Source organism: Ambystoma mexicanum, chromosome 5p (genome assembly GCF_040938575.1).
Source record: "Ambystoma mexicanum isolate Mex_15411 chromosome 5p, UKY_AmexF1_1, whole genome shotgun sequence".
In the NCBI taxonomy this organism is placed as follows: Eukaryota; Metazoa; Chordata; class Amphibia; order Caudata; family Ambystomatidae; genus Ambystoma; species Ambystoma mexicanum.
This window is the reverse complement of record NC_090930.1, coordinates 1,280,064,000-1,280,208,178: the sequence shown is the minus strand read 5'-3', so window position 1 is coordinate 1,280,208,178 and position 144,179 is coordinate 1,280,064,000. Positions and strand designations below refer to the sequence as shown.

At 43.5% G+C, this 144,179-nt stretch overlaps 1 pseudogene; it reads left to right on the top strand.

The window, feature by feature from the left end:
* Positions 1-52,551: 52,551 nt before the first annotated feature.
* On the top strand, positions 52,552-140,954 carry LOC138480645 (dual specificity protein phosphatase 4-like; annotated as a pseudogene).
* Positions 140,955-144,179: the final 3,225 nt, after the last annotated feature.

The following is a 144,179-nucleotide window of genomic DNA, read 5'->3' as shown; positions in this document are numbered from 1 at the left end:
TTGGAACTCCACATTACACATACTGGTGAGGCTATTGGAGCAGTGCAGTGCCATCTCATACCATTTCAGCACACACAGTGGAGAACTAGACGGGGTGTTCTTAACACCACGCCTGTTGAAGCAGCCGCCTAATCTCTGTTCTGTGTTGTAACCTGTTGAGGAAGGTACCAAGAGGGTTAGCCGTCACAGTGCATCACTTAGTGAGGTCTCCCCTCTGGTATACCTGCTTGAACTAAACCTCTCCATAATGCCAAAGTCCCTTGACTTGTTAAGTGACGATGAACCAGCACAACTGGTTGGCAACCACCTTACAACCCTGTAACTGATCCATGGGTACACTTAATGAAGCGTGACATTGAGGATGTGCTAGCTTCTTTTGGGCACATGTTTCTAGGTGAAAGTAGTTTCAGGGGAGGAGGGTTTGCAACACATATCATAGGGTGGAGGCTCTTTGAATAAAGTCAAGGATGCATTGCTACAGCATTTGCAACATCAATTGGTGGAAGAAATCAGACAGCAAGAAGAACTGCAATCATCCTGAGGTTTTCCAACAAAAACAAACACATGTCCAAACTGACAGCATCAATGGGCAACATTACTGACACCAGCTGAAAGCTTCATTCATTCCATTGCGGGCATCGCCCCTGCAGAGGAAATACTGTGGGATACTCTTCTTACAGGGTCCAGAATCTTCAATGCTGATAACACATCAACAAGACTAGACAGTGGCCAATAATCTGTACAGATGCTTGATGCAATCTACTGGACACTTCATCTGTGGGAAGGGATAACAACCCATTACAATTTTGGAACAGCACGTGGTCCATATAACCAGTGGCACTTGTGGGAGTTGCACATAGATCACTAAGTGGCACCCCATACGTGTGCTGCTGGAGAGAGTTTTCAGTACATCCAGGGCTATTGTCTCCCAATGCAGGATGAGCCTATCAGCACCACATTTAGAACAATTAACTTTAAAAAAGAGTAATGATCACTTCATTGTGGCAGAATATGGGAAGTCATAGATCCACTGCAACTCAAATTTTGAAGATGACTTATAACCATCTGCCACCACCACATGCCTGATACCAAAAAGTGCTTTGTGTGTTTTTTTCTGATGCATGTGTTCTGAGCCATTTAGCTCTAATGGTGACCAAGACGTCATAACCACATGCTGATTTCTGCATGACGCGGATGTGCCATCTTGGATCAGTGAAGTGTTATTATCCTATTATTTTCACAACTGCATTGAAGTCCTTATGCCTTCCAACTCAACTTAGCCACTCCTGTCTGTGTGAGAGACTCTCTGAGAAGACAGTCACTCCACCATAACAATCCCATCCCCCTGCACACAGGAGGGAAGGATGGTGCCGTGGCATATGTCTCTCAATGGTAGCCCCAATTGCTTATATTTCTTCTCACGCCTAGTAGGCTTTAGCCAGTACATACAGAATGTGCCTCCATTCCTTAAGAGCAAGCTACTTACATTCTGCCCAAATAGTGGTGTAGCCACTGCCAGTGGCAAGTTGTCTCCAACTTGGGGTGCCTTTTACAACAACACATGCTTGCTGGTGCCCAAAGTTGTGGGTGCCCACCGATGCTGGTGCCACTGGCAATAATTCGGCAAGGTTGCAAGGTATTCATTAATTCATTCATCTGTTTTAACGAGCTCAGTACCAGAGACCAGTTTCTAAGCATGAGACCGGGATTCAAACATGTTTCCTTCTGCGTTGTCCTGCTTCCAAGACAATCACGTTGCCCCTGAGCTATCCCCCCAGACCTGGTATGGTGTATGGTGGTGACCTCTTTCCTCTCAGATCGACCCTCCCAGGTCCAACTTGGGTCCTTCCTTTAATCTTCCTCTCTACCTGTGGTGTTCCCCAGGGGTCTACCCTCTAGCCCTGGGCTTTTCAAGCAATACCTGGCAACGCTCGCCCACTGCATTGCAACTTTCTGCTCAAATTTCCAGTGCTACGCTGATAACACTCAACTCATTTTCAGGCTGCCCTCTGCCACCTCCTCTCCCTCTCTCATCTCTGATTGCCTACCTGCCATTCAAGATTGGTGTGCCGCCAATGATCTTTGTCTGAATGCCAGCAAGACGGAGATCCTCCTCCTTGGCACACCTTCAACATCCTTTCCCCTCACTCTCTGGCCGGCCTCCCTTGGCCCTCTTCCTACCCCACCTGTGAGGCTAAGAACCTCGGGGTCATCTTTGACTCCACCCTTTCCTTCTCCGCCCACATCTCTGAGGTCTCTAAAAAGTCAAATGTCCTACTGCACCTCCTCAGAGGTACTCTGCCTTTCCTCACCTTCCCGCAGAAGCTCATGGTATCCCAAGCTCAGGTTCTCTCTTTGCTCGACTATTGTAACAGCCTCTTTCTAAATCTACATGCCTCTACTCTCCGCCCTCTGCAACTAATCCAGAGCAGGACTGCGAGACTTGTCCTTGGCCTATCTCTCCAGCTCTGAAATCTCTCCATTGGCTCCCAGTGGATGCAAGGATTACATTCAAAACCCTCTGCATTGTCCACAAGGATTTCTGGGGCCTGGGTCCAAAATACCTTCAGTTATCCCTCCGCAAATACCCCCCCTCTCGATCTCTTCGCTCCTCTACCTCTAACTCCCTCAGGGTCAGTCGTTTTTCAAAGAAACAAGATGGGGGTAGATCTCTGTCTTTGGCTGGGCCTCCCTCTAGAACAGCCTCCCTGCCTCTCTAAAACTTGAGCAGAACCATTTCCGGTTTCGGAAGCACCTCAAGACCTTCCTCTTTTCTTCTGCCTTCGCTCCCCCTCTGCCCCACTAATCTGTTCAAGAAAAAGTAATCTTTCCTCTCCCCCTACTCCTCCATCATGGGGTACTCCTCCTCTCTCTGCAAGGATGAACACACACCCTCTTCCTCTGGTATACAGTCTGAAACTTTTCATTGTACTGATGATGAGTAACATGCCGTTCTCTTCCTTATCCCAATCCGAGGTAGCTACAAATTGCAATAGAACTTTAGAACCGAGGAAATAGAGAAGATACACATACAAACTACGAAAGTATTATGAAGAAGAAATGCATATGAATTGTGCACTCTGTGCCCTGCAATCGGTGTACATTCCCTCTTTTAAATGCATTTAGCACCTTATATCTTTAGATCTGTACTACTTGACTATTGCATTATGCCTCTTATAGCGTATGTACGGTTACTAGTGATTTTATTATTTAGTTGTTAATTCCCCAGCAGTGTGCTTGTCCTACTCACGCACTATGCACTTTAGGTTTTTTGCACTGTCTTTGGGCACTGCCCCTGTTTATATTTCGTCTGTGGTAGTATTTATCAATTGTTATGACATTTTTTGTCAGAACCGCAGTACTTTAGTACCTTAGTAGGTATTTGGGCTTGCCTGTGCACTATGCACTTTACATAGTCCGTACTGCAGTTGGGGCCTAGTCCCTATGAATGCACTAAGCACTATAGATTAGGTGCTTTCCAGCTGAGCGGTGTTTAAAAAAAATTATTAATAGGCACTGCCGTATGGATAATATAACACAGCTTAACAAATGCTTCATATGTTGTATGCGACTCCAAGCATGCACTGTGTTTATTTAGCACTGTTATCTAGTTGCAGGCCACCTTTAGTGGCATGATTTGGTACCTTGGATTCCCAGGACAACTTACCTTGCTAACCTAATTGTAATATCTTTGTATTGTTCAATATGTCCAATAGGATTCCTTTGGCCCGTCATTCGCTCTTCAGACCACATTTCACGGTTTGGACACTAAGAAAGGATTAGGTTCTACCATGGCATCAACAGCGATTTCTTTAAGAGCCAGTCCTTTCACAATAGTTATTTGTATGTGAGCAAACAAGTTAGTTGAGAACACGTTATATATTGCTTTCTGTCCTTGTGTTTCTGGGATGAGTATTGACGAATAAAGTGTTTTGCCCTTTCGGATCATGGACTTTGGAGCAATTATAATTTTTTGCCTTCATTGGGTTCTGGAGTGCTGTTGAAAGGTACCAAGTTACCCATGTGGTTGTTTGGAATATATATTACACGGACTCTGGTAGTGGGCATGTAGTTATGTTTAAGTTGCTAAACCCATAGGAAGAACACTTTTTGGGTGGCTTATAACTTCGCTCCCCCGGGACGAATCCTCACCAAACTTTGCAAAAAAAGTATATGGCCCGCACTGAATATTTGTTGGTGAGGTGAAGTTAATGGGGGCTCCCAATTTATTAACAACACTCCAATACCATGTTGTTTACATGAGTACATTCTTTAATGGATTAAGTAGTTAATGATAGGTCTCCCGATCACCCCTGACATCTTGTTACCAACATTATAAACACAACCCCTTGTAGGGACTTTTCATCAAAATTAATTTCACATGTGATGTCTTCAGTGATGCCATCAATGACATTTGTGATGTCATCTTTAATGTCCTGGGTGTTAATCTTAGCAGTGCACGGTGGTGGTGCGAGATTTGGTTGCTTAGCTTACCATAACTGGCACATTTCTGAGGTTTTTCGGTTTTACTTGTAACCATAATGTCCCTTTAACAAAGTTTTTTCATTGAATTTCATAGGTTTTTATTAGTATAACTTAACCATAACGTCCCTTTAACAAAGTTTTTTCACTGAATATATATTGTATTTCATTTGTGAAAGGCAGGTGCACAGACAGTGTTTCAAATTTTAAATGTGCCTAATGTAACATAAAAAAGAAGAATGCAGGAACACAAAACGTCTTCCAATTGTGAGCCAACTCTGTTACTTCTCTCAGACTTTAAAAATGTCCATATTGGACTAATAAGTGGTCTGGGACTTTTAAAGGGCATCAAACTTCTTGTAGGCCTGCAAGAGTTTGATTAAATTGATAAATTGAGTGATTGATTGCAGCCTACTAATTTAATCCAGCCACATAGGAGGTAGAACCAATTAGAAACATATTCGGACCAGTAGAATCAATAGAGGATGAATGGGTTCATCGTTGCCTCCAATGACTTTAAAAGAATATGACATTAATACTGAAACCTGGAAAATTAAGTCATAGGGTCTGTACTTACTGCCTGGATGACTTGCTTTGCAGAGACAGCACATGGAATCTTCTAGACCTAGAGATTTGGCTTATTGTCGAGCCCATCTTTATTTTACAGCACACCCCCATTTTAAAAAGTACAAGTGTATTTTATTTGTGTAGTTGAATAAGTTTCATTTCAGAAATTAGTTTTATTTTAGTTTAATTTGGTTTGGTAAGTCTGAAAAAACTAAATGAGTGCACAGCTAACCCCAGCCCTCTCCTTACAGCACATTACTGCTCTCTCATTTAGCTCTAAGCACCGCTAGCCACCACACAGATGACCACAGACAAAAAACCATTGACCTTCTACTCTGGTGACAGCTCACAGTACTGCCATACCCAGGAGCATGTGGGCAGTGAGGTCTTTGCACTGTACTTCACTTTACCCCTGCTGTACCAGCACGCTCATTGTGATGTTCCACCACTTTTCATCCTCATCATCTACTTCAGCTAGTTGCAGTGCTTTCCGTGGAACTAAAACAGTCTGGTGTTAATCCTGAAATTTCTCCCCAATCTAAAGCTCCTCTAGGACACCCCCCTCATTTGAACTCTCCAACATCAGGGTTGAAACCACATATTCCACAAGTTAAGGAGCACCACCATTTCATCAAGAATAGCTGGGAAGGCTTGCATTACTGCCATGGAAGTTAGGCCGTCATTGGATCATGGTGTTGAGGGTGTTCAATCGAGGCTGTCTTCAGACAGCTGTATATACCTCCGATGATGGTGAAAATACCCTGAATCAGTCTCGTGATGTAGCAGAGGCACTCATGGATGATTTTGGTGATTCACTTTGTGCATTGATCCCAGACATTCTCAGTAGGCTCTCAGCATTGTGGTGAGGTTCCTTCATCGTGACATAGCACTGAGGATGACGTTTTCATCACCCAAGATGGGTAGAAGATTTTGAAGAAGGAGATGCGACTAAAGCAAGATAGCGGACTTTGTGGTCTCACCAGTGAAAGGAAGCAAGGCACTTTTCAAATGACTGCCCTGTTGAGCAACAGTTTAAGGTTCACAACACAGTGCAGCTAGCTGAGACGATGCTTGTTCCTGCAGCAGTCCTCTGGCATCACTCGGTTGTCTTCATTTTAGTTTCATTTTGGAAACTTTCAAACTTGGAGGTGACTGCCCACTCAATAGTGAATACCCTGAGTTTCAGAGTATGGCCAACAATATCCCTGAAGGAATGCTGTTTGAGAGCAGAGAGTACCCCTCCTGCATTCAATGGCCTAAGCTTTCTAGTAGTAAGCCTGCTAAAGTGCATAAAGAAAGGGCACCCAGAAAGAAGGCCAACAAATGCCATGGTGTATTTAGCAGGACATAAAACATGCAGAGACACCATTTTGAGTATATGGTCCTACTAAATGCCCTGTCACAACTCAAAAGAGAACACATGTTGCATCTTACAAAATTGTAAAAAGTAAGAACCGCCACTGGCCTCTCCAAGAAGAGCACGGAAAGTGACAAAGTAAAGCAGACAAAAGGGTCCCATAGCACTCAAGTTATGCTATGTAGTGTTGTGTTATTTAAATTAATACCAAACATTGCAACTATTTTCATATTCTGCATGCACTCTTGGGGATCTGAAAAGGAAGGAGGGTTGGGGAAGTTTAGTTAGGGGATCCAGGGGGATAGTGTGAGAGCATTTTGCTGTGAGGTTGCTAGCTTCAGTTCAGAAACAAATGCTCACTGTGCGTTTGGTTTGCTTCTAGATGGTATTGGTTAGGTGTTTTTTAAATGTGTAGAACTCTGTGGGATTGTTTTGTGTGTCTGTGACATAGAGATGGAGATTTAGCGTATTAGGTTGAGTGAGATTATAGAGGGGGTGGCCCGTCTCTCTGTTATTTCCAGTTTGTGTTGTGGTAGGGGAATGTGTGTTGTATTTGGTGGTTGAGCAATGAGTTGGCAGGAAAGTTGAAGGTTTTTAGTAGGGTTAGTGATGAGTGCTTGTCTTGTAAGTTAAATTGTTTCAATCATGCTGAATTCCTTATGTGAAGTTTGGTAATATTCTAGTTTTCTTTCATTGGGCCAGTCCTGTTCATTTTAGTTTTACAATGTTTTGTAGTGGCCTTTCCTATTTTACTGGTGATTTGTTTGTCCTCAGTAGTGCTTCCTGTTTAGGTGCGTGAGTTAAAGAGCCAGGCTTTAAGTAGATTTCGGAATTTTAGCTGTTCCTCTGTCCTTTGTATTTCCTTGGGGCGTGAGTTCCAAAGTTTTGCTGAGATAATATCTCAATACCTTGCACTGTTTTCTTCAGAAACTCAACCTGCTTCTGTTGCATCCTGCCATTACCTTCACAAATTCCTCCACCTGATTGTACCTTCCTTCTTCTCCCCATCACCTATCTCTATCTGTGAAAGCACCCTTTTCTTGCTCTAGCCTCCACCACTCTCCATTGACTATCTTCTTCCTTCTTATGAAAGCGTTCTCCTACTCCAATCTACACTAAGCTCTGCATCCAACCTGCAGCTCTCGTTCATTCTCTCCTCTCAGTACTCCTCTCTCTCGCCAATTCTCACCAAACTCTAACCTCTGCCTCTTACCCAAACACCCATATTGCCAGCCTGACCTCCTTCTTTTATAGAGCAGCATCTTGATCTGGGTGTCGTCTGCATTGTTGTAGCAGGTTATGTTATGTTAGCGAATAAGGGCGGAGAGGGGGCTCATGTAGAGATTGAAGCGTGGGGGATATAGGGAGGTGCCCTGTGGAATTCTGTTGGTGACAGGGCGGGGGGGCAATGTAAAGGGAGAGAGTAGGATGATTTGTGATCTGTTAGAGAGAAATTGACCTTACTGCTGTATCCCTTATCCCGAGTGAGTGGAGTCCTTCATTTAGGATGCTGTGGTTAATGGCGTCAAAGGCCGCTGAATGGTCGAGGAGGATAGGTGTGGCACAGCCTCCTGAGTCCATGTGCTTTTCAGATCATCCCAAATGGAGAGTATGGACGATTCAGTTCCACTGAGGGAATTGAAGCCATACGGGGTGGGGTGGAGGTTGGATTCGGTGAAGAGGCAAATTTGGGAGTAGGTCGTTCGGTCAGTAATTTGGCTAAGAAGCAGTTGGTAGAAATAGGTCTGTAGTTGGCTGGAATTAGGGGGTAAAAGGAATAGAGGATAACTCTCAAAGCATGTACACATGTGTATGTTACATACAATACTACATAAAATGTCATGGTTTAAGATGACAACCATATAAATGGTAGGTTGACTTGGTATTGAAGTCCTCTTTGTTTGTTGTAATTCTATGTGGATAAAATGTGAAAGAAAACGGTAACTGTGATTAAACTGAATGCATATTTTACACACAGTTATAATTCCATCAGCACTGTGTGAAATAAGAATACCTGTATTCTGAAATACTAAGATATCTTAGTCCTCTTTTTATGATGTAATTTGAGGTAGATGTAAAATGAAAGAATGGTGACCGCCATTGACTTGAATGCCTTTTTTAAACATCGCTATCATGCCACAAGTATGGCATGAAATTAAAATTCCCTGCATCTGGGACGACTAAAACAAATGTTTGAATAAAGCCCAAATGCTTATCGCGTATAAAAAATATCATGTTTGGAAAACCACCACTGACTTGAACGCCAGTTATAAATGCTGTTACTATGCCACTACTACTACATGAAATAAGAATTCCCTGCACACAGAAATACAAACATATTTGTATGAACAAAGCACACAAGATTATAATGTGTATTAAAAGTATTTTTGGGTAAACCTTGTTAGGATAAACACATACGAAATAGACTTAGGGCTCGATTTGCAAAAACATTTTCAAAGGGACTTTTCCATGTTAAAATATTTTCATAAATCAGGCCCTTAATATCAATTTGAAGATATTTGTCTGGAAAGTTATTAAAGGAACACTTTAATTAGGTATATATTTAAAATGTGCATGATGAAATAATACTGATACATTCAATCAATTATAGGTCACAGCCATCAACTTAACATTGAGGAAACCCAGGAGGCATTAACCTTAACACAACAATGTTATTTACAATTACAGGCAGGCTTTAAGTATACAAAATGACAATGACATGTTCATTATATTAAAACAAATTTCAGATTTTGTGTACATATATTACTTACAATCTGTTTGATGTATAATATAACATGAATATTGAAAGTAAACCTTTTCTATTTTTGTTTTCTGTTTTTTTTGTTTTGTCTTTATTCTATTTTTGTCAGGATATATGTATTGTAAACTGATTCTTTGGAGGATCTGTCAGCTCTGAAGAAGCTCACCATAGGCACACAAATAAACATTGGGCCTCATTATGAGATGTGCGGAATGGGTTTAACGGTGCCGGTAATGGTGCCAGCGCTGTCAAACCCACTCCGAGCTATTACGAGGTTCCCTTGCGGGACCTGCTGTGGACGTCTGGTTTATCCAGACGTCCATAGCGGTTTCCTTGAGGGAAACAGGGAGCTAACTATGGACACATTATGAGTGGGCCCATTGTTAGCTCCCTCCCCATTCCCATTGAGCCCTATAGGGGCTCAAATGTGAGGGGGGAAGGACCGGGCCCGGGTTCCCTGAAGGAGGAATTACCGGGCCCTCCAAACTCGGAATGGCCCGGTAATTCCCCATTCAGGGTCGCCCGGACACGATTTTGGAGGCAAGTACCCTATATATAGATTATTATGATAGAAGACATTGGCGGGTATTGGGAAATTGTGATGTGATAATGCTGTGTTCATTTATGAATTACAGAAATCTATATTACTACATTCATAATTTTATGTAGCACAAAATGAGGACTCTTAGGTTACCTGCACATACAGATATTTAAACAGAAGCACATGTGAACTTATGTTGTCATAAGAACAGTCTGAAATGCTTGAAATGCCTCTTTGAAATGTAGGGCTATGCTGTTCGCTCACTGTAATAATCGTTTCTATTTTTTGTAGAACTAATAGTTTCCCTGAAGCATATATTCACTTTCCCGAGTCTCCTGGACAATTGCAGCTGGAACAACATCAATAAATTGAAGGACCTTTTTCTCTTCATCTGCTTGTTGATGGTGCTCATCATTCTATATTCTTTTGCTTCTAGATTTTCAAACAATCCACTTGTGTTGTTTTGTAGTTTTTGGACTTTGAAGATGTTACAAATGAGTCAGTGCTAATTTCTCCCACACATTTGATTGCAATCACAGAATTGACAGATCACATGTTGGCTTGTGCTTTAGGAACTCTAGATTTAGTGTTAAAAATGTCCATATTGAGAATCCAAAAGAGGACTCAGGTGCCTGATGTTGACTTGTCAAAGATTCACCTCCTACAAAATGAAATGTACCTCTGCATGTATCTGCAGAATGTGCTCTGCCTTTTTCTTTCTCTAGAGAAATGCAAAACAAGAAGCTGTCTCTACAATGAAAAAAGAGCATCCAGTCAGTACAAAGCCTGTATAGCAATAAGGTAAAATCTATTAGAGACCTTGTTCCCTTTGTTAATCTTAAAAGAAAATGAAGGTAGCAGTATGCATTGAAATTGTGTCTAAGCTGTGTATACCAATTCAAAGGGAACTCTTTTGTTGGTTCCAGTTACGTTATTCTGATGGTGTGGAATTAATAAAAGCAGTAATATCATATCCATTTCACTTCAATAATATTAATTACTAAAGCAATGCTGTGATTGAGCTATATCTGCAGAAGGAGGACTTTTTATTAAGTGTTTTTCAGTGCAGGAACATTATTAAACCGTTTACAAAATTTGGAAAAACCGGAAAAACGTATGTTAATTAAAAGTTGGAAAAGACTCCAGATTGTCTCTGTTGCAGTGTGTTTGCGGGCTCAGTTATTAAATACACAAATAGGGTGGGGTACTAATTACTTACTACCCTTTGATGATAAGAATGTCTTACAATTGGATTAAATAATCACATACATTTTATATCAATTCATAATACATACTCTCTATAACCTATACAAAAATACTAAAATTAAATTACAAAACACCTTATTCAGATAACACCATAATATCTTAATAAAGTGCAGTTGAGACTCTTCTCAACTCTGTAGGTACATTAGCTGTCTCTGAAATCTACAGATCGCCTAATTTAGACTGAGTTTTGCGAAATGCAACACAATCTTTTAGATCCCTTTTATCGCTCAACATGTTTCTGTTCTTGTGCCCTTTCAATGGTGAACATTCTTCAGGTGCTCATCTGTAGGTCACTATTAGTTTGTCCAGTTTTTTACTTTTAATGAATCTTTTCCTTCAAAACTATTCCCTGTCACTGCAAAAAAGACAAACAATGAATTAGCTCTTAATTCTTTTTGTACAGATTGTGTTGTTCCTATACCCCCTTTGATGGAACTCAATTACCTATCAGAAAACATGTTTGGCAGTCCCTTCTCGAGATCTGTGTTTCAATCACAGTAATCTCAGACCTGGGATCTTGTCCACCTATGGACACATACAATAATGTGTGTATTAGACGCTGTTATAGAATGTACCAATTTGCACCCTTTACAGTTCTCCTTGCCTCTAAACTCACCACTCCTGGAGTTTGAATAGGCAGTATTTTCAATTCTTAAATCAGACCCTCGTTGCTGCAGTCTAGACTTGGGTCTATTTTTATAACAAACTCCTTGTTGTCTTAAATATCTGTGAATTAAGAACAAAACACAGCCATAGGCATTCTTTACTCTGGCCCTAATAGCAGCCTGTATCCATAACTGTTCTACGGAGTGGGACATCAAAACTCACCTTTCCTGCACTCTGTTATATCCTCTGAGGAATATCTGCCTTAGCTACTCATCGCTCACTCTATTCCTGTTGCACTTTAGGTGCAAGAACAGCCTCTCCAAAGTGTAGGAGAGGGTGAGTATGGAGGCGAGGAGAACTGTAAAGGGTGCAAAGTGGAACCTTCAATAAGAGGGTCTAATAAACACATGTGTGTATGTCTCCATAGGTGGATGATATCCCAGGTGGGAGTTTACTGTAATTCAAACACAGATCTTGAGACAGGACTGCCAAATGTGTTTCCCGATAGGTAATTGAGTTCCATTGAGGGGGGTATAGGAACAACCCTGATCTGTATAAATACCTTTTAGAGCTAATTGATTGTTTGTCTTTTTTGCAGTGATGGGGGCTAGTTTTGGAGGAAAACATTTTTTAGAAGTAAAAAACTGGACATACTAATAGTGACTTAGAGATGAACTCCTGAAGAATGTTCACTATTAAAAGGGCACAAGAACAGAAACATGTTGAGCAATAAAAGGGACCTAAAAGATCGTGTTCGGTGCCGCATAACTCAGTCTAAGTTAGCTGATCTGTAATCTTTAGAGACAGCTAAAATACTGAGAGAATTGAGAAGAGTCACTATGATATGACATGATAAGTTATTTATAAAGCGCCTGTACAAAAGTGTTTCTAGGCGCGGTAGGCCCAGAGGAGACTGATCATGGAGGAGCCTGGTACCCAGTGAGTGTAGCCAAGCAAGCAGTCTGCACCACGGACAGTTGGTGAGCAGGGGATGGAAAGTGAGAAAGCAGAGGTGAAATGGAAAGTCTTGTGCTGCTTCCATAAACTCCACTCCAGAAGGAGGTGCCTGTAGAGGAGAGAGGTCTACCCCCATTCTCTGCCTGGAGAACCTTCGGACCCTCAGAGAGTTTGAGCTAGCTGAACAAAGGGATCAAGAAGGAAAGTATTTTGGAAGAGAGAGTTGGATGTAGTGCAGGCCCAGGCCCCAGAAAAACTTGTGGATGATGCAGAGGATCTTGAACTTGATCCTTGCAGTCACCGGGAGCAAGTGGAGAGATTTCAGGGTTGGAGAGATACAGTCCCTGTGCTTGAGGTCAACTATGATTACTGCACTTTATCAAGATTTTCTGATGTTATTTGAATAAGGTGTTTTGTAATTGAATTTTTCTATTGGTTATAGAGAGTATGTATTATGAATTGATATCTAATGTATGTGATTATTTAATATACGTTTTAAAAAAAGTGTATCATAAAAGGGTAGTAAGTAAGTAGTACCTCCACCCTGAAATGTGTGCATTTAATAACTGCTCCCGCACACACTGCGACAATCTGGAGTCGTACGCTCTTTATTTATTGGTAACATTATTAAACACAGTCAGTTATAAAAACATTTGAAAGTCAGTTAACAATCTGAAGTGATGTTATTGTTAAGCATACATTTTAAATACATACAAATTCAGTGACTAACTTCCATTTAAGCAATGTTATGGTTTCAGAACAAAATCTCAAAACAATAGAAATTCCCTAGTTAAGGTAAACTATGCAAGTTAACTAGTGCCCCCACCATGCAATGCTCATATCAAAACACATGATCTCACAAATTACATCATCAATGACATCACTAATAAGATCACGTATGGAATCACTAATCTCTAGACATCCTGATAGAAAGTGCATACTAAAGGCTGTGTTAAAGGTATGGTAGCCATATAATGCATGCTCTTTGTTCATGTCATACAATTCTGAAGGGGATCAAATCTGATTTTGTATCATGAAGCTAGGTAGGTGCACTCAACCTTTCAAACTCCAGATGTCCGGTCCGCATCTCTTATCATCTCCTATCCGCATCAACTAGCATTGCCACCAGCAAGGGAGTACTGCCATTGTAGACCAAAACATTTACATGGGGACAGGAAGGACTGTCAAGAAAAATAACCTATCACTCAAGGTCTTAAAGTACATCAAACATTATGCATGTGTGTGGTGATATAGAGGGAATCAGTGCAGTTTGCCCATTGGTTTAGAAGAGCCTATGAGGGCTGGAGTTTTCCATCTTACCGCTGGGGAAGTATGTAGGGCCCTTGACACTCAGAAGAACGGCAAGGCACCATGTCCGGACAGGCTCCTGATAGACTTTTTAAGGATGTACTGTGTGTATGGTGCCATGGTTTAGGCAAGCTTTTTAATGCAGTAATTAAGCTAAACATAGTACCTTCTACTTGCCATTCCGCTTCAATAGTTCCAATATATAAGAAAGGGGGGAGGGATTCACAGGTAAATTACAGGCCTATTTCACTCTAAGATAGTGCTGGAAAAATGTTTGCCAAATCTATTCTATTCCGTCTACAATCCTGGATGGAGGAAAATAACGTTATTAGTGACCTCCAGGCTGGTTTACAGAAAACATAAAAGCACCGTAGATCAAAGATTTCAATTATTCTTATTGGCTCAAAAGTACACTGTCCTTATTGGAATGAAATTGTATGCAATTTGTGTGGACCTCAAAACTGCTTTTGACAGTGTTTCCCAGGAAGTTCCTTGGGAAGTCTTTAAGAAAAGAAATGTACCCTGCCATTTGATTTCTCTAATCCAGGTGCTGTACCGTAATGATGAAGCAGTGGTGCATTTTGGCATTGCTGGGGAAGTTAATGACACCTTTGAAGTACTTAAGGGCATAAGACAAGTTTGCGTCCTTGCCCCCCTGCTATTTTGCATATACATAGAAGATATCATTGTTGCTTTGATGCACAGGTGCTTGGAATGCCCCAACATGGGCATGGACACATTTATAGCGCTACTGTACGCAGATGACAAAGTATTGTTAGCCACTACTCCACAGGGTTTGAAACATAACCTGGACATATTCTTAAGTATAGGCGAAGATCTTAGTCTTAAATTAAGCATTGACAAAACAAAGGTTTTGTTTTTTATGCCTCGGCACACTAGGCATTGTAAAATCGATATAGTGGTGGATGGAAACAACCTTTTCTTTGACTATTTTGGAATCAGATTCCATAAAAATGGCGTTTTGGGCCATCCAATTAGATAAGGCATGTACAAATCTGGGGAAACACACAGGAACACATAGAATCTTTCATGCAAGACATGGTACAGATGCTATTTCCCCAGCCCTAGAATTGTATCATAAGCAAGCAATCCCAGCTAGTTTATATGGTGCTGAACTGTGGGGTTTTGAAGATGCAAAACATTTAGAAGGGGTGTAAAACAAGCACTTGAAGCAACTCCTCCAGGTCCCACCAGGCGCTCCAAATGTATTGATGCCCTTGGAGATTGATGTATACCCGATTGGAGAACAGGCTTCTCTAAACCCAGTATTTTAGTGGATAAGGTTGTGGTGCACTGAGGAACTTGGGAAATATTGTGATGCTTTGAAACACGTCTTGGATTTAATGAGGGCTAAATGTATTCCATGTGTAGTACATGTGAAAAAATGATGGTATAACCTGAATGAACCTGGGCTCTAGGAGTAGCCACATACCATTGTTAGTGGTGCCATATCTAGGCTAAAGAAAAAAAACACTAATTCTGGATAGGACAAAACTTGTTTAAGCTGCAAAAATGCTCAAATTAGATCCAGATCATTTAGTATGCAAGGCAAATTTTGGACAAGAAAATCACTTTGATTTCTTGACCCCACCCTATGCAAGAGCCTTATATCCATTAGCTTTAGGCTAGGGACATTTCAAACTGCAGCATTCACTAGGTTTTGGACCCATGGTGGGAATGGCATATGCGCCTTATGTAGCTTAGTAGAAGAAACTACTGTGCAATTGCTTTTCACTTGTGAATTGTTGAAACCCTTGTGAGCAAGGAGGGCATGTGATCAATTGTGGATGTTTTAGAATTGTGTAAAAGCACTACCATTCCTAATTCTGTGATGTGTGTTGCATGCTATGTCCATCGGGCATGGCTACGCAGATGGAAATTGTGCTTTAGTACCTAAGGCAATACCTCAATGGTCTGTACAGTTGCCTGTATATCTGAATAATTATTTATCTGATCATAGGGCTGAGATTATGTTCTCCCTATGTTGTATGGTTTTGATATTAAAAGTTTTGAATTGTGTGTAACATGTTGGAAATTAAGTGATGATTGTTTTTGTCTTTTTAATCACTGAATAAAGGTGAATAGAATTGAATTGATAACAGAGAGACTTTTATATAATGTAGACTTATGCATCATGTAAGGAAGGCATGGTATTAAAGTAAGACGGACACAACTGACCACAGTTCAAGTATTTTTATTGAACTTTCAAAGAGGGGTGATAAACGCCTATCTAAACCTAACTCTAAGATGGGAGAACGCTATGACCATCAAATAATAAAGAATGCAGTCCAAGTGGAGCTTTGTCGAATAAAAAGGCCTATAAAAAAAAAAAATATTGCCAATCCTTACTACTAGCTACAAAATATTTGGGGTGTAGTTCATGAAAAGAAAGAAGTGTTCAAAAATGATAATCAGGATACTTAGGCCGTTGGCCTCTCTGCCCCTCGTTTTCAGCACGGGGCAAGGCGGTACACTTTGAGCAATGCGCACACTCTGGAGTCTGCGACGCGAGGAGATAATGGCAGTTCAAGAATCAGGGCCTTCCGTGCTCAAGTCTCTTGTTTCAGCAAAGTCTCTTGTTTCAGAGGGCCTGATGTACAAAACAGAAATGTTGAAGGTTCCTTTCTTTTTGTAACTAAAAGATATTGGACGTTTCGTCCTGGATCCCGCTCATTCAGGCTCAGTTCCCTTTTCCTTGTATTATTTCCAAAACTGTTACTTCTCAGGTGTTGCACGGTTCACCTTGGATCCCCTTCAGCCGGGCTCAGATCCCTCTTCACATTCAACTAGTCTCCCTCAGCTGGGTTCAGACCAATTCTAATTCACTTTTATACCCATTGACGACTTTTGATTGAGCACAGGTTTTAGTTTGAGCCACGGCAGGACCAGCAATTCAGTTTTAAAGTTCTTTTCTGACAATGCAGTTTCCCTTCAGTGAGATACTCAACAGAGACCTTCAAATGAGCAACCCCTTGGGGATGGACCAGTCTGAATAAGATAGCTACTTTAGCTTTCTGCACTTCATTCACTCCTTTAGTTTCCACTTGTTTGCGCCCTTTAACACATTTGCTTCAAACACAGTTCTTTGCAGAATTCTTCATACAATGTCACCGCTTGTAACCTTGGTTCAAACATAAGGTGATTTTGCATCGGTTTCTCTGACTCACCATCTGTTCCTCTTTTACTGGCGCAGCTTTCTTGCAGCAGCCAAGGACAGGACCACGGAGGCCATAGCTTCTCCCGGCCTGGATTATCGACACTGGAGCGCCCCAGATACCTTTTATACACCATAGTTCTGCTCAGCTTTCGTTCCTTGTCTTAGGCTTATCACTTTCCAAGGCTTGTGAACATAGCGGTTTCTATAGGTCAAGGGTTCTTCCCTCCTTCCAATACTCTCCGGTCTAGCTGCCTTTCTCCTTGTGTTATATCGCCACCTTGGAACTGCTGCTTCTTCATGTGCTCGTCCTCGCTCACAGTGTGTTTTCGTGCTCCCTCTTTTATCCATGTGGGGTAGTGTGATGGGAGTCAGGTGTGTGTAATGATTATTAATTGCCAGATCTTGCCTGACTAAGGTATTGGGACAATGCAAGAGTACTGCTCTGGAGTTGGTCCATTGTTGCCCACAATTAACTGTCTGTGAGAAAGTGTTTGGGTAGGAAAAGGGTGTGCGGGGGGTTCAGTTTCCAAGTATCCTACCTGGTAGGATGGAGAAAAGGTGTTACAGGAAAGGGGATACCGTTTCTCAACCATTGGTGTCCCACTTCCACTCCACGATGACCCCCCATCCAGGTGATGCTCCCGTACTGGTCCACCCCCAGGAACTGGTTCCAATAGTGATGCCCGTGTCCTGGCCACCTGGATGACAGATCCCCGGGGACTACCAGGTGAGACACCTTCAGGTTTCTCACATACCCTTCCTCCATGCGATGTAGCCGCATCTGCTTCACAGGGGAACCGGGAAATGAAATCTACCTTTCCTTGCTCCTTACCTTTTCTGTGTTCCACCGTGAAGCAATAGGACTGCAGGTCTAAGAACCATTGCATGACACAAGGGTTGGAGTCTTTTTGTTGGCTAATCCAAACTAGTGGAGAATGGTCCATGATGAGTGTAAACTTTCTTCCTAGGAGGTAGTATATAAGGTGGATATTGGCCCACTTGATGGCTAGGGCCCTTAATCCCAGCACAGAGTAATTTAGTTCATGTGGGAACAGCTTGCGACTTGCAAACAGAATGGGATGTTCTAATCCATTGCAGACTTGGAACAGGACTGCTCCTAACCCTGTGAGGGAGACGTCTGTTTGCAATACAAATTCTTTTGAGAAATGTACTACCTTTAGGATTGGGTTCTGGCACAGGGTTTGCTTTAAGTTGTTATAACAAATATCATCCTCGTTAGTCCAATGAGGTTTTTGAGGTTGGGCTTTCTTAAGCTTATCCGTCAGCCTGGCTGTTTTATCTGAAAAGTTTGTGATAAACCTATGGTAATACCCAATTAATCCTCAAAAAGCTCTGAGATCTCTTTTAGTTTTAGGTATAGGGGTTCCTAAAATGTGGTTGTACCTTACCATTCCACACAAAGAAGGCAAGGTATTTCACGGCTGACTGGGCCTATATGTATTTTCATGGATTGGCAGTTAAACTGGTCTCTCAGAGGACCCTTACGATAGTAAAAATATCGAAAAGATGGTCCTCCCAGGTTTTACTATAAATTATGATATTGTCAATATAAGCGACACAGATGGTGTCAAAGTGGGATTACTAGTTGTGTTTTTTCTAAGCCTTCTGTATATGTTTCCTTTCTACATAGTAGCCCTTATTTTAAGAAAAAAAAGTGTTCCCTTCTTTAAACCTTCCCCTTCTAGAATAGCTTGCAAGAAAGCTTCAGCGAGAGATGAATCGCTTCACTGGGGAAGGCTAGGTCGGGATATATGGTAGGCTCTTCTCTCTTGCTTTCTTCAGTAGTAGAAGGTCTATCAGTTTATCCAAAGCATAATGTACCTCTTATGTTTTGTCTGGCTCAGTGTTTTTAAAGTGAGGAAATAGAACCTTTTCCAGAATTCCTTGAGCAATTTGGTCCCCTCAATGTACTTCAAATGGAATTTCACCATGATTTTGCAAGAGAACCTTCACATCTCCTTGGATGTAGGGATCAATAACTCCTGCTGACATTGATACCGAACTTCCAAGCTGGGTGACATTTGGGGACCAACCTTATGTAACAGCCATGAGGGGGTATTAAAACCAAATCTGTAGGAATCATTCCTCTTTTCCCACGGGGAATAATAGCTTCTCTACTGCTACAGATATCAAAGCCTATCGATTCTTTCCTGGCAACAGAGGGGCTCGATGCTCTATGACTAAGCTTCTGAAATTGTGGGGTTCCCCAATGTGTTTCAATTAGGTCACATCCCACTCTGACACCATATGTAATGAAGGCATGGTTTCAAAGTAAGAAAGACCCAAGTGACCACAGTTTAAGGTTGTTTATTGGACTCTCACAGAGGGGTGATAAATGCCTATCTAAACCTAAATCTAAGATGGGAGCATGCTACAACCATCAAATGATAAAGAATGCAGTCCTAGTGCTGTCTTGTCAAATAAAAAGGCCTATACTTAAACAACTATTGCCAATCCTTACTACTAGTTACAAATAGTGTGGGGTGTAGTTCATGAAAAGAAAGAAGTGTTCAAAAATGATAATCAGGATACTTAGGCCCTTGGCCTCCCTTCCTCATATTTTCAGCACAGAGCATGTTGCTATACTTTGAGCAAAGAGCACACTCTGACTTCTGTGATACAAGGAGATAATGGCAGTTCAAGAATCAGGGCCTTCCATGCTCAAGTCTCTTGTTTCAACAAAGTCTCTTGTTTCGGACGGCCTGATATACAAAACAAAAATGTATCAAGTTCCTATCTTCTTGTAACTAAACAATCTTTTATGTTTCTCCCTGGATCCCCCTCAGCCGGGCACAGATCCCTTTTCCTTGTATTATTTCCAAAACTGTTCTTCTTGGGTGATTCATGAATCACCCAAGATCACCCTCAGCCGGGCTCAGATCCCTCTTCACATTCAACTAGTCTCCCTCGGCCGAGTTCTGACCAATTGTAATTCACTTTTATTCATATCGTAGACTTTCGATAGTGCACAGGTTTTAGTTTGACCGGCTGCAGGATCACTTCAATTTTAAAGTTCTTTTCTGACAACACAGTTTCCCTTCAGTGAGATACTCAACAGAGACCTTCGAATGAGCACCCCCTTGGTGCCAGACCACTCTGCATACAGTCTCTGCTTTAGCTTTCAACAGTTCATTCACTCCTTCATACAATGTCGCTGCTTGTAACCTTGGTTCAAACATAGGGTGAGTTTTTATCGGTTTCACCTGCTGTGCTGCTTTAACTGGTGCAGCTTTCTTGCAGAAGCCAAGAACAGAACCACAGCGTTCATACCTCCTCCCGGCCTGGCTTATTGACAAGGGAAGCACCCCGAATACCTTTGATGCACAGTGTAGTTCTGCTCATCTTTCGTTCCTTGTTGTAAGCTTTTCACTTTCCAAGGCTCATGAAAATAGCGGTTTCTGGAGATAAACTATAAACTTCTAAAAAGTACCTCCCTCATGTCCCTTCTCCGAAACAGGATTGCATTGTTTCTCCTGACCCACACTCATCTCATAATAAATAATAAGTGATAGTACATTACATTAGTTCTCCATCTTTCTAAAATAAAAGTTGGTGATAGGCTTTATGCCAATTTTTATATTGTTGTTGTAGTTTTAGCAAATATTTGCGTCTTCTACTCCGGCCCTAACTATGGAACCTTTCTTAATCATTTTAAACTAATTCTTAAAGATAGTTTCTTAGAATGTACCAAAGAATCATATTGATGAATATTTTGTCAAGGAGCTTTCACAAATTTTCTGTTTCGAGTATCATTGTAAGTAATACAATTCATAAAATATTCAGAAGTTAGCATTTCTATTTTACTTCCAAGAATTTTTGATTAAATAGATATTTCACCTGTCTATTGAATGAGCCTGGGTCACCGATCCTATTAGCAATCCTTTTTCTTTTCAGGTGAGTCACCACATTTGCTAATACATTCCTAGCTTTGTTCATAATTGCTAATGAAAAAAATGGCAGTTTGTTTAGTCCACGTTCAAACTTGTTGGTGTTGTATTTCTGTGTTTTTATGAGCTCTGAATTTCTATCATCCGGAGCAGCTTTCTAGACAAAATTAAAATATCATATTGCTATAATATTTCAGTCTTCCGTGCCCCCCATATAGGTATCCAGAGTTTCTGCAAACACAGCCATAAAATTGTCTAACATAGATTTTGATATGGGGTTAGGAATATCAACACCTTGGACAGTAATCTTCACTGTCAGTATTCTATAGTGGGAATTAGACACAATTCCTTGTTTCATTACGTTATTGCTTTTAATGGCTGTGATCAGACCCCTGAATGGTCCCCCACCGTTGAGTTATTACTGAACCATCAAAAACTGTTTGGTTTCCAAGCCACACTTCTTGCAGTATTAAGAGAATATAGTTATTGAGTTGCTGAAGTAACAATGTATTGCTTAGAAGATTATTGAAACTCCTTAAGATTCCACAAAAGTAATGACAAATTATCAACCTTTTGTTAAAGTCCCGTGCCTCTATCTCCCATTATTCTAAATTCCGTCGCAAGATTTTGGGCAAGCACACCTGAAATATGTTGGTTCTGTTTAGGGGCACAGAATGTGTTAACTAGTTCCACAGAATGTGATGCTGAAGACCCCACCTGATATAAACTTTCAGAGATTACCCCTTGCATCTTTTATTTTCCGTTTTTTGGGTCAATTTGGATGCTTGATCATCATATACCCGGCCCTGGTGAAAGGTTGTATCCCATTTGTCTGATTGACTCAGATTCCTCTAAAAGCATTTTGATGACCATTTTGAATTAAATGTTTAATAAGACATCTGTTTATATTTTATTAATAAAATATATCAAGTCTATGGCCCTCATTACAAGTTTGCTGGTCTGGAAACAATGGTGCTGGTAAGCTTACCTGCACCGTTGTTTCCAGACCGGCAAACTATGAGTCTGCGGGTGGGTGCCGTTCTGCCCGCCAGGGTCAGACATGGCGGGCAGAACGGCACCCGCCCGCAGACTTTCACAGAAGAACCGGCATCTTTAATAATGACGCCGGTGCTTCCATGGTCCCCACTCCCATAGAGTACTATTGAACTCTATGGGAATGGGGATCAAAATTTTACCGGCGCCTGTCTTACTGGACCAGTATTCCCCAGGATTTACGCCAAGTCAGGCGCCAGTAAATCATTACGAGTCCGGTGGCTACCTGCTGGTTCTAGCGCCACGGTTATCGCCAGACCCATAATGAGGCCCTATGGGCCTCATTACAAGCATAGCGGTCCAGGAACTACAGTACTGGTAAGTATGCCGGTACCGTAGTTTCTGGACCACCATACTAGGAGCTCTGCTTGCGGGTGCCGTCTCACCCGCCAGGTTTTTCCTGGCGGGTGTAACGGCACCCACGAGCAGAGCATGTTGGATGACCCGCAACAACTCTGAATGTGCCCGTGCATTTGACGTCCCCATCCCCATTCAGCCCTATGGGGCGGAATGGGGATAGGGAGGCCCTTGATTCCGGCACCCGCAAATGGGCAATTACCGGGTGTGCCAAGCTCAGCATGACCCGGTTCTTGCCCATTTGCGGATGCTGGAAAAAATGCAACTCCATCGGCAGCTGTGCCGTTTTTAACGGCACGGCTACTGCCAGAGTTGTAATGAGGCCCTATGTAATTAGATGTTAAGAGTTAGACGGACGGGACTTCATGAAATGAATCTAAAACATTTGAGTGATTCAAAATATAATTGTCTGATTGCAGAACAAACTTCAATCTCCCAGTTATTATTCTCGCAGGTTCCACGACTACAAGAATTTTGTACATTCGTATTAATGGCTGAATTAGTAAAATTATGGGGATAACAAAGTTGATAATTGGGTTCCACTTGCTCAGTCTGAGATTCCACCTTTTAAAGAACATTGGTTTGTTTCATTGGTTGAAAAAGTATTCCGTTGTATTGGGGTGACGGTTAGGGTAGGTCAGATTGTTTTATGTTCACCAATTACTGATCTGTCAGTCATATGTCTGCCATTTTAGGAACATTTTGTTTCCCTGATTTTTTAGAACTTTTCTTGCTGGGCAAGATAGATTCTGTTTGAGTTTCACCCAGTTGTCATAATTTCAACGTCATCAAGGTACACCTTGCTGGCCGCCTCTTCAGTAAGATGTAGATTGCGCAAAATTCTTCTTGAGTTTTGTTTATTAGATGTTGGCCATTTTATGTAACATTAGTTAGGGATTAGAACTGGAGATTTTATTGGTAAGAATTTCATCAGGCTTACTGCTGTCAGCTGTCAGCAGTTTTGGTAATGGTGGCTACCTCGCCCTATTCTGAGGTACGTGGTATGTGTGATTCTTTAAGTATTGACTTCTAGGGCCTTGATCACAATTAAATCCCCTAAAATTAGTATCAAGTAATTCCAATTTTAGTTTTATTGGATTCATGGTGTGTGATTTCATTTCAGCCCTAATGTTACCATATAAAGAGACAAAGGCCCTCATTACAGCTGTGCCTGCATCTTGCCAGTAAATCCGGCAGGATACCAGCAAAACTGCCTTACTATTTCCGGCTCCTAATATCCCATTATTAACATATTACCGGTGCCAATGATTCTGGCATTTATTTACCGGTAGGTGCATGAACTCCCGGCAGGTGAGGCTTGCCGGTAGATCACTGCACTCACTGGCAAAGTTGTATTTCCCTAGTCTGAAAAAATTGCTGATGCCGGAATTACCTGCATTTTTAAGGCTGTTTTATCTAGACCGGGGAACTCCTAAGGAGCCCAAAAGAAGCTTAACATCATATTAAGCGCTAATATGGGCGGCACTGTCAACTCTACGTTATTTTGTAAGTCTCTTAGGGTGTTATGCAGGCCAGGAGGGAAATTGAGCTCACTGATGAGATTGTGTCCTTCAGACAAAGAATGATATGCTGTCAAGAAGGATAGCATGTTGTCAGAAATAGCAGACATAAGCCGCCTTGAGTCACCCTTCTTATTTGATTCACCATCAGTTTGTGGATGGTTTTCCTGGTGTTGATTGGATAAGTCCAAGTCGAGCAGACTGACATCTTTAATGATGGTTTGTTCATCCTGCTGAGGCACACTAGACTTTACTGGGTTTGCACACATCTGTGCTTGTTCCAGCGGCTGGATACACATCTGTGATCTTCACATGAAATAGAGCTTTTGCTGCCATTTTCCTAGAGCTAGGGCAAGGATGTATATTTTGGGAGTTGGAGACAGTGGGCCTCATAAGGGCATGGCTAGCCCCAAACTCGGGTCCGGGTCCCGCAAAAGGGGACTTACCGGGCCATTCCGACCTTGGAGAGCCAAGTAATTCCCATTCGCGGGACCCGGACCCGGTACGTCCCCATTCCCTTTTGAGCCCTGATAGGGTTCAATGGGAATGTGGAGGATGGTAGCAGCGGTACTGTTAATAATGGAACCGCTGCTCCCATCCTGGTCTGCTCGTGGGTGCCGCTCTGCACGCCTGGTCTGACCAGGCGTTCAGAGCGGCACCCGCGAGCAAACTCGGAATGTTGTGGCGAGGTAACAACGGGGCTGGTAGCACTACCGGTGCCGTTGTTGCCTTACCACAACACTCCTAATGAGGCCCAGTATCAGTAAAAAGTGAATTTGTTACACCATTAGAAGGAGAGGATGGTACAGGAGCAGGATCATGCAGTGTTAAATAGGGATACGCAGATAAGCTTTGAATCACATCATTAGGAGTGTTGGCTTCATATTGTGTGTTAAGATGACCATGAACCTTCACTAATGGTTGCAAATTGTTCTCAAAATCTGTGTCGTCCACTGTCAGTAAGGTGTTCTGGAGGAATTCTTTGTGCAGTCAGCTGTGAGTGATTTACTCCTCAAATAGTATGTTGCAGGAAAACTTAGAAGCTTATTATTTCATCTGCACCCTTCAGTTTACGAGTAAAATGCAGATATAACAATTTAGAACATGTTAGCGCCACTCACTGCCTCCAACTGCAGGCACTCTGCTGAAATCCGCACATCACAAGTGATTTTGAGCATATATGCAATGTTCTAACCATGGAAAAAGGTTTAGGCTGCGGAAAATTGTATTAGCAAAGAGAGTTGGTTATTTAGTGTCAATATTTTGCCATTTGATTTGGCAGTTTTGCACACGTGTTTTTTGTAGTTAGTATTGATACACTTTCAGAGAACATCACAAACCTTTCATGATAAAAGAAGGAGCAAAAAAATGTAATGATGTTGCTTACATATTCACTAGTTAGAGCTAGTGCATGTTTAATAGTTTGTAGCTAGTATAAGTAATTGAAGGGGTGTTTTGGTCATAGTCTGGAAAGTTTAGAATGTGTTGGTTTTTAGCAGTAAAGTAGAGTATGATTGTTTGTTGTAGGAATATGAGGGCTGGTGCCCTGTGAGCAAGAGCTATGCCATTTTGGGTTAGGCCTTGTTTGGAAAAGCAGTATTTTGGTAGTTAAAGAATTAAGCCAGCCGTTGGAGCCTTTGTTTTGCTCATTTCATTAGAGTGTATGCACCCTGCCCCCCAGAAAACGCTCAGACAGCCAAGGTTGAGGAAAGAGGTGAGATGCATAGAGCATATAGCAAGTTAATTGTGTCAGGTTGAGCAGCACATAGGAGCTGGAATAGAATTTTGGTTTTAAACAATTAGATTAGTGCTGCAGCTGTGAAGGAGGAATATTATTAGAACAGGGCCTGCAATTGGGCACTGCCTGAGTGTAGAACTATGCTTTGGAGTACTACTGCCCCCCATTGAGAAGTGTCCGGTCCATTTGATCTACAGGTGTTTGAGCAAATAGAGCAAATACACATGAGAAATACATTCCCAAGAACAGTGCCTCGACTGTTTTTTATAAAGCACACGGTGCCCAAGAGAGATAGAGTAGGAGGAGTTTGAAGAAGGGAGTTGCAAGAGTTGATGCCAACTCTACAAAACCATTATATTAAAAAAAGACAGTCACAAGGGGGCACGGATGGGGTGGTGTTCAAACAGTTAGGATGCATGCTGAGCAGTCGAAAAGCAGAGCTTCAGGGTATATGGGTATGGACCACTTGGATTCTTCATTTGGTAATGGTTTAATGCGCTCAGTGTTTCTAAAGCATCATTTTTTGTATCCCATTCCAACAATTCCAACAGAATGCAGCTGCAGGGTCAAAGAAGCTATTTAGGAGTGCCAAATTGTCTGGGCTTATGAGGAAGCCATTGTATTACTAGGCATGGTTGACCTCATTATTCACACTAGCTCCATGATTTGTTCCTCTCAGGGGTATGCACTTCACAAGTTGACCTTGATAAATAAGGAGAGCCCATTGTTGGAACAAAGTGGCTGAATGTAGTGGACCAATCATATTACATTGTTTTCTATTTACGGCACAATAAGCTCATTTTGTAAGGGGTTGCATTTAGATATGCCCAACCAATGAGGCGATGAACTATAGGGAATGTTTAGATTTTTGTATTGGTATTTGCTATGAGGAACATGGGATGATGATCTATCTGATATGTTTTGCTTATGTTAATGTGTGGTTTTCTGCTATAAAAGATATAACTTGAAATGGGCCTGTTGAGTGTGGTTTCAGTTTTCAGTTGAATGGGACTGACTGACACTCCCGGCCATATTTGCATGTAATAAAATGTTGTTCTTTCTTGAAAACTGTGCATTTATTTTGAGCCCTTGTGCAGTGAATTTTTATCAATTGGGTTTTGGGTTTACCCTACACATGCCTGGGTTGATGTCAATGAGGTATTCCCATGAACATGATCCTGCTCAACAAAGGCCTGCAAAGGATACCACTCCTCGACTGCCTCCAACTGCAGGCATTCAGCTGCACTCTGTTGGGTGGTATCCTGGTGGTATTACAGCCGGGTTAGTGCCTGGGCTAATAGCGTCACCCCCAACCGGTCCAGCGATATTAGCCGGATCAAGGGTTGGGCGGTAACTGTAATTCCCCATTTGCCATTGGGTCAATTGGACCCAATAGAGAATTTTCGGCAGAATTAGCGTGCGCTTGTAGCTAATTGCGCCCGAAAAAAAATTTTTCAGCACGTTTACCCCTAGCTCTGAGCTGTGGTTAGGTACGCCAGATCCATGTTTGGGCAGACCATTAAATGCAGCGGTAATAGCATTACAGCCGCATTTAAGGGCTACCACCCAACTCGTGATGAGGTCCAATGTGTTTATTGTTTAAGCTTAACTGTAACGGCTCTTTAATTAAAAAGATTTTTCATTTGTGTGTGTGTCCAAATATGTTTTTGTTTTTAAACAACTGAGCCGTAATATTGTATGTAGAGGAAATACCACGTTATTCATACGCTTGAAACCAAATGAAAAAGGATATCTGTCAACCAACCATTCATTGCAAGCTTCCACGTGTTGTGTAGCTAACCTGGTTATTTGAAGTACAGTACTTAGACATGCTGATCCATTTTTTCTGATAGGGACCTAACTGTGACTGCCCCAACCAGCAATAATGTAACTAAATAAAAACACCCTAGGGTGCTGTGAACATTCCCAATCACAAGTCCTTCAAATAGCACCAGTCACCTTGTAATGGCTATTCTTTCCACAGTAATATCCCTTTTCTCGAAAAAATGGCATAAATACAATTACGAGGCAATTGCCTCCCTTAATCTGATGAATGCGAAGCAGCAATATTGTGTTAGCAGGCCTTTTTGGAAGATATATTGGACTTTAATAAAATTTGATCAATGCATTTAAGTCAAATTGAATTATGTGTAAGTGGATAGGGTTGACATATGTTTCAATATCTGCGAGTGATACATTATTCTCTAGTGAGCATAAAAGGTAATGAAATATAAATACCCATTAATCCTCCATGCTTCAAGCAATCAGTCACCAGTGCTTGTGCCTGCTGTTTGCCGTAGCAGGCCCAGAAAGTCATCTGCTTTATCTAAGCAGGAGCTGCGATTTGGAATGACATCCGAAAGCTGATTGGGGTAGGCAGAGCAGGGATGGGGTGCAAGCGTGCCCTAACATTGACTTCATGTTCTCCAACACAACGCCATATTGATTTGCACTGTTTTCTATTATCAGCTACCAAAACAAAATAATTAAACCCTTCACATTTCATTTTTTTTTTTTTTTTTACAAAATAACAGCAGAAATAGAGGGAACGGCACACTACGTCTATCGTCACAGTTCAGGCTGTTTAGATTGCCTTAAACCCCGCGGTTTTTAAGGGCGGGCCCGGGATCGATCCTGTGTTGCTTCGTGTCGTTTTGTTTCCCAGCCGAGCATGTTGCCACAGAGCTATCTTCTCGAGACGAACGGTGCAGAAATCATGTATCAGTTACATGATCAATTCATTCAGTCTTCTAGTCATGACCAGAGTGGTTAAGTAGCGGAGATGTGTGTTAAAGAGCATTGCACCAGACACAATACAGTGGATTTTTCAACGCACATGTGTGATGAACTGCATGCAGTAAGGCAACAGAGGCGGCTTTCCTTTAAAAAAAAAAATAATAAAAAAAGAGACTGTCGTTCGCCTGTAAAGAAACAAGAGGGAATGTTGCTTTGCATTGCAATATTGATCATGCGAAGTGTGGACCGCTGGCGCCACTGTTTCAGAGATGTCCGTATGGAAGAAAGAAGAGATGGCATTTGGCATCTGAATTTACAGATCTGTCCAACAAAGTGTTTAATTTCGTAACCAAACACTTCAGTTCAGCCGTGAATAAAACTGAAGCAAAACTAAAATATGTGCATATTTAACCGAAAAATATGCATATTAAAATATAGTGCTTCAATAAGGCCGTACTTGGCTGAATCACTTTTTATCTAATTATATAATTATTATTACTCCTATGACTGGTGAAGGGAATCCCCTGAATGCTGCCTGGACAAAGGGGAAGTTCTCTAACAGAGTTGATTATTATTTCGCTAATTTTAGAGTTAGAAAACATGTCAAGAGCTTTACAATTCGGTTTAATGCATTGAGTGATCACGCGGTGGACATGTTGAATGTTGATATGGCCGGAGCTAGATTAGTAGTAGTAGCGCACACGCACTCAGGGACTGAATTGAATGTGCAAAGTCCTGGGATTATCTGGTCAGAGGGTAACGTGAACAAGATAAACCACCTGCTTAATAATCGTGGTTACACAGCGAGAGATTTACTGCAGGTGCATCAGGGTGTCATTAATGAAATATATTCCGTGGTCAAATGTGGGTAGGAAGAGGATGGTCTTGCATCGTCCCCCCAACTCACCTTATCCCATTTCATGTAATGATGCACAGAGAAAAGAAACGTTTGCCTGGTGCTATATGTCATATTACACACTCACGCTCTTAGGCATAGGATGAGAAATGTAGACAGATTAGGTCACTTCAGATACGCTATAAAAATTGGTTACGTGGCCATAAAAATAATATCAACAACGCAAACCAGAGCTTGATCTTTGGTATTCTTAGGACTTTACAGCAATGCTCTGGCTGGTAATGCGGCTAAAGACATCAATCCTAGCTCTGAGGATAGTTGGGGTGAGCACATTATTTAAGCAATAAGTCCAGAGCTGTGGGGGCATTACCGAGTCATGTAATGCCCCAGGGCCCATAGCTATAACGAAGGCCCTGGGCATTACCTGATTCAGTAATGCTCACACACGAAGGTCTTATTGCTATTAGCACCCCAGCCCGCAAGACCGGGTTACTAATAGAATTTTTTCTGTACCAAAATGCTGCAGCGTTTCGGAACAGAACAAATAAGAAAAACGTAGTCCGTTTTCTTCAATGGCGGCCATTGGGAGCGGATGCGCTGGGAACAGAAGTGTTCCTAGCGCGTTCGCTCACGGAAAAGGAGAAATAAGAAGGTAAGTGGGGTTGGGAGGGTGGGGAGGGAATTGTTTGGGGGGTGGGGGGGAATTGTTTGGGGGGTCGGAGGGGAACTTACCTGAATCCCCGCGGCGGAGGATGGCAGCTTCCAGCCATGTGGAGGCTCGCAGCGGGGATGGCCCTGCTGCCACGCCCCCCGCCGGGAACAAAGGAACGGAATCACGCCCGATGGATCCCATTCGGGTAATGCCCCTGCAAGGGCCAATCAGAATTTTTCTTATTTGTTTGTTTGTTTGTTTATTTTATTTGTATGGCGCTCCAAACCCAGAGGTAGAAGGGCGCTTAAGAATTTGGTTACATAGTTGAGAAGTATCTGTGTGTTGCATACTTCGTACAGGTTTATAATATGTACATATATATACAGAGGTCAATAAATACTAATGATATGATTATGGGGGAGTGTGTGTGTGTATGGAAGTTGAATGGTGTAGCTTTGGAAGTTGTGGATACCTATTTATATCTGGGTCTCCATATGATGTACTTCCCAGCTATACCTTATTATGGTAATGTTATTCCCAGGAATGTCATCAGTAAATGACATAAAATAAAAAATGTTATGGCCAGAAAGGGAGGAAACTCTATTCAGTTGCCTCAATACGAGGCTGGCGGCAGCCATGTCTGTAGTACAGGCATGGCTGCCGCCGGTATTCATTTTTTTCTGGCGCCCAGAAAAGGGCAATTACCGGGTCATTATGACCTTGCCGGACCCGGTAATTGCCCTTTTCTGGGCACCAGAAAAAAATCTTCCCCATTCCCATTGAGCCGGGACAATGGGAATGGGGACGGTGGTAGCACCGGTACCGTTAATAACGGTACCAGTACTATCGTCATGTTCTGCTCGCGGGTGCTGGTATGGCCACTAGGTCAGTCCTGGTGGCTGCAAAGGCATCCGCGAGCAGATCTTGTAGTTTGCTGGTACGGTAACAACAGTACCGGCAAGCTTACCGGTACCATTGTTACTGTACCGGTAAACTCGTAATGAGGTTGTGTCATTCCAGGCATATTGTACAGCCTTGAAACACTCCCTGTCCATCTTGTTGCATGGTTAGATGTCACTGAGTGAAAGTTTCTATTAAGGTTCACTTCATGATGTCTCAGTTGAGGCATTAAGGCTTGAACTTGGTCTGGCCTAGCTGCATACCCTTTAGCGAATCAATAAATGTAAACTAAAATTTACTGGGCCAAAGGTACATCTGACTCGCTTTTGGGCCTTATGACTGATATTTTTGTACAGAATCAAGTTAATCCTGCGTTTTGTGAACTCGAAAGGAGCATTTTAAAACTGTTTATGTAGTTCTATTAGGTTGGAATCAAATTAATGAATGTTATTGTAAATTAAGAATGTATACAATTATTTGGGACCGGGCACAGAAAATAGAGAAACTTTTGTTAAGAATGAGATATGCTCAATATACTATACAGAGTTTCTATCCTGGTAGTCCTTGGAGCTATTTAATAAAACTTTGAAACTTGGGACTAAGGTGCTCAATATTATATCATCACCTAATTATTCGCCCAATATTTTAATATACATGTACATGGAGGACAGTGGCGTAACACAAAATGTTGGGGCCCCCCTGCGAGCTATGCTTAGAGGGCCCCCCCAGCTCGGCAAGAAATCATGAGTCGTGCCACACTTTGGGCTGGCCTAGATTATCACGCTTGCACAATACACATGAACGTGCTGCTGAAGGGGTATACCGCACACTGTACTAGGAGAAAGATATAAATATGTGTTTTAATGCAATATACAGCACACTTTCTGAGAAAAATTGGCTAAAAAGCCAGAGTGTTTTGCCATTGTTTTGTAGGGTAAAACCAATCCAATACATGCAAATCATACGTCGCTATTAAAAATTCCATGCCACATTGAAAACATGTCCCACTGGCTGCACAATGTAGACCAGTGTAGACACATTATAACATTACAGTAAAGCCTGCCAGGACATTTAGACATACCTAGACTGGTTGGGCAAAAATGCCAGTCGAAGCAATAACACTCATCAAGAAGAGAGCACACATTGAAGCCTGGGTCTCTGCTGCCTCTAACAGCACGGCCAAACTCTTTAAAATCTGCATGGAAATGGTCAATCCTGTTGCGGTCTCCACCTCTCCTGTTCCCTCCCAGTGTCATGATCTCTGCTTCCAAAAGGTCAGGGTTTTCCCAACTCCCTTGGAAGCAGATCCATAACCCAGGTTCCGAGTGCCAACCAGTCCCAATTGGGACCTTTTGGACCCAGTCCTGGCGCCAGTGGCACCAGGCTCATAAATATGCCCAGTCCCAGCGCTGGAAGCGCCGGGCTCATAATGCTTGGGTGGACTTACCTGCAGCAGACCATGCTCCTTACTTGCCTGCCAGTTGAGCCTCTGATCCTCTTCTGTTTGGAACTACTTTTCCTGTTGGGTGGGGCAGGAGCCACTCCCTAGATTCAGAACACTGGAACTCTTCTGGAAAGCAGGAACTCTTTTCTTACCTAGGCGCGGCTGTGGAAGGAGACACCTAAGCACTAAAGGAGGCTATTTAAACAACACCCGATGGATGAATCTTGCTTTGCGTTATTCTGCATCCTCTGCAGCAGAACGCTCATCGTGTCTTCTGCATCTGATCCTGGGCCTAAGGAAAAAGGCTTACCATCCTGAATCCAGTCTTCAGCAACACCTATAAAGACAAGAAAGAACAGGTTAGCATTACGGTCTTCAGTGACAGCTCTTCAATTACCTGGTCCATCGGCTGTCACCAACGCCTCGCGCTGCATTCCGGCATCTGAAAGACAAAGGCTTACCTACTCTTCGTGCGCTCCGGAGGTCTTCACACTGCATTCTGGCATCTGAAAGACAAAAGCTTACCAACTCTTCGCACGCTCCGGAGGCCTTCGGCGCTGCATCCCGCATCTGAAAGACAAAACAAGGTGCGTTTAAAGACATTGGGGAACTTTAATACTCACGTGCCATTACTCCTTTCCACATCCAACCCAGTGGGTATTCCGGCACCCTGCAGCCGCTCCGAACTTGTACCTGCAAAATAAAAAGACAGTTAGAGCGCATCGTAAAGCAGGCAACAAGCGCTTACTTACGTGCTTCCAGGCGCTTCTATTCATCACACGGGCTCCATCTTCAACTCACTTCAGCCCGTCATCCGCCATCGCCGGAACCCTGCAAAACAAGAGACATCATTACTAAAGACTTTAAAGACATTAGAATTACTCGAAACTTACCGTTCGTGCAGTAAACGATGGACAGCAGTCCTCTGAAGTCAAGAGGCCTGCTCCCCTTATCCAGTGAAGAAACTGGTTACAGCACCCTGCCCCGAGGCAGATGGAGAGCACAGCGTTCACTTACCTAAGGTGAGAGCGTTAACCTTTGGGGTTCTACAGGAGAAGAGAAAGGGAAGAAGGGAGAGACATTCAATAACCCAGTTCCTTAATCCCATATTTTCTATCTGCAGACATCTTACCCTTCGAGTCAGACATACAGTGCACAGAGGTCCAGCCCAAAGAGCCAGCCGTGTGTTACACATCACCTTTGAAGATACGGTATACGCCCAGTCAAGACCGGCGCCTCTATGGGAATCAGGTGAGCGTTACAGAACGCAAAGCCTACCACAAAACTCCCGTCCAGGCGCTATGGAAACCTCGGATACCGACCAGCTAGCCCAGTTACTTGGGGAACTAAGGGCAGAAGTGCATGCAGCCCGTCAGGAAACGAACGCTCTAAGAAGGGAACTGATTATTTCCAAGGAGCGAACAGATGACCTCGCTAGAGAATTGCTACAGTCACAAGCCGGACAGACCCCGTTACCCGCATCTGGGGGAAATCTTCCTTCTACATCCTCTATGAATCCAGTGCAGATCAACCTACCTGGGAATGTACCTCTGGCTCCGCCCGAACGATTTTCTGGTGACCCAAAGAGGTTTGCAGTATTTATCAATCAGTGCCGGTTGCATTTCTTATGCCGGCCAGCAGCCTTTCCAACTGATCAAGCTAAAGTAGCTTTCGTGCTTTCGTACCTTAGTGGCAATGCGGCAGACTGGTCGATCCCTCTAGTAAATCAAGATGATCCGGTCCTCCATGATTTTCAAGCTTTTCAGCTCAGTATGGAAAAACTGTTCGCAAGACATTCACAGGGGCAGGCCTTGGACAATGAGCTTCTTTCGTTGCGACAAGGTAATCAAGACCTTTTGGCTTATATTGCGTCTTTCAACAGACTGATAGTGGAAACTCAATGTCCTGAGGACAAAAGGATTACGCTGTTTTATAGAGGTCTACGTGGAGAGCTCAAAGATGTGTTAGCCCAAGTAGTGAATCCCCCACAAGATTGTTCGGAATATATAGACTTAGTCGTTCAAATAGATCACAGACTGCAGAACAGGAAGGCCGATCGTTCCAAGTTTGATGCTCGAGTATTTTCCAAACCGCCAACTCCTTCCAAAGGAGTAGACTCCGGGGAACCCATGCAAATAGGGGGTCTGAAAGGTCCTCTAACACAAAAGGAGCGGGAAAGGAGAAAACAGTTGCAATTATGCCTCCATTGCAGAAACTCAGGGCACTTTCTTCGAGACTGTCCGGTGAAACCTGCCAAGAAGGCAGTAGGAGCTACAGTTACCAAAGTTACAAACTCCGAGCAGGGAAACGACCTCGCCCGACAAGAATAGAGGTCCTCTTGCCGAGCGTGAAAACCAGTTCCGTGACCTCGCATTTCGTGATACCTATGGTCCTCATTAGCCCTGATAATCCGGATCGATTACATGCAATTGAAGCTTACGTCGACAGCGGTGCCATCGGCAATTATGTGGATCATGAAATGGTTTTGAGGATGAATCTAATTCTTTGTCCCAAGGCTGTAAAGGACGTCATTACTACGGTGGATGGTACGGAGATAGCCTCCGGGCCAGTAACGCATACCACTCAAGAGGTGACGCTAGTAAGTCAAGATGGACACCATGAGAAGATCGTGTTCGATGTGATCAAGGCCCCTCAGTTTCAGATTATTCTAGGAATACCTTGGTTAGAGAAACACAATCCTCTGATCGATTGGCGAGCAAGAACGGTCCAGTTTCCAGAATGTGTCTCTACTTGTCACCCTCCACCTGGTGTTGCACTGGCAGCAATTTCTTCAGAGACTCCCCAGTTACCTCCCGAATACCTAGAATACCAAGATGTTTTCCGGAAGGATCAGGCTAACTCTCTACCTCCTCATAGGTCTTATGACTGCCAGATAGACCTGATACCTGGATCTACTCCTCCTTGTAGTAGAATTTATGCCCTCACCGAGCCTGAGAACCTTCACCTTCGACAATACCTGGATCAATACCTGGCAAATGGGTTTATTCGTCCTTCCAAGTCCCCTGCTTCTTCAGCTTTGTTCTTCGTTCCAAAAAAGGAAGGAGACCTTAGAACTTGTATAGATTATTGCTCCCTGAACCAGATCACCGTTAAGAATAGATATCCGTTACCTTTGATCCCTGAACTCCTGGACCAAGTCAGAAAAGCATGCATATATACAAAGCTGGATCTTAGAGGAGCTTACCACTTGGTACGAGTAAAAGAGGGCGATGAATGGAAGACGGCCTTCCGCACCAAGTATGGGCTATTTGAATATCAGGTCATGCCATTCGGACTTTGCAATGCCCCGGCCGCCTTTCAATATTTTATGAACGATGTCCTCAGAGAGCTCATAGATGTGTGTGTTGTTGTTTACATTGACGACATCCTCGTTTATTCTTCATCGGAATCTGAACATCAGAAACACGTGAAAATGGTCCTCGAAAGATTGCGTCAACACAAACTTTTCGCTAAGTTGGAAAAATGTGTTTTCAACGTGACTGAAGTTGAATTCTTGGGATTCATATTATCACCTGGCGGAGTGCGTATGGATTCAAAGAAGGTCGATGCAGTTCTCAAATGGCCATCACCATCCTCCGTAAAAGGTGTGCAAAGCATGTTAGGCTTCGCTAACTTTTACCGCAGGTTTATCCCCGAATTCTCTCGAATAGTCCAGCTCATCACTGCCTTGTTAAAGAAAAACAAACGTTTTGAATGGTCTACCGAGGCGGAACAAGCTTTCCAGGATTTGAAGACTAAATTTATCTCTGCACCAATCTTAAAACACCCTCGCCCCGAACTCCCCTACATCGTGGAAACTGATGCTTCAAGCCTTGCCATGGGGGCAGTTCTATCACAAAAGGACCCGGTAACCAATCAGTTGCATCCCGTGGCATTTTGGTCCCGCAAATTCTCGCCTCCTGAAATCAATTGCACGATTACTGACAAGGAACTTCTGGCTATCAAGTCTGCCTTTAAGGCTTGGCGGCATTATCTGCTGGGGGCCGGACACACCGTTACTGTGATTACGGATCACCGAAACCTGCAATATTTGAAAACCGCAAAAGCCCAATCCTCTAGACAACTCTGTTGGGCATTATCCTATGCCGAGTTTGACTTCATAATTACCTATCGACCTGGTACAAAGAACGGTAAAGCTGATGCCCTTTCTCGGATGGGAGTGGAAGAACACTTGATCAACCCTAAACCTGTACCAATCATTCCCGAACAAAGAATTCTGGGTGTAATCGCCACAGAATCCATAGAGGAAGTTAAGGGTAAAGCCAGGCAACTTGTAACTCCAGCAGACATACAGAATTGGCATCTGCAGGGAAAGGACTTTGCAGTAAAGGACAACTTATTGTATTTCCAAGAACGATTATACCTACCCAGCACAGATTTACAGAAAAAAGTAATCTCTTGTTATCACGATTCTTTAATGGAAGGACATCCCGGTATGGCCAAGACCTCAGAAAAGATCAAGCGCTACTTCTGGTGGCCGTCTTGGAAAAAAGATATCAGAGACTTTATAATGTCCTGTGGAGTATGCGCCCAAAACAAGAGTCAAAAGGAAAGACCAGCAGGCCTCTGACGCCCTATTGACATCCCACCTCGCCCTTGGCATACGCTTTCTATGGACTTCATCACCGATCTACCTCCATGCTCCCGATACAATACGATTCTAGTAATCGTGGACTTATTCTCCAAGATGGCGCATTTCATTCCGCTCAAAGGCTTGCCAACAGCAGCAACTCTGGCCCGAGAATTTCTCGAAAACATCGTCCGACTGCACGGTTTTCCTTCGGTTCTAATTTCGGATCGAGGTAGTCAATTTATTTCTCATTTTTGGCGAAGTTGCTGTCGGTCGGCTCAAATTGATGTGAGACTATCGACCAGTCACCACCCTCAGACCGACGGACAAACCGAGAGGACCAATCAAACTCTGGAACAGTATTTACACTGCATGCTGCAACAAACTGAAAAAACTTGGAAAGACATCCTTTGGATAGCCGAATATGCCTACAATAACTCTGTCCATTCGGGAACTGGGAAAACCCCGTTTTTTCTTTTGTACGGCAGTCACCCTCGAACCTCGAAGTTGGATCCCCTCCAAGATCTTGAAACACCAGCAGTAGACTACCTGCATTCTACAATCACCCAAGCCTTTAAGGAAGCTGTTTCTCACCTTCAAAGGGCTAAAGAACAATACAAGAAAGGAGCAGATCAACATCGGAAGGAAGCCCCTCAATATCAAGTAGGGGATCAAGTCTGGTTATCCACCAAATATCTACCTCTAAAAGGGCCACGCACATTCAACCCAAGATACCTTGGTCCCTATTCCATCACTACCATAGTAAACCCAGTAGCGGTCAAGTTGGACTTGCCCCCGCACATGAAGATACATCCGGTCTTCAACGTCTCTCTATTAAAACCCGTGCAACCTCAAACCCGACTAACTAAATCTCCAAAACCTATCCTAGTTGATGGAGAACTCGAGTTTGAAGTCAAAAGCATTCTGGACTCCAAGATCTCCAAATCTAAACTATTTTACCTAATTGACTGGAAAGGCTACGGCCCTCAAGAGAGATCCTGGGAACCTGCTGAATATGTCCACGCTCCTCGCCTAATCAAAAGATTTCACCGAACATTTCCTGACAAGCCAAAACCCGGTTTGGGAGGGGCCTTGAGGGGGGGTACTGTCATGATCTCTGCTTCCAAAAGGTCAGGGTTTTCCCAACTCCCTTGGAAGCAGATCCATAACCCAGGTTCCGAGTGCCAACCAGTCCCAATTGGGACCTTTTGGACCCAGTCCTGGTGCCAGTGGCACCAGGCTCATAAATATGCCCAGTCCCAGCGCTGGAAGCGCCGGGCTCATAATGCTTGGGTGGACTTACCTGCAGCAGACCATGCTGCTTACTTGCCTGCCAGTTGAGCCTCTGATCCTCTTCTGTTTGGAACTACTTTTCCTGTTGGGTGGGGCAGGAGCCACTCCCTAGATTCAGAACACTGGAACTCTTCTGGAAAGCAGGAACTCTTTTCTTACCTAGGCGTGGCTGTGGAAGGAGACACCTAAGCACTACAGGAGGCTATTTAAACCACACCCGATGGATGAATCTTGCTTTGCGTTATTCTGCATCCTCTGCAGCAGAACGCTCATCGTGTCTTCTGCATCTGATACTGGGCCTAAGGAAAAAGGCTTACCATCCTGAATCCAGTCTTCAGCAACACCTATAAAGACAAGAAAGAACAGGTTAGCATTACGGTCTTCAGTGACAGCTCTTCAATTACCTGGTCCATCGGCTGTCACCAACGCCTCGCGCTGCATTCCGGCATCTGAAAGACAAAGGCTTACCTACTCTTCGTGCGCTCCGGAGGTCTTCACACTGCATTCTGGCATCTGAAAGACAAAAGCTTACCAACTCTTCGCACGCTCCGGAGGCCTTCGGCGCTGCATCCCGCATCTGAAAGACAAAACAAGGTGCGTTTAAAGACATTGGGTTACTTTAATACTCACGTGCCATTACTCCTTTCCACATCCAACCCAGTGGGTATTCCGGCACCCTGCAGCCGCTCCGAACTTGTACCTGCAAAATAAAAAGACAGTTAGAGCGCATCGTGAAGCAGGCAACAAGCGCTTACTTACGTGCTTCCAGGCGCTTCTATTCATCACACGGGCTCCATCTTCAACTCACTTCAGCCCGTCATCAGCCATCCCGGAACCCTGCAAAACAATAGACATCATTACTAAAGACTTTAAAGACATTAGAATTACTCGAAACTTACCGTTCGTGCAGTAAACGACGGACAGCAGTCCTCTGAAGTCAAGAGGCCTGCTCCCCTTATCCAGTGAAGAAACTGGTTACAGCACCCTGCCCCGAGGCAGATGGAGAGCACAGCGTTCACTTACCTAAGGTGAGAGCGTTAACCTTTGGGGTTCTACAGGAGAAGAGAAAGGGAAGAAGGGAGAGACATTCAATAACCCAGTTCCTTAATCCCATATTTTCTATCTGCAGACATCTTACCCTTCGAGTCAGACATACAGTGCACAGAGGTCCAGCCCAAAGAGCCAGCCGTGTGTTACACATCACCTTTGAAGATACGGTATACGCCCAGTCAAGACCGGCGCCTCTACGGGAATCAGGTGAGCGTTACACCCAGGCCCTCTGTATGGCTCTGGCCTCTCACTTCTCTGCTAAAACTCAGGACATCCTGTCCACTATCTCCTCTTCCTCTCCCTTTCTTGGCCCCCCTTTGGCCATCTGTACCTCTCCTCGTCCTTTCTCCTCTTTCTCTCTGACAACACCTGACAAGGTTTCTAGACAAGTCTGATACATGAAAATGCTGTCCAAACGGTGCGCCCATGCTCCTCCAGAACCATCAAGGACCATATCGACACCCTGGCTGCACCTTGGCCGATTTCTGTAATCACTCTTTCACCACTGGAACGTTCCCTCTCCCCATAAGCACACCCTTGTGCACCCACTCCTCGACACGCTGTCTGTCGATCTTACCTGTCAGGCAAACTATCACCCAATCTCCATCACCCCATTCCTGGGCAAACTCTTGGAAAAAAACTGGCCATCTCCCAGCTTACTCTCCACATTGAATCTGTTGATTGTCTCCATGACCATCAGTCTGGCTTCAGAGCTGCCAGAGGCACCAAAACCTCTCTCCTGAACACCTGTGAAGATCTGCTCTCTAACCTTCATTCCAGCAATCCTTCTGTCCTAATCCTCCTTGATCTTTCCTCTACTTTGGACACAGTCAACCATGCCATCCTGATAAATTGACTACGTGAGAACCTGGGCATCACGGATCAGGCCCTGGAGTGGCTGACCTCCTTCCTCTTGGACTGCCCCTCCCAGGTCCAACTTGGTCCCTTTCTCTCTGCCACCTCTCTACCTTTGGCATTCCCCAGGGCTCTATCCTCTCACCCTTTTTTTAAACCTCTACTTGGCCTCTTTGGCCTACCTTCTCCTCTAACTTTCAGTATTATGGGGATGGCACTCAGCTTTCCTTCAGGCTCCTCTCATCTCTTGCTCATTCCTGACTGTCTATCTGTGATTCAGGATTGGTGCACCGCCAATGATATCTACCTTAGTGCCATTAAGATGGAGATGCTTCTCATTGGGACCCCTGCTTTCCCTATCTCACCCTAGCCGCCCACCTAGGGCCCTCTTCCTTCACCTTCCTGCAAAGCAAAACACCTTTTGTGTCATCTTCAACTCCACTCTCTCTTTCTCTCCTCGCATCACGGACGTTGCCAAGAAGTCCCACTACCTACCAGCTGCTCCTCCTCAAAGGGACTCTTCCCTTTCTCAATTTCCCCCAGAAGCTCACTGTCTCCAGAGCCCTGTTTCTCTCTAGGCTGGACTACTGCAACAGCCTCTTTCTCAAGCTGCCTTCCACTCTCCACTCTCTGCAACTAATCCAGAATAGGACTGCAAGACTTATCGTTGGCCACAAGCCCAGGGATCATATCTCTACAGCCCTGAAATCTCTCCACTGGCTCCCAGTGGTTGCAATAATCAAGTTCAAGACCCTTTGCATTGTCCACAAGGCTTTCTGGGGTCGGGCTCACACTACATCCAATGCTCTCTTCCAAATACCTTTTTTCTCGAGCCCTTCCCACGGCTATCTCCAACTCTCTAAGGGCTAGACGCTTCTTCAGGCAGAGAGTGGGGGGTAGATCTCTTTCCTCTGCAGATGCCTCCCTGTCCCTCCCAAACTTTAGCGGACCACATGATGTTCCGGAAGCAGCTCAAAACTTTCCTCTTCTCCTCTGCTTTCGCTCTCTCCCTCCCCTGCTGGCCTACTGACCTCCCCTGCTGACCTACCTGACCTCCCCTGCTTACCTACCTGACCTACCTGTCTGCTGTACCGACTGGTTGCTTGGCTGCCCTCAGAGTCTCAATGAGTCCATGCTCTTTCTTGATCAGTCACCCTTGCACTGCCTCCGGCCTACCACACACTTAGGGACTGTAACTGTAACCCTACAGTCCCTTGTCCTCCTTGCACTACTGAGAGCCTCACTGTCCTGGCTGCACTTACTCAGAGCATTACAGCCCTGTTTTCCCCTCTCTTCTTCCTTGCACTTCCCCCTCCCTTTCCCCTTGCATTTCTCATTCTCGCACTTGCACGATTTGAATGACACAAGGCCTAGTAAGATCATTTGTCTTGTCCACCCTCTATCTTCACACCATTGCTTGTCGCACCAAGAAACACTTGTGTATAGGCATTTTACAATAGACTTATATCATATCATTTTATCACAGATGCTCAAAAAAATATACAATGCTGCAGTAAGAAATGGCTAGACTGGCAGCACCCAAATGACAATCTAGCCAGGAATGCTTTATCAGAAATGTGCAGTTAAAAAAGGTCATAATAAACTGAGGAATAACTAGACTGGGTGCACCAAAATGCCTCTCTAGCCACTAATATCACATATCATGCCTGCTTAGCCTGGACATGGATAACCATTATGATTTATCGTGCAATCCCACCGCCCACACATCCCCTCTCCCTCCCATGCCCTACCCCAACCTCCAAAATCAGCTCCTTGGTCCAGAATTATCTTCACGTCCCTCTTCCTTGTCCCAGAGCTAACGTTTGAGGATCCTTGCCTCATAGGTAAGTACTGGCATGAGGAAGAGTGGGATTAGGAGTAATGAATATACAGGTAGCTAAGTCAGGCATTACCTCCATGTACCTCTACCTCATCCCAGTGCTTGTGTATGAGGCATGGTGCCTCATACCCAAGTACTGCCTCATACACAAGTACAGGGACAAGGAAGAATAGGGCTAGGACTAATGACGATTAACAATAAGTAATTAAGGAATTAAACACAAGTAGGGGCTTAACAATATTCAGTTGACTGGGCTGCAGCACTCACCCCCAGAAAATGTGGGCTATGTTGACTCAACCTGGCTGACCTTCAGAGCAGTTACCGGACAGAACAGGACACAGATGTTAAATGGCACCTGGGTTTCGCTGTTAACAAGGGCCCAGCCGTTACTAACGTAAAGCATTTCACTGTTAGTACCTGCATCCAAATGCCAAATTTTTTAGGCAATTGAAATTTGATGTGGGTTTAGTACTTCCATGCCAGGGAAGTGATTGGAAAGGTAGAAAGGGAACAGGAGACTGTTCAGTCTCACAACAGTTCATAAGTGGGTGCTTTTACACTTAAAGGAGAGAGTTAACTGCTTGTAACATTGAAGCTGCACTAAAATAGTCTCATTAAAATGCGTAAAGAAGTCAGATGCCCCCACACAAATAAGTTTGCTTCCCCCACCACCCGTGAAGTTAGCGCCTCTTCCAACATTTGAAGAATCAGTCCCCCGAAATGTAGGTTTTGTTGTGCCCCTGGACACAAGCACAAACACCATTCACCATATACATGCATGCGCGCCCATCCATCCTTACATTTAAGTGTGCACTCTTTCACCATACAGGCACACCCAGGCAGCCATTCATACATTTAAATGTGCACCCTTTCACCATACACACCCACCCAGTCACCCATATATTTGTGTGCACCCTTTCACCATACACTCACACAGGTAGCCACCTCCACATTTAAGTGTACACCCTTTCACAATACACTCACACACCTCATTGGTTTGAGGGTCGCCCTATTACTAAAAAACGAAATTGGGCCTCAGTATAAGTTTGCTGGTCTGGTAACAACGGTACCGGTAAGCTTGCCGGTACCCTTGTTACCAGACCGCAAGCTATGAGTTCTGCTCCCGGGTGCCTTCCCGCCCGCTAGGTCTTGTCGAAACTGATATAATATTGTTTTGTCTTCATAGTATATGTTGGCCTATGCCCAGTCGCTTTGCGAGGAAATCCGTATTGCAAGGTTGTGACCTTAAGTTAATCAAGCCTCCATTTTAGGTTAGACCGCCATTTTGGTTTATCGTGCAAAGTCACCCTGTGGCCTAAAATGGCTAACCTGTGTCCTCTTGTTTTCACTTTAACCTCTTCAACCTCTGTAGGCGAGTTAATGTCCAACCTGACTGCAGGCTATATGTTAGGGTCATGTAGACCTTGTCCTTTCTTTACCTAGGGATCAGGGGATTACTTGAATCAGCGATGTTAACCTACACGTATACAAGAACAATAATGCTATTTAAACATGATATGCAAAATATCTGTTTGACCTGCTTTGAAGCAAATGTGTAAAGAGTGTAAAATCACATCCAGAGAATAATAGTACTTGTTAGTAAATGTATTAAGAAGTAAACCACAGGCACGAGATATGTAAATTAGGAATGAACCTGGCGCGAACCCTAGCCCAGTACATGATTAACTTGTAGGAGGCTGGACATCATTACGAAGAAACTGTATAAATATGCTGATGTCCAGCTAGCAATTCCTGTTCACTGCTCACATTGAACCTGCTGGTGGTCTCTGTGAAGTACTGACGGCCAAATAGCTATTTGTGTACTTTGTTTTGTAAACTGTTCAGTGTTGCAATAAAGATTCTGGGAATCTTTACAAGCCCGTGTTGGTGTATTTCTCTTTGCATGGTGTAAAAGCCTCAATATTGTATTTTCTGATTCCACAGTCTGACCTGGCAGGCGTACCGGCACTCGCGAGCAGAGCAGAGCATGTCGGATGCACCGGCACCATTCTGAATGGTGCCGGTGCATCCGAGCTCCCATTCCCATCGAACCCTATGAGGATCAAATGAGAATGGGGAGCATTTTTTTCCGGCCCCCACGAATGGCCAATTACCGGTAATTGCCCATTCACAGGTGCCAGAAAAAAGTGCAAGTTTGGCGGCAGCCTACCGGTTTTACCGGCAATGCTTCCGCCAAACTTTTAATGAGGCTGATTGTCTCTTTTTGAAATCACTCTGACTTCATAAAGAAATGATTTCTGTTAAGGACCGAACCATAACGGAAATCATTTCTTTATGAAGGCAGAGTGACTTAAAAAATAAACTATTTCTTTTTTAATTCATAGGACTCCCCCAACCCATGACATGGAGGCCTCCAGCCCGGGGTCTTCCATGTCATGGGATAGGGAGAGCCCTCTGACTTCAAAAAGGTAAGGCAAAGTGATTTTAAAAAGAAATGTAAAAAAAAATATTTTGAAAACATTATTTTTTTTCATTTTTTTCCAAGTGGGGCCCCCTCCCATGCTTGTGCTAGCGGGGCCCCCCGCACTGCGGCGGCGGCTGCAGGCACCCCTGTTACGCCAGTGATGGAGGAATATTCCCCAAGCAGCTATTGTCTATCGACTTTGTGGGGCCGAATTGGAAACGCTCATCATAGTCTTACCAATTGCCCTAAATTAATAGAGTTGTTTTGGAAAGGTATTCAAAATGTGGTGTTCCCTCGACAATTCATAGTCACTGACCAGTTTTGGGCTAACATATATTTGACTAATTCTATTGTCATTACAGCCGCCAATTGTTATCTATGGAATGCAGCTCTGAGTCGCCTGAATGCTCCATGAGGTGTTTTTGGACTGATTTAAAATGTAATGTGCCCGATTCATGGAAACGGGCGCAGAAATGGCGCAAGTGCCTCATACCAAGAAGGACCCTGCGCAAGCCGTGGTGCAGAAAAATATTTGCGCGGCATGCGTATTCATGTATTTCAAAAGGCATTACCAGACGTCGCGCAAGTAACAACAAGCTGCGTGAGGAATGCCCCCCAAATTCCCCCACGCACACCAAAAAGCAAGTTAACGGACTAGCATGGTGCAAGCCTCCTCGCCATCCCTGGGCCAGCATCTAGCACTCCGGAGAAAATGGCGTTACAAAACCTTGCAATCCCAGGCCATACCCCAGCAAAATCGCATGACAAAACCCTCACAATACCAGGCCGAACCCAGCAAAATCACACGACCAAACCTTGCAATCCCAGGCTGTACCCCAGAGGAAAAATGTACCCTCCCTTTCAATCCCAGGTTCTACTGCAGCAAAATCACGTAACAAAACCTCACAACCCTAGGACGCACCCCAGTGAAAATGTGTGCCCTTCCGCAGAACCCCTGGCTGTATCCCAGCAAAATCGCACAACCAAACCTCGCAATCCCAGGCTGTTCCCCAGTGAAATTGCGTGACAAAACCTCACACTCCCAGGTCGAACCCCAGACAAAACGCGTGCCCTCCATCACAATCACAGATGTACTCCAGTGAAATCGTGTGACAAAACCTCACAATCCCACGCCGCACCCCAGCGAAAATGTGTGCACTCCCTCACAACCCCTGGCCGTACTCCAGCGAAATTGTGCACCCCCTAGTAAATGTCGGCTACCCCCTTACAAAAACGTGAGTTATGTAGGGATACATTTATGCATGATATATTTATGCAAATAACAGCACAGGTGTACAGATTCCAAGGGAAGCAAAATGGGTGTTCATTGGCAGTGTTTAAAAGCAGCCATTTCGAAATATGTGCAGATTCTGAGTTAGCAACACACAAGTAAAATGAGTGTTGTTTTAAAAGCATTCAAGCCAGCAAAGGGATGGTTATTTCAAAAATCCCCAGCAGAATGTGCAGTCATTTTAAAATGAAATTTGCATATTTACAAAATGATTGTTTTTCTATCTGGGTGGAACTGCATTGGAATTTATAACCAACTAACTTTACTAATAATTAGCCCAGTAAACAATTAACTGTCCCAATTAACTTTATAAAGCACAGTTTGAAATTCATTTAATTTTGTGTTTTTCCATGGGGAGATGCACAGTAAAAAAAAACAGAATGGCTGTCTTTGTGAAGGCTGAAAATGTCCATTGTCCTAGCAGGAAATATCTTGTTACATGTATGCTCGTGTAAGGTGATTGGCTAATGTGGTCGGCAGTTCTGGAGGTGTCAGAACCACGTCAGGAGAGGCTGGTCTAATATTGATGGATAGCCACAGGAGCTTTAAGCAGATGAGAGAGGGGTGTAGTGAGTCAGTTGGAGTGTTGGTTCCTATCAGCAAACTGTAGGATGGTGTGCTGCTGGAAGAGAGCCTGCAGACGGGGCAGAGAGAGAGAGAGAGAGAGTGTCGTCCTGGCTTCAGAGTAAATGAAATTCCGAAGGCTGTGTCCATGAACTGTTTGGGATTCGTACAGAGAAGGTCCAACAGGACGAATTTCAAACCTTGCCTACTCTGGTGACTTAGCCAGTGTAGTGAGATTAGGGTTGAAAACAAAAGCCTTACATTTCTTTCTGCATTTCTACGCTGGGTAAATAGAGCTGCACACCACGTGTAAAATATTTTCCATGTTGCAATGTGTTTGTATCCTTTTATCTTATAGAGGCACAATGCTGTATTCGCTGTTGGTAAGAATATATAACTGTGATATCATGTAAAGTATTGTTTTTATTTTTCTGTAAGTACAACATAATAGTGGTAATCAAACCATAACAGCAAAACAAAAACCAAGAAAAAAACTGAACGAGGCTATTGCTTGGTTTTTTTGTTTTATTTTCTGCCTCTGATGATCACTGTGTCAGTGGGAAAGTTAGGGGGTGATCCTAGTGTTATACCACTATGGTAAAATGTGTTACCTCATTTACCACTTCGGACAATGTTAGGAAAAAGAGTAAATAGATTCAGATGAGCCAGGTAGATTGTATGTGTGTGGATGGGCTTCACTCTGCGTGCTGGAGAGGAAGCAGTGTCTTCTAAGGCACATAGGTTACTGAATAAGTCAGTACATGAGCTACATGCAATAAATGACATTATATGTAATTTTACTGGGTTCCCCAAAAGTGTGCTAAGTCCAGGGTTTGTTTATTGTCAGCCCAAGGTCTATCATAATTATAAAGAGGGAAAGTGTGTAGTACTATGGAGTGGTATTAGAAAAGACATGCTCATCACTATACCACAAAAATAAGATACCTCTAAAATACCGCCAAGGTAAGATAACTCTAAATTACCACCAAAATAAGATAGTTCTAGACTATTACCAAAGTAGGGTGATACTGAACTACCAATAAGACTAATTTACCACCATAAATACCACCAAAATACCATGGTGCTGAATTACCACCAAATCTGAAATTTACCCCAATGACAAAATATCCAACAGTTCCCCCCTACATCCTTGGTATCCATCCCATCCACATACCGCCCTACTGCACATCAACCACTGTAGTCCACACCCCCCCAGTTCCTCTCACCTGTGACACACCCTGCAGGCAGTCTCCTCCAGAAGGGACACCACCTCCCAGGCTCTCTCACCTGTGACACCCCCCGCAGGCATCCCCCTCCAGAAGGTACACCCGCCACAGGCATCCCCATCCAGACTGGACACCACTTCCCAGCCCCCCTAACCTGTGACAACCCCCCAGGCAGCCCCTTCCAGAAGGGACGCCAGCACCGAGTCCCCCTTACATGTGACACCCCTCACAGGCAGTACCCTGACAGTGAAACACATCATAACTGCAATGGATGTCTGTTGCTTACCTGAAAGTCTGTGGTGTGACCGGACCATGAGTTTCTACATGAACATGTATCCTGCAAATCCAAACAACTGCTATCACTGGAGGACCATCCATGAGTGGAGCATCTGCTCACCACCCTTTCATGCCTTAATCATCCCCAACATACACATGTAACAAGTGGGTGCAAAGACATGTGCATGCTGCCCATAGCATCAAAGCACAGTGACAGAATGTGTGTCCACGACAGATGCAAACATTAGTGCATGATCCGCACACAATGGCCAGGCATATCACAGCCTGAGCATGAGTGAGCTAGGTGGCAAAATACCTGTTAGGGAACTATCACATGACCGGTCCACGCATGGGTGATGGTGGCCAGTCAGTGATAGCATGACTCTCAGAGACCTGTGAATTGGGCAGACACTCTGGAAAAAAAATGTGCCCCTACTGCATTCCAGTGGTAGAGTTTGACCAACACCCGAGAGAAGACATTGTGTGATACCACATGCTGGTGAAGATGTATGCACGGCATGTCTTTCACACAGCAATAACAAAGTAATATGCTATGACGGTGACCATGGAACACTCCCACAGTGAGCCCACCTCCCTCCACCCCAACCACAGTGATGCCAAACACAGAGTGATGCAGCACAGGTCAATGGAAATCCAAATAGACAGTTCACACCGATTTGTATGATTGACATACCAACAGATATCAGGCACATGTGTATTCTGTCGTTCACAACTATTCCAGCAACAACAATGCACAAGCATGCACACAACCATACACATGAGTTGAAATGGAAAGATGCACCTGCTCAAAATAGAACTAGCAAACAGGCGACACTCAAATAAAATACACAAAGCGTTGAATTTAACAAACAAGAAGACATATATTCAATAAATGTGTACATGATGATATCACAAATAAAACATAAAGGAGTCCATGTTAAATTTTGGAGAAAAAAAAAAGAATCCTTACACCTAAATAACTATATACAGTAAAAAAGGGGAAGGAATGTCCAAAAAGTATGGTGAAAATAAAAAATAAATAAAGGAAACCTACACCTAAACAACTATACACAGGAAGCGGGCTAGTCCATCTCCTCATTTCCAATTTCACTTAGTCTCTCCACCAGGGCTGAGTCCGGCTCCATGTCCTAATCCTCCAGGTGGGCCTCCTTTGTTGCTGGAGGGCTTTCAGGACCTCCAGCATATATATCTCTATCCTCTAGGCCTCCCTGCAAGTTGCCTCCTGTATGGCAGCCTGCCTCCTTGCCCGATGCAGCGCTACCCAGCCCTGGCCATCAAAATCCTTGCCTCCTGTGCCCGCTGCCTCTCTTCTCCGATTCACTGCCCATAGTGCCAGAACACAGAAGACAACCTCTCCCTCAGGTCCACGTTTTCCCCCTGCCTCACACACTGCACCTACCCTCTTGTGATGTATGTCCCTGAGACATAAAGCCTCCTCCTCAATACCTGCTGCTGACACAGCGCCTGGTCCCTACTTTAAGTGTACGCCCTCCGGGCTGATTAAGATACCTGGGGTTGTACTGACTGTGCCCTGCTTCTGGGTGTCTGCTGTCCCTCCATTGCTTTTGACCCTGTCTGTGCTTGGGTAGGCACGGTGACCACCTCAGCTGATTGACCTTTGACTCCCAACTCAGGACGGGATGTTGGCTCCACCAGACCGGGAAATGTGCATGGGACTTGTGCACAGTGGGCCCCTCTTGGTATCTGGGCCAGAAGGAACCCCGCAGGATGACTGGCGCACAGAGGAAGAAGATGAGGAGAGGGTTCATATTAGTAAACAGCCCATGCAGCACAAACTGGAACAGGCATGTTACAACCAGCCAACAAGGCAGCATAACTCACTGAGATGATGTGCAAGAAGTCTACGTGTAACCTACACATTATCACATATGACAGCTGTACGCCTTGCCACCCGGTCCTGCAGGGGTAGCACATAGTCCTGAAAGGAAACAGCAGATGGTAATGGGGCGTTGGTCTGGGTGTACACATCTGACACTAGGGGCTGGGCCTGGGTGGAGGCATCCCAGCGGGCTCATACAGCTTCACCCGCTGGCGCAGGGACAAGATTTTGCACAGGCACCTCCAGGGTGGCCTGCACAACCTCATGCCCCAGAGACAGGACTTCAGTAGTCACACCCACCTCAACACCCCACCCTGACCCCATGGGCTGTGCTTCTATGGCCACCTCCTCCACCCCGCCACCCTGAATTGCTCCAGGGCATCTTCCACAATGGATGGCCCGTGTGGCATCACCATCCCCCCCAAACCTCCGCTGATGAGGAGTCCACTTTCACCTTCACCCTCTTGGCTTACCCCAGTAGCATTGCCTGCTGGTACCAGCGCGATTCCTGCCACCTCGTTCCCCAAAGGTGTACTCTCAAGGCGGCGTGGCTGGGCCATGCACCTCTGCCTGGTGGAAGTATCCCTGCTGCCATGCCTCACAGCAATGCTTCCACCCTCTTCAGCAGATGCAACTGTGGAAAAGCAGACACAGAAAAAACATCAGTGTGCTGCACCAATGTGTGCGTGACAATACCAACATTCACATGAACTTGAATAGTCAAGGGAACAGCCATCATCCTCCACCCCCACACATGGATATGCAATCCCCATCCATGCACATACATATGTGTCCATCACTGCAGACATTGACATCAGGCTATGTGCCACTCTCATGACCAATCAATTGTGTATGCTATACACACATGCATCATGTGCACATACACATGTCATGCACACACATCAACAGAGAGTCCACAAGCAGTGTGATGAGCAATCATATCAGAGTCCTGTTAACTGTAATCCAAATACATGACTACGTTAGACATTGAAATGTATGTGTTTCACCCAGGTGTGAGTGATGGCCAGTCACACATTCCCATCTTTGGCACATACACATGAACATCATGAATGCACATGATGTGGGCAACACTACCTCAACTGTCACAATTGTCACAGCAGCACGTCTCAGACACAAGTAACAAAACATGCGCATGGTCTGAAAGGCCTCAGTAAAACACACAATGCAAGTGATATCTCATTCAACTTACATATGGTCCAATGCACACATGGAGAGCAATGTCTGGGGCATGCATGCAGACATCTGTCTCAGAGGTATACTTACTGCAGGTCTAAGGGGTCACTACCAGAATGCCACAAAATGCACATGCACTGCAGAGCATAGCAACACATGGATACTCACCAGACAACTCCAGAGGTTGGTGCAACTAACAGACCTGGGTGTGCAGCGCCAGGTAAAACCTCTCCACTACTTGTATGTTGCAGATAAACAGTTGGCACCTGCGTGCACAGTGCACCTCTGGAAGCACAGGGCCTTGATGTCGGTCCTAGATTTCAGGTCCACCCTGCGCTTTTGCACAGTATTGAAGGCCTGGGATGACATCCCCTCTGTGTTGATGGCATCCGTTATCCCGTCCAATATCCGCTGATGTCCTTCCTTGCTGTGTGGCACTGTTGGGTTGAAGAAGGTATACAAATTCTCCAGGACCTGCTCCACCAAGATTTCAACTTCCCTGGCAGTGAAGTTGACAGACCTCTGCCTCGCTGCCATGGGGTTGCCACTCTCATCAGAGAATGATGGTGCTGACATGGCAACCCCCAAGGCAGGTCTGGGTGGGCAAGGTGGTCCTGGAGATGGGCTGTGGAGTGGTGGTGTTGGTATGGCATGGTGGGAGTCCAGTGAATCAGCTGAGGTGGTGACAGGGCCAAGGAGAGGAGCACTGGCAATGGCTGGACTGCAGGCACACAGTGGGCAGGCAGCAACAGATGGCTCGCTAGGAGGCAGCTCAGGGCCATAGGAGGCAGGTTTAATGGCTCATAGGCAGGAACATGTGTCTTATGTGTATAATGCATGACAAGCCAGAAACAGAGTGATGGTTACTTTGTGTCTTTGAAATGAGCGTGGACACGTGAAATCCGAGGAAAAGGCACTCAGCGTGCAACTTACTTGACACGTGCTGCGCTCACTGGTGTTCAGCACTCCAGGGTCAGGAATACATAAGTACGCGTAGAATCAACTGCAACTGTACGTGCAAAGTGTAATAGACAGATGAGTGGAATACTGCTATTTTTGGAGTGCAATGCAATTAGTTCACTTATGGGACCCTGCAAACTTCTTATTTTGGTGGGAGACTTGTCTTCGCACATACACATGTCTACCTTTTTTTTCAGAGTCTAACAATCAGTTGTGTATGCAATTTTCCTGCTCTAGGTGTCTGTGTGCATCACGTACCTCTATTCTTACATTAAAGGTAGCTTTCCGGGGTTCGCATACACATTTTCTGCGTTTCTGAGTGCCAGTGCGCATTGTGTAACATTTTCTTTCTTCAGAGGCTATCCAGGGGGTCTCACAGACGCAATTTCCTCTTTTTTGGACTACCTGTTTGTTTTGCATCCTGTATTTGTGTCACCTGTGGAAGATTTGAGCCTTGCTGGACCACAAAAGTATGTTTTCCATCATGTACACTGCCCCGCACTAAATTACCCAGGACAATTGTTTGGTATGCCTTCCATTGTTCACTAACACGTGGAACATGAGTGGAAAGGCCCCAAGAGGGAAAGGTGGCAGAGGTGGCCGGGGTCGGGGTCAAGGCCGTGAAATGGACAATGCTGTCCCAGGGCCCAGGGGTGTGCAGTGGAAGCATAAACAGTACTTGTATTGAAAGATAACAACAAAGTTTGATTGTAATACTCTTCGGCCAGCATCTTAATGACTGCCCTGGATGAAGCCTGGCATGATTCACTGACTCCTGTCCAGGGTACTCAAGAGTGGAAACAACCCATGTGTTGTGCATCCATTGCACAAGGTCATGTGATAGTCCTCATCCCACACTAGCATGGCCAACCAACATCTGCAACATGATGCCACAATGTGCCATCTTGTTGATGCATCAGTGATGTCAGTCACTCTGCATGGCTAGACATGTGCTTGTGTCTGAAGCACAAGTTAGACTTTATGCACTGCAGAGTGTAGATTCTATATTCACAGATATAGGTAGGTGCTTACATGCTACATAGACCTTCCAAGGAGACTACCAACATGCCTCATGGCCTGCCATAAGTGAGTGTGCATATTTCGAGACTGTGCACATCCACGCTCCCGCTATGGCAATGACCCCAGAGTAGAGTTGCTGTGAGACCTGATCCCTGATACCCTCACACACTTACTACACACTCAATGCATCCATGCCCCTGACCCTCTTGTGGGTCCCTGTACCTTCTTCCTATCTCAAACTGCATTGAATTACTCTCTCCACTTCACAGATCTTGGATAGCGGTTACTCTTACAGTCATACTTGAACTGGTATTGTATCCTTTGTTCAGGAGTTAGGGCATGTTTCCATTGCGGGCAGTCCCTGTGCCAGTTCAACACTGGTGTGGCATGTGATGTATGCGTACTTGGGTGTCAATATGTGTGTCTGCCTGTTGACAAGTCTTCTAATAGCATGTCACGGGGACACATGACCATGCACATTTCACAGGTATCCGCCAATACTTAGAAGTGCCACGTGCCATAATGTGCTTGCTAAGAACCATGTTTGTTGCTGATGTGTCCACTGCCTGCATATTCCTGTGCATGTAATGTTATATCCAGTCTGCATATGCCATGATCAGATGGCTTCTTGTACATGGTCTGTATATGCTGCTTCTATCATGGTGACATGCCCTGCATTTTGTTGCATGACATCACTGTGATACACATGTTAACTGTAGACACGTTTCACGAAACTCCTCATGTCTTTTTCTGTCCTGGTGCAGGTGAGGAGACACCAGATGCAGAGGAGGATGAAGACGAGGAGGAAGAAGAAGAAGAAGAGTCTGTGCCGGTCCAGACCTTCAGTAGACTACATGGCGTGGAAGGTAAGTGCAACAAGTGTTGAAAAAGTTGGGGCCCATGAGTCTGCAGGGGGTCAAGTACCTTCACAAAGCCAGTCAGTGGTGTCAGGGCCGTCTGTGGTGGTTACAGATGCAGGGCCATGCTCCCATGTATGGATTTCTGGTCCTGGGACAGATGTCCAAGGGAGGGTTGAAGTCCTGCAGCCAGAGACAGTGGCATCACAGCAAGGGCCATGCTCCTTTGGGTCATGCAGGCATGGGCCCCGCACACGTGGGGTACGTGTGCAGACTGGGCAGACCAAGTTGGAGCAGATGTTGCATTCCACACACTGACATGGTGCTCCAGGTAATGCGGTCCACATGCCGCTCCGACATGCCGCACCAAAAGGCCTGGGCATGGAGGCCAATAGCAGGAGCCAACATTCAGATCTGAGGTCTCTTCAGGCAGGCTGCTTGCAGAGGGTCGAGCCCACGGGGAAGCCCTGAGGCAAGAATTGTTGGCTCACAGAGCTGCAGTCCGTGAGGAAGAGGCAGCCACCAGGAGACTGTTCCAAACAGAGATGCAGCCATTGAGGCAGGATGTCTTGGCGGAACTCAGTGCACACTGCAATGTGCTGCTTGGTGACCTCCAAGCCCTCAATATGCTTGTACATTCAGCAGTGTCACGCATGGCCGCTGCCACTGAGGATCAGGCCAGGGCACTGCGTTGTCAGCTTCCAGGACCACTAACAACTTCTTATCCAACACAGGATGGTGGTGCCAGCAGAGACATGCCTCCCGGTCCAACATAGCCGTGCGGTCCGTGAGCCCATGGAGGTTTTGTATTTTTTATTTTCAACATCAACCCATGTGGAAGTTGGCATGTACCCTGTCCTTCTCCCCTCCTGGGTGGACCCCCCGGTCCATGAGGGATGATTTTTATTTTTATATTTTTGATTTCATTTGATTTTTTGATACTTTTGTTCACCACATGGCCGAATTTTGGCATTTTATTTTTGAGTTGCCCTTTACTGGTATTTTTTGGGAATCTTTGAGGTGTGCAGTACACATCTCAAGGCCATGAGGCTTGCAGTGGTGAACATGCAGGTTTGCATAGTGAGGTCAACTTACATGTTTGCATGCTGGTGCACAGGATGGCATGTGCAGGTAAATATGGTTTCTGTGTTCCATGGCACATGGGTGCAGTTTGAATGGTACTTCAGTATGCCTGTTGTAATATCTTCTTCCATGTTCTTCCAGTAATCTGTAATCTGGTGGTGACTGCTGTCCGAGGGGAGACACCCTGCAGCCTCTGACGTCCATGCTCCCCATGCCCTTCACCAGGCACTGTCCTTCCTATACCAGATTAGGAGACACAGTTCCGGGTGTAGGTGATGCAGGAATCACACAGTGCCAACGCAATAAGCGGGTAAGCATTAGCACTGCCTTGCATGTTGAGCATGCATTGTTGGTGTGCATGTTTGATTCATGTCTTACTTAACCTATATGTGCTTTGCATGCTGACATGCCGGTATGGTTATTTAAGTGATACGCTTGTCACTGTATTACCTACCTTGGTGTATTCCTCTCTACCCACACCTACTGTGCTGTAGTGCATGTTGTTGACCATCTATATTGATGTGGCTTTTCCTTGGGCATCCCTCTCAGTGTTGCTCTCTGTCCCTCTCTCTCTGTTGTTGTACACTGCTCTCCAGGGCTTATCACAATCTATTTCCTGTCACACTCTGGCACCCTGTGTTGCTCCCAAAGTGGGTGGTGTCTGCATATTTTCTGTAGCAAATCATGTGTTTCATGGGTGTGCATGTTGTTTCTGTTGTTATGCATTTGATTGCATTTAGGGGAAGCGTTTTCCTGTTGGTGTGCATCTTACACAAGGCAGTGTGTACCCTGTACAGGTAAGTGAAAGCCATTATCAGACACTTCTGTGGTGTTTGCATGGGAGTCTAGCACTGTGTGTGTTCACTTGGGATTGACTTGTTTTGTGGCCCACCAGTACTTCTTAATGGGCGCATGTTTTACCGTGTCTGCTTCTGATGTTGGGTCTGGGCATGGTGTGGTTTCGATGGGTTGGTGGAGCTACTGTTTTCACATTCTAACATCTGGACTTTCTAACTGTGTGTGCCTTTCATGGGTGTTTGGTAGTTAGTAGCATGGCTGGATGTTCATGGCCTGTGACAGGTGTTGCTGGTTGTGATGATGTATGTCTCATGGCACTTTTAGCATATGTAATGAGTGGCAACTCACATCCTTTGCAATGTTTGTGGCTTTGTGGATCAACATCACATTTGGCCTGTCTTGATTATGGATCGGCATGCAGCACCAGTTGAAGGACACAAACATGTGGTTATAAATGTATATTTTTGGGATGCTATGATGTGTAACAGCACATTAGGGTAAGTGATGTTGATGCTTTCTCATGCATGTAGCATTCATGTTACAGCTGCATTGATTGAATGCAGTATTTGACCATTTGTATGCTGTGACAATGAAGTCTGCATTCAACATGCTGTTTTGGTTTGCATCCTGCATTTTGCATGCATTTAGCGTGGGTTGCTGCATCACATCGCTTTGTGTTGTCTGCTTATGTCTTCCACAGCAGTTCCCTGGTTGGCCATCAGCCTCAGTGCATGTATGCACCAAGCATGGTCCTGCCAGGAGTTGAAGGGGTATTTGTGTACTTGAAAACCCACCCACTGTATCTTCTGTACCTACTTCTTCACAGTCTCTTTGTAATACATTTACATCTCCTTTATTTTCTCAAAGCCAGGACATACTGAACCTCCTTATGACAGGCTCTTCCAGCACAAACCTCCTCCCGCTGTCCCTCTACCACTCACCCTCCTCATTTCCCCTTCTCCTCCTTGGCTCCTGTCTCCCCTGAAGAAGTCACCAGAGTTGTCAATTCCATGAAGGTCTCATCCAAACAGGTGGGCCTATGCTCATCCAGAAACATGAAGGGCAACATCTCCTCTCTGGCCCCTGCTCTTGCTGATCTATGCAACCACTCCTTTGCTGCACTTTTGTTTGCATCCTCCCTCAAGCACTCCCGTGTGCGTCCCACCCTTACAATACTATCTGAAGAGCATTCCTTCTCAGCCAACTACCGCCACATTTAAATCACCAACTTCCTGGGGAAAATGCTTCAGAAGTTTGTCCTCCCCCAAATGAAACACTTGTGTATGAGGACAATACAAATACAAATAAAATATAAATTCAATTCACCAATAACATACTTGCTGGCAGTGTACATGTACACCAGTGTGGATTCCAGCCTCCATGATCCACAGACACTGCTCTCCTGAACAAACTAGAAGAAATGCTAGCATCCCTCAATTCATAATCCCTTGCTGTCCACATTGGCATTGATGTCTCTTCTGAATTTGACACAGCGAAGCATTCCATCCTCATTAAAATTTAAAATGTGCAGGCCGTGGACTAGCTTTTACATTCTGACAAAATAATTCTGTGCACTTTCTCCTACCCTTCTTCCACCTCCTCCTGTGGCATCGTGCATGTCTCCATTCTTTTGGCATGCCTCTTTGACATATACATTTCCCTGCTGCAACGCATTGTGTCCTTCCTCCATGGACTCACCCCCTGCCCCTTATCCAAATCTGTAAATCTTAGTCATCTTTGACTCCCCCCTTTCCTTTATCACTCATTTTCTGCACATTGTCAAGAAGTCCCACTTTCAGCTATTCCTTCTCATAGTAACTGTACCCTTCCACAAATTACCCCAGAGAATCAATGATACCCGTTCTCTGGTTCTCTCCAGGCTACACTACTGCAACAGCCTTCTCCTTATTGTTGCATAGTCCACCCTGCAACCCCTCCAGCTTAACCAGATTTGGGCAGCAAGACTTATCATTGGTCTCACGCCAAGGTACGTCATCTCTCATACACTACAAAGTCTTCAGTGGCTCACAGTCTCAGCACGGATTACATTGTAATCCTTGTGTATCATCCACAGGGCTATTTGTGGCCGGGTACCACCCAATCTTCAAAGCTTCATGATCAAATACTGACCTTCTAGACTCCTTCCTTTCTCTGGCAACAACGACATGCGTGTGAAGCAGTTGTCTATATAAAGGGCTGTTTGTGTATCCATTTCCTCTGCGTGATGGCGTCTGTGTAATATCCTCACTCTCCCTCTGTGTCTTGAGCAGGACCTCCTTAATTTCCCAATAAGCCTCAGATCTTTTCTCTTCTGTTCTTCATTCTCCCTCTCTGTTCCATGCTAATCATACAATAGTGTGCCTGATATGCAGGGCCCTTATGTGTCCTAGGGGCCCTGACCCCCCACATGTATCATCAGAGCAACTGTGTATATCCTGCACTTGCACATGCTCAGCATCACCACGGGAGGTTGCACTTACGTGTATCTTTTGTTTTCTTACCACTTCACTGCAAGCAGTTCTCCAAGAACAAATCCAACACTTTTTCCTTGCCACCTTCCCCTGTACCCTTGTACCTTGTAAACACTCACAAGGCATAGTGGTATTGTCTCCCCTCCCAGTTGTTCACATGATGTGTTGGTAATATTGATTATATTATTTATCTCTGTTAGTAATTGATTGGCTAATTTACACTGTCCCCGCCATGTTGCCCTGTGTGCACTTAGAAACAATTTTGGTAATTGGTTGAGTGCCTAAGAAATGACCAATGCATAAATGTATTAATAATGTGTTCCAATGACTGTGTTCAGTGCACTGTCCCAATGCTATGCTGGTGATGGCATGCCTTATCATATCATATCATTGGTAGTGTTCCAGGAGTGTACCAGCTTTTTTTGTGTTATCAATTATCCGCATATGTGATGTCTTCACATTTTCATGCAGCATGTTGACTGATGCATGCATTGTGTATGTGCCCTAATCTAGTGAATGTGTATATGTGATATGCACATTTGCTGCATGTCATTAGGGTGACAGGCCGTGTGGGGGATGTTGTTGTTTGTCAGTATGTGTGTTTGGTGTATTTGATTTGCATGCAGTGTGCAGGTGTTTGGGCATGTATGCTGGTACACATGTTAATGGTTGTCTTGTGAGTTGTTGTTTGCATGTGTTGTTTGTCACTGAGGGGATGCCCATGTGTCTTGATTTTTTGGGGGCATGTATGTGTTAGCTGCACTATGTTTCATGTTGTTCTTTGTCTGCAGATCCTTCCATCAGGGAACAATGGCTATTTTGTGTGATGAAATTTGGCTGTCAACTATATGCCAGGTGGACAGGTATGTTGTTCTTTTATATTGATCTTTATGGAATGTTTGTGGACTTGTGGGTCTATACTGCACTTCATTTCTACACCCCACTATAGGGACATGTGTGTGCACATCATGAACAATCTGGGACATGTGTGCATATGCTAACAACTGGGCTAGGTGCAGTTGGTGTACATGGGAATGGCTAAGGCCATGTATGGGTTGTAGGTCAGACATGTTTCTGTATTTCTTGATGCTCACACATTTGACTGGTATGTTACTTACTCAGATCCACCAGGGCAGATGGGGACCACTACAGTGTGTATGATGCACAGTATAAATCTCCGTTTACTTCACATATGGGATAGTTTTGGTGAAACACAGGTGATTTAATTGAATGGTTGGCATGGTGGTAGTGGGGTACTGATGTGTTTCTTTTGGAAACACAAGATGAAATGTGTTTTAGTTCTAAGGGATGCACATAATTGAGCACTTCCGAGGGCATTTTCTAAGGTTATTTTTTTTGGGCACAGCGGTTTGGCCCCTTGTTATCATTGAATAGCACCTGGGATTTAGCAGGGGCATGTCCACTTCACAGGGGAGGGATTTTATGTGAAATACACTTACACAAGCTGGGTACGTGCAACCTCTCCATGTGCCCTTTGCCTAGCCATACACAAGCGGCGGGCCTGTGGGTCTGAATGGGCTGCCGCCACCATGTCCACTGCAACGCCACGCCATATTGCAACATTGTGCAGGACACATGCTGCCACAATGATCCTGCATACTACTGGAAGGAGTGGAAACGTGACTTGAGCACTCCAAATGGGTGTTCCACTATACCCTGAATTGCAATATGGACAGTGTTGTATCTTACCTGGGCAGGTGTGTTGGGGGTTGAGTATTGGTGTCATCATGGATGTGCTCAGAGGGTAGAGGTGAGAATGGTTGTCATTATCATTTTTTGAAAGTGTCTATTTGTCTGTGTGCAACATGCATACATGTGCATGGCCATTCCTAATCCACAATGAGCCATGTGTTTCCATGCTTCCCAGCTTCCAGGGTCCAGTGTAAGAGGGACATCCTGAAGATGTAACTATCATGGGTGCGGCCAGGATAGTTGGTATAGACTGAAGTAATAATGCCCTTGGCATCACACACAACCTGGACATTGATGGAGTGCCAGTGTTTACAGTTGCAGTAGATGTGCTCTGTTGCTCGAGGTGGGCGTAGAGCAACATGTGTGTAATCAATGGCATTTAGCACTTTTGGGAAGTGTGCCACCAATCAAAATCCTGGACCACTGCTTGCCTTTCAGCAGGTGTGTTTAGGCATATAAATATGCCGTCTCATGGATGGACATGCTGTTATTATTGCCAACACCTGGTGTAGGCAGCGTGACTGCGTGGCCTATGAAATGCCACCAACTATGGCGGTGTTCCGCTGGAATGAGCCAGTGGCCAATAAATACAGTGCAGTGAGCACCTTTTGCAAGGGGCTCAGTGCTTGGGAGCACAGGGTGGGTGATGTGAGGTCATCTTCCCACTCTGTGACCAGGTCTCGGAAGATATGAGGGGGAACCTATACCTTCCGTAGACCTGGTCTTCAGGCACCCCAAAAAGGCTGGTCCTTGGGTGAAGATCTGGGCCCTGGCCATTCTCCTCCTACTGCAGTGTCCCAGGATGACTGCAGCAATAAATGTTGCATTCATCGTAAATTTATACCTGCGTTTGTTGATCCCACGTGCTTTTTATGCATTTTTTTGTGTCTGCGTTGACGTTTACGCCTGCTATCGCGTGGCATATGTGTTTCTGGATTTATAAAGTATTTTTTCGCACGCCGGCAATCCATGTTCAATTCCATGAATACAGTTGTTTTGCACGCAGATGGGCCATGCAATTGTTTGACTGTGGAACGTCCCTCGTAGCACCCACATTTTTGCTTGTTCATCCTCATTCCACGTCTTCCACCCCCTTTTTAGGTGGCTGCACAGGGCCGGCCAGCACTTCGCTTGGAGTCTCGCGCAAGGCCTTCGTGGTATCACAGTGACGTGTTGGACCGGCGCAGATTCCTCCAAAGTCCCAGGTAAGCTCCGCTCATTGTGTTCTATAAATCGAAGAACAGGGAATTGCACGCAAAATTGCATGCAAGTCCCCGATTTGCTGCGCTAATAATTGCATGAATCGGGCCCAATGTGTAAAGTTTTGATAGATGTTTTAATGATGCTATTTTCTAAATTGTTTTACTACGTATGGAATAAACTAAATATACTTCAGTGACATTTGTCAATTTGCTTGTAATTTTACAATTGCCTTTTTTCTGTTTTCATATTCAATTTAATAGAATTGCGCAAAAGATTTATTGTTAACCAGATGCCCGTAATACAAAAAAAAATACTGCTTCATGGTAAACCCCACCTGCTTCCAAGCACTCATGCCTGCCGCTTCCAAGCACTCATGCCTGCCAAGTTCTTCTAATGTTTTATTTAAAAACAGCACACTCCACTCCAGCAGTGCATGAAACTGGGAAAACAAACAAAATGTTGCATTAATGCTTCATGATGCAGTGGTGCTTCCGAGTCTTCTAAGCACTGTACCTTATATCTTCCCTATGGCCATTTTACCATCATAAATGAACGTTTGAACACTATGGGCCTCATTAGGACCCGGGCGGTAAGGGATTACCGGTACCGGTAAGGGCACCGGTACAGGTAATCCCTTAACGCCCAATTCCGAGGTCCCTTTGCGGGTCCTCCCTTAACGGCTGATTTTACCAGCCATTAAGGACGGGACCCGCAAAGGGACTTTGGAGGTAATTACGGTACCGCAATTTGCAGTACCGTAATTACCGCCTTCCCCATTCCCATTGAGCCCTATGGGGGTTCAAATGGGAATGGGGAAGGGCCATGGTGAATGGGGAATTACCGCCCCCGCAAACCTTGGAATGGGGCGGTAATTCCGCCATTCACCATGACGGAATCGGTAGTTTACCGGTGGCAACCATGGCGCAAATAGAGCCATGGTTACCACCCAGGTCGTAAAGAGGCCCTATGTTCTACTCTCTGAATCTGATTTTTTTTGTAGACTTCTTTCCATGAAGTCCACTTCCTACTGTGATTATCCCATTCCTGCTTACCCGATCAAAACTATTATTTTGCATTTCTTGTCCCTTTAGCTCCCATTTGTGATTCCTTTTTATAGCCAAGGTTTTTGTTCTGCCTCTCCAAAAAATATTCACGTACTCCCACTCTTGAAAAAGTCTGACATTGATCCCCTGGATTTCGCCAACTGTCAGCCTATAACTGCCTTTTTCGGAAACATTTCTCCAAAAAAGTGCAGCTCTTCAACCTTCTCAGCACTTAACACACACTGCCTTTTTTCAGGACTATCAATCTAGATTTCATATTTGGTGTAGCATTGACATGGGTACACTTCGGCTATTACATGCTGGATGCCATGTGTGTGCTGGATTCTGGACGGTCCTCTGTTCTTGTTCACCTCAATCTCTTAACTGTGTTTCATACTGACAACTGTTAAAACATTTTATCACATGGGCATGCGTGTGGGTGTGGTTCATCGCCTTTCTGCATAAATGGATGCAATTTGTGAAGGTGGCCTCTGCCAGTTCGGATTACCTGCAAACGCATTGCGACGTCCCTCGGGTCCAGCACTATCCTCTATGGTGTTTAACATCTACATGGATGGAACCTCAGTGTGATCTGATGTCAGGGATGAGCTTCACGGTACACCAGTATGCTGAAGACAATCGTGTCTACGTCAGTTTATCTTACTGGGCTGACATCAACCACCATAGAGACTGTCTTTATGCCATTGTGGACAGGGTGTCTTTATTAACCTTCATTCAAGGACAGTCTGAGAGTGCATTGTGTTTGGCTTATTCTTCTCCCCTGTCACCTTTGCAAAAGAGGCTGAGCCAACTCTTTTACCTTGGTGTCAATGCTACCAATTGGTCCTCTGTTAAATATTTTGATGTTGCTCTTGATTCTGAGTTGAAGGTTTAATCACATATGTTTGTTCTCTCACACTCATGTATTTTTTCAGTTGTATCTTCTTTAATTCAGTATTTTTCCCTCAGACTTCCATACCGCCACCCTGGCATTAGTTTAATCAATAATGTCTGGATGGCGGAAATTCTGTCGTCATGAGCCCTAATACTTCCAGTCGTTCCACTCTTCAGACAGTGTTATACTCGGCTTCGTATTAAATATCAGGCATAGAGAGGTTTGAGCACATTACTTTCACACTTACCATTCCGTGTTGGTTCCCCATTCACTCTCGTTCACTCTTCAACGCTTTTTGTGATATTTAAAAAGTGGCGGTTTTGGGTCACCTATCTTACCTTGCCAAGAGTTTGTCACTTTCCTGGGCTTCAAGGCTACAGGAGTGCCAGTAGTTGATGTTGTGAAGTCCATTGCCTTATTTATGCACTCTAATTTTTCTGCCGAAGGCTTCTCAGCTGATGATCCTGAATCTGAAATGCCCTCCTCCTTCTATTTGTTTCCATCTGCCAATCTTGAGTTTCTGAATGCTCTTCAAACTGGTCTATCCATATGGACTTATTGTTCCTTGTCTCTGTTCTTCATTATTTCTTCACCTGATTATTGTTATGGTCTACAGAATACAGTACATTTCATATATGACCTATGTTTTTATGTTGCTTTTTAACATCTCTGTATTTGTTGGTTGTGCAGCACCCTGCTGCCTTAGGGCCAATGTTGTGAATTTGTAACATTTTAAATGCAGATTGAAGACAGTGTGGTTGCTTGAACTATGGCAATCAAAACAGTTAACACTCCAGTTCTCTTTGCTCCGGCTATGTACACCTTGCCAAATGGTACTCAAAGTTTGAGCAAAAGATATTTGAAAAAAAATCGAGATTCACATTCTTTTCAGCTTTAGAAATGGTCTGAGGAAGGTATTCAGAGACATGTTGAGACTAGTGTAGGGAAAGTACTTCTTGAATAGTCTTAGATAAATTAAATCTCGTTAAGATTTATAGTAAGTCTCTTAATCACAACTGTTTTAGAATTGGACCAAAGGTATCATTATGGCAGAATTCTCCCTAGAGAAAAAGAAAAACTTTGACCATTTATTTTTCATTAAGAATACAAAACATATGGTGCCACATTATTGTATTTCCTACTGAGGCACGAGAAACATAATAATGTGGCAAATGTCCATGAGGATACAAATAAATCTAAATGTGATGCAAGTTTTCTTTTAGACAGAGAAACATCCTCAAATCCTGTTGAGACAGATACACATTGCAAAGCGATATGATTTTAGAGGAGGGAACAGAAAAAAATAGAGTGAAACATATATTGTATTTTATTGAACAAAAATAAAAGCAGAAAAAGAGATGTACGCTAATCAGATAAAAAGATGTGTCCAAAAGAGATTGACACAGAGTAATTTCCTGTTTGAGCATACATTCACAGAAATATATATATATATATACATTCACAGAAAATTGCAGTTTTCTTCTTGAGACAGGAGAAAATGACAGCGCATTACAACTGAGGAGACAAAAAAATTGCAGGGTGCAAAAAACCTTTTTTCAAGAAGAAATAGAACAATCACAGAGAGAAACCATTGTTTTATTGGTAGGAAATAAAAAAGAATGATGATAGCCATATGTGTTTTTTATAATGGAGCATAAAATGTCACTTTTTGAATGGGCTGTTTGTGAATAGCGGACGCTCACTTGGTAAACCTGAGTTATTCTCAAGATGGTTTTGGTGAATGAACAAAAAATCTCTGACTGCCGGAGAATGGCAGAAATTTAGCAACTGCCTCAGAACAATGATTTTTCCCAAGAGAGCAGAAGAATAACCAGTTTAGATTATGACATTATTTTAATAAGTACAATTAAAGTGAGATATTAGGTCTACAAATGTCTACAGATCACACAAACCTGCCCCAGGTATTGGTTGATGATGGTTGTAGGGGATGGGCATTGAACACCACCTACAGGAGCTACCGCAGATGCTGAAATTGTGAATGGCATTGTGTGACCGTACCAGACAAGCAAAAGTATTACATTTCTGCCTGTAGAAAATCCAGACTGTCTGCCACCACATGGCACAACAATTTGCATCACAATGTAGTAATACATGCACAGGGTTTGTATCTTTATTGGCTACAAAGGAGGAGATGTTGTCTACATTTTGCTGGGGCAGAAGAAGAAGGCAAGATGGCATCACTCCAATGATGGGCAGAATCAATTCATTGTGTAGCAGTGCAGGATTCTGCACATTCCTCACCTGATTTTCAATAAAGTCAAAACAGGATGAAAGATACATTAGCAGTTTTCCATCTCATAGTGTACTGCTGCAACACACCATTGCTGAAATGACTGCTTATATAGAGTAGGATAATTCCACAGAGTGACCATGGATTGGTGAATGAAGCAATGAACTTGACTGATCAAACCATATTAGCCAAACCCTAAGTGATGTTGGCAGATACTCATCCGCTTTTGTATAATCTATACAAATGACAACTTCACAGATGGAAAAGTATAGTGACAGCAGTTGTACTATGGCAGTAACACAGGCATAACCACCATCACCAATGACCAATAGAGGTTCACAATAAACTAAGGAGCCTGTCAGGAACCAGGAATGAGATGCGGACACAGAGGACTCATGATTGTGGTTATAGACATTTATTAAATGAAAAAGGGTTTGCAAAAATGCCTCACTGTTCCTAATCTAGGAGGTATGTCCCTACCTCAACCAAACTAAGGGTCTGTCCTGTTTCAAGCTGTCCAAAGCAGAAATGTGCTGTGTCCGAAAACCTATCCTAGCCCTTGCATTTGAAAAGTAACTCTAATGTGTTAATAGTACTGTCTTTGGCTTGAAAAGTGCACGAATGAACAAGTTCGACAGAAAGTTATAACTCCAACAAAAGTTCCAAATGGATAATGTTCACAGTTCCAGGGAATGGCTACCTTCCCCAGGTTTCTCTCTACAAAAACAACATTCCAAGAGAATAAACTCGTCCTAGGTGTTTCAATACACTCCAGAGGAAAAGACACACCCTGGTATTTTTCTCATTCAATGCAATTCGAAATCCTAAGGGCGTCAATCTTCATTGGGGTTCTCTTTTCAGTGCACCCCCTTCTCCGTCAAATATTTAAAAAAGAACTGGTCGGGTAAACCCCCAACCACAAAAGGATCGCAAGCCGATGCTTTGTACCTGGTCCAAATCTGTCTAGGAGTTTGGGCTGCGTAGTCCAGCAAATATTGACCTTTTGGTCTATGGGAAAATGAATAGGGTGTAGGCCAAAACAGTGTTTTTTGGTTTTTAATATCTTTTTTATGTTTCAAAGAATCTTTCCAAAACTTTCTAGTCCGGAGCAGGGGGACGGGTGGATATGGGGGCATGTGACAAACTTTTTCTGTGCGAAATCTCATCTAAATTCATCTTATGTAACTGGTTTTACCTTAAAGAGAGAGACAGAACGAGAGAGAGAGAAAGAGAGAGAGAGCGAGAGAGAGAAAGGGGTTGCTCTTCTTGTCATTCCCAGTCTTCGTTCACTAGATCAAGTATGGTCCTTGGATGCCTTCTGAAAAGCAGTTAGAATGGTGAAAAGTTTGTTGACGACTGGGGAGTGTCTCTCAGGACCATTAATACCTAGTGTAGGGCTCTGTCCCAGTTTTATCTTGTGTGTGTTGTCACCTTTTCAAGCATTTGTTTCAGGGTCTTGGTATATCTTTTAACAAGACCATCCATTTTTGGGGGATAAATGGAAGTCTGTAGCTGTTTGATTTTCATCCGTTGGCAGACCTTTTTCCTTACAGAGGAAATAAAGTTGCTGTCTTGATCAGTGATTATCTCCTGGATTATCCCTACTCTTGCAAAGTATAGGATAAGGAGATCACATACTTGAATGGGGGAAGTACCTCTCATAGGAAATTCCTCAGGATACTGTGTTGCATGGTCCACCACTACCAGCAGATCCTGGTATCCACTGCTGTTGGGGTGCAGAGGTCCCCCAACAATGACTCTGATGCATTGGAACAGTTTCCTTAGTTGGGAATCTGTTGTAGTGTAGTTCTAGGATGAATATACAGACTGATCTGCTGACAAACAGGACTCTCATGGCAGTACTTTGAAATGTCCCTATACATTCCGGGCCAATAAAACTGTTTACAGACTTTTTCCAGGGTTTTCTCTGCAGGCAAGTGTCCTCCTGTTTAGTTGTTGTGATGTAATCTCATCACCAGTTCACAATATGTTTTTGGAGACAGTAAATGTTCCTTTTCTCTCTGCTCCCCATCTCTGATTATCCGATAGTATAGGTCTTTTTTTGCCATGAACCATGGGCATTTATCTTCACTGGGTTCCTTCTGGGTAACAGCCTGTTCTCTTGCTCTCTGTAAGGATGGATCTGTCTGGCTTTCTGCCAGGAAGCACGGTTCACGGCCATGCAGATTCCAGTCCATTGAACAAAGGATCAGTTTTTGAATATTCCATCTTTTTTCCTCTCAGACTTCTTGGCAAATGTTTCTTTCCCTCAACAGGGAGCTCCGTATATCTTCTTGGGAAGAAGGCAATCTTCTCAGTCATTCCTCCTCTATAAGACAGTCCCGAAAAACTGGTAGATCTGATCCGAGGAGCACAGGAGACAGAAAGGCAGACATTATGGTAGCCCTAAGGTCAATGTTCCAGTTATTGATGCCTAAGTTAATGATCCTGAAAGGGTAGCTGCTTACATCCCTAGGAACACACTTGATTGGTATAAGACGGGTGTTACACACCTTATTAAAAACTGCTTCTGGCATTATGGCCATATGCTGACTCCCACTATCAAGAATAGCCATGTGTGGGTCTTCTGTCTACGGTCACCTCTACAGCATAAGGATACCTTCTCCTCCGATATTCTTGGGGTTGAATAGTACCATCTTCCATTGGTTCTGCTTTTTTCGTGGGCAAAACTGGGTTATGTGGCCCCATTTACCACTTTCAAAACATTGTGGTTGTCTAGAAGCCAGATGCAAGGGGGTGCTTCTGGATTGTGACCTGGCGGACTTCTGTTCCATTGTGGTCCAACGGTTACAGCCGGCTTAGGGGGTGGTGTTGCTGTGTTGCCCCCTTCTCCAGTACTCCATATGAAGCCAGCCTTTTGATAGGTGGTTGGTAAATTGATAGCATCTGATAGAGACAGCAATGGTGTTGTCTCACCCATCTTTGGACCAGGCATTCACAAATTGCTCAAGCTGTTTCTTCTCCATGATTTCTGCAATCGGTGCTGTAGCTGGCTTTAGCCATTTCTTCATAAAATGTGGATACGGTAAGACTGCTGCCATGGCATCTCTCCAGTTTTTAGCTTGGTCTTCCTGAGTTGAATTCTGGATGCTTTGGCATCACTTCTCTCTAGGATAGTTCTTTGATTTCCCCATAATAAGTGCCTCCTGAGGGGTTCACAGCCATATACGACCCTTGCATGGCATCTGTAAGAAGAGGCGATATGTAGTGACACCACTGTTCCGGGGACCATTGGGCATTCCTGGACACCCATTCAAAATTGATTTTAAAAAACCCAGGATCTTCTCTCTGGCTTGGTATTTCTGGAGAATTGAGGGGGCACTACGGGATGCCCCTGGGTAGCCGCCATCACATCTCTTAATTGCTTCAAGGTTTCTTGGTGTTTCTCTTGTGCTGCGTCCTGGATTTGAATCACGTGCTGAAATGCCTGATGATCCGCTAGAGCCTGATTACTCTGTACCTGCAGTATGTGCTCCAACTGCTGTTGGCCCTCAGCCAAGATCTTGATGAGGGCTTCCCACCGCTGCCACCACTTGTGAGAATCAGAGTCAAAGGAAGTGTTTTTGGTTGTCATGGATTTTTATTGGATTTATTTTTATTGGGCAGCAAACAGGTGCTCAGTTCAGCTCAATATAAATGAAAGAAAGTAAATGTTCTCGTTCCTTGTTGCTTCAGATGGCTGAAGCTGGAGTGATCCTAATCAGGTTGCTCTTGTTTCTTCATGGTGCGCTCTGAGGGAAATCTAATATGCCCAACTAAACTCTCTGCCATCCGCCTGGCCATTCGGGCCCTGCGAAATACAAAAATAGAAAGTCACAGATCATCTGGTTCATTCTGCTTTATTTGGTGCGCTGGCAACATTATCCAATCCCTGTCACTTAACAATCCAGGGTTAGGTTTTCTTACATTGTTTACCATGGCCCCCTGGTTTGATTCCTCAATCTACAGCCGCCATTGCCCTTGCATTCTTCCATGTCAGTAAGACCCACAGTATTAGCAATATAGGGGACAGGCACTCAATGTGTATAGGCCATCGGGTCGCAGATGGACCTTGTAGTATCCAGTCAGAGTTATTCTAGCATTGGATCCTCTCTTCCGAACACTTTGCGGGGCATTTGGTTGAAACAATGGTGGTGTTAGACAGTGCCCCTGCGGCTGTCAGTAGGCTCGGAACATAATCCCTGCCAGTTGAAACAGCGCTGCTGTCAGACAGTGCCCCTGCAGCTGTCAGCAGGCTCAGAAGGCAATCCCCGCTGCATGGTCTGATGGTGGCAGGCATTTCCCCATGACCAGTCCTTCACCGTTGGGACCTTCTGCCACACTATGAAAAGCAAAAAGAAACATTCCAATTAATTTATTCAAGAGGACTGTTCGGTTTTTTCCTACACTTTGCAAGAAAATGCATTTTTGCTGTTTTAACTATCAAAGCCTACTGTGTTTCTTCTGAGGCAAGTAGTTGTAGTAGAGATTGTCTGCAAAACCAAAGGTTGAAGGCTGGAAGGTTTTGAATAAATCATAACCACGGGCTCATTTCAGGTCAATTCTCCGGACAATCGTTTTTTTCAGCCTGCCAAGGCATTACAGAAGGGTAAAGACCATATGCAAATCAGGCTTGTTCCCACCCCAAAAGGGGCAGTCCAGCACAAACTGCTAGGCCGCATCCCTTCTGCAGGAGACCACAAGCATCCCCAGACGTATTTCAGCCTTGTTGAGCATCATCATTGAGGAGTAATTCGGGTCATTAGGCTTAGCAGTTCTGGCATGACCACCCCTTTCGGGCTGGTACCAATTCTGATTTGAATATGGTAGTTCCTTTTTCTGTAATAGCTTGGCATGCTAAAGAAGGGTGGTTTGGAAGATTCCTCAGAGATGTGCCACAGTGTAAGATTCATTCTAAACCTTCCAGCCATCACCTTTTGTTTTTCCTGAGTCATCCCGATTTGGAAGGGTATGCCCAGCAGTCCTATGTCCTGAGGCTTCTGGGCCTAGAGACCCAAGCTACTCCTTTCTAATGATGCAGAATAAGGCTGAAATATGTATGGGGATGCTTGTGGACTAGTGCCGAAGGGATCTGACTTAGCATTTAGGGCTTGACTGCACCATGTTCGGGTGGGACCAAGTCTGATTTGCATATGGTCTTTCCCCTTTCTCTAATTGCTTGGCAGGCTACAGAATAATGGTTTGGAGGGTTACCCAGAGCTTTTCCAGAGTTTAGGATTAATTCTAAACCTTACAGCCATCACCTTTTGTTTTGCAGTAGAGATTATCCACAGTGTTTTTCAAGCAATATTACTCTTGAATAAAGAGTGGAAATGCTCTTCTCTTTGGTACCGTATTAGATCTGTGTTAATTTCAAAATAATAGTTTATGAGATTGAAGCTCCTTTGTTTGTAGCTAAAATGATCCCATTGGGACAATGAGGAAATTACCTTGTCTCTGACAAAAAAATATTGTTGTTATTCAATAAATAAAAAATGAATCAATTTGAGGGAGAGCACAGATTTATTGAGTTTAGTGTACCATACACATACTGGACCTGTTATTTGGAATTTTCTTTTGAACTTGTTTCTATTATAATTTCAAAGACCCATTATCAATGATAAAGGAATAATAACAAAAAAGAGAGAAACACGTTAATAATATCTCTATAATATTGTCCTATAAAGTTGTCTCCAATATTGGATCACTCAGAAAAGGCTGATTTAATAACAGCAGTTTAGGGTAACCATGAAGTTCATGGAATTTGTGCTCTCATATGTGTCAAATGTTTGGTTTCAAGAATTTTATATACACCCTATGAATCACTCAACTAGCAAGGGAATTTATCTAGGATGGCTGACCCTCCCATCTTCGTGGAACAAACAGCTGTCACATTTTGGATGTAAAGAAAATAAAAGTATTAGTGGAAGCAGCAATTTCATGTATGCCACCATAATGTTGTTTAGTGGAATGTTTACTCTGAAGACCCATCCAACTAGAACATGTATGGAGAAAAAATATCTAAATCTGCCAGCTTAAAAAAACAAAACGTCTCCCTGCCAAAGGTGTATAGTTCATATTTTCAGATGAAGCATGAGGGTGAGGTTTGGGGGATTGTTTTTGGTTGGTATGTTTTGATTGGGTTATAGTAAACATTAAAAGAAAATGGCTATTATGGCTGGAAATGAGTGCCTTTTCAGAGTATACACCTGATGTGGCTTCAATATCTTATTCCCCTTGAGTGGAGGTTTGAAAGTGAAAACTTTGTTACTTGAATATCCAGTTGCTTTCTATTCCAAGAAGTATCCCTGGAATATTTTGAAGGGCTGAGTGTTTCCAAGTTATGATCAGGTCACCAAAGCGTGATGGATTTGGCAATGAAGATGATAATATGTCTAATCTATCTTGAGTATACAAATAAAACAGGAGAATATTTTGGGCTTAATTTTTCCAGTAGGCCACTTCGATGATGTCTTGATAGCCTAAAGGGTTAATCAGGTAACATAGGCCATTCCACCATCCCATCCAAGCCTGTTTTGTTGATATGTAAGCAATATGACCCGAGCGACGGGGGCAATACCGACTCAGGTAATGCCCCGGGGCCCATAGGTATAGGCACTGAGCGAAGCAAGGGCCTTACCAAAGGCCCCGGGGCATTACCTGAGTCGGTATTGCCCCCACCGTGAGGGTTATATAGCTATTAGTACCCCGGCCCACAAACACTGCGTGACCGGGGCACTAAAACCTTTTTTTTGTCCTGAAACGCTGCAGGAAGAAAATGGCCACCGCCATGGAAAGGGAAAACGGGGTCCGTTTTCCCTTTCCATGGCGGCCAACGGGAGCGGACGCGCTGGGAACACAAGTGTTCCCAGCGCGTCCGCTCCCGAAAAAGGATCAAAAAGAAGATAAGTGGGGCTGGGAGGGCGGGAGTGGGACGGGGAAGAGGAAAAAAAAACATACCTGCGCCCCCGGCGGGGGACGAGGGAAGCCCCCGGCCGTGTGAAGGCACAGAGCGGGGATGGCCCCGCTCCGAGTCTCCACATGGCTGGAGGCTTCCCTCATCCCCTGCCGGGGACACAGGAACAAGAAGGTAAGTTGGGGGGCGGGTGGGAGGGAAGGGAATCAAAACAAAAGACTTACCCGAGTCCCCGGTGGGGGGCGAAGGCAGCCTCTCAGCCGCGGGGAGGCTCGGAGCGGGGATGGCTCCGCTTCAAGCCTCCTCATTGGCTGATGGGCTGCCACGCCCCCTGCCGGTGACAAAGGCCGTGGAATCCCGACGGAGGGATTGCCGGCCTGGTAACGACTCAGTGAGGGCCAATCAGAATGGCTCTTGCATTCTGATTGCGCCTTAGCCGGGTAGAAATTAATTTTAAAATCCACATGTGCTCCTTTCTGTTGAGAAAATGTTCAAAAGTTTGGTCAATGGTGGCATGTTTTATTACTTGTAGTATTACCCATTCCCAATCATTCTCACAGTGACTTAACATTTTATAGTGTGATATCAAAGGAGTTTTCTAATTATTTGGTGGTTCTCTGATCTGTTCTCACTGTTGTGCTTTCTCTTTAAAAAAGGAGTTGTTCACAACATGTATGCTATTGCATGAAAATTTGATTGAATACATGGAATAACTTGTTTTATAATTAGAGAATAAATGGATGTCCCACATTATAGAACCACACTGATGTTTTCTCTATTTTCTTTGTAAATTGACGTGCAAAAAATGTGGCACCACTTTTATGATTGTTGATATCACATATAGATGATTGGGTTTGTACAGTACTATGTGCTGAATGTACTTGCATAACTTTCAATCTTATTGATTGTTCTTAAAGCAAAGAGTGGTTTGTTTAAGATCACTGAAGAAAGCGAACACTGTAAATAAACTTTCTGATAGTTGGTTTTGTATATTGCCCCATCAACAAGATGTTCAATGTGCTCCCACTCATACCTATTTTCCTGCTCACACAATGTTTCCAGTTTACTTTGAAGCATACCTGGGCTGGACCCAATGGCTAAGACCCTGCTGATGACATCATAAACACAAAGGTTTATCAACATCAGTGCAAGCACGCAGCCTTGCCTTACCTATTTATTGACCTTGAATATTTGTTGGTTTTCCCTTATCCCCCTTTCTCCCTATGGCTGCACAGTTAGACTATAGTTTTCAAATGATAACCAAAAGTAAAGCATCCCACCCTATACTTTGCCAGCTCAGGCCATGTTGAAGGCCTGATGAAGGACAAGGAAAGTTATGTAAATGCATTGGGGCATTTTTAGATAATTTGCTAGAGGAACACGTCATGACCCAGCATCCTATTCCACACTTTAACCCACACTCAAGCGTGAATGTAAAACCCTTTCCTTCACCCTTGAATGGAAGCAGCCTTAGAGCACCCTGAAAAACATCTTCATCAATGAATGAAAATAAGAATCTAGTTGATAAGAAGCTGGAGCAGTTCCTTTTTTGAAGATGGGAATCATTTGGGCACCTCTACAAGATTCCAGAAAATGCTCTGCTTCAAAGTATGAATAAAATACTTTGCAGAGGAAGGGGCATAAAGAAAGCAGTTATACATAAATAGAGCAGTGGTCCTGGGTCTTTATAGTATGAAGTTGTCCTGGGCTTTATAGTACATGGGGATAAACTGGCTACTCCAGCTTCTTTCAGTCTTTTTTCAAGTTCTGATACTATTCAAGAACCCTTATCATAGGAATCACACATATATCACCAACCTTCCTTGCAGTTTAAACCATACACAAGAAGTGCCACACACCTTCTGGACAAAGAGGCCTTCATTTATCAGGGTTCTTGATAATGACATGTATTAATCCAGGGATGTTAGCAGGAAGATATCTCGCTCCATAAACTAGTTCATTAGATAATTGTATCCTACCCATCTCAAATTCTTTGAAATGCCATGCAGTTAGCTTCCACCTTTTGGGAGCATTGGGAAGCATTGACACATGCACTGCCATTTCTTAGTGGACGTCATAGAACAAGTTAAAATATGATGAATCTAAAATTGAATTTTTACCTACATTTGAGTTTTCTTCAGCAGGTTCAATGAAGTGCCACCTCAAACTTCAAGAGGAGGAGCAATTTACTAAATGTATTTGATAAAGCAATGCAGAGACAACTATTTCTGTTACCTCAAGAAGTCTTAGCTTTAAATATGGTGAACACAATATTATTCCACCCACTCTACCACTGGATGTTGAGCACTGTAGGTAGCTAACAGGCCAGGATAAAAACACGTTCTGTCATAGAGGTAGCTCTTAATCTCATCAAGGTTCAGGCAGGTGTCCCACGGAATCTTATATGACCATTCACATAGAGTAACCCTTTTCCAGAGCTAGGAATTGGAATTAATCTGCAAGGGTATTCTGGTGCCTGTTGCATGTGGTATCCTTGGGAGCTCTAATGTCCTATTCTTCATATTCCAAGGTGGAGAAGGTGCTGGTCAATGCAAGATGAACTATTAGGTTACCCCCCACCCTCCTCAAAGCACCAATGACCCCCAGGCACAACCCATGCCCTCCTTCATAGGAAAGAAAGATCTCAGATGTGTGCCAGAAATTTGGCAAGAGCTTCCCTGTCTGCCGGATGACAACATGCATGTATTATATCAGCCCAAATGTCACATGAAATATAGATATCAATGCATTTAATTTTGGGGTCCATTGGACCAAGAACAATACCAAACTTCTCCCGAAGAATACAATTACAATCAACAGAAAGATTTTCATGTCTTCTTTCTTATACTACACTGAAATGTGAATGGCATAAACTGAGAGTGAGCAAAAGTGTCAAATAATAGGGTCTACTAGAGTATGCAGAAAACTGCATGTGCAAGAAACTCCAACCAATCAGCATCCTGAAACTTGTTTTTTACAGCATCCACATTTGAGAATTTAGATTTGACAGAGGTTCTCCTTGTCCATCATGGCGTTTCCCCAGGATTGCATCCAAACACTCCGATTCTCCTCACTTTGTTTGTGTCCGATGCAGGGTCAATTCACCATAGATAATGGGGAACCTAAGACAGGGCCCACCGTTGCCCGATACTGGTTGTTTTGTGAAAAGAAAGATTAGGATGCACTTAATTTCAGGCCCTCTTGGCTATCTCAGCAAGTCATGGTGTCAGATTTGTGGAACCACCATCTTGTGATTCGCTGTTACTAGAATATGATCACCTGAAGAGCTCTTTGATAACTCCCCATCGATTCACCTTGTTTTGCAATTATCAAGCCACACCTAGGAAACCGACCACTGCTTCCTCGGCCTCACTGGTAGAGTTAATTAACTATGCATGATATCCCATTAATTTGTGCCGAATATCCTATTTTCCCCTTTTTTGGTAAGCGTATTGGGCATAATTTGTGTTTTTTTTCTTGCTATTTTGACTTTCTTCCCTAAAAATCTTAACAATGTTCCCTGCATTTTCCTCTGTTCATATTCTACTTCGTGCCACTGCAAAAATGACACTAGCCCAAGCATACCTCCCAACTCCTTTCATTTTTCCCACCAGAAATGTTATTTCATGACTCATGCTTTATTCACTAGTATATGTTTGTGTGTTCGCTCTAATATTGACGTTTACCCCTACTCCCTTGTAAATAAGAACCCTTCTGTTATACTATCTCCTGACAATTACTACGATGTGCCACGTAAACCATTTTAAAGCATACTAAATGTTCACAAAGGAACCCTGGTTAACAGAAATGGAAAAGGCAGAGGCTCATCACATTACCTCCTTAGAACTTTATGTCCTTTTAATGGAATTGATGATGGGCAACCTGAGAAGCCAGTAGCACCTGCATGCCCGTCTGTCTTCAAGCAGAAAAATAATATCCAAATTTGGCAGAGGAAAGAGATGAACCTGAGCTAAAACAGAACACTTGAGCAGTAACTTTGTCACTTCACATGCATGTATATATGAGCTATTTGATCATGGGATTAGGACAAATAAAGTCTCATCAACGTAGGGGGCAGGGACTCAGAATCCCCAAGAAACCCCAAGTGCCAATTTAAAAGTGCAATCCATCCCTAGGGGTAAAGCTCATCAACAAATTGCCAATCAATTGCCATACAAATTGCATAGGGGGTCACATCTGGGTTCCCTTAAATCAGAGAGAGATTGCAAGGTGGTGAAAAAGACCTTTAAAAGGAAGGGCACGTGGCAGAAGGCTGAGAGAGTCCAGGGAAGGTGCACATATGGAGAATGCTGGTGAAGAGTGCAGGAAGTCTACAAGATGCAGGCCGGCAGGTGAGACAACGACGATGCTCTTAGGAGCAAGAGGCTGAGGCAAGGATGAGATATGTGGCTGGAGCAGAGTACAAAGGAGCAAGGGTGAGAAAGACCAATGTGCCTGGTGGGTGAAAGTCAGAGACGGCTAGGGTAAGAAAAACTCTGGAGGCTGGGAATAAAGACATCCAGTGGTCTGGGGAAAATACCCAGGACACAAAGGCGAGAAGAACCCAGGAGGCTACGGAGAGAGAGTTCAAGGGGGTTGGGAGATAAAGGCCCAGGAGGCTGGAAAGAGAAAGACACATGACGGTGCGGAAAGAAAGAACAAGGAGGTTGGGGAAGAATGCTTGATTTGATGATTTATTAAAATGTTTGATGCAAAAATTGAGTGGGTGTGATTTTTGAGTACCGCTGAGTGTATATTTTGTGCTATGAAGGTAATTGAGGACACAACTGAAAGAATATGTGATTGGGTATAAAGCCTGAATTTAACAAATGCTGTGTCATCCCATAAAGAAAATAGGGATTATCTCAGGAGGATAGCTCAGGGGCAACATGCTCACCTTGGAAGCAACATGACACGGAGCACCACAGGTTCGATCCCTGAGTCCACGCTTAGAAACCTCTGGGTATTAAGCACATTATAAATAACCTATCATATCATATCATTGCTAAATTCACCTGCAATGCTGAAGCAACAGGAATATGATTGAAACACGGATGTCCTGAACAAAATAAATGGTTCCTGAAATCTCCCTTTCACCAAAAAAATAATGGTTCTATTTGCTGTAAACTGGAGGTGCATTTCATCGTCTCTTTCTGATGCAGTCCCAGGCAATCCAGAGTAAGATTCTATTTCATGCATAACTTGTCTCTGTGCAGTTAACAAGTCCATCGTGAATGGTGGGTTTGTGCTCAGGCCTTCTTCGGCATTCGCTGAAAAGGAGCAATGAGTGAATTGTATTCTCAATAACTATTTTTTTGCGTGTAAATTCCAAAAAATACAAAGTGCATTTTTCTAAAGTTCACATTTCTTCTTCTCTGTAGTGTTAGCTCTAGACGTGTAAGGTATTTCATAATTCATACCTCTCTGTCGGTGACCTTACTCTGGTCACCTTGATCTGTGTTTCAACTCCTTTTGCTACTTTTCCTATCTAGGAGCCTATCCATTCCTGGCATATTTCGTTTCATCATCAAACACACTCATAAGCTTCTTCAGACTTCCTTGGTCTTCCACTTCAAATTAGCTATCATAGTGTGCAATTGCAATGGCAGTTTCTTATTCAGCCATTACATATTTGCGCTATCCCCATTTTCTGACATAACTCTGATTCTGACTGCACTAGATACTTAATAAAAAAATAAAACAAACGTATGCACTATTGCCACATACTGTTCATAATACCTACAATGTTTATTTTGCTCGTTAAAGCTAAAAGGGAGGAATAGGACCCAGCCAAGTAAGAGATGAAATGACGTTTTAGGCTTGGTCTTTCATTGGACCTTCCTAAGGCACACTGATGTATGTGTTATGCATTATTATTCTAACAACTTTTGAGGTAGTTTTATGCAAACACTTAAAATTAAAATAGTTCCTTTTGTTTGTTCTATTTACATTAATACAGACCTGTTGTGAAGCATATTGCAAGTATGGCTAATGCCTTATCCTTAGCTACTTCTTGACATATTGTGTTAACAGTGGTGGTAGGGCCTGAAGACCCTCTGCATATGGAAATACGGCACAATCACCATATACAAGTGATACGACAGACACAAGGTCCGATTTTCCAAGTATTATGGTTTATTGCAAAAATATTCTCAATCAGCCAACTGGGTCTAACGTCTCACAACGTGTGTCACCCAGACCTCGTGAGACGCAAGAGCGCAACATCATTCAAACAGTCACATATATACAAAAAGTAAACCTTCAAAGCACATCAGAACTGCCCATAATGTGTCTTCTTGAGCTAGGGTACGGTGATTGACAATTATGACAAATATGACATACTATGACAAGTTTCTCATACTTAGCAACAGTTGCAGACATAGTTCTTTGTTATACAGAACATAAAGCACTTGTTCAGCAAGCATATCGTGTTTGCGAGAGCGACACATTCCAAAGTATGTTATCTAATATTTTCTATTCGTGAACCAGGATCAGCCTGTTCTAAGGAAGATCTGCGAAGGAGGACCGCTAGAAAAGTATAATTCATGCTTTAACTGCCTGTTGCTACAGTTTTAGTGAGATAGGCCGGCACCTGGGCATTAAATGCTGTTTCTGCTTGCTCTCAAGGACTCAGTGAGGGAGGAAAACAATGTATTTCTGTACTGTTTGGCAATCCTGTCTAGGCTGATCTTTCAACATGCAGGCTGTGGCCTTGTACCGTGTATGAGCTTTCAGAATATAATACGTTTTGCAAAGCATTCTTACAGAAAGAAAAAAAAGCAAAATGGCGGATGTTACACAAGATGGATGCCCTGTGGTTTTTCTGATGATTCTATCTTTGAAGTGTTGGATATGTAATGCGATTGATTTTCGGCCAACATAATATACCTTCTATACTTGGTCAGGGTTGTTTCTAGATTTACAAACCCTCCTTTTGGCCGTAAGCCAAGAGCATCATCCATACATCTCGTCTTCATCTGACCATGTATCTAATTCTGAACTATGCATTCTACTGTAATTGTCATCTTCAATATTAATTGACATACATTCCTTCATTGTTTCCATTTCATTATTTACATCCTTATTCAACCTGGGAGTTATTTTTTTCCGTCATCACATGTACACATTCATTTGTCATTTCAGAGATAAAAGATTGGCAGGCAGTGTATGCAACAACAGCAGAACATGACGATTCCAAGTAATGTTACTAAGATTGCAATTAGTTTCCATCCCCATGAACGCAGCAGGTCCCAAAACTACGAACTTATATTCAGATCCCAACCACCTGTCGGCTTATGAATGTCAGAACTCAGGATGTGCAATTTCTTAATTGCTTCAAAAACCGTAGGGGACGAGTCATTTACAAACACACAGCACGCTGACCCCACGATTTTGCATACACCTCCACGATCGGCCAAAATTATATCAAGAGCCATTCTATTCTGAAGTATCATTAATCTAACTGCCTTCTCTTCTAATGTCATATTATATAATATATCTGTTGTTCCATTTATCGTTTTTTCTAACACCCTAGACAGTTTTCTTATATTCCATGAATGTATTGCTTGTCCCCAGAATGGTATAAATGATTTTGCCATGTCCTCTGCAAATAATCCTATATCATCCCGCCATGGCCTGGATCTGGATAATTTGGATATGTCTGACGTTTTGGAAAGGAATACACCAGGAAAAAGGATCCCTAAGTAACATGTCCCTCCCCAATGTCCAGGCAACCAGGGATAAGCCTCTTCTCCACGTATCAAATAGACGGGATCACCTACATATATCGGTTCTTCTTCTTTCTCAAGCACTGCAATATTCATGCATCTTGTGTATGTTCCTACTGAATAAGAACCCCTTTTTCATAAGCAAAATGGGACAGTACGTGGACTGTAATTGAAAGTATAGGAGGGAGGCACAACATCCTTATTCCCTACTGGATTCATGTGGAAAGTGATTACGGATGATTTATAAGGCACAAAGCGTCTATCTACTGGCTTTACATTTGTTTTTATCATTCTCGCCCTGTTAAATATGGAACAACCCACTGGTTCCATTGCCACTCTTTCAAACTCATCTATGTTTGTTCCATCCAATTGACCCGTATCACTCTTATTCCATTTCCCATAAAATAGTGCACTCAATGATGCATAACATGCCATATTAAGTGGTAATGGCTGTACGTACCAACCCATTCCTTTTCCTCCATGCTGGGGTAAATGGGAGCAGATCCAACAATTCGTTCTATTCAGGATAGTGTGAGTCATGTTCATAATCAAAAGCAATTTGTTATTATCATACCCTCTTCTGTGTCTCTCTTCTAATGGAGGGAGAGTATAAGAGAGCACATGTACCGGACTGTTTGTGGCAGGAGCATTGGTAGCAGGCAAAAGAGAACTTAACGGATGCACAGTTTCCAAATACCAAAATATTGGGACCAGTGTAATCAAAATGCAAAGTAGTGTTATAATTATTAACATATGTTTCCTACAGTAAATTCTTCTATGTATTTTTTTTAGTCTCTATCTCTAGAATATTATCAGCGTTGGTGCAAGAGGGAGCAGGAGTAAGTATAGGCATTGTCTGCATTCTTTATCTCGGCAATGTTCGTCACACAGAATTCTTCACAGCAGCACACGTTAAACAGTAAAATGTTCAAAAAGCAGAAAAGCGTTCAGGCCATTTCTGGTTAGCCTGCTCGATAAATGAGTAGCAAGCTTATGTAATTCTGCACAGTGCTTCAAAGATATCAGAGCAAATATCAGTGGTGTTGGTACCATATGCCTCCCCGCTTGTACCCACGGGCTCACATAGGCCAACCGCTTTCCAATGGTAGCACCGGGAAGCTGTGTTTCAGAGCTCAGAATTTGATGCAGATTGTTACAGCTCATATGCTCCACTTCCCTAGGCCTCTGATTCCCAATTCATCTGTGTTGGGAACAGAGGCAAAACAAACACGTATGTCACAGGTTGTACCTTATTGCTCCAGGTACTGTGTGATCAATGAATAATGCATGTTCATTTCCGGAAGCAGGCTTATTGTCAGCCTGTGATGCAATGAGTGATGATGCAGCAGCGGTTGGGCAAGGCTGAGACACCCTTTGCCCTTTGATGCTTGTTACAATATCCCCAGTCCCTTTCTCAGGCTTAGGAGACACTTCTGGCAGAGAAATGGCGATGGTTTCTTTGCGATCGAGTGCAGCTGTTTCTCTTTCGGCGTTCGGATCAGGAGGCAGCTCCTTCAAAGGGAACAGAATTCTTTTTGTTTGAGTAGCATGGATCCATGCCTTTCGACCATCCACTCGAACTGCAGTCTGTGTTGCCAGGAGGACCTGATAAGGGCCCTTCCACCTCCGTGCAAGTGAGGACTTCCGCTCAAAAATGTTCATCAGCACCCAATCTCCTGGCTGCAGACAATGCCTCGGGCCAGTATATCTGACAGGAAGAGCCTCCTGCACCTGCTGATGAATCAAACGCAAGCTCTGAGTTAACAGTTTACCATATGTGCTGAGCAAAGGGCATTCGAACTCACTCAGACGCTTAGGCTGCGGGGAGCTCCAAACATTTGTGTGTGTCCCAATTACGATCTCGTATGGGAAAAGTCCAGTCCTTTCCAGCACAGACATTTTCATACACAATAAAGCTAATAGCAACGCATCAGACCACTTCAATTGACTCCCTGAGCATATTTTGCTAAGTTTATTATTCAAAATACCGTTCTGGCATTCCACAAGACCGGCACTCATCGGGTGTCTGGCCGAGTGGAATCGTTTATCAATCTGGAGGCCTGCACAAATTTGTAGTATTACAGCTGCAATAAAATGCAGGCTGTTATCTGACCATATGAAACGTGGCAGGCCAAAGCGGGAAAAGTACTCTTTTAGCATCACTTTTGCTGTGCTCATTGTTGTTCAATCTTTGAGCGGATAGGCTTCCACCAATTTGCTAAATGCACAGACCACCACAAGGACGTACTTGACATTCTGACACCTTTCCATTTCTATGAAATCAAAATGGATCACTTCAAATGCCAAAACTACCTACAGAAGTCGTTGTTCCGTTGTTATGCTGCAAACAGGTCATGCAGTTTTGGACTAGTCTCTCAGCATTTTTTCTAATTTGTGGGTTCTGCCTAACTGTGTCTAGATGCTGAATCATTTTTTTAGCACATATGTGTGTAGGGCCGTCGACCATAGTGACCATCGCTGTTACATAGGCATTGGGCAACATCCATTTTCTACTTGTTTTGTCCACCCAGCAAACCTCTATGTCCAATTCTGCTGTACCCTCAGACCAAGCTTTTATTTCATCTGCAGTTGCTTCTGTTTGCATCCCTTTAACTGTGGCAATTCCATTTTCTACCATGCAGCATACCTCTTTTGACCTCTCAATACACATTTTTGTATGAAAATCAGTGGCAGTTTGTTTCACAATTTTGTCTGCAAATGCGTTTCCTTTTCCCACGTTACATGTTACCTTTCTATGCGCTTTGCATTTCATTACTGCTAATCATTTAGGAAGTGCAAGAGCAGACAACAATCTTACTATCAAAGTGCCATGTTGGATCTTGGTTCCATGTGATGTCAAAAAATCCCTCTCTGCCTATAGTCTACCAAAATTGTGGACCACCCCAAATGCATACTGACTGTCAGTATCTATGTGTACATTAAGGTTTTCAGAAATTTCACATGCTCTGGTTAACGCTATTATCTCTGCAGCCTGTGCTGAATTGTATGGGATTCTTTTGCTCTCAACAATACTCTTTAGCGTTGTGATGGCATATGCAGCAGTTGATGTACCATCGGGTAATTTGAAACAAGAGCCGTCACAAAACATTTCTCCATCTGGCTCTTTCTGTGGAGTATCTGTAAAATCAATTCTTCCTTTTGTTTCTTGCTCAGTGACCATTAAACAATCATGGGGGAATGTTTTTCCACCCGTTCTTTCATTGGGTGGGGGCATTAACTCAGCCGGATTCAAAGCGCAACACCTCATAATTTGAATATGCAGTGCAAATAGAACTATTTCATATCTCGTCAGCCTGGCTGATGTAAGGTGTTGCGTCTGTGTTCTATTTAAAAGAACGTCTACTGCGTGATGCACCATTATGGTTAAAGCGTGACCCAAAACCATCCCCTCGGTTCGTTTTACCTACGCGGCAGCCGCAGCAACAGTTTGCAAACAGCGCAGCAAAGTGCATGCAACAGGATCCAGCGCGGAAGAAAAATAACTGCATGGTCTATTTCTCCCTCCTTGTTCCTGGGTCAAGACAACCAAAGCACAACCATTGTTCTCATGCACAAATAACTTAGAACGCTTGTCATAATTTGGTGTGCCCAAAACTGGAGCTGAGCACAATGCAGCTTTGAGCAGATCAAATGCTTCTTGACAATCCATGCTCCATGGCAAAGGCAGAGCAACATCCTTCTTTGTCAATGCCACCATTGGTTTCACAATCATGGCGAAGTTCGCAATCCACTGCCTATAATATGAAGCCATGCCTACTATAGCTCTGACTTCCTTCAGCGTTTTTGGAATAGACATACCAGAGATGTTTTCTATCCTTTCAGGTGTCAGTCTCCTTCCCTTCTTCGGAAGTAGGTAGACCCATTAGGACACTTCCTTTCGACAATACTGGAATTTTTTCAATTAAGCTTTGTGTCCATGTGCTGCTAAATGTGTTAACAATGTAACTGTACTCTCTTTACAAATGTCTTCTGTGTCTGCAGCAATTAGTATGTCATCAATGTACTGTAATAATACACAGCCTGTTGGTAGCTGTAGCATGTCTAGTTGTTCTTTTAATGCCCTACTATAAATACTCTGGCTTTCAGTGTAACCTTGTGGAATTTGTGTGAATGTAAGTGGACATCCTCCTAGATTAAAAGCAAATAAATATCTGCTATCTGGATGTACCGGAAAGCTGAAAAACACATTCTTCAAATGTACAACACTAAAATACGATGCAGATGCTGGAATCATTGTTAAAATGGTAGTCACATCTGGGACTCATGGAAATTGGGGATCAACTACTTTATTTAATCCGCGCAGATCAATTATGAAACAGTATGGTATATCATTACCTCCTTTCTTATATACTGGAAGTATTGAACTATTGCAAGTGCTACCTGAAATCTCTTCAATTACGTTTCGTTTTATCAAATCAGAAACAATGCATTTTATTGCTTTCTCCCCTTCCACCGAGATCTTATATTGTGGGAATGCGTGGTAATGTAATTCCTTCTTTTAAAACAATTTTTACTGGTTCTACCTTTAAACAGCCAACATCGTAATCATTCATTGCCCATATACCAGTTGGTACTCTACTCAATTCAGTCGGTAATGGCGTAGACAAAAATTGTAATACTGGAGCTTTTTGTGGTGATATTGTCAAATACACTCCATCAGGAGAACAATGAATTACCACACTCAATTTCTTCACCAAATTTAAACCCAATACATTTTCGCCACAATTGTTTGTCAAAAGAAATGGACCTAGTGTTATAGGTACTGACTATGACACTAGACTAATTACTGGTGTACCTGCGAACCCTACTGAGAAATTATTTTGCCCTGACAGTGGTATATCTGGAACCAGGTGATGGTCAATTGAGCATTTCTGTGCACCTGTGTCCACTAGAAAAGTGTGTTCCCTATTCCTAACCTTCATTTCTACGTAGGGCCCTTTCTGGTCTATAGGAATAGATACTGGTTCCAACCCCTGTCTTGGGCTGTCCTAGTAAAACAATACATCATCAGATGTGTCGTCGCCAGAGTAGTATGCATTGGCCTGATTATCGAACCCCATGCATTCTAACAATACCTGTTTTTCGCCAAGCTTCTTATAGTCATACATGGAACTCTGCACAGATCCCTCATCATTGCCTTCAATGTACGATTCTGCCCATTCTTTCAACTGCTCTTTTCTCTCTTTGCTAACCGTACTACGAGTTACTCTAGTGCTTCCTTTCGGCGCAGGCCCCACGACTGTGAAACTGCCTCCTATTGCAGCTACTAATTCACGGTCTGTTGGCAGTGGAGGAAAGGGCGTCACGTGCACAGGGGGAGATGGTGCAGATGGAACAACAGGAGTGGGGGGTGGCAACTGAGGTGGAGGAGCAATGGGAAGTGGGTCGATATTACTTGAGGACGTTCATTTCTTCGTTCATTCAAAATTGTGTTTATTAGCTCAACTGATGTATGCAAATCTTGTTGTGGATATATTTTTTGTACACCTATTTGAAAGGCCCTGTCCATTCTTTTTAGATCCTCTGTCACTTGGAGTAGCAATAATGATTCTAAGTGTTCTATATGTGCCAATTCAAAAGTCCCATCATTAGGCCACTGCAAGTCTGGTACATGTCTGGTCTGCTTATGCCAAACTGTGTTAAACATTATTGCCCCTATTCCATACTTCACATACATTTCAAATGCTGGTGACCCTACGGGTGGCGCATCCTGGCCAGTTTCCAAAGATTGTCTACCGCAGTGGAAAAATACCACTAGACAGGAAAACAATTTCCCAGGCATAATTGATCTTCACTCGTACCTTACCCTGGGCGTTTGATCTTGCAAGAGCAACACTCAATCAATATCAGGGCAATTAAGAATCGGGGCACGACTCACCTGATCAATCAGTTCATCACTCAAGACGCAATTCGTTCGTATTCAGACATAACCAAGAATCGTCGTGACTGCGTATCTGGCTCAATCTGCCTCATTTTGTGACCCTCGTCTTGATGCCCTCTGGACGCTGTTCGTCGATCAGAGACCGGCTGTGTACAGATCTGCAAAGGAGTCTCTCATCACTTTTACAGGGGCGCCCCGAACACCTTCCGATCCCTGCTCGACAGCCTGGTCCTCGATTCGTTTTCGCCTTCTTCAAACTTAAGGTATAAGATGGAGCAAAGGGGAAGGGTCCCTGTTCGGGCGCCATTCTTTGCTAGGCCCAGAAGACCCTCCACATATGGAAATAAGGCAGAATCATCATATACTAGTGATACGACAGACACAAGGTTACATTTTCCAAGTATTATGGTTTATTGCAAAAATATTCTCAGTCGGCTGACTGGGTCTAACGTCTCGCAACGTGTGTCACCCAGACCTCGTGAGACACAAGAGCGCAACATCATTCAAACAGTCACAAATATACAAAAAGCAAACCTTCAAAGCACATCAGAATGGCCCATAATGTATCTTCTTGAGCTAGGGTTCGGTGATTGACAATTATGATAAATATGACACATTATGACAAGTTTCTTATACTTAGCAACAGTTGCAGACATAGTTCTTTGTTATACAGAACATAAAGCACTTGTTCAGCAAGGATATCGTGTTTGTAAGAGAGACACATTCCAAAGCACGTTATCTACTAGTTTCTATTCGTGAACCAGGGTTAGCCTGTTCTAAGAAAGATCCGTGAAGGAGGACCACTAGAAAAGTATAATTCATGATTTAACTGCCTATTGCTACAGCTTTAGTGAGACAGGCCGGCACCTGGACCGTTGATTAAATGCCGTTTCTGCTTGCTCTCAAGGACTCAGTTAAGGAGGAAAATAATGTATTTCTGTACTGTTTGACATTCCTGTCTGGGCTGATCTTTCAACATGAAGGCTGTGGCCTCATACCGTGTATGAGCTTCCAGAATATAATACGTTTTGCAAAGCATTCTTACAGAAAGAAAAAAAGCAAAATGGCGGATGTTACACAAGATGGATGCCCTGTGGTTTTACTGACGATTCTATCTTTGCAGTGTTGAATATGTAATGCGATTGGTTTTTGGCCAACACAATATACCTTCTATACTTGGTCAGGGCCGTTTCTAGATTTACAGTGGGATCAATAATCCTAGACACAGTAGGTGACCCAATCCCACCTTCCATCCAGACTGGTCTTGGAGTTTTCACTCTTACAGATAATGTTGAGAAAAGGAGGGAAAGCCCTACCAGTATCCCTTCTATATAAACCCTGATGAACTGGTTACTTCCCTGTCCAGGAGTCGTTCTGTGCTGACCAGCTATCTGGAGATTTTAAGAATCTAGACAGATGAGAGCTGTTAGCCAAAACAAAGGCACAGATGATACACGAAGCTGATCCCAAAAATTACTAAAAGAATTCCAGGACTGCGCTTACCTGTCTGACTCCTGAAGATCAGATACTAAATAAATGGTTGCAAGCAAGTAACACCTGGAACATTGTTTCCATCTACAGTGAATAGATCCCAGAAGGCAGGGGGCCTTGCTCAAAACTGATGTGCATGTGGAAATTCCACCAGGTTGTTATGGAATCCTGTCATTATCACAATACACGTTCACACCTCAAACCAAGATTACCTGTGCCATTGCTCTAACTGAACACCCATCAAACTTGTGAGAACTGCTGCTAAACTATTCCAAGCAACCACTCAAAATAAATTAAGGGGAAGTAGGTAAGGATATTTGGCTTGTTACAGCACAGAGTACAGCACTACTGCACAGGTAGCAATTTTTTTTATGCAGCACCACCACATGGGTGCGGTGCATTGCTATATGTGTTACCAGATTAACATGGACATATAAGTAAAGACAGGCTATTCAGTCAAAAACGATTTTAACATATAAGATGCAAATCTATTTTTACAGTTAAAAGCACACGTGCACATTCAAAAATGCACACTATTTTTCACCTGAAATGCCTATGGTGCAAGAGACACATTTGAAAATTAATAACTAACATTATTAATAACTAACCTGACTAATAAAACTGCATTTAACATAACCCAAAATTAAAAATGTGTCTCCACTGCAGAAATAGGCCTACTCTGAAAGTGAACTTTTAAACGCACATTCATTTTTTTTTCTTTTTCTCTGCTGCTCTGTCCACATAACTACAGGAAGCCAAGGACTCGAAGGAACAGGAAATCAGTTGGTTACAAATGGTTACTGTAAAAAGGAGCCATTGTGTAGTGAGGGAGGAGATGGCATGATTGATTTCTGATTGGAGCAGCGTCATAGCAAGTATCATGCTAGAGGCAGTGATGAGAGTTTTGCTGGGGGGAGTTTGAAGAGAGCGGGAGGACAGTCGGGATTTGGCAGAGCTGGGAGAAGGACCTGTTTTCCTGGCTGAAGCATTCCTGCTGCAAAAGCTGAGAATTCCAGGCAATAACCCCGGTTTGAGAACGAAAGACGCTTGTTTTGACCGGGGTTAATCTTCAAGGGAGCCAAATTGAGAAAGAGAACAGCTGAAGAAAACTCATGCTGAACAGATAAGGTAATTACAGAAGTGTGGGGGCTGAGTGTGTACGAGAATATTCAGTCAGTGTAGGAAAGGAGATTCCTGTGCTTTAATCACATGTTAATGTTGCAAATTGAGTTCTTGTCTCCGCCACTCTCTTTTCAGTGTATCACAGACAATGCTGTTACTGTGCTATTTTATTTATTTCTGTAAAGAGTGAGATCGTGTTTAAATGGCACTTTTATAATACACAAAAATATTTGAAAGCAGACGGGTGGTGTGTTTTATATTTACCAAAACAGTGCTGATGATGTGGGGAGATGTTTAGACAGTGCAATTGTCATTTTCAAGGTAGCTAAACATCAAATTTGGTTGCAGCCGTGTGCACAATGTAATTCAGTATGAGCAGTTATAACTAACTGTGTGTGTTGTAGTTTGTCGGAGGTCTATGAGTCAGCAAAAAGGGAGGCCCGGGACATAGTTCACTACCGTATATAAGATAGTGAAAATACCACATGATAGCTCGCTGCCGTAGATAAGACAGAGAGAAATTGCCCATGGTGGCACACTAAAAATGAAAATGTGGTGTTCCTGAAATGCAAGCCTGAGGTCTCTCTAGTGATTACACGAAAAATCTAAGCAAAAATAAGGGGTTCTGGATATTGGGGCCACAAATAAAACAAGGGAATTATGCTCACCAAAATACCACCAACCACGCATACCAACCACGCATACCAACCACGCATACCAAATACGCATGTCTGGGTGCTGAAATAATGCATGTCCACTGTATTATTGTTGTACATGGCCCAATCTGAATACAAGGAGTGATTGTTGCTAAGTTATTTTTCGGCGGTAAGAAAATACCGTCAGGCCCCAAATCTCCACAAAATACCCTACATATTTATGGTGCGTTGCAGGCCGGGAAAGTGATCATAGAGTACCTACTGGGCGTGGCAAGCGTGCCTCACACTGCCATTTGCACATTAAAGGGAACCCATTTTATAATAGCAGTGTGCCACTAAAAACGAATTTCAGAATGTCACAAAGGGAAACCACATTCTCAGATCTAGTGCAATATTTAGAGGCAAAGTTGTTTGCACATGGGAATTGGTCGTCGAATAGCACGTTAGAATGGCGTGAACGCATTCAGGGTGAGGTGCAGAAAGAAAAACTAGACAATATTTTTGCAGAAGGCAGCATAATTCAGGTCTGCCTTACAAGATTATTGAATGCAGCCGATAAAAGTGCAGAGAAAGACTGTTTAATACGGCTATGCGGCAAAATATGGTTTATTTTGAATAAGTCCCTGCGAATGCAGGAGAATGATACTCAGCTAATTAACAGGTTAAAGACTGAATTAGATGGGGCAAGTAAAAATCAGGAAATGTTGAGAGCAGAATTGGATGTATGCCAAAAAGACATGCAATTAAAATGCAGAGACTTTGATACTCAGTTATCCAAAAGCAAGAAAAAATTTGAGGATAGTGAGCAAGAATTGGTACACTTAAAAGCCTTAGTGGACCACTTTAGACAGGATAAAGATGAGGTTGTTTCAGAAATGCAGATTTTACAAAAAGAACATTGTGAAAAAGAATGTGATCTCCAGAGTGCAGAACAAGAAATGATTAAAATGATTCAAGAAAGAGACAAGAGAAATAAAGAGTTCAAAGAATGCCAAATGCAAATGTGCGACATGCAGGAGGTGATTAATAAGATGAGTGATGAAAACAACTATTTGCTAAATGAAGCCAACAGACTCCTTAAAAAGTGTAAGGACTTAGAACAGCAAATGTGCATTCCCAGGTCCCAGGAGAGGCGGCAGGGTACCACATTCAATGGAGTGGAGGTGAATTCTAGCTCTGCCCAAAGAGCTAGTGCTCCAGTGACTGGGCCGGTGACTGAACTTGGTTGCAGCGCCCTTGGGGGATTTGATACTCCCATTGGGGGCAGCCACCAATCTCATACACCTGAAAACAGGATTGAATCACAAAATAGTGCAATTCCATGCATTGCAACAAGTAGCCCCATAAAAATAATGAAATCCATTAAAGCCCTCATCAAACCATTTAAAAAGGGAGGTGAATGCTGCATTGAGGATCACTTAGAAGCGGTGCATGACATTTTTAAAGCACTCCAGATAACTAAGGAACAGTACAGACAATATTTTCATTTAACTTTAGATGTCCCGACGGCCAGCATCATAAGGGGATTAAATGAACAGCAGAATATGACCTAGTTGGAGTTTGAAAAAGAAATTAGGCGTCATTTTTCTCCTTTTCAGTCATTGCAGGAGGCAAAGAAAGTCGCTTACACAATTATTGCTGGACCTAATACATCCCCTCGCCAATTTTTACAAGACTTAAAAAGAGCATTTTCTCGCTTTGATGTATCTTTTGACTCAAATTCCAATGAGTTTAAAACTGCATACTTCTATGGGCTACAGAAAGACATCATATCCCAATTGGTCCGTGAATTTGACCGTGACAAGTCCCTTGAATGGATTTTACATCAAAGCACAAAACTATATGAGGTACTCTATTGTCAGGGTAGAGAAAGTGATAAAATGAAAGATACTAGACCTAAATCTAAAGAACCCTCAGCCACAGTAATGGAAATCAGGTCAGCCAAAATGTCCCTTGAGTCTGCTCAAAGCCAAGGTAAAAATAATGTGACACCTGAACAAAGGGGTAATCAACAAAGATCGCCATTTCCTGTACCAATGTTCCAATCACATGATCCTAGTAATAGAGAGAGCTACATCAGCCCTAGGTATTTAGGGGACAGACCCCGGGTAGGATATCGGCCTGATATGGCAGGTATGAACAATAACCAGAGACAAAATCAAGATCAAAGAAATGATGGTCCCTACCAGTCATTGGGGACACAGCAGATTTGATCCCAACACCATGATATATGGTAATCAGGATAGGCCCCGATATGTGGATCAATTTACTGATAATGGAAATCAACCTAGGGGCCAGTACCCACAATCTGAGAGACAGGACATGAGGCAAAACGTGAACTACAATCCACGCCAGTACAATGATTCCCCACCAGGGGACTATAATCAAAGGATGGGTGCAACCCGCTCCCCTCCACAAATGAATCAAGAGTTCAGAAACCATCCCAACCGACATCATTCACCTGAGAGGTATCAGAATAGATCCAATCAGGGGGAAAACAACCAATATCGACCTAGACCACAGAAAGAGGATCCTAGAGAGATGGAAAGGTTCCAGTGCCTTGAGGCCCAAGTGAAAATGTTAGCTGAGCAAATAGGAAAGCTCTGTACAGCGCAAAAACAACCTTCTAAAGAGGGGGCTGATGGCCATAGCAATGACCGGTGGGCTTCCGAAAAGTGACTAAGTACTCATGATAACTGCAGTGCCAAAATGACAGATTGCTCTGATATAATTTTGCATAACGACTCTGAGATGCCTAATGGATTAAATGTGAAAGTGCCAGTAAATGAACTTGTGACAGAAAGTGCAAATACTTCTAAAAAAGAGGTACGGTTTAACCTAGAGCTAAATAAAACAGTAAAGATTTGTACAAATGAAAAAGAAACATTAGCAATTCCAAAAGAACAAAGGGACAGACTTAAGAAAAATGACTCATGCATGGGGAATACCAGTGGACAGTGAGTAAGTGGGGATGCTATAGCTCCTTCCCTGGGCAAGCAAAACAATGACCAAACACAGACAGAAAAAGGAAATACTCACAAGGAGGGTACAAGTCAATCACCTGAACAATTCTTTGAGCCACATATTTTTGAAGAGGCTGAAAGGGCTGGTATCACACTAAATGATCACAAATGCACAGAATTAAAAAATGACAAATTGCTGAATGATGTTGTTACACATGTTCAGTTGGAAGGTTGTAATGTGGTCTCTGATGTTACCCAGATGGATGGGCGAACAGTGGCCACACTCCAAAAAACCTCTGATCATGGAGAAATGAATAAAGTCTCTCGCGCAGAAATGGGTAAAAAGGAGGGAAAAATGTCTTTCCATTTACCAATGTGTTTAGCCAAAAGTGAAAAAGACCTGAGAAAGGTGAGCCCTGAAATCAGTAAGAATTCACATTTCTTATGTGTATTAGAGGAAGTTGAGGACAGATATTATGCACCAATCACTGTAGAAGAAAAATGCCACACCTTTGCTATGATTGACACTGGCGCACAGGCCACAATTATGTCCAAGGAGCTGGTAAAGAGTATCAATGAAGGGAGACCCCCACGGAGTCAGATTACAGTGAAGGAAAATCAAGGCCCAGTGCATAACTTTAATGGGGAGGAGGTGCCCATCATAGGTGTAACTGAGGTTGACATAAAAATAGGAAAGCACAGAATGAAAACAGAGGTATTGATCACATCTTTTTGTGAAATTCCATTTCTGATGGGGACAGATTGTCTGAAAAGATTGTCTCCTCTAATAGATGGGGTGAATGGAGTGCTGTGGTCCTTAACCAAAAAACCATTGAGGCCTAAGAAACTAAAATCACAAAACAGCAATATAAATGAATGTCACACCGTTGCCAAAACAAATGATGCTGTGGAGGTATATCTCCAGAATAGCTGCATACCTAGTGTCACTGTTATATTAATGTGTCAAGACAAAATGCAGAGCGACAATGAAAAACTACCTGTACAAATATACTTGGACCCATGGAAAAATTGGCAGACTGCCATAGATGAGCACACATTACGTTTTTATTTAAAAGAGAAAACATGCAAACAGAATATTGCTCCTAAAACAGATTCAGAAAAACACATTATCACTCTGGCAGAAATACACATGGAAGATGAGCAACCATGGGTTCATGTTGGTATAAATGACTATTTTAAAACAATAAAAGCCACTTTAGCGCTTGGACATGAAAGGAGTTTCATTAATGAGAAATTGTTGCAAAAAATAATGGAGAGGGAAGAAATCCCGAGATTTAGGATTAAAAACCAATATGTTTCTGGGTTGGACAGTCCAGACTTTGAAAACCGAATTGCAGGCAGATGCATGCTTAAAATTAGCATTGGGCAGAAAACAATTTACCATAATGTATGGATAGTGAGTGGAGCACAAAATGAATTTTACATGGGCAATGACATCATGCACAGAATGTGTATGGTGTTAGATTTCCTTAATCAAAAAATATGGTCACGCCTAGGTGGTCCGGCACCTGAATTTGAAGACAAAAGAAGGGCTTATCATTGTGCACAACTGGTTCCTTATGCAATCGAATTACAAATGAGGAAAGATACTATTATTCCTGCATTTACAAAACAGTTTGCAATAACACTGAAATGCAAAAATGGACAGCAGATGAAAGGCTCTGATGCATTTGTATGCCTGAATGAATCCATAAAACAGCAAGGCCTGGATTATGAATACATTCCATTGGTAGATATTGGTGAAGGATCTGTAAAAATTATGGTAAATAATAAAGGTTGTCAGGATATTCATTTAGAGGAAAACTCCCCATTAGGAATGGCCATACAAAAATCACATTATACGGCAGATTTAAATAACATGGTGATTGGAAATATTCCTGAAAAGTATGTAGATGCCAAGGGTGAGTTGCCAGAACACCTGGACTCTCAGCCCAAAGGAATATTTAAAATTCATTCTGTGTATCCTTATGATTCAAATGAGACAGTGTGCTGCCATCAAGAGGATTGCATAATATTTAATTTAAATGAAAATGAAACAGAAAATAAGCCCATTGAAGTGGAAGTTGATATGCCAAAATATTTAAAAGTGGCAGCTTTACAAAAAGACACAGCCACACAGTTAGAGGAAAGCGCCGAGATTCGCTTACCAGAAGATTTTCCAGAATTTTCCAAAATGGTAGAAGAGCAGATCTCCTTAGCGAATGCGTGTGAAAGCAATGAAGATAGGGACAATCTGAGGGAGATATTTATGGAGTTTAAGGATGTATTTGGAAAAGATGCTTATGATTGTGGTTTAACTGATTTACATGTGGCCACACTACCAGAAGGGTGTAGCAGAAATCCAGTGTTTGTACGCCAGTATAGACTACTGCTGGCATGTTTAGAATCATTGGCAGAGATTATTAAAAATTTGGAATCGCGGGGAATCATCAGGCCCATTCATAGCACATCCAATACATCTATTTTAGGTGTGTTAAAGCCAAATGGTCAATGGCGGCTGTGTGCAGACTTGAGAGAGTTAAATAAAAGAGTACCAGTATCTAGATGGCCACTGCCATTCATTGATCAGGGCCTAGCTCAGGTACATGGTTCAAATGTATTTACCACATTAGATCTCACCTCTGGATATTGGTGCGTGCCATTGGCAGAGGAGATACAACATTTATTTTCCTTTACATTTGACAGGACTCAATATGCCTGGCTTAGAGCTCCGTTCGGGTACATCAATAGTGGGAGTGAATTTGGCATATTTTTGAGAAAGGCCATGCCGGATGCAGCGGAAAGAGGAACAATAGTTTATGTGGACGATGTCCTGATAAAAAATGAAAGCCTGAAAAGCCATTTTGATGAAATAAGACATGTACTTGGCCAATTGCAGAAAGCAGGCGCCAAAGTATCTTTGCAAAAAGCACAATGGTGCAAGAAAAAAGTGAACTTTCTAGGGCATGAAGTGACCGAACATGGGCTAAATCCACAAAAGAAGAAAATAGAGGCCATACAAAGATTAAAAGATCCTAAAAATGTGAAAGGGGTAAAAAGTTTATTAGGGATGACAGGCTATAACAGAAAGTTCATTGAAAATTATGCAGAAATCACTCAACCATTGACTAAACTGCTTAAACTGAATACTCCCTGGAAATGGGAAAAAGAGCAGTCTGATGCAGTGGCTAAATTAAAGGAATGTCTTGTAAAGGCACCATGTTTAGCATACCCCATAAAGGACAGGGATTTCTTTATAGAAATAGGTTTTTCTGAACATTGTATGTCAGCAGTGTTATCACAAAAACACGATTTGAATCACAAAACCATTGCATATGCAAGTAAGGCATTTTCCCAAGTTGAAATGAAATTCAATGAATGTGAAAAGGCCCTATTAACCACTGTGTGGGCGCTACAACATTTCCGCCCCATTGTTCAGGGAGAAAAGGTGATTATTGAAACAAATCATCAACCTTTGCAATTTTTAGAGAGTAAAAGAATTAGATCAGGTAATCTAGCGCAATCCAGAATCACTTCATGGACGCTGGCATTACAAGGTTTTCCCGTAGAAGTGAGATATGGACAAAATAAAAAGAACCCAATTGCTCAAGGGTTAGCTGACTTACATGACTGTGCAGCTGAACAAATACCAAATGAAATGGAAGTGGAAACTAGTTTGCAGGAATTTGAACAATCACCACACAAAGCTTTTGATGAAAAAACATGCAAGGATTTGCCAACTGTATATGTGGATGGTTGTGCTTTTCACATTGAAAATGACAGTAATAAACAGTTAGTGGCAGGAATAGGAAATGTCTGGTTGAAATGTGAAGGTGTTCCCAGTATAGGGATGAGGATTGGAGATAGGAGCAGTCAGGTGGCGGAATTGGCAGCCATTTATAAAGCAATTGCTACTGCAGTTGATAAAAAGTTCAGTGAAATTGTCCTGGTGACTGATTCTGACTATGCACGGAATAGCTTTGTGGAGTATTTGCCTGGTTGGAAAGCAAGAGGCATGGTTACATACAACAAAAAGCCACTTAAGCATGGAAAAATGATACAAGCCATAGACAAATTGGTGTCAGAGAATAAGTTAACAATATACTGGAGAAAAATTTGTGGGCATTTAAAAACACCAGGAGAGGATAAGGAGGGAAATGATAAGGCAGACCACCTGGCTAAGATTGGGGCTGTGATGGGAGAATTGCTACCTATTGATTATTTAATGGGTGAAATACAAATTGATGCAGTCACACGTTCTAAAGCACCAAAGGAGGTAGATCAACCGGTGGTGCAGTGGAGTCATGACACGCCAGACCAAGATTTGATTGAGGCACAAAAGAATGATCAAATTTTGGGAATCTATTATAATCATTTGATAGATCCCGAACAAAATTCTTTAATAGAAAATGATTGTATGGGAAAAGAAGAGTTGAGGGTGCTATTAAAGAACAAAACACGAATTAGATTACAGGATGGACTCATGATTAGAGAGTCCATAACAGGACAAATACAGTGGGTAGTACCCCTTTCATTCAGAGGACTAATGCTACACCATGCACATGATGCCATAACTGCAGGCCATAGAGGTTCACAAAAAACATTAGAAATACTAAAAGATTATGCTTACTGGCCACATATGTCCCAAGATGTGGAATTATATACTAGAGGATGTCTAGTATGCGCCCAATTTAAACCTGCTTCACCAATGCATAGAGCACCATTGATGAAAAGAGGCCTAACTCTCCCATGGTCACATTTGCAAATAGACTATGTAGGTCCTTTAAAAAGGTCGAGCAGGGGACACCGTTATATTTTGAGTGTGGTATGTTTGATGTCGAAGTAGATTGAATGCATTCCTGCACCAGATTGTAGTGTGCAAACAGCAGCCACATTGCTGGTGAACCATGTGTTCTCAAGGTTTGGGTTGCCACAAAGAATTAAGTCAGACAGAGGAAGTCATTTCACAAGCACTCTAATGAGTAAGGTATGGCAAATACTAGGTGTGAAAAGGAAACTACATATCGCATATCGGGCGGCGTCTTCAGGTACAGTTGAAAGAAGCAATAGGTCTGTTGTGGATATTTTAAAGAAATTTGTGGCAGAAGCAGGTTCCAGCTGGGATTTACGTTTACCGTTGGTTTTGATGGCAATCAGATCAACTCCTGCCAAAGCAACAGGTGTTAGCCCCCATGAGGTCTTGACAGGTAGGAAAATGGTGTTACCACAACACCTACTAAACAGAACACATGAGCAGACACTTGTGAGTGCATCCACAGTTCATGAATATATTGATGAACTGAGGAGGCATTTGCAACATGCATTTGCTTTTGTGCAGAGAAATCTGGAAAGAGCTGCTGACAGTGCAAAGTCTTATTATGACAAAAAGACATCAGTAAAGGAATACAGTGTAGGGGATCAGGTGTACAAGTTTCATTTTGGAAAAAGTAAACAGAAAAATTCTAAATTTCTAGCAGCCTGGCAGGGGCCATTTCGAATTATAGATAAGGTCTTTCCTGTAGTTTATAAAATTTTGAAAAATGAAGGTGAAACGGCAATAGAGCAGTTTGTCCATGTAAATCAAATCAAACCATGCCATCCCAGACATTAGATCAGGCAGCTTGAGCATGTAGAAACAGATAAAGTCCCTTGAACACAAAAAGAGAAAATAAATGGGTACAATCAGGAGGCAGTGACAAAGAAGTTAAAAAGTTGATTGTTATAATGGCACATAAACACTGTAATATATGTAAAAATATATAATATAAAATAAATAAATAAATAAATAAATAAATAAATATATATAATGGAAGCTCATGGTTGGTGTGCAGAGAGAAAATGTATTAAATATTGAATGCTGTTTTATATGTGCTTGTTTTCTTTTAACTTGTGTTTAATTTCAGAAAAAAAAAAAAAACGAAATATTTTTACCAAGCATGTTTTATTTTTGGCAAAAGGGTGAAGTTAGTATTGTGCTATGTACTTAATTTGTTTATTTTCTATTTGATTATTTGATTTAGAAAATTAACATTATTTGGTCGGAGGTTCCGGGATCAGAGCCTGGAGCCCACGTGGACGGATTCCGGGAAAGCCCCAAAGAGGGGTGAAGACCAAGGCTGCAAAGCGATCAGCATTGAAGATGATACCGATGATATGGTTAATGATGATGATATTTGGAGGGATCTTCAAGAATTCAGAATCACAGGATGTCATTGAACCTGGACCAGCATCTGGTATCGCGGTGGAAGAGGCACCAGGATTCATCATGAGTGATAGAAGGATGATTTTCCAAAATATATACATACCATTGAATCCTGAGATTTTGATTGAAAAACACTTGAACAATACCGGAATTAAGATTGAACAGACTAAAGAGTGGCTGGAAATAAGAAAAGAGGACACTAAGCAGTCAATAAGAGATATATTAATGCAATTGGAAAAAACATTCGTGAATTCAGCAGACATTAAGAAGAAGAGAGGAAAGAGAGGTGCGGTGATGCTCGCGATATCATTGGTAATGTCTATAGTTGGAGCCATAATAGGTACCACAATATCAACAGCCAATTCTATTTCGGTAGGAACACTGAGTACTAAAGCGCAACAACTGAGTATTGACCTAGAAATAATACAAAAAACATTAGATGGAATTAGAGGGGGACTGGATGAACAAGTAAGATTCATAAATGAAACTGCAATCATTCTAAATGAACAAGCGGATGTAATGCAACGGGCGACTAAAATAATACTTAAGCATGACAGAACTTTAAATGAAATATTGAACATAATGAGTCCTGTTGATAGACTATTAACGAATTATATGAGAGAAGTTCAAACTGCAGTTTCACAATTGATTCAAGGACATATCCCCTTGTATTTTGTTTCGCAGGATATTATTCGTCAAATGATAGAAAGATTGACCAGGAGGGAAATTGATATAATACAGGTAAAAATTGCATTCGAAATGGGTAATGCAATGCCGTTATATGTGGACTTGGAAAGACTAGAGATCGGATTTTTGCTATGCATCCCATATGTAGCCCCTGAACTTATTTATCAAACGAAGTGGGTACACAACGTGGGATTTTGGCAAGAGGACAAATTTATTAAGATTAAGACTCCAGAAGTGGTGGCATTTCAGTCATGGGAACCTGAAGTTTATTTAATACCAAGCCTGGAAACATGTGTAAAATTTAAAGAACAAAATTATATCTGTCCAGGTAAACCGTTTGTTCCTGATGCCACAGATGCTATTTGTGGTTTGAAATCTGACCCAAGTATATCAGAGGGATGTGAAGTGATTATTAGCAATATGGGGAGTGAAGAAATGGCACATGCTAAGATGGTTAGAGGTAAATGGTTGATCAGCACCTGTTTAAAGAACATGACGGTAGTACATTTAAACCATGGAACATACGTGGTTAAACAGGTGAAATATAATGTTTTTTATTTACAGGTTCCAAAGGATACAATTGTGTCAATTGGGGGGTTAACATTGTTTCATGTAACAAATGATGTTTGGGAAAGCCAAGTGGAAAATATCGATTTTTTTCAAAGGGATACTTTTCCAGTAGATCCGGATGTGGAATATTTATTGAATCACAAAGAAAGACATGTTATAAAAATGAATTTGAGAAAAAACAATATTACAATTAGTAATCTGGGGATAATAGAAGTGGAAAGATTTAATTGGGGAACCTGGGGGGAACGCTCAATAGTGGGTTTGGCTGTCCTGGTGCTAATCATGGGTGGATGGTTGATTGTGCTATCAGTAAAAATGAAAATGTTACTGATTTTACTAGCTACGTCAGGAAGAAAAAGATATCCCAATACACATGCATTTTAAAAGAAAAAAAAAGAACAAGTTGTTTTTAGGAATTGGCTTGGATTGTAGCCAAGTTCTAAAAACAAAAGGAGGGTATGTAAGGATATTTGGCGTGTTACAGCACAGAGTACAGCACTTCTGCACAGGTAGCAATTTTTTTTTATGCAGCACCACCACATGGGTGCGGTGCATTGCTATATGTGTTACCAGATTAACATGGACATATAAGTAAAGACAGGCTATTCAGTCAAAAACGATTTTAACATATAAGATGCAAATCTATTTTTACAGTTAAAAGCACACATGCACATTCAAAAATGCACACTATTTTTCACCTGAAATGCCTATGGTGCAAGAGACACATTTGAAAATGAATAACTAACATTATTAATAACTAACCTGACTAATAAAACTGCATTTAACATAACCCACTAATAAAAATGTGTCTCCACTGCAGAAATAGGCCTACTCTGAAAGTGAACTTTTAAACGCGCATTCATTTTTTTTTCTTTTTCTCTGCTGCTCTGTCCACATAACTACAGGAAGCCAAGAGCTCGAAGGAACAGGAAATCAGTTGGTTACAAATGGTTACTGTAAAAAGGAGCCATTGTGTAGTGAGGGAGGAGATGGCATGATTGATTTCTGATTGGAGCAGCGTCATAGCAAGTATCATGCTAGAGGCAGTGATGAGAGTTTTGCTGGGGGGAGTTTGAAGAGAGGGGGAGGACAGTCGGGATTTGGCAGAGCTGGGAGAAGGACCTGTTTTCCTGGCTGAAGCATTCCTGCTGCAAAAGCTGAGAATTCCAGGAAATAACCCCGGTTTGAGAACGAAAGACGCTTGTTTTCACCGGGGTTAATCTTCAAGGGAGCCAAATTGAGAAAGAGAACAGCTGAAGAAAACTCATGCTGAACAGATAAGGTAATTACAGAAGTGTGGGGGCAGAGTGTGTACGAGAATATTCAGTCAGTGTAGGAAAGGAGATTCCTGTGCTTTAATCACATGTTAATGTTGCAAATTGAGTTCTTGTCTCCGCCACTCTCTTTTCAGTGTATCACAGACAATGCTGTTACTGTGCTATTTTATTTATTTCTGTAAAGAGTGAGATCGTGTTTAAATGGCACTTTTATAATACACAAAAATATTTGAAAGCAGACGGGTGGTGTGTTTTATATTTACCAAAACAGTGCTGATGATGTGGGGAGATGTTTAGACAGTGCAATTGTCATTTTCAAGGTAGCTAAACATCAAATTTGGTTGCAGCCGTGTGCACAATGTAATTCAGTATGAGCAGTTATAACTAACTGTGTGTGTTGTAGTTTGTCGGAGGTCTATGAGTCGGCAAAAAGGGAGGCCCGGGACATAGTTCACTACCGTATATAAGATAGTGAAAATACCACATGATAGCTCGCTGCCGTAGATAAGACAGAGAGAAATTGCCCATGGTGGCACACTAAAAATGAAAATGTGGTGTTCCTGAAATGCAAGCCTGAGGTCTCTCTAGTGATTACACGAAAAATCTAAGCAAAAATAAGGGGTTCTGGATATTGGGGCCACAAATAAAACAAGGGAATTATGCTCACCAAAATACCACCAACCACGCATACCAACCACGCATACCAACCACGCATACCAAATACGCATGTCTGGGTGCTGAAATAATGCATGTCCACTGTATTATTGTTGTACATGGCCCAATCTGAATACAAGGAGTGATTGTTGCTAAGTTATTTTTCGGCGGTAAGAAAATACCGTCAGGCCCCAAATCTCCACAAAATACCCTGCAAGTCTTTTCCCACCTCTCCTGTGTAGATGTAAGTTTCACTGAACCTTCTAATGGGCCCAGTAAGCCCAGAAACCAAGGCAGCAAATGTCCTAATTGTTTGAATAATAGCAGCTTGAAAGATGCTGGAAGAGACTTGGAGGAGCAGAGTTCCTACCTTTGAATCTGGAAGTCATATCAGTCCCGTCTCACTGTGTAGTGTGTGAAATTCCAACTTTCTCTTGATGCTGGTGTTTATCTTCCAGAACATTCTTAGTTTGGAGCTGAAGAGAACCTGCAAAATTGATAAGGCTGAAGAATGAAACATCTCTAATTTGATGGTATGCGTGGAGATTGGCTGATTAAGTTTCAGAGAAGAAGTGGCTGCTTAACTTACATGTGGTTAGTTTTCTAAAACACACAACAGCTGATCTGTGTGCATCACCAAAGAAAGGTTTCAAACTACCCATGAGAGGATACAACATTCAGACTACAGTAAAAACCAGGTATAGCCTCTCAAAGCAAAAGCTAGCAGAGGACCAAAATCCAGTGGAGTCCACACAGCACCAGAATCTTGCCCAGTGGGAATTTTATGAGTATCTGATGGATCAAGAACAAGATGAAAATATTCATCAGAAGAGGGTTTTAGATTCCACACTGAGGGAACCTTTGATCAGGAAAAGAAGACAAGTCTGACAGAAAGGGATCTTGGTAAACAAGATTGATTCCTTTCTAAAAACATCTCACAGTAGAATTATATTTTGATTTTGCTGGGCTATAGAAAAGACAACCTGGGAAAATCAAAGAAGAAATAAAAGACAAAAAGATGGCACACTGGAAATTAGGAAAATGGAAGTCTCTTGATATGTCTGGTGATATCAAACGTCATTGCTGAAAGGGACATTAAGGGAAGTTGTAGCAAGTGGAAGCCCAAAGACCACCCATGGGCGAGCCCAAAGTTAATGGGGGTATGTGACTAAGTTCCCTTCCTGTCTGACCAAAGGTGCCAGGAAACAACATAAGCCTAATGAACTATGCTCAGGTGTATTTTATGGGAAGAAACCCCTGGCTGCCTCTGCAGGCATGGGAAGAATGCATGAAAGGTAGGTAATGATCACATTATTGACTTAGAAGGGTGTGTTCTTTTAAGGGAATCAATGAATGGCGGTCCCGCCGAGCCAGTAGTGCCCACACACTTGACTGCCATTTTGTGAGTGCAGAAATCATATCCAAAGCCCCAGTGTGAAAGAGCAGAAACCAAAACTAAAACAGATCATTTAAGCAGTGAATCAGTCACCTCAAACGGTATCTATGCATATACACATAGGACCTGTTAGGCTAAGGATGTCTTCCCCTATAGCAGCACCAGGGTGTGGCAAGTAGTGAGGGACATCACTTTAAACCGGTTATTTTCCCTTTTCTTGGAATTATTTATCATTTATTTGGGACACTGAGCTCCTATACCCACATTTAGTTTGTTTTCTAATGCCACTAGAATGGGCCAGAATCTAGCTATTACCAGAAATGCTATTTTTTTACTTTCCTTAAGCCTTACTGAGAGACAATGATGCTTGTTTAGGGCATGCTTATCCATACATTTGAGGTATTTTTATTCACACTATTGTCCTTAAGGGAATTGCTTTAGTTTGGTATATTAACCTTTTGGGAAACATATTGAATGTCCATCTAAAGTCTTTTCTTTGGATGCTTTGTTACACTCCCTCAGTATCTTGAAGAAATCGGGAATTCTGTTAAATATCTTTTTTCTGCTTCAGCTGTTCCTACTGACAAGAACCTACCGAGTTGGTTTTAACACAGCACCTGCTCAATCCTTCACTCCATCTTGTCCCTGTATCCAACCTTGTGTCACACCTCTGATCCAACAGCTTAGAACTGGCATGCAACATCTCACATGTTGTGTGTTCCTCTGCCCCTTAATATTTGCCAACTACAACAAGTATCCCCTCATTCTCTTCTCTGGATTCTGGAATCAATATATTATACCAAACAGGTCGCATGCTTATGCTTGTATTCTTATCAATTAAGGTATGCCCATCAACCAGTACAAACCCGATCCCTGCTGATCTTAACCTTTCTCTGCAGTTGATGAATTCATTTAATTCCCTTCCAAAAATCAATCAGAGATAGACTGACTTTGAAAATCTAGCATTGTCTTTGCTTCAAATGTCACTACTCCCATTCTCTCCCATCTTTTTGTGTGAAACTGACACAATTGCTCCGAACAACTTTGGCACCTAAGTAATTAAGGCCCTATTTAATATATGCTGTTCTTTGCTGTTATCCTCCCACTGGCTACCTAGATCTTCACTGACACATTAAAGGTAGCAACTGTCATGACCATCTTAGAAAAGTAATCTTTTGGCCCCAGGATACCTGATAACTATTGGCCTGTCTCACAATTGCTCAACTACTTCAATGTACTCAGTACAACGTTTTTTTTTTTTTTCAGATGAAATCCTTCCTGGAGTGCAACAATATATGCGATTCTCTCCAGTCTAGATTCTGCAGGAAACATTCCACAGAAACAGCACCACTCAACTTAATTGCTTCTGCTTACCACACCACTATTCTCCATCCTTGGTCTTCTTGATCTCTTTGCTCTAATGTACTATCCCCCTGACCTTAATCTCATTCATTGCATGACAGAATACTTCCCTTAAATGGATAGCCATGTAGCCCTCTAACCAATCCTTTTCCATGTCTTGGGATTGTATCAGGGGTCCTCTTGGCACATGTAATCAATAATTTACCATTGATAATCCAAAAAGGAGTGTACGCCTGGCAAGACGTAACACTGTTTCTTAAACCTGAGCAAGTACAAATCAAACAGCACAGTGGAACAGGACTGGTTGATGAGAGCTTACAAAACTGCCCACCGTCGAGAAAACGTTTATACAGTAAATACATGTTTGTGTATTTAAAAATTGTCACACTTAACAGTTCAAATTACTGTGTGTCCCACAAAGCCTATTGGCTGAGATACATCATTCCCCGATAGCTAGGCACACGTTAGTTAAACACGATTCGAGAAAACAGACTTGTCCTCTCCGGGCTTGTTCCCTCCCAGTAGGGTGCCACATTGCCTCCCGTTCCACCCGGTATGTTGTTTAGTGTTAGAAACTACACAGCTGTGCTGAACTCTGGATCTTTATTAACCTGCAATTGGTCAGCAATTATTAGAAACAGAAACACGAGACACCCTGAGCTGGTGGGAAGGGAGAAATTCATACGGCATACAATCAATGAGGGGCCTTGTAGACCACATTGAGCACACAGCATACTGTTGCTTTTCAGTGACACCAACACTTACCATCTGATTGGCTTCTCCCAGATTTCCCCTGAATCCCACATCCTTCTTCCCAGACCCACCTTTCAAGGGGCTGTGGGATGTTTTTACCCATGCATCCGAGCCCTACCACAAAAACTGTGCAGTACTGGCATGGAAAACATCATGATGCCCAGAACTTCCCAGAAAATGCACAGGGAAATGCATGAAGAATAGGCTGCCACCCATTTTTGCCTATGTTGTGAGCACAGAAGGGCACAGAGCCTAAAACCATTGTAAAAGGGGCAATGCTGATTGCCAAAAGCAACCCATAACTGGTGGGAATTCGTTTTCTTCAGGTCAAACATGGCTAATTTATGGGCATAAAATTATTTTACTGCAGAACTACACCAATGCCATTTGTTGAACCTGGACAATATACTTCCATGTAATATCTCTTGTTTGAAATGCTTAAATTCAAGACTGATCCAAAAAAAATTGCATGCAGTACCCGCTTTTGACTGAGGGCGGCGCTAGCGGTCTAAACTCTGACAGGGAAACTGCATGTCAGGAGTTGCAGGAGAGGCCTTTACATCAAAGGCTGGGAGTTAATTAAAATCTTAACCACATGCTGTTCCCAGAAGACAATCTGATTTAATTAACAGGCCAAAGGCTGGGAAACCTCTCACCTCCAGAGATTCACACCAGGAGTTAGAATCTCACATGACCTCTTGATTGATAGAAGGCAGACTGGCTGGGAGCCTCCTGGAGACCACACAATAGGCTCTTGCATTTGAATAGAATATGTTGATTTTGACTGTTTCCTGTCAACAAAGGCCTGCCTGCCAGCAGAGGCATGGTCACTGACCCACCCAAGTCTTGGAGGCGGACTCCAACACTCTGAGAACTGAATTGAAAGCAAAATATATATTTTACAGAAACACTGATAACCCTTTGTAATCAAATGACCGGAATGTATAACTTTGAGAGCCTTCATTTAAAAAATGTACCTTCGATTCAAGCCCAAACTCCAATTTGTGTGATGTTCTGGGGCAAAACCCTGCTATTTATGTATACTACAGACTCTGTGTTTAAGCTAGAGACATGGGAGTTTACTGGAGTATGTATGGACAGGCCATGTATATGTATATAATTTTTAATGAAAAACCAATATTGCAAAACCAGTTAAAAAATGCAAAATGTTGCCATTTCTAAATGCAAGCTCTTAGAAACATCAGAGTTTGAACAGAGGATACCTCATGTGATACGTGATGGGTGCATGTAATTTCAAACCACTGTGTATCTATGAAATATGTCTTTAGGTCAAATATAGATTTGTAGGCAAACTGACCAGGGGAGGATCCTCTGACCCATAAAACCTACAGCATCACTCTGACTCACAGTTCCTTCCCCAATCATGGGAGAGGGGAGAATTGGGCCAATGACAAGTAGAAAGGGGCAGGCTTAGCTAGGCCCAGGCACACACCCACTTTCAAAACACATAAAAAGAGACTGCTGGGACAGGTAGGGACATTCAATTCCATTTGCTGCGGAGCATGCTGACCGACGACTTCACATCCAGAGATCCTACACTTAGACTTCCAAGCTAAACAGAGACTACAGAACTTTGAACCAAGAAGGCCCACTGCAAGCAAAAGTATTTGTCAGCAGGCCCAAAAATCATTTTCAGACTATTCACAGCCGGACCCAGGTGTTGATTCTCGCCTGAAACCCTGTGCCAGAAAGATCCAGAAGCAGTGCTGTACCCAGAGAAAGCAGAGCAGTATCCAGAACCAGAGGCCAGAGATCCAGAGTGACCCAGACCGCTGTTAGCAGAACCAGAGAGCTGATCCAGATCACTGTGAAGTGCCGAGACCAGAACCGGAGTCCAGTCCAAAACCTGACCAGATCCGTGGCGAGGCCTAATTCAAAAATATATTGTGAGTACCTAGCAGAACTGTGCAGAACCAATCTCTTAGTTAAAATAATCTAATCCAAACTATTTTAATCTAACCAGGACTGCCTCCTAACTGTCACCTGTCATTTGCAAAGCTGTCACCTGTCATTTTCTAGCTGCAAGCTGTAACCTGTCGCTTTGAACTTTTAAAATTTCAAGTCCAAAAAACAACCTTCACAAAATCGTTCATAACTCTGGACCGTTTGTGCTAGGAACTTGGTTTAACTTTCCTCTGAAAGCTTAGAATCTCAGCTTTTCAACAAGCTTAGGATCGACTACTCCTTATACTTTTGCCGTAATCACGATTCTCGCACTCACGAATTTTGCCGTGATTTGCGATTTGGCCCGATTTCTTTACTTGTAAAAAGATAGCTGCTTTTGCTGAACTGCTAAATTTCGTTTGCCTCTTAAGAACCATCCCTGAATCATTGCTAGAGTGAGCCTGAACTCATATTAACTAGATACCACTCACCCTGAACCTCCTGAAGGGAATTAAAAGCATTTTCAGCATATTTCTCACTGCATTGTCACCATATTCAAAGCATTTTGCATGTGTTTCAGAACTCCTATCTGTTGTATAAGCTGCTGGGGGGTGAATTGTCCAAGAAAGTGATTACATTGTCTTTTGCTGAAACCCTATCAAGTTATTTTCTGTACTGCATTTTCATTCCACCTTGCATCCATTTGAAACCATAAAAGTATTGTTGCTATCTTATCCATCCTATAACCAATCATCATTGATTATAAAGAAGTGTGCTAGTGCCAGACTATCCATTATTGATTACTGCTCAGATTAAGTGTGATATTCAATTATTAATTTATTATAAAGTGTGATATATATATATATATTGTTTGAATTCTCAAATAAACCTTTTAACTTGCAAAACAGAACTACTTCTTGGCTCAGTGGGGTCAGGGGGATTCCAAGAGAGGGGTGTTATATAGGGGTAGTCATCCAGAACTCATGAACTGGACATAAAGATATATCAATAAGGGTTTCCATTCAGTATCCCAGACTAGGCATTGACTTAGCTGTAGTGTTGAATTGAATCCTCTTACAAAGTGGGGGCTCGAGCCGGACGTTTGGGTTAGATCTATCACTTGTGCAGATTAATACAGTGTGCCAGCTGACCAGATACACATATCCGGTCGGATCACCACGCTGTGTTACGCTGTAAAGCACTCCTCAAAGGAACGATCTAAGGAAAAGGTCTGTTTTGCAAAAATAAAATACAAACTTCTGTAAGTCAGGAAGGAACTCAAATTCCAGAATGACGACCTTGGTAGATATGAAAATAGCCAGAGAACACTTCTTACATAAGCTATTTGTGAGAGGTGAGTGGACTCATCAGGACCAAACGGTCTGGTTGCAGGCAATTGCGCAACAGGTCACTGAAACAGGGTCAGATATATGGGGAGATCAGGGTCCCCTACATGTGGCCCTGAGTGAACTACATATGGCCCCTAAGGCCAAGGATGAGCACCACAAGATTGCCAGGGTAGCGGCATATTTATATTTACATATGGGAGCCATGCAGGACAAATGTGCTGAAGGCCAAGATCTGGCGAGTAGGCAACTGCTGGCACTACAGAAGGCCCAATCTGATCTGGACTCTTCTGAGCAAAGGCTGCTCAGGAGCCAGGAGTCAGAAAATGACAGCAGATGGTACATCACTAAAATAAAGGAGGATGTGGATGTGCTGCAACAGGAAAAGGCGGACCAGGATACCAGATTTCTGGCCTTGCAGAAGGAGTACCAAGAAGGTTTGGACTCCCTACTGCAGAGCCAGAAAAAGCTGGAGCAACAGTTAGACTTCAATAGGGCATGTGCTGAGCAGGTAGTCACCCTGCAAAGCCACCTAGATAGGGAGAAGGCAGAGAGCAATAAACTGATTTTGAAAGACCTGGATATCCAGGCAGAGTTTGACCAGGAGCGCCAGAAAACTGGTGCCTTCCAAAGGCAAAGGGACGACCTGGCGGCACAGATGCAGGCTCTTAGTCAGGAAAGGGATACCTTAGGCCAGGAAGTCTGCCACTTAAAAAGGAAAATGGAAGAAAATCACCTGGCCCTCCAGGGACTGGGTGACCTCCAAAAAGAACACCAGAACTTGTTAGAGCACACCAGGAGGGTGGAGGATGCTCTGGCAAGAAAGGAGCAGGCCAATAGGGACACAGCTCAGGAGGTAACCCTCCTGCAGCAGAGACTGGCCCAGTACTCCAGGAACAATCAGGAGGCACAGAGAGAAAATGAGGTTCTCTGTCAGCACAATGATAGGCTCCAACAACAGGTAGCGATGCAGGAGCGACTGATAGAGTCTAGTAAGGCCTTAACTGAGGAACTGAAAGCGCAGGCTCTTGCATTGCAACAGGGAGCAGGGGCGGATAGAGACCAGGTTCGCTGGGAAAGGGAAACTCCTGAGCATAACCTCAGGAGCCCTAGTACCAGAGGCCTTTATCTCTCTCAGTCCCTGGACTCTGCCACCCCCATGTCCCCTGGCGCACATGAGCACCGGGCCACAGGGATGGCAGATTACTATCCAGCCAGAAGCATGGGGCTCATAGGCCAGTACCTCCCAGGAATGGATGGGTGGGCATCCGGGTATGGGCACCCAAGCACAGTGCAATTTAGTGGGGAACCCCAGGAGAATAGGCCCATTAAGGGCATCATGAAAACTTCTGCCCAGTTAGGTCAGTGAGGGGGGTACCCATCAAATCCTGGCAGCAAGGAGGAATCTGAAGACTCCTCTGAACGGTGCAGGACACAGGAGACCAGGTCCCCACATTCTGCCAGCCAATCCCAGGCTCGCAGAATCCGGGAAAACCTGGAAGATCAGACAGGAACCTCTGGGAGCAGTGCCTCTGAGTCAGAGGATGAATGGACCAGGGTTACCCGAACCAAAAAGGCCAATAAGGCAAAAAGAGCCTTGCTTAAGGACCCATTGAAGCAAATAAAGGCAATAAGGAGTGTCATCACGCCTTATCACAAGAACGCCAAGTATTCTGTTTGGGAACACTTGGAGCTTTACGAGCAAATGATGGAGACTTTCCATTTGAAGGACAGCCAAAGCTGTATTCAATATGTAAAGTGGACCTTCTCACCAGAATACTCCAGTTTCTTTGAGGGGCTGGAGGACCAAAATCATTCAAGGTGGTCCACCTATAGGGCGGCCATATTAAAACATTTTTCTGTTCACAGAAATCCCCAAGAGGCTCGCAAGGCAGCCTACAATTTGCAATGTGGGGAGGATCAGGCCCCACAAGAATTTGTGCAAGAACTGAAACGTGCCTTTGCCCAGACCACCAGAAGGGTGCGCACAGACAGCAGAGAATTTGTCAATACATTTTTCCATGCCTTGCCCAAATACATCATGACCCAGCTCGTGAGAGATTTTCACGAGAAAAGATCTTTAGACTGGGTCATTGAACAGGCTACCCGGATCTATGAGGTGCAGAAGCCCATAGAAAATAAAAATAATGCGCCCAAAAACCCCAAAACCAACAGCACCCCTGCTGCTGCCAAGGTGGCAGAGGTAAAGGTTGCCCCCGTTTTAGACTTGGAGATGGGGGGGCCTAAAAACCTACCTGCACCTAATAATCCTAAACCCAGAAATCCCTCGGGCCAGTCACAGACAGGGAGTCGAGGAGGTAGTCCCACAAATGGGGTCCCCCGCTCCCCTGACTATGTAAGTCCCCGCTACAAGGGAAACTGACCAATCCTGGGTTATGTGTGGACTCCTCCAGCCCAAGGGGGGGATCCGGCCAAGCACCTAACCCAGGGAACTTCCCTCCCAACTTCCCACAGGAGGGCAGAAATTCTCCAAATCCTGGGCAGAATTTTTTCCCCAGGTATCCGCCCAATTTCCAGCCCCAAAATCATCCATCCTTCTTTCCCCAATTCCCTGAGCCCAGACAACCTAATCCGGGAGAGGGGAGGCCAAGGGTGGAGGGGTACCAAAATCTTCCCAACCAGGGGTACTACCAGAGAAGGGATAGCTACCCTTCCCGGGATCAGCCCAGGGGAGAAAATAGAGCCCCGTATCAGCCTGAGCGGGTTTCCCAGTTAGAGCGCCAGGTCCAAAATATGGCACGGGATCTGGGTCACATACTGAGGGCTCAACAGAACCCTCAGATGAGCGTGCCACCGCAGAATGCCCCAAACTCTGGACCTGGTACTCCAGAACAATGACGGGGGCAGCACCCCGATAACACACCAGTTCCCAGGGAGGAGGCACAAGGGGAAGGGGGGTGTAAAGCCTTGGAGGAAGCTTCCTTCCCAACTTGTAAACAGCCCCTGGAAAACCAGGAACCGGAAACAAAATCTCCTACCCCTGAAAGCCTGCCTCCCAAGGAGCAGAGGGGGGTATGAGAAACAAAGGACCCAAACAGACCCACTTTGTGGAGGAGGTACAGGTCTTCCAATTTGAGGGAGAGGGATCCTCAGAGGATCCTGGGGAAAGGACCTTCTCCTTCAGAGATGGGGGAACTCCTCCCAAGGAAAAATGGGTCCCAAGGGATGCCAATTCAGACTGGGGAGATATGGAGACTGAGCTACCGCCGCCCATCATCTCATCCCAGAACCCACAATACCAAAATCCCCTGGTTCAAACCCATCCTGATGACTGCCTCCAAAAAGGGCGGGGAGGCCCAGAACCGGAACCAGGGGAACCCACAATGGCTCTGATCTCCAGTTGCCAACTTTTTCTTTCAGATTCCCAAGACTCTCCACAGAATTCTGCCCAAATCTCTTCTCTCGCCATGTCCAAAGCCCGAAAGTTAGCCCACCAGTTGTCCAAAAATGTGCATTATCTGTGCCCCTTGAGGAGAAGGAGGGAAGATACTATGCCCCGGTACAAGTACAGGGGCAGGGTACAATTTTGGCACTGGTGGACACTGGATCCCAAGCTACCCTTCTGTCCAAAAGGGCCTTTGATGAACTAAATGCAGGAAGGGGGGAGAATTACCGTATTCCTCTCACCTCTCTTCCTGGACAACTGCAGAACTTTGACGGGAAGGAAATTCCCGTTGAGGGGACTGCAGACTTGGACATTAAAATTGGGCGACACAAGGTGAAACACCCGGTCATAGTAGTGACTCCAGAGGGCACCCCTTGTTTACTAAGGATTGACCTCCTGAGAAGGTTGTCACCCCTAATAGATTGTGTAAACAAGGTCCTCTGGACCCAGACTAGCCGACCAATAAAATTAAAACAGAGTGTCAACCATGTTAGTTTAAATGGCACCAGCCACATGGTTGAACAAAAATCTGACCAAATAGAATTTCACTTCCAGAACAACCAAACTCCCGACGTGACATTAATAGCAGTAGGACAACAGACTGGTGATGGGGGGTCCTCTCTATTTCTGAAAATCAAACTTCCTTCCAGTTTAAGGTGGTATTCCACACTGGAAGGAAACACTCTGAAATTCTTCACCAATCCACAATCAGAAACTCCCACTCCTATAGTCCAGAAAGATGTGAAATCAGCTCAGAGCCTGGCTGATATTCAGCAAATTGGAGAGCAGTTGTTCATCCCTGTTCAGTTAAATGATGGGAAGGACTCTGCTCTCGCTCGAGTGTGTGTGAACAATGGTAAGAGCTTCATCAGCAAAGCCATGTTCCGCCAACTCCCAAAAGATCCAGCCATTCCCATATTCAAACTGATAGACAAATGGGAAATGGACCTGGAAGCACCCAATTCCAAACATCTCCTGCCAAGCAGGTGTATGCTCAAAATCTCCATTGGCAACAAGAGCATAGTCCATAATTGTTGGGTCGTGCGAGACGTCACTGCCGCATTTTACTTAGGCAGTGACATTCTCAATCGCTTTGCCATTAGTTTGGACCTAATAAACTTCAAAGCTTGGTCCCGATTAGCGGATAATCCCATGGGCTTTGATGATCCAGAAAAAGCATTTAGGTCAGCTCAATTGCTACCTTATGCAGTTGAAATTCAGATTAAAGAGGAAGTCACCATCCCAGAAAGGACCCGACAATTCTCCCTGGAAGTGAAAGTTAAAAGAGGACAACATTTGAAAAACCCTGATGCTTACATACATCTAAATGCTTCTCTCCAACAGCAAGGGTTAGGGGTAAACCCAACACCATTAGTCAACATAGAACATGACACCATTCTAATAGAGGTGGATAACAGCGACTTAAAGAGTATCACTCTAGCCACAGGCACCATTATTGGAATGGCGGTTGATGACTGACATTTTTCCATTGATTTAGGAAATGAACTGTTAGGACCAATCCCCAAGGACTGTTTTGACAGTGACAGTGATGACAATACAACACCAGACAGGATTTTTACCCGGCATGGGGGGAACTTCCTGGTGTACACTTCTTGCCCTTATGGTAAGGAAGATGTGACTTGCGACTTCAGGAGGGATGAGGTGATTTTCCAGGTCCATGAGGGCTGCCTTTCCCACCTGAAGCCTCCAGTCCAAATCAGCACTCTGACCAGGGACTTCTTCACCCAGCTGGAGGAGGCCGCTGAAATAGCCAAACCAGAAGTCTTTCCAGGCTTCAGGCAGATGGTGGAAGAGAGAGTCAACCTAGCTGATGCCTGTGTGACTCTGGAACAAAAGCAAAAGTTGAAACAAGTTTTCTTGGATTTCCAAGATCTCTTTGCGGTAGACTCATATGACTGTGGTCGCACCGACATCCACACAACAACAATCCCCACGGACCTTGGCATGACTCCAGTGTTTGTGAAGCAATATCGCTTGCCTCTCGCATCCATGGAGTCCCTTACTGAAATAATTAAGAACCTTGAGTCCCGGGGAATAATTCGTCCAATACACAGCACCTTCAATAATCCGGTGCTGGGAATATTGAAGCCAAACGGCCAGTGGCGATTCTGCGCCGACCTCAGGGAGCTCAACAAACGGGTCCATACTTCCCGATGGCCTCTGCCCTACATTGACCAAGGGCTGGCCCAGATTCAGGGGTCACAGGTATTCACAGCAATAGACCTGATCAATGGATACTGGACCGTGCCTGTCAGTAGGGAGGACCGATACAAGCTGGCTTTTACCTTTGGGGGCCAGCAGTACACATGGACCCAAACTCCTTTCGGATACCTCAACTCCGGCAATTAATTCAACATTTTCCTACACAAGGCCATGCCCGACATGGGTGCAAGGGGTAACCTGGCTTATGTAGATGATGTGCTCATCAAAAGTTCATCTGTGGAGGAACACATAGCGGAGATCCGTTATGTTCTGACAGAGTTGAGGGCCGCCGGAGCAAATCTTTCCTTTCAGAAAGCACAGTGGTGTAGAACCCGTGTTCATTTCTTGGGGCATGAGATTACTCCTCAGGGTCTCTGTCCCCAAGAAATGAAAGTGGAAGCACTTCAGAAACTGAAAGACCCCACAACTCTGCGGGAACTAAGGAGCCTCCTTGGACTGACTAATTACAGCAGAAAGTTCATTGAGGGCTGCGCAGAGATCACCAGACCCCTGATTCAACTCCTGAAGGGGGGGTCAAGTGGGAATGGGGTCCAGAACAAGCCGAGGCAGTAAGTCAACTCAAAAGAAGCCTCTCACAAGCGCCTTGCCTAGCTTACCCTGTCAGAAACAAGGAGTTCTTCCTGGAGACGGGGTTCTCTAATACGTGCTTGACGGCAGTATTATACCAAAAGCATGACAAAGTCAATAAAGTAATCTCCTATGCGAGCAAAACTTTATCCTCTGTGGAGGAAAAATTCAACGATTGTGAGAAGGCACTCCTGGCAACGGTGTGGGCATTGAAGAATTACCGCCCGTTTATCCAGGGGGAACACATCATAGTGGAGACTCCACACCAGCCTCTGCAATATCTCCAAAGTGACAGAATCCGGGCCGGAAATGTGAGTAATTCCCGAATTACTTCCTGGATTCTGTCAATGCAAGGCTTTCCTGTGGAGGTCAGATATGGCCAAAACAAGAAGAGTCCCCTCGCGCAAGGTCTGGCTGACTTGCATGATTGTGCCAGAGAAAACTGTCTCGAGGACGAAAGTCTAAAAATCAAGGACAACACGGAGGCATACCTTAATTCCCCACACAAAGTCTTTGAAGAGGAAAAGTGTGAGGGAATGCCCACTGTCTATGTGGATGGATGCTCTTACCATGTTGACAACAACGGGGAGAAAGAACTGGTGGCCGGCGTAGGGAATGCATGGGTGAATGAGTCCCCAGGACCCTCCGCTGGATACAAAATTGGTCCCCGAAGTAGTCAGGTGGCAGAATTGATGGCTGTGCATCAGGCCATCCTCACTGCTGTCCAGCATCAACTCCACGAACTGGTCATAATCACAGATTCGGATTATGTACGGAACGGGTTCGTGGAGCACCTGGTTAATTGGAAAACCAGAGGCATGTTATGTGCTAACAACAAACCCTTGAAACATGGGAAGTTGATCCAAAACATTGATGATCTGGTCACATCGAATGGGATGACCATCTACTGGAAAAAGATCAAGGGTCATTCCAAAGTAGAGGGACCAGACAAAACTGGAAATGACTTAGCTGATCAGCTGGCCAAAACCGGGGCCATCCAAGGGGATCTAATTGAGATTGAGTCCCTTTTGGGGGAAATCCGGGTCACTGCTATCACTAGGTCCCAGACAAATGCTCACAATGATCTTTCAACTGCCCAATGGAGCAAGGAGACCTCTGATGCTGATTTGATTACAGCTCAGAAGGGGGATCCAATTATCGGTAAGTTTTACCAACACCTTGAGGACCCTGAGAACTTTCCCCTGACGGATACCGATTACATTGGGAAAGAGGACCTAAGAGTGTTGATGAAATGTCCAAAAATGTTCCGAATCCAAGACGGTTTGCTGGTAAGGAAATCCAAAGCTGGCCACGATCAGTGGGTGGTTCCTACCTCATTCCGAAGCCTGATGTTAAGTCACGCCCATGATGCGGCCACCGCCGGTCATAGGGGGTTTCACACAACACTGGAAATCTTAAGAGAGGTTGCATACTGGCCACACATGGGGCAGGACCTTGACCAATACTTGAAGGGGTGTCTTGTGTGTGCACAATTCCAGCCATCATCCCTCACCACCGTGCACCCCTCCAAAAGAGGGGGAAGACAAGTGGGTTCACATCAACCAGTTAAAGTGTTGCCATCCCAGGCACACTCTGCAACAACTGGAGGAGTCCTCTGCAATCCCAGAGAATACCGCTCCAGAGTAATTCAATTCCAACCCTAAAAATATCCTACATATAACCTATCAAATTCTGTGTTTCTCAAGTTTATGTGTTCCTGTCGCTTAATTTAAAAAAATGTGCATGTTCATATCTGTTGAGTTCTAAAATATATATGCCACCCCACTATATCAATGGTGGGGGAGAAATGTCCATGAATAGGTATTGCCGCTCTTCCTTTGTCGTCCTAGGAGAAAAAAACCTGGAGACTGGCCAAGGAGGAAGATCCGGAGACCGGGAGCAGAGACGCAAGGGGCCCGGGGTACCGCCCAATATTCCCATCAGGACCGGCGAGGAGAACCGATCGATCAGTACCGGATGGAGGAAAAGATGCTGAACTGTGCCATTTCCCGGAAGAAGATGAGGAGAACATCCCAGATCTTGCGAGTTCCATCAGTGAAACAGAATGGCCATCGCAAGAGGGGGGCTTGTGGGATGTTTTTACCCATGCATCTGAGCCCTACCACAAAAACTGTGCAGTACTGGCATGGAAAACATCATGATGGCCAGAACTTCCCAGAAAATGCACAGGGAAATGCATGAAGAATAGGCTGCCACCCATTTTTGCCTATGTTGTGAGCACAGAAGGGCACAGAGCCTAAAACCATTGTAAAAGGGGCAATGCTGATTGCCAAAAGCAACCCATAACTGGTGGGAATTTGTTTTCTTCAGGTCAAACATTGCTAATTTATGGGCACAAAATTATTTTACTGCAGAACTACACCAATGCCATTTGTTGAACCTGGACAATATACTTCAATGTAATATCTCTTGTTTGAAATGCTTGAATTCAAGACTGATCCAAAAAAAATTGCATGCAGTACCCGCTTTTGACTGAGGGCGGCGCTATCGGTCTAAACTCTGACAGGGAAACTGCATGTCAGGAGTTGCAGGAGAGGCCTTTACATCAAAGGCTGGGAGTTAATTAAAATCTTAACCACATGCTGTTCCCAGAAGACAATCTGATTTAATTAACAGGCCAAAGGCTGGGAAACCTCTCACCTCCAGAGATTCACACCAGGAGTTAGAATCTCACATGACCTCTTGATTGATAGAAGGCAGACTGGCTGGGAGCCTCCTGGAGACCACACAATAGGCTCTTGTATTTGAATAGAATATGCTGATTTTGACTGTTTCCTGTCAACAAAGGCCTGCCTGCCAGCAGAGGCATGGTCACTGACCCACCCAAGTCTTGGAGGCGGACTCCAACATCTGAGAACTGAATTGAAAGCAAAATATATATTTTACAGAAACACTGATAACTCTTTGTAATCAAATGACTGGAATGTATAACTTTGAGAGCCTTCATTTAAAAAATGTACCTTCGATTCAAGCCCAAACTCCAATTTGTGTGATGTTCTGGGGCAAAACCCTGCTATTTATGTATACTACAGACTCTGTGTTTAAGCTAGAGACATGGGAATTTACTGGAGTATGTATGGACAGGCCGTGTATATGTGTATAATTTTTAATGAAAAACCAATATTGCAAAACCAGTTAAAAAATGCAAAATGTTGCCGTTTCTGAATGCAAGCTCTTAGAAACATCAGAGTTTGAACAGAGGATACCTCATGTGATACGTGATGGGTGCATGTAATTTCAAACCACTGTGTATCTATGAAATATGTCTTTAGGTCAAATATAGATTTGTGGGCAAACTGACCAGGCGAGGATCCTCTGACCCATAAAACCTACAGCATCACTCTGACTCACAGTTCCTTCCCCAATCATGGGAGAGGGGAGAATTGGGCCAATGACAAGTAGAAAGGGGCAGGCTTAGCTAAGCCCAGGCACACACCCACTTTCAAAACACATAAAAAGAGACTGCTGGGACAGGTAGGGTCATTCAATTCCATTTGCTGCGGAGCATGCTGACCGACGACTTCACATCCAGAGATCCTACACTTAGACTTCCAAGCTAAACAGAGACTACAGAACTTTGAACCAAGAAGGCCCACTGCAAGCAAAAGTATTTGTCAGCAGGCCCAAAAATCATTTTCAGACTATTCACAGCCGGACCCAGGTGTTGATTCTTGCGTGAAACCCTGTGCCAGAGGGATCCAGAAGCAGTTCTGTACCCAGAGAAAGCAGAGCAGTATCCAGAACCAGAGGCCAGAGATCCAGAGTGACCCAGACCGCTGTTAGCAGAACCAGAGAGCTGATCCAGATCACTGTGAAGTGCCGAGACCAGAACCGGAGTCCAGTCCAAAACCTGACCAGATCCGTGGCGAGGCCTAATTCCAAAATATATTGTGAGTACCTAGCAGAACTGTGCAGAACCAATCTCTTAGTTAAAATAATCTAATCCAAACTATTTTAATCTAACCAGGACTGCCTCCTAACTGTCACCTGTCATTTGCAAAGCTGTCACCTGTCATTTTCTAGCTGCAAGCTGTAACCTGTCGCTTTGAACTTTTAAAATTTCAAGTCCAAAAAACAACCTTCACAAAATCGTTCATAACTCTGGAACCGTTTGTGCTAGGAACTTGGTTTAACTTTCCTCTGAAAGCTTTTCAACAAGCTTAGAACCGACTTGCTACTCCTTATACTTTTGCCATAATCACGATTCTCGCACTCGCGAATTTTGCCGCGATTTGCGATTTGGCCCGATTTCTTTACTTGTAAAAAGATAGCTGCTTTTGCTGAACTGCTAAATTTCGTTTGCCTCTTAAGAACCATCCCTGAATCATTGCTAGAGTGTGCCTGAACTCATATTAACCAGATACCACTCACCCTGAACCTCCTGAAGGGAATTAAAAGCATTTTCAGCATATTTCTCACTGCATTGTCACCATATTCAAAGCATTTTGCCTGTGTTTCAGAACTCCTATCTGTTGTATAAACTGCTGGGGGGTGAATTGTCCAAGAAAGTGATTACATTGTCTTTTGCTGAAACCCTATCAAGTTATTTTCTGTACTGCATTTTCATTCCACCTTGCATCCATTTGAAACCATAAAAGTATTGTTGCTATCTTATCCATCCTATAACCAATCATCATTGATTATAAAGAAGTGTGCTAGTGCCAGACTATCCATTATTGATTACTGCTCAGATTAAGTGTGATATTCCATTATTAATTTATTATAAAGTGTGATATATATATATATAATGTTTGAATTCTCAAATAAACCTTTTAACTTGCAAAACAGAACTACTTCTTGGCTCAGTGGGGTCAGGGGGATTCCAAGAGAGGGGTGTTATATAGGGGTAGTCATCCAGAACTCATGAACTGGACATAAAGATATATCAATAAGGGTTTCCATTCAGTATCCCAGACTAGGCATTGACTTAGCTGTAGTGTTGAATTGAATCCTTTTACAGGGCGGTTTGAAACCGTTGATGGTGCTAGGCTTTATGGTGAATTTGAATTCCCCTAGTCTCCACGAGTAACCATGGAACTGGTTTACTGACCGTATATGTATCACCTGGTTCTGTTCCCAGCAACTGCTGTCTACTGGAGAAGGTCTGCCTGAATACAGCTTTCCCCACCCTGCTGCTGCGCAGTGTCTGCACAGTGTTCTAACTGGCCTGGTGCAAAGGGCCTGCCTAAAACATCCCCATGGAGATCACTCACTGTGGTGTACACTTTCCCCACACTATACCGCTGCACACTACAAGTTCATATCTTCATATTTACAATGTGTCACTGCTTGTTCCCCACCATTCCTTGCACCTCGGGCTGAGTAGGGTCATCAATAATACTGTGTTCCTCCCTTGGGGGTGTCTCATCCCACCCCCATTATTCCTACAATTGGTAGATGCAGCCCCTTGGCTGGCACTGGATCAACACCTTTATTGCATTCCCCCATCGATCGATCAATCGATAAACACTTTTAACCCTAACATCTCTTGACTTACTTTCTTGTGCATCCACAGCTTTGTTACCCTGTCAATGTCATCTCCCTCATTTTCATAGCCCTCCAATGTGGATCCTATTACCATGCGCTCCTGTCCATCCACAGAGCATGCTACCCAACAGGCATGATTGTCCTCTGCATTTGGTGGTGGTACTACAAAGACCAGCTACACTCCATCCTCACCATCATTCACCCCAAGATGCTGCATTTCTAATCTGATGTCCCTATCACTCATCTTATTGGCAGACATTATATTTGGAATATTTTTCTTGCTGCAATTACAGTTTTTGATAATCCAGTGTCCTGCACAGAAGGCAACAAGCATCATGCCATGCAAGGGGACAGTTCTTTGGAACATGGCTGCCAGCCAATCAGGTACCCAAGCAAATAGTGCAGCCAACTGTCTGATTTTGCATCTTGTGTTTCTTTTATAATTTTTCCTTAAATGTACAAATCTCTTTTTCAGCCTCTGTGTGCATCCCATTGATGGCATTGTTGGTGGGTACTGCTTGTCATGATGCTTACCCCCGGAGCACCAGGACAGGCCCAGCATCCCCGGGAGCAGGCATCATGCCCTCGGGTAAAAGCCCAGCGGCCCCTAATAGGGGTTCTTTGGACTTTGTCCTGGCGCCTTTGGCGCCAGGCTCATGCTGGACATCAGTCCTGGCGCCATAGGCGCCAGGCTCATAAAAGAGGTTTGGTGCACTTACCTGACGCAGACCATGCTGCATGATGCCTCAAGCCAAATGAGGCTTAGGAGGGACTATTTTCTCAAAGGAACTATTTTACTTGGGTGGGGACCGTGGAAGAACTTACCTGGTACTTCTTCCAAGGCTATTTAAACCACGCCCGGACTGCCACACGTGCTTCGCGTTGCTCTGCATCTAGCAGCTGAACGCTCACCGTGCCTGCTCCTGCATCTTGCCTCCAGCCACGCCCGCCTCGATCTTGGGATACCTGAAAGGAAGGAAGGGAAGAGAAAAGGTGAAAACCAAGAACTTAATCTAATTTCTTACCTGTCTCCGGAATCATCACAACAGCGATCCTGAAGATAGACATTCTTTAAAAGCATCACGTTACGTGTAGCAGCGCCGCGCATCACTCATCTGCCTCATGGGCTCTTCACTATCCACCGCGACCTTCTGGGCATTCCGCCACATCTCTGCACCTGCAGGGGAGAAGAAGAGACAAAAGGTGAGCAGGAGGAACAAATGAGGAAAGCCTGATTTTCCGTCACAAGACTTACCTGGCCATATTTGACGGAACCACTCCTCATTTCGGGTCGGCGCCACTTCTTGGCCTGGTACCGCACCCCGGCCCCTAAGGGGAAAAAAGAAAGACATTACTAGAGGGATTCAAAGACATTTAAAGGGATCATTTTATCACAAACTCACCTGAGTTTATCTCCGGCAATATCCCTCGAAGCATCACTTCCACTCTGCACCTGAAAATAAGGACAGATCGCAGGTTAAGAAAAGCAAACAAAGAGAAGACTCTACTCTGGAACTTTTTAAACTGCATACTTACGGCATTTCGCCTTCCGAAACCAGTGAAGTAACTGGTCAAATATGCGCCCCTGCACCAGAAGCAGGATGGAGAGCTCATCCATTCAAACATTAAGGTGAGCCTTGATTGGGGATTTCGGAGGTGGTCAGAGAAGAGCAAAGGGGAGGTGGGAAGCAATCACAATACTCTGCAGTCAGTTAATCCCCTTTCTCCACCTACAGAAAGATTTTTCTATGGGCCAGACAAGCCAGATTTGGGGGTCTAGTTCAGTCGGTGTTTCGAATCCTGCGCATCACGCTTGAAGAGGTCACAGCAATCCAGACCAGGTGAGCGCCTCCGTGGGAGCCAGGTGAGCGTTACAGAACGCGAAGCCTTCCTACAAATTCCCACCCAGGCGCTATGGCAACTTCTGAGACTGATATGTTGGCCGAATTACTGGGGGAATTACGGGCCGAAGTACATGTTGCTCGTCAAGAGACTAATGCCCTCAGGAGTGAACTAATCGTATCTAAGGAACGAACTGATGACCTGGCTAGGCAGGTATTGCAAGGTCAAGCTGGGCAAACCCCTCTACCTGGTTCCGGGGGGAATTCTGTTCCTGTGGCTTCAAGTAACCCTGTGCAAATCAATCTACCTGGAAATATGCCGCTGGCCCCACCTGAACGCTTTGCTGGGGACCCCAAACGGTTCGCCGTTTTCATGAATCAATGTCGTTTGCATTTCCTATGCAGACCTGGGGCCTTCCCTAATGACCAGACCAAGGTAGCTTTTGTGTTGTCATACCTTAGCGGCTGTGCTGCCGATTGGTCAGTACCACTGGTTACTCAAGATGACCCAATCCTCCGGGATTTCCAAGGATTTCAAGCAAGCATGGAGAGATTATTTGCTTGAAATTCTCAGGGACAAGCTCTGGATGATTAACTTCTCAGGGACAGGGCAACCAAGACCTCCTCTCCTACATAGCAACCTTTAACAGACTAATCGTGGAAACTGGGTGGCCAGAGGATAAAAGAATCACATTATTCTATCGGGGTCTACGCGGAGAACTTAAAGATGTCTTGGCCCAAGTCGTAAATCCGCCCCAAGAATGCACAGAATATATAGACTTAGTGGTCCAATTGGATCACAGGCTCCAAAACCGAAAAGCGGATCGGTCCAAGTTTGAAACCCGGGTGTTGGTCAAGACCCACGTCACTCCCAAGGGTTCCGATGTCTCTGAGCCTATGCAAATTGGAGGGGTTAGAGGACCTTTAACCCAAAAGGAACGTGAAAGGAGGCGGCAGTTAAAATTATGTCTTTATTGTGGGAACTCTGGACACTTTCTACGAGATTGCCCGGCAAAACCGCCCAAGAAGGGGGAAGAAGCCGCTGATAAAAACCATGAAGACTCTGTTTCGGGAAACGACTCCGCCCGACAAGCGTAGGGGTCCGCTTGCTGAGCTTGAAAACTAACTCTCAGACCTCGCATTTCATTGTGCCAATGGTTCTCGTAGATCCGGAACAGCCTAAGCGGTTGCATGCAATAAAGGCATACATAGATAGTGGGGCTATAGGAAACTATGTGGATCGTGAATTGGTCTCTAGGATTAACCTCCCTCTGCGTCCAAAAACCAGCAAAGATGTCATCACCACAGTCGATGGAACTGAAATTGCCTCAGGACCGGTAAACCATTCCACTACTGAGGTGACTCTTATTGGTCCGGACGGCCACTGGGAGGCAGTTGTGTTTGACGTAATCAAGGCCCCACAGTTTCAGGTTATTCTTGGAATTCCTTGGTTAGAGACACATAATCCTAGAATTGATTGGCGAGCAAAGAGAATAACCTTCCCGGATTGTGCACAAACCTGCTACCCAGAAAATCTGAAGATTAGTCTAGCATCTGTAACCTCTGTCTCCATGCAACTACCTCCGGAATACGAAGACTTTCAGGACGTCTTCCAAAAGGAACAGGCCAACACGTTACCCCCACAGATAGTATGATTGCCAAATCGATCTGGTGCCCGGTGCACAACCCCCTTGTAGCAGGATTTATGCCCTTACTGAACCTGAGAACTGGCATTTGAGACAATATTTAGATCAATACCTAGCCAATGGTTTCATTCGCCTGTCAAAGTCCCCGGCATCATCGTCTTTGTTCTTCGTGCCCAAAAAAGAAGGCGACCTTAGAACTTGTATCGACTACCGCGCATTGAACCAGATAACGGTTAAAAAACGTTACCCTCTGCCTTTGATCCCTGAACTCCTTGACCAGGTGAAGGACGCTTGCGTATACACCAAGTTAGATCTCCGGGGGGCTTATCATCTGGTGCGAGTAAAAGAAGGCGACGAATGGAAAACTGCCTTCCGTACAAAATATGGTTTATTCGAATACCAGGTGATGCCTTTTGGGTTGTGCAACACGCCTGCTGCCTTCCAATTCTTCATGAACGATGTCCTTCGGGAACTTATCGATGTTTGTGTTGTCGTATATATCGATGACATTCTTGTGTACTCCTCTTCGGAATCTGATCACAGAAAGCATGTCCGGGCAGTCCTTGAGAAATTGCCCCAGCACAAACTGTTTGCTAAGCTGGAAAAGTGTGTTTTCCATACCACCGAGGTGGAGTTTCTTGGATTCATCCTGACACCTAATGGGGTCCGAATGGACTCACGGAAAGTGGAGGCCATCCTCAAATGGCCATCTCCTAGCTCGGTAAAAGGGGTCCAAAGCATGCTTGGTTTTGCCAATTTTTATCGCAGATTTATTCCGGAATTTTCACGTGTAGTACAACCCATCACTGCACTTTTGCGGAAAAATAAACGTTTCGAATGGACCAAGGAAGCCGAACAGGCCTTTCAGGAATTGAAAGCTAAATTCACGTCTGCACCTATTTTGAAGCACCCGCGTCCCGATCTCCCATACATAGTCGAAACTGACGCGTCCAGTTTAGCCATGGGAGCTGTCCTGTCTCAGAGAGACCCTGAAACCAACCAACTGCATCCTGTAGCATTTTGGTCCAGAAAGTTCTCACCCCCTGAGGTAAATTATGCAATTACCGATAAGCAATTATTAGCCATTAAGTCCGCCTTTAAGGCTTGGCGGCATTATCTTCTTGGCGCCAGGCACACCATCACCGTGATCACTGATCACCGAAATTTACAATATTTAAAGACTGCCAAGGCTCAATCATCACGTCAGCTCCGATGGGCTTTGTTCTTTGCTGAGTTTGATTTTGTAATCACTTACCGTCCCGGCTGTAAGAATGACAAAGCAGACGCACTATCTAGAATAGGAATGGGAGAAATAGACACTAATTCAGAACCTGTGCCGATCATTCCCGAACAAAGAATTTTGGGATTAACCTCCTTACAAACCTTTGAAGACATTCAAGCATGAGTAAAACAACTCCTGGACTCTACCGCCTTGCAGGATGGGATCCAAAGGGGGTCTTACTTTTTGGTCAACGATGGCCTACCTTACTTCCAAGGACGCTTATTTCTGCCAGAAAAGGAATTACAAGAACTGGTTATTTCCCGTCATCATGATACCCTGATGGAAGGACATCCTGAAATTGCCAAAACTGAGGAAAAAATTAAACGACAATTCTGGTGGCCTTCCTGGCGAAAGGATATTAAATCTTTTGTGATGTCATGTGGAGTTTGCGCCCAAAACAAAGGCCAAAAGACAAAACCTGCCGGTCTTCTTCAGCCTTTAGACATTCCACCAGCGCCTTGGCACACCTTGTCACTAGATTTTATCACGGACCTGCCCCCTTGTAATGGATACAATACTATTCTGGTTGTGGTGGATCTATTTTCTAAAGTGGCTCATTTTATTCCGTTGATAGGATTACCTTCAGCTTCTGTCCTTGCTAAGGAATTCCTCGAAAATATCATCCGCTTGCATGGATTCCCGTCCATATTAGTCTCCGACCGGGGAAGCCATTTTATTTCACATTTTTGGAAAAGGTGTTGTCAACTGGCACAAATCGACGTAAGACTCTCAACCAGCCATCACCCACAGACCGATGGTCAGACGGAGAGAAGAAACCAGACCCTTGAACAATACCTACGGTGTATGTTGCACCAATCGGAGGGTAATTGGAAAGATTTGTTATGGGTGGCCGAATATGCATACAATAACTCGGTGCACTCTGGAACTGGACAAAGCCCCTTTTACACCCTATATGGACATCACCTTCGTACTTCAGACCTGGACTCTCCTCTGAGCGTTGAAATGCCCGCAGTAGACCATTTGCATTCCACTATAACTCAAGCATTCAAGAATGCAACTGCCCATTTGCAACAAGCGAAAGAAAAATACAAGAAAAATGCAGATCTGCATCGGAAGGAGGCGCCTTCATACCAAATAGGAGACCAAGTATGGTTGGCTACCAAACATTTATTACTCAAGGGACATCGAACTTTTAATCCAAGGTATTTGGGCCCTTATTCGATCAAAGCTATCATTAATCCAGTGGCAGTCAAGCTCGATCTGCCAGCTAACATGTGGATTCATCCCGTTTTTCATGTGTCACTTTTGAAACCAGTGCAACCAGGAACCAGATTAATAAAGCCACCAGAACCAATTCAGATAGATGGGGAGCCTGAATTCGAGGTGAAGAACATTTTGGATTCTAAAATTTCAAAATCAAAACTTTTCTATCTAATTGATTGGAAAGGGTACGGACCTCAGGAAAGGTCTTGGGAACCCAGCGACCACGTACATGCACCTCGGCTGGTAAAAAAGTTCCATCGGGATTTCCTAAACAAACCAAAACCTTCAGAGGGAAGGACCTTGGGAGGGGCCTTGGGGGGGAGTGCTGTCATGATGCCTACGCCCGGAGCACCAGGACAGGCCCAGCATCCCTGGGAGCAGGCATCATGCCCTTGGGTAAAAGCCCAGCGGCCCCTAATAGGGGCTCTTTGGACTTTGTCCTGGCGCCATAGGCGCCAGGCTCATAAAAGAGGTTTGGTGCACTTACCTGACGCAGACCATGCTGCATGAAGCCTCAAGCCAAATGAGGCTTAGGAGGGACTATTTTCTCAAAGGAACTATTTTACTTGGGTGGGGACCGTGGAAGAATACTTACCTGGAACTTCTTCCAAGGCTATTTAAACCACGCCCGGACTGCCACACGTGCTTCGCGTTGCTCTGCATCTAGCAGCTGAACGCTCACCGTGCCTGCTCCTGCATCTTGCCTCCAGCCACGCCCGCCTCGATCTTGGGATACCTGAAAGGAAGGAAGGGAAGAGAAAAGGTGAAAACCAAGAACTTAATCTAATTTCTTACCTGTCTCCGGAATCATCACGCCAGCGATCCTGAAGATAGACATTCTTTAAAAGCATCCCGTTACTTGTAGCAGCGCCGCGCATCACTCACCTGCCTCGTGGGCTCTTCACTATCCACCGCGACCTTCTGGGCATTCCGCCACATCTCTGCACCTGCAGGGGAGAAGAAGAGACAAAAGGTGAGCAGGAGGAACAAATGAGGAAAGCCTGATTTTCCGTCATAGGACTTACCTGGCCATATTTGACGGAAGCACTCCTCATTTCGGGTCGGCGCCACTTCTTGGCCTGGTACCGCACCCCGGCCCCTAAGGGGAAAAAAGAAAGACATTACTAGAGGGATTCAAAGACATTTAAAGGGATCATTTTATCACAAACTCACCTGAGTTTATCTCCGGCAATATCCCTCGAAGCATCACTTCCACTCTGCACCTGAAAATAAGGACAGAGCGCAGGTTAAGAAAAGCAAACAAAGAGAAGACTCTACTCTGGAACTTTTTAAACTGCATACTTACGGCATTTCGCCTTCCGAAACCAGTGAAGTAACTGGTCAAATACGCACCCCTGCACCAGAAGCAGGATGGAGAGCTCATCCATTCAAACATTAAGGTGAGCCTTGATTGGGGATTTCGGAGGTGGTCAGAGAAGAGCAAAGGGGAGGTGGGAAGCAATCACAATACACTGCAGTCAGTTAATCCCCTTTCTCCAACTACAGAAAGATTTTTCTACGGGCCAGACAAGCCAGATTTGGGGGTCCAGTTCAGTCGGTGTTTCGAATCCTGCGCATCACGCTTGAAGAGGTCACAGCAATCCAGACCAGGTCAGCGCCTCCGTGGGAGCCAGGTGAGCGTTACACTGCTGTGCTGCAACTGCTGCCGATTTTGTGGCAGACCCCACTCTTCATAGCAGTTATCATCATCATGTTGATAATAAACCTGTTCTGAAGAGCTTCAAAACGTAGGACACAGAGCTCTTCCCACACAGGAACCTTGCTTGTCACGATCAACCTTATCACATGAAATAACAGAACAATTAATAGGTTGCCCTGAAACATTTGCCAACAACTAGAAAATTAGAACGTGAGCGAAATACAAGTAACCATGGGAACTATCAGCCTTCTAATCAGTGGCAAGCTGGCCCCAGACTACCTGATAGAAACCACATTCACGTGACATCAGAACCAAAGATACTCACAAACTGCCATTTGAATCGGAAAACACCTAACAAAGCAGGAAAAGACTGCAAACAGATGAACACAGCCATACATACCAATTACAATGTTGTATGTTTTTTCTAATGTAAATGTAATGTAATACCATGATATAATTTAAGCAACTATTGAACAATCTTCAATCTATATAGGACTACTGTAACACAGCTGATCGGTTGACCACACACTGCTGTGACAGATACTAGTCAACTGAGCCTAGAAAAAAGTCATAGGATTGGGAAAACATAAAAGCTTGTGCATCAAAGGTTATTGTTGGCCCATTTATAAAAACTGTATGTAACTTCTCTAAATTGTCACGCAAGTCATTTACTGATATGTTTGTAACAAAGGAATATGAGGAAATATTCCTGGGAATGTCATCTAAATTCAAACTTAACTGTCAACACACCAACTTCTATATGGTAAAATCTGTGTGGAAAAAATAAAATACAGGATAATGAGAGCGCAATTGTGAGGAGATACTTCTTGACTACTTCTGACTTTATCCGGTGGGCCTGTTGCAGACAGTATCTCACACTGTCAGAAACCTGAGGCGTTTCTCCCAGGTTATTTCCAGAGATTCTTTGTTCAGGTGGCCAAGGAGGGCCATCGCTCTTGGATCCCAACCCTGGGGGCAGACGAATGAGGCAGGATCACCTGCGCAGGGAGTCCTTGGAGACTGCGAGAGGAGTGCCCTTGGGCGAGATGCCGTATCCCATTTTTTCTGATGCAGCCCTACCTGAAATCCCAGCAGCATTTATGGGATATTGCCACCAAAATCCCATCCCCCCCAAGAACTTTCCCTTACAGAAAAGAAGAAAACAACAGGGGAACTCAAGATTGAGTTGTTGTCCCAATAATGAGGCCAGGCAGAGTCAGGCAGGGAGGGACAACTACTCACACCAGACTCCAATCAACCCTTGCTGGGAGTATAAAAGCAGCAGCCAGAAACAGCATTGTCAGCGGTTTGGGGATGCTGGCCTATGCTGGAGAGAAGGAGAAAGCCCCAGTGAGCTGCAGAGAACCTAGGTGACCTGTGGGAGGAAAAGTAAACTACCCAAGCACTGGCGATGCTACCAAAGAGGCGATTGCATGATTTAGGAGGAGACTGGACTTCCAGGAGGGGTACCAACAGTAAAACTCCTCCCCTGGGACAGGCAGGCAAACCCAGGTCACTGAGGGGCAGAGTGAGAGACCCTGTCCTACTACTAACATTCTCTTTTGGCTCCTGCAACCCCAAAGACATAAAATGCCATTTTGAGGAGCAATGAAGTGGGAGCAAAATTAGCTCAGTGTATTCTGGGACTAGATGTCCCAAACCCTTTTTTTGTTGAAATTGTGAACTTTAGAAGAAGGCTAGAGTCCGGCTGAAGCAGGCTTTCTTTCTGGACCTTTGAAAGCTGTCCTAGCCAAGTCGAGGGAGACCCTTGAGAACTTGACTGTGCTGCAAAAGAGAAGACTCAAGCCCGGCCAAGGGAGAACCTTGAGAAACTTTAAGAAGGGTCAGAGCCCAACAGAGGGCGACCCACTGGTGAATAAACAGATGCAAACAAAACCTTCAGTACAGCCAGTGAGTCAGAAGAAACTTTGTGAAACCAGTGTGTGTCAAAAGAAGGTTGTGAGCGTTGAAAGTGTGAAAAGACATTGCTTGAACTATATATAAAGAAATGATAAAACCATAGGGGAAAACCCAGCTGCAGAGGGGTCCGGCACCACATGGGTGCTCACATGAAAGACTCTGGCTAAACCCTCTTTTGTTGAAACTACCAACACCAAAAGGCCCTAGGAGAGCCGCAAGGAAAAGGTCACAGTGGCCCTACAAGGATTGAGTAAAACCCCCTTGTACAGTCAATAATCTTTGACCCATAACCCAAGAGAAAGCCTGACTGGCGGCTGGGGAAATATAAGGGAAGTGAATCCTGCAAGGTGTTGCAACGAAGTGAATTGTGCTAAATTGGAAAACGTGAACCCGTCTGAGGGAGGCCTGCAGAACGTGGTAAATTATGATGCCCCAATGAACATTATGTTGACAAGAGTGAATCCGATGGAGGGATGTCTACAATGGATTGTTTAAAAAGACATTGAGACTTGTGAATGCAACAGGTGAAATCTTTTTTGGGATAAAAGCCTTAGTGAATCCAATGAAGGGAGGCTAACATTCGAGAAGGGTCTGAGCTCAGAAGAGGAAGTTCCAGGGTTAATAAGTCATCACCGAGCGTACCTATTGAAATTAACTTTTTGTTTTGTTATTTTGAACCCATAAGGTCCTCGGAGGGAAAATACTTTTTGTAGAAAATAGACTTAACCACTGAAGACCCTGATACCATAGAACGGAAGTGTAGATTTGTGCTTGGAAAGCATTAGAGTGTGCTGTGCTCAGGAGTCCTATCTTGTCCCGTGCTCAAAACATGGGGAAGGGACACCACCGGCTATAACATCCTGTCCTATCATTTTTGAACACTTTTTTGTTTTCTTGTGAATACTATCCCACACTCTTTTTGAACTTAGCTGTAAGGATTGGCAATCATTTTGTTTAGCCTTTTATTTGACAAAAGGCACTAGGACTGCCTTATTATTTGATGGTTGAAGTTTGCTCCAATCTTAGATTTAGGGTTAGATTAGGCGCTTTTCCAATCCATTTATACAGTTTAATAAACACCCTTGAACTGTGATCACTTGTGTCTGTCTTTACTGTTGCCATCATGAGTTCCTTACACCACCTATAGCTCAAAACCCACTCTCACTCCAACAAGGTTTGGCACATCCATCCCAGGTCAAACACTGACACACATACACCCCTGTATGTGTACTGGTTGATGTCTCTCATCTATCCAGGTCAAACCATGTATATTAGTATTCCATATTGCCCAGCAACCCTCATTTATTTGCCTCACAACCCCTTCTTCGTATCCTTCTAACCCCTCGGTGTGGCATTGCACCATCCCCATTTCCCATATCTTGTCATGAAGCATCAAAACTCCAATTCTGGTGTGGCACCAAGGGATGTTGTGTCCTGTTGAAATTTTACAATAGACCCTCCTGTGAGTGACGGACAGCTGTTCCCTCTTCATACCCCTTCTCTAATATATTCTGGTATTATGTGCTTTGTTGCTTCTTCCTAGGACATACTTTCAAGCTGTACATAATTGTCAGAATGCATGTCCTCCCCTTTGTCTATCCATTGTATTTCTACAGCCTTTCTTTGAAACAGGCCCCAAGTCCTACATAGTGACAGGTGTATTAGGCATCCCCCCTTCTCCACTGCTACCTCTTGGGGAAATAATTGTTTTGGCATCCCTGTGATGTGTGGGATTAGAGAGTAAACATAGCAACTACCATTAGCTCTCTCTCACCTCAACTGTTTCATTTCACCATAACAGACATTTCCAGAAGTCGGGTCCTGTCCCCCCTCCAATGGAGTAGTAAAACCTTTTAGCATTAAATACACTTCTCTTGGTGCCTGTCCCTTTTCAAATTTTGCTAGGCAACCCCCCATACTCTTAATGCAGAAAATAACTGAAAAAGAAGAGAAGGCAAAAGAGAAAGAAAGAAAACAATTGTATCCTGATCATTACCTATCATGTTTATATTTTCCCCCATTCCACCTACTCCTTGTATACCCCTCATTTTCCTCACTTATGAGCCTCCTGTAAAGTCTAATAGCAGAAAAACATGTCAATGACACCTGGATTTTAATTCCTATCAAGTTCTTCCCCCCTGTTCCTCTCTGGAGGGGGTGACGCTGTTGTCTTTGCAGACATCCAAAATGTGGATCCACAATCTCTTTTCCTTTATCTTCACCGCTGTAGGTAATGCATGCACTACTTCATAAGGTCCGGTAAACCACGGCTCCTGCCACTTCTGCATGACATTACAGATGAATATCTTGTCACCCAGATAGAGGACATTGCTTTTGGGAATTCTTCTGTATTATGTGTACTTGAGGATGTTCCCCCATCAGTCGGCAGACTTGCTAAACACGAAACATGGCGGTACACGTATCTGAGGGTATTTGTCAATTCAGTTACATTTGCATGTCTTCTCCTAAAACCTGTGCTGTTGTGATAGCATCAAAAATTGTACGTGCAGGGGGGAAAGGTGCATGCATCCTCTTGCCAGTAAGAATTTAGTGCAGAGTCAAATGATGATCCACGCTAGATGAGTTGCGAAGAGTGCTAGGGGAGGCAATAAAGCCAATTCTTGCACAAAGATGTGGTTAGTTTTGCTATGCGTTCTTTTAGCAAGCCATTTAAATGCTCCACAATACTGTTTGCTTGTGGCCTGTATACTGTGCACAGTTTATGTTTTATCTCCAAGAGGTGCGTGATTTATTTGAAAAGGTTGTTGGCAAAATGTTGCCCCATGTCCAACCTTATTTCATCACATATTCCCCACATTGAAAAGACCGCCAGCACCAGGAGCTTTGTGGGTGATATTGAGTCATTATGAACACAGGCTCCCTCATCAAACCAACATTAAAAAGGACACACAACCACAAGTATGTACCTAGAAGAGGTATACCTGTCTTGCATGTCAACATAGTCAATATGCAAGTACTGGAAGGGCCCTTCCAGTCGTATCAATGTTCCACGTATGATTTTCAAGGTATGGGTGGACAAACATTTCTGACACCCACACTATTCCCCATAAATAGTGCCTCTAAAAATGTAGTCTAGGGGTGTACCACCTTTCATTTATTTCTCCTGCAATGTGTTCTTTGGATATGTAGGTGGGAACATGCAATTGTTCCAACGCCACAGCCAGTAACTTCTTAGGCATCACCAGTTTCCCTGTACTATTCTGTCTCCACATTAAGTCAGTGGGTGAGAGTGAGCATCTCCTTTGTACCTGGGGAGCTTATCCCTTCAGCTCTATTATTTGCATAATGGTATTGAGCTAAAGCATTCTGCTTTATCAGCCCCTTTACTCTTTCTAGTCCCTGCTATCATCCTCAGTACTCTTTTCTGTGCATCTGGGTATCATCTGGTGGTATCTCCAGGTACATAGACTGCTTTTTGGCTGCTCTGTCAGCCATTTAATTCCCTAAAGATATGAAATCCTGCGCACATTGTATTATCACCACTTCTACTGAAAATGTCAGTACTTCTACCAGCTACCCAAATAGTTTGACATGTAGTACCGGGGACCTACCGCTCCTCCTGAAACCCCTTCTTTCCCATCATGCTAATCCTGAATGTATGGTGGTGGTCTCATAAGCAGAGTCTGAAAATATGTTTGCTGCATGTCCCTCCATGATATTAAATGTGCTTATATTGGCCACCTTCCCTGCTGTTTGTGCTGAATAGAGTAATGGCAATCTCTGCTGTGATGCAACCACATACTTCTCATTTCTGTAGTACACTATAGTAGCCCCAGTATGCCTCCTTCCCGTATTGGGGTCTATACTTGATGGTCCATCAATAAAGACCATATGTCCTCCCTCTATTTCTTCTTCCTTTACCTGGATGTTCCCTTTGATTCTGTTGATACATGCTGCACAGTACCTGTTGCTTCTGCTACAAATGTCGCTGTATTGACAACACAACACCTCAATTTCTCAATTGCTGGATTTGCCAGTATCATTTCATGCCCCAAATGCCCTTTGTGTCTTTAGTGTACTCTTTGATTTCTTAAGTATGACAAAAAGAGAATGCTCCACGTTTAGCACTACTGCACAACCCATATTAATAGTTGCAGCATTCTCTATTGTGAATGCTGCAGCCACATGCGCTTGTTCACAGGGTAAGAGCTTCTGCATTATTGGATTTAGGAGACAACTGTAGTAAGCCAACGGCTTGTGTCCCTGTGGCTTCTTTTGCGTGAGGACTGCTGTCATCACGGAGCCGTCTGAATGTGAAAAGAGATAAACATTTTCTTTGTCATTGGAGGGTGCCTAACACTGGTGCATTGGCCAATGCCTTTTTGAGTATGCCAACATTGTCATTCATCTCTGAAGTCCACATTATTTCCCTTTTCTCTTTTTGTGCATCCTTGAAGTCCTGCAGTAGAGGCTTTGTGCAGTAGTTGAATACCCATGCCCGTCAATAATTGCACAGCCCTAAAAACTGCTGCTTCTCTTTTACCATGATGGGCGATGCAGTTTTGTGTATTGCTTCTACTCTCTGTGGTGATATTTGCGACCTTCTATTTATAATATGTCCAAGTATACAACCTCCTCCTGACAGTATTGCAGTCTGCCCTGTGCTGCTCCTCATTCTTGCTGCACACCAACACATCATCTACATAATGTATTACTGTGCTTGGTACCTATAAATTACTTAGGTCCATCTGAATCACTCTGTTGTAGATACTGAATGACTTGCAGTACCATTGTGGCAGTCCAGTGTGTTCAACTCTGATTCCCCGATATGTGAATGCTGTTATTTGCAAGACACCACTAGGACACCACTAGGACTGCATTATTATTATTTGATGGTCGTAGCTTGCGCCCATCTTAGATTTAGGTTTAGATTAGGTGTTTTTCTCACCCATTCATACAGTTTAATAAACACCCTTGAACTGTGATCCCTTGTGTCTGTCTTTACTGTTGCTACCATGTGTTCCTTACACAAAGCACCCATTAATATATAGATGAACCTTATTAATTCTGGAAACACATGAAATAAACAAACACAATCAGACAAAAATAGAGAATGACATTACATATCCTGCCCATAGAGGGACATAGCCTTCCAGATTCCAGCAGTGTTCTGTCACTGTGATTACCTTAAAGGACAGCACCCAAGAATAATTCCATCAAGAGATCACACTACAACAGCTAGACCAGGGTTGTCCAACTGCAGACCAGTAGGGCTGGAAACATTTTGTTTTTTCAGGATACCCCTCACTAATATTCATGAGAAACATTTGCATACAAAGATTCTAAATGTATGCACATTTTCCCATGAATATTAATGAGGGATAACCTAAAAATCTGGCAGGATTTTGGCCCTCAAGGGCTGAATTTGGATAACCCTGCTGTAGACAAATCTGGTGATAGTCATTTCAAGGAAAAAACTCTCCATGACCTTATACGTCTCCAGGCAGAAAGTATGTGCCAGTGAAGAAATACAACAATTTTACAAAGTTCCACACACTACCTGAATTTTAAATAACTCAACAAAAATAATGCCTTGCAGAAACCAGAACAACATAGCTACCTGGCAGATGCCCTTACAAAGTCTTGTTTATGAAAGTAACATTTCCAGAAACTGGTATGATTCCAATCAAGAGGAACATCACAAAGACAGGTGTCTTAAATGAAAGTAACCTCCAGGAATTCACCAGAACATAATACAGTGTAGACCCATCATCCATAAGAGTAAACAACATTGGGTCTAAACATGTACTTGGTCAAGGAGAAATCCTCTTATGCACATTTGTATCAAGGGTTGTTTTAAACCACACATTTTGGACCAATGGTTTACCTGTCTGATAATTCTGTTTAGGTTGTTTACCAAAACTTTTTTTCAGAAATGATTGGTAAATTGGGTATTTTACATCATGACGGGCATTCCATACCTCAGTTACATGACTTTTACAATGGCTGGTTTATACAATAGAACATGGCTGCAATAGTAAAATGTGGGCATGAAGAGAGTGGTGCACACATTGTGGGAATAGAAGTAATTGAGCATAAATAGTATATCCAATGATGTGGGCAATGAGAAGGCAAGCTACACACAAGTCATTGGTGGTCTATAGAAACAGGATAATACAGTCATTTCTATGTATTTGGATCCTAAAACAAAATTCATTAGACATTACAAAACATGTTTAGAACACATCAAAAAGGGAACAAAGGAAAGCAACAAAATGAATACAAATTCAACCGACATTTCATAGACAACTTTCATAACAACATTAAGATCAGGTTAATGCTTAATGAGCTTGGTCTTAGTCTTAGTTACCAAGCCATTGCCACATTTCTTGCCACCTGACAGGTTTCAGACAGGATGCTTCTTGTCTTACAAATAACCAAAGCACCAGCAATTGAACATATAGCAAGGTGTAATGTGAATTGGTTCTTAGTGTGCTTGTAAATGGGCATAGAAACATGAAGTGCAGTTCCTTTTCAATATCATTACTGCAGCAAGGACAAAATGGAGTGGCACCCTCTGCCTAGCATGAGGGAAATCGAGCCAATGGAGAGTGATCATATGAAACCTAAGAAATAGGGATCGTCTATAAGGAGAGTCAACACAATCCAGATATGCTTCAAGGCCTCATATTTCTGTTTATATCAAGTGTTGTGTTAAAAGATAACCAGCAATGTGGGACATCAATAGATCTCTCAAGGGACATTCTGCCTGAACAGATTTGACAGAAATTGCAGTCATTGTATCCATTTTAAAGGGGTGTGTTCATACATAACTCATTCCTGTATCAAAAATCACTTGTTTAACTAAGGAAAGCCAAGGGAGATCGCTCACAGCCGGATACCTCACAATCCTATAAAACCTTTTCTAAAGATAAGTAACCATAGAGAAGTCCATATCTCAATCCAATGAAGGATAACGTTAAGCTTCAAATACAAGGTTATTTCTAAAATTCAAAGTTCCAAAAAACAGATGAGCTGTGTTTATGCTCTTTAAAAGGGTTAAGAAAGAGTTTAAGACTTTGCTGTCTAACCTTCAAATATGCAGTTAGACCTTAGGCCCATTTTGTATCACAATGCAATGCTCCAGACATTGCTACATCCCTATATACTTCACCAGATAATACATGTTGAAGTCATTCACGGAAATTGTGAGAATCAGGATTAAGTGTCCGCAGTCACTTGAATGGTGGCAGGATATCAAAGCAGTCAAAAATATTCAACCTGCAATCAATGCAGTACTACCTTGGCTGCCTTTCCTATTACTTAGCAGTCTAAATGAGACAAGGTAACTGTCATAACCAATGGGGTTTTACATGGCTTTGCATTTAAGTAGCACTTTGGTGATCTTTAGCACAACTGGTATGATGTGTGGTACAATTGAATGCTTTTCATTTTTTTTTTTTACTTTTAGCAGTAGCTGGTGAATCGGCAAGTGTTTCCATGAGAGAGAGTGGAAACCTCATGAAGGTATTAGAGCAATCTCAGAGAAACTGTAGGATTCGTGTTGGAGGTTGTTATTCCCGAGCTTATTCAGAGTACTATTTTTCGCTGCAAGACCACTAACATTACCTATGAGGACAGCATGGAGTTGTCAAGGATTATACCTTGTCTGTGGAGGAAACCCCATGCTTATTTCTGCAAAAGGAAAGACAACCCAAACACAAACCCATATTACTCTGAACTTACATGCTGATAGATCAAGAAAAAATGATAATTTTAACAGAGATAATAGCAGAGGTATGGATTCATGTTTGCCTTAAAGAATGTGTTTCTGCCACTGCAATTCTATTCAAACCAATTTCTATTGTTGTTTATTTACACTCAAGTCTGGCAAGTTTCAGTAAGTTTCAAGCTTCATTCAGGTGTAAAATCAATAATAGTGCAAAATAATAATAATAATAATAATAATAATAATAATAATAATAATATTGATATCAATGATAAATATAATAATAATAATACAAATATGTTACCAGACATAATATCAAGTGCAAAAAAATACATAATATACCAACTAAACTTTCCTTTGAATTCTTATTGCTGCAATTGAACAGAATCACAATTCACAGGTTAGCAAAAGATCAGTTAGCAATTGAAAATTTAAAACAGCAAAACAACATTGGTAAAAGCCACAGGACTCAAGAACACAAACAATCATGCACCGGCAGATGCTTTGTTATCTCCAGCTGAGGGCCACAAGAGACTCCTCTGTGAACACTAATCAGGAAATAATCACCTCATCCCTACAACACCATGGACAAAATCAAAGAGACCAACCACTGATGGACTAGGCGATCAGGTCCCGAGAGCATGTGTCATGACTTCTGCTTTTTGGCTTCACTTTTATTCTCTAACACCACCTCTTGCAGCCATCTTGTTTAGACAACATCACTTCCTGTGGCAATCTTGGATCAGTGACAACACATCTGGGATAGGTGACATCAGTTTCTGCAGCCATCTTGAGGCAGCCCAATCTCCGGTTGATGGCCACAAGAGACTCCTCTGGGAACACCAATTACGAATGAATGGCCTCCTCCCAGCAGCACCAAGGGACAACATTAGAGAGACCAGCAAGTGATGGACCAGGCAATCAGGTGACACCAGCGTGTGTCATCACATCTGAACTCCCTAGGGGTGTCCAACCCAGGACGTCCCACTTAAGAGCAGAAAAGGAAGGGTGAAGAACAGCCATTGACCAGCCTCTTTGCCTATGATCATTTGCTTTTGCTTCCTCCCTACTGCACCTGTGAGTATCCCTAGATTTTGAAGCACTGTGCATTCTCTCCATTCTGAGATGCTCACCTAGTATGCATTCATTCCTGCAGCTCCTGCTGCTCCCCTCTTCCTACACCTTTTCCAATCACACTACAGATTCCTCTTTTCCTATCCTATCATAAAACTCACACCTCAAAACTCCATTTCTCTTACACCTCCTACTTCCAACAATCTAATCCGATGAGCTAGTATCATATCTCTCATATCACCTATCCATCTCACCTCTCTTCCTCCGAGAGTCATCTGCTCTACTCTTCCTTATCACATCAACTGAATTTTGCACTATGGAAGGCTCAGTCCGTATGCCCCAAAATGTCCTTTATCACTGAGTACTTTCAAGCTAGCTCTCCTCCCGCAGACCTCCTTGATATTACTGGAACCTGGACTTCTCCCTCTGATGCTCCCACTCTGGTAGCCCTACATGACTCCAAACCATGCTTCATGCACTTTCCTTTTCTAACTGGCAGAGGTGGAAACGTTGAATATCTACTCTCTTCCCGCCTCAATGCCTCACACATTTTCAATGCCATATCCTCTCCTACCTCTTTGGAATTCACCATCTCCACTATTGCTCTACCTCACTCACTTCATATCCTCTTCTTCTGTCGCACTCTTGGTCCCACTGGAACATTCTTTGATGGACATGGGCAACTCAGTGATTCTCTTTCCACTAAACAGCACCTCATTCTCTTTGTGACTTCAAAGTACTTCTCAGAAATCAGAACTTCTATCTGTTCTTAGTGACCATGCCCTTCATTCTATCCATAAACTACCTATCCACACTGGGTGTAACCCTTTGGGTCTATTATTCATATCCACCTCTCTCTCTCAGACACTAATACTACTGTCACACCATCCCTAGTTGATCAACCCATTGTTTCCACCACCATCGCCTTTCCTCCCACTGACCTCTCTTTGCCACTTTACCTATTACTAAAAGGAAATGTAAGCCTTATACAATTTTTCCATTTCTCTCTGACCTACAATTCTCACACTCCCTCTTCACACCTGTTGCGTCTTCCACTAACACTACCTTCTCCAGCTTTCAATCCATGCTCTATGATTCCTTCTCCTCTCACTTCCCACTGCTAAATGTCACGCTAAGTCTCACTTTCCTCAACCATGGATCACAATATTCATACACTCTCTAGGCACATACATGCAAATATAAGGGTAGAACAATCATCTGCAAAGATACTATCCCATTACATGTATTCATGTTCAAAGCTAATAAATTAGTTTGGCAGATAGTTTAAGCGTTCACAGCCATTGCTACCACCAGAGAATGTGCAGGTTCTCAATTAGTGCTTTACTCCCGTTTAGGCTCCTATAACTTCAAATGTAGGCTTGGTGTTAAATCTCACTCTTGTGTAATAATGCCTTTTTCCCTACACAGGGAGATTCAGCTACATAATGCAGGCTATTTCATAGTTTCTGGGCAATATTTTATGTATTGCATTTTATTAACCTTTCTACCATGATTGTAATTTACCTATATTTATTTTTACATTTTTTTAATTAAGTGTATTTGATTTAAGCACAAATCTTAACAGTGTCATGCCATAACACCATAAAATTAAATGCATACATATTAAGGCCAATACTAAAATACGAATTGAAGAAAGAAGAAAAACTACTAATGATTAAAAGAAATACATCAATACAATATGTTATACTATTCCTTATATGACTTCCATGCTACAGATGTCTTAGCTTCTGCTGCCTTGCAAGTACTATTCCAGACCACATATAAAGCATTTGACATCACATTTGATTGTGCACTCATCACTATGCACCAGTATTGGTCTTCAGCGATGTCTTCCATGCAGTTTACAAGCTTGTAATGGTGAGTCTCATAGAGTGCTTTGAGGCAGCACCTGGAGCGATATTGTGGTGCTTGAGAAGCTGCAATTGATTGAGTGCTCGGCGCTCAGGCTCCTGCTGCAGTGGGGCTATCAGTGCCCTTGCCTGCCGCTTGACTGCTGCACCTTCCTGGAACACTCGGCCGGCTGCATCCGAAGAGCACTCAATGTCCGCCGCAACAGCATTGTGCGCAGGTGGGCATGGGGCTGGCCCAGTCTGCAGCAGATCCTGCCGACCGGGCATCGCCGGAGAGGCTAGGGTGCACCTGTTCCTCCGCGCTGGTCTCTACTTGACGGTGGTGCTGTATGACAAACGTAGTGCGCAAGCGGAGGACCTGCAAGAGGACAGCACAGTCAGCCTGGTGCTGAAAGCCCTGCGGGGAGAGCCCAGTGAGTGCACAGACGTCCGACATCTTCGAGGTGGCTATGAGAGATTCTACTCTGAACACACGGTATTCTGTGCAAAAATGAAATCCCAATATAGTGTTCCACCTCCAGCAATCGCTGAGCCTGCTAGGCTTGCTTCACGATTTGCAGCACACCACTTCATGACCAGGGCTGTCCTGTGGAAATACTTCCCTTTTTCTACCTCAGCAGCGTGCACCATGCTGCTCAGAGGGATAGACTCGACTCCTTGGGGATTACAGACTTGTTAAATGTCTCGGACTTCCTGAATCACTTTGAAGGGCACTTTCAGTATAAAAGCATTCCTGTTGAGGACAACCACAAGACCGACCTCAGCTCCTGGTTCTTGGAAGCCATAGATTCAGTAAAGGGCTGCCAGTGTCGTGTTCTTGTTCACTGCCAGGCTGGCATTTCCTGCTCAGCCACCATCTGCTTGCCCTATCAGATGATGAAGAAGCGTGTGAAGCTGGAGGAGGCCTTTAAGTTTGTCCAGCAGTGCTGGAGCATCATCTCACCAAACTGCAGTTTCATCAGCCAGCTGCTGCAGTTCGAGTCGCATTTCCTGGCCACCTCTTGTGCTGTGGAGGCTGCTAGCCCTTCTGCAACCAGGCCTCGTCTCTGGAGTCTGCCTTTGCTTTCAGCTTCCCAGTGTCTGTGGGTGCTCCCGCCAGCCGCGGCTACCTGCCCAGTTCAATAACCAGATCTTCCAGTCGTTAAACAAACCACTCCTCAAGATGTCCAATGCTGAGCATATCTTTGGCATATGAACGGGAGGACACACTGGTCGGTAACAACTGTGGGCAAAATGGCATGACTGCTGCCAAGCAGGTAAACATGAACTGGCAATAAAAGACCAACTTCTACCCACACAGAAAACGTTTCTCACACGAGTAATAATGACTGACTGGTTTTCTAACTTCACAGCTGTAAAGTGTACTCCTAAATGGCTTGCCTTATTTTATCTTTTTTTATAACCCCATCTAGACCAAGATCCATCATGTATAGAGTGTTAACCTATAATCGAATACCATTAACTTCGATTTAATCTCAAACGTGAGTCTCCTTAGATCTTTTATCTGAGGGCCAATTTCTAGGCTGCTCAAATAAATGAACACACCTTAAGGCAAAGCCAGTATTCAGCAATATCTCCCTTATTACTGAGTTTAGTGATATGATATGACATTTATAACGCGCCTATACACAAGTGTTTCAAGTGTACTTGGTGGCACGTTTATATGTTTACATATAATCACAATGAGCAAATAATCCGACTGATGACATACCAAAATCACCCAAAGAAAAGTTTAATAGGTGTGCCCTCAGCTAGTCGTGGTAATGGTCTCGTACTTTTCACCTCCATTTGGTTTCTTTTTAAATGAAACTTGAGGCAAATTATTCTGTCCTATGTAGAATGGCTGTAATACTTTTACTGTAAATAATTCAATCAGAGGTCTTAAGGTATAATAATAATGCTGCTATGAGTGTGGGTCAAATTGCGCCTATGAGTCAAAATCTCAGTGATGTACTCGTTTTGGTCAGTCCATCTAAAGTTTTAGTTTAGTACTACACCAAGGCATTTATATATCTCGCAACGCCTATTGTTTGACCTTCACTATACCATCTAGGTTACTTAATTGTCACCTTTTTGTTTGTTAAACCTCTTCTTTTTTTTTATCCTGATTAAGTTCAAGCCCATGCATTATTGAGTAACTGTATGTTAATTAGTCAACACTGCAGCTCCTTATGGGTTCTCTCAAGTACAAATACATCCTTCTTTATTCAATCCAAGACATGTGAGCTCTACTCAAACGTGGAAGGTTAGTAGTTGTGATAATACCCTATTGAAATCAGCTACATATTAGTGAAAAAGAACCAAACCTACTCCAGGCAGCAGATTGGTGCTACCGTGTCACTAAGCATGGAGTCTGAGTTCAATGGCGCTTGTTCCGTGGTATTATTATAAAGAAGCCCTATCATTTTCACTAGACCCCATTTCACTACGTGGCCCACACTACTGTTTTTAGTTAGTGGAAAACCAAATATCTCCTGGAGCTGTACTATTCTTAACTGCTTTGTTGACCACTATCGCACCTTGATAACCTTATTGAAAGAGATGAGTTTATAATATCAAATTTCTTTCTTCCATTTATTTTCTACTGACTTTTACATTAAGGGTTAACTCGTGAAAAACTTTACAGAGCACTCTTCAATGGAACCTTTTGGATTGTATGCTATTGGATCACTTTAGCTTCAGAACACATTGATAAAAACTGAAATGACAATTCATCAGATTGTTTACGTATGATCTCAATAACATGCATCATGGCACAGCTTTAACTGAAGACTTACCACCCTTAGGTGGCATATGTGACATTGAAATAATTAATGTGCTTTGGCTATTAGGTTGTGCTTAAACACCACCCATAGGCCAAAACTATTGCAGTACAACTAGTGGCGAGTTGGGATTTGTATTTGTATTTGTATTTTGTTTATTTGTATAGCGTGCCTGGCCCTCAGGCATCTGGGTGCATCTGGGATGTAAGGGGGAACACACAACGTTTGGGTATTGCTGGATTGTTTACCCACCCATTGACTGCCCATGGCCATGGAAGTTCATGGGGCCATTCTAGCCCTCTGCCTGCCTCTACCGACCCAAAACACATCCTACTGGGGTCTCTATGAGCTAAATCTTTCATTTCAAGGCAGTCTTTGTAGAGTTGATAGCTTATTTGTGCTGTAATGTACTACTGGTGTACAACCAAGTGTGCCCTCAGAAGTATGTGTGTCCAAGTCCTGGGAAGCCAAATGATTTGTCTTGTGTAGACTGGCTAGATACACCTTTGCCAGGCATGGGTATCATAAGCCGAGGTACTTAAACCATCATCGAGCTGTTGCCATTTCATGACCAGGTAGTGCCGATGTGTCAGTCCCTGGCAAATACCTACCCCATGCCTAAACAAAGGCCAAAAACAGTTGGCTTTGCCAATGCTGTTATTTTTTTAACGTATCAGTGATTTATATGGAGCTATCTGTGAAATAAGTCATAACACAACAATGACATCATCTGTCCCTATGCAAGTCTGGTGTGGATTGGGACATCACCTCTTTCGATAATGAATGCTAATATGACCCTTTAACCAAGTCGCCAAACAGAACAAGAAAAAAATACATTGAACAGTAAAACGTTACCATATCCGGTATTTATATAAGGATTTCGACAGTCGATATCTGGAGAGAGACTGCTAAAGAGAGCATGTATCATGTTACTACCGCCTTTGTTCCTCAAGTATCCTATCACCAAAGTGTAACCGTACTTATTTATCCATGCATGTTTTATCCATACATATATGGATGTTCTGTTTATTCACTGTACTCCTAATGACATTGTTGTCATCTGTAATTTTCTACTTTCATCAAGAGCGCCCAGATACCCCTGGGTCAGGTGCGCTATATAAGTAAAATAAACAAACAAACAAACATACACGCTTTGGGAACATAAGAAGGCAAGATGGTGCTACGTACGTCTCATGAAGATACAGCCCTCCAACCAAAAAAACGGTGGCAAAATATCTTGCCAATGCAGCTGTTTCTTCATTGGAATATGAGCAGAGCGGTGCCTAACGAAGTAAATTAGGGCCGTGCTTTGACCTGAGTGACTGGAATACACACGGATTTCAGAAGGATTGTACAACTGTGCGAGGTGGAAATCCTGATCCAATAGAGCCTTTAATATGAGTGTGGCAAACAAAATGGCTGCTACCGAGGAGGTCACTACTATCCATTCAATTCGGACCACAGTTATTATCATTCCCTATGACCGCATAGACAGACAATGTTATAAGTGGATAACAGTCGCACTCTAGTTTATTGGACCTGGCGAGAGGTCAGCTAAGTACGGCCATTCTTTTCAATTGAAAGGAAACACCATTTCGCATGCATCCT